The sequence below is a fragment of the Balaenoptera musculus genome, chromosome 11, assembly GCF_009873245.2.
Source record: "Balaenoptera musculus isolate JJ_BM4_2016_0621 chromosome 11, mBalMus1.pri.v3, whole genome shotgun sequence".
Taxonomy (NCBI): domain Eukaryota; kingdom Metazoa; phylum Chordata; class Mammalia; order Artiodactyla; family Balaenopteridae; genus Balaenoptera; species Balaenoptera musculus.
In genome coordinates, this window is record NC_045795.1 from 52,138,831 (window position 1) to 52,257,949 (window position 119,119).

Below are 119,119 nucleotides of genomic sequence, written 5' to 3' on the forward strand. Positions count from 1 at the left end.
AAGCATATACTATACAAAAGCATAAAGCATATAAAATATAAAGGCAGAGTGAGTACGATCAGAGAGGAGCCTTCAGTAAGAGTCTTTGAGGACAAAGGTTCTTTGATTAAGGGACACACTAGATGAAGCAGTTGCGGTTCTCAAGCAGTGTGGGTTCAAACTGCATTTATAAGGCTTAACGATAGGTCTTAGTCTAAATTTCATTTTATCTCCCATCCTGGTTGGTCCCTGTGCTGGATAGTATTTTTGTTCATGACTCTTTCTTCCCTCCCCATCCTCGCCATGGCTTACTACAGACAGAGCACGCTTCTCTAACTCACTCACTTTGGGTTTGGTCTAGAGAATGTGGGTGAATGTAACAAACGTCGTGTCTGACCAGAGGCTCTACATGAATTTGTGAAATTTGGCTTGACCTCCTGCACATTTGCTATGAGGAGAGAATGCCCCGCATAGCCATTGCCCCTTCAGCCTGGGTCCTGGAATGAGAAACACGTGGAGCAGACCCAAATCTAAGGTCAGGGGAAGCCTGGCCACCCACATGCTGTGCGCAGACCAGCGAGAGAAAAATAAACGTTTGTAGTTATAAATCACTGACATTTGGGAGCTGATTACTATGTAATATTATTACAGCAAAAACCTGACTAATACGGTCATCAAAAAAAAAAAAAAAAAGAAATGGTTCTGAAGAACCTAGGGGCAGAACAGGAATAAAGATGCAGATGTAGAGAATGGACTTGAGGACACGGGGAGGGGGAAGGGTAAGCTGGGCCAAAGTGAGAGAGCGGCATGGACATATATACACTACCAAATGTAAAATAAATAGCTAGTGGGAAGCAGCTGCATAGTACAGGGAGATCAGCTCCGTGCTTTGTGTCCACCTAGAGGGGTGGGATTGGGAGGATGGGAGGGAGACACAAAGGGAGGAGAAATGGGGATAAATGTATATGTATAGCTGATTCACTTTGTTATAAAGCAGAAACTAACACACCATTGTAAAGCAAACATACTCCAATAAAGATGTTAAAAAAAAAAAGATTGTTCCTATTAGCACCTACTGTGAGCAATCATACAGACTTTAGAACGTGCATGCTGGGTTCTGATTAGCTGGTCCCCATCTTTCCAGTCATAAGTCAGATGGAGCAAAGTCTGATTAAATGACTGGCTTGTCCTGATGACGCTGAGGGTGTTCTTCTTTTTTTTTTAATTTATTTATTTATTTTATTTTTATTTTTGGCTGCATTGGGTCTTCATTGCTGCTCGCCAGCTTTCTCTAGTTGCGGCGAGCGGGGGCTACTCTTCATTGAGGTGCGCGGGCTTCTCATTGCGGTGGCTTCTCTTGTTGTGGAGCATGGGCTCTAGGTGCACAGTCTTCAGTAGTTGTGGCACGCGGGCTCAGTAGTTGTGGCTCGCGGGCTCTAGAGCACAGGCTCAGGAGTTGTGGCACACGGGCTTAGTTGCTCCACCGCGTGTGGGATTTTCCTGGACCAGGGCTCGAACCCGTGTCCCCTGCATTGGCAGGCGGATTCTTAACCACTGCACCACCGGGGAAGTCCCCCCTTATTTTAATCATCTAACTGGTGCCCCTAAATTCCCAAATTTCAGTTCTTCCACAATGTCTTACCCACTTTTTAGCTTCAGTCAGTCTCTGAAAATAACCAAGTGTAAAAGAGACAACATGGGTATAAAAAAGAGCCCTGGGGACTTCCCTGGCGGTCCAGTGGTTAGGGCTCCATGCTTTCACTGCTGGGCCTGGGTTCAAGCCCTGGTTAGGGAACTAAGATCACACAAGCCTTGAGGGACAGCCAGAAAGAAAAACAAACAGAAAAAAGAGCCCTGGTCTGTCGGGAAAGATTCCAGTTCCAGCCCTTCCCTTCTCTGTAGGACCTCAGCCTCCAATATGCAAAGGGAAGGCTTGGGATAATTAGGGGTTAGAAACTCAAATGCCTAGAGGAGCCAGGGAGGGACAAATGACAGGAACAAATGGGGCTGTGTTGGACTGGAGGAGCCCACCCACCCTCAAGGAAGCACCGCTGCAGGTCCCAGGTTACCAGGCTTTCCTATTTATCCAGGCACTGGAAGTCGGGTTTTTATATGGAATCTCCTGATTTTTGAATATTAGCAGATGCACTTCAAAACGTTTTGTGAATTCCTTGCAGGCCAAATTAACCTCACCTATGAATCCGTCTGGCACATGGTGAGCTGACCCTGGCTCAGATGCTCTTTAAGGCAGGGGTCCCCAACCCCCGGGCCGCGGACCGGTACCTGTTAGGAACCTGGCCACACAGCAGGAGGTGAGAGGCGGGGGAGCGAGCAAAGCTTCATCTGCCGCTCCCCGTTGCTCCCCATCGGTCTTACTGCCTGAACCATCGCTCGTATTACCGTCGGAACCATCCCCACCACCCGGGACTGTGGAAAAACTGTCTTCCACGAAACCGGTCCCTGGTGCCAAAAAGCTGGGGACTGCTGCTTTAAGACCCATTGTTTCACGCTCCCGGAATCCACTCAGGCGCCACCTAGTGACGGCGACTGTCACAGTTCCCAAGAAGGCAGTACAGGAAAAGGACTTTCTTTTTTTTGGCCTCGCTTGGTGTGGCATGCGGGATCCCAGTTCCCCCAACCCGAACCCAAACCAGGGATCACACGCACGCCCCCTGCAGCGGAAGTGCGGAACCTTAACCACTGGATCACCAGGGACTTCCTGAAAAGGACTTTTTAAATAGATCGATTAGGAGGTAATTTATTTGTATGCCAAAAAAATTAATTTTCTAGATGACTTCCTAAATGGCCTCTCAGGTGTAATTAGAATATAACCAGATAGATCAAAATCATACACGATTTACTCACAGCTAATTGGGAACATAGGATTATGCAAGTGAATAACATTTATTATTTACTACATTCCAGGCGCTGTTCTGCTTTAAAGTATTGTTTCATCTAATCCTCACCATAATCCTATGAATTAAGTACTATTATTACCCTGATTTTATCAGATGGAGAAACTGAAGCCCCGAAAGATCGTGTAACTTATAACAAAGTCACACAGCCGATACCCCTTCCTTTCCAGCTCCGACCCCGGACACAGCAGCCGTCGCGATGTTGATGCCCAAGAAGAACCGGATTGCCATTTATGAACTCCTTTTTAAGGAGGGAGTGATGGTAGCCAAGAAGGACATCCACATGCCTAAGCACCCCGAGCTGGCAGACAAGAATGTGCCCAATCTTCACGTCATGAAGGCCATGCAGTCTCTCAAATCATGAGGCTACATGAAGGAACAGTTTGCCTGGAGACATTTCTACTGGTACCTAACCAACGAGGGTATCCATTATCTCCGGGATTACCTCCACCTGCCCCCTGAGATTGTGCCTGCTAACCTGCGCCGCAGTCGTCCTGAGACTGGCAGGCCACAGCCCAAAGGTCTGGAGGGAGAACGACCTGCAAGACTCACAAGAGGGGAAGCCGACAGAGACACCTACAGATGAAGCGCAGTGCCCTCTGGTGCCGACAAGAAAGCCGAGGCCGGGGCTGGGTCAGCAACCAAATTCCAGTTTAGAGGCAGATTTGGTCGTGGACGTGGTCAGCCACCTCAGTAAAGTTTGGAAGAGATTGTTTTGTGTTGAATTAACGTGTAGCCAGAAAAGATTAAAAAAAAAAAAAAAAAAAGTCACACAGCCACTTAGTAGTGGAGCTGGGATTGGAACCCGGGCAGCCTTAGTCAAGAGGGTATGCTCTCCTAGATAGAAGCTAGATTAAGGCATCATGGTTGTAATAGTCACTTCAGTTGCAAATGACAAAAACTAAAGCAAAAACAAGGCAGGGTTGGGGTGGGAGGATTTCTGGATGTAGAAATATCTGGAGTCCAAACAGTGGCATCTCTCCCCTCTGTCCCCCACTAGGTTCTGCCTTCTTCTGGTTTGTCTAATCTCAAGAAGGCACAGGACAAACATGGTACCTTCTGGCACCACAAAGCAATGGGAAAAGAGCGGTTGTTTAGTGAAAGGTCCTGAAAAAAAAAGGCTCACGTTTCAGAGAAAAAAAAAACTGGATCCCTACCTAACACCACACACAAAAGTGAGATCCAGACAGATTAAAGACCTAAATGGGAAGATAAGCATATAAATTTAAAATGAGAAAATGTGAGAGACTGTCTATGTTGAGAAGAACTTCAATGAAACTCAAAAGCACACACCATAGGAAAAAATTGATAAAGCTGATGACCTATCTGTGTTCAATGAAGAACAGTATGGAAAACGTTAACAAATAACAAAGATAGGAGAAGACAGTTATAATGTCTAAAATTGATAGGTGACTAATATCTAGGATGTACAAGAGACTCTTGCAAATCAACAAGAAGGAACCCCATGGGAAAATGAGCAATTAATAGGAGACAAAGCAAAAAGGCCTATGCTGGGATGCTCAAACTCACTAGTAACTAGAGAAATACAAAAGGAAACAGCATTGAGAGTTCACTTTACACTTTTTAGACCAGCAAAAATTAGAAAGATGGATAATGCCACGTGTTGGTTGGGATTAGGGGCATAGGGTCCTGCAGGCCCCGCTGGCAGGAGTGGTGCAGATGTTCTGAAGAGCAATCGGGCATTTCCTAGTGACATAAGTATATACACACCCTGGGCCACAGAATATATCCCTGGTTATATGTCCCAAAGGATTTTTCATCCTGGCCCATATGGGAACCAGGATGAGAGCGTTTATCATAGTATAGTTTGTGTTGACAGATAATTGGACACAATCTAAGTATTCACACTGTGGGAGTGGAAACACAAAACACAGCGGAGCCCCACACAGCTGCCCCCAGAGCAGAAAGAAAGAGAGACTCAGGGCAGTCGAGGCCAGGTGCAGTCAGGCTACACTTGCTCTCAGCAAGTGCCTGCAGCAACCTCTGGAAGAAAAGATGGGTGGGGAGGGGGAAACCGGGGCAGCCACTGCCTGGGGTTGCCAGAATTAGCAAATTGAGGTGAACTTGTTTTCACCCCGAGAATGTACTCAGAGTTATGGATCTTCAAGGCTTTTATTTTTTATAAAAAGCACCAAGGAGCTTTTTTCCCCTGCATGTACAAACCCCCTCAGAGAGAGCAATGATGTGTTATATCTGCACAGAGGCTCCCGCTTGGACAAACTCCCCAAGGCAGTGGTGAATTCCCAGGATGCAAGGCCCCTGGAGCGAGCTCCTGGCTCCGTAAACCAAGACATAAGTGTCTGATGACTGTCTGTGATGATCTCGCTCTTTAGTGACATTGGGTTCTACCCTCCTTGTGTTTCTGGATATTTTGATGAAAAGCATGAACTTGCCTGAGTTTGAATCGGCCCCACCCCTTACTAGCTGTGACCTCTCTGTGCCTGAGACTTCAAGTCTCTAAGACAGAGATCAAAACACAACCTACGTCATAGGTTTTTGGTAAAGAGTCATGAGTTGGTTCTGTAAAGTATTTAACCTGCCTGGCACAGGGTAAGGGGTATAAAAAAAATACTGGCCATTATTATCAAGGCCACTTGGGATTTCTGATTCTTGGTCCAGATTAACCCAGATCTGTTTTATATCCACCAACATCACCTACCTCTGGTAATAATCTAGTTCCATGTTGTGCACATACACAATCCAGTCCAGGCACCCTCCTTGGATGGGAGGGAAAACTGTGTGCGTCCAGCTCCTGGGGATTTAACAAAGCCAGAACCTGTTGCCTTTTTCAAATATCCCACAGGGCAACATATAATAAATACTATTATTAATATTATTCCTTTTTTTACAAATGGGGAAACTGATGAACCAAAGAATGATATAAATAATGAAATTCAAAGCCTTCTCTGACATAAATTGTACCAATGTTTTCTTAGGTCAGTCTCCCAAGGCAATAAAAATAAAAACAAAAATAAACAAATGGGACCTAATCAAACTTACAAGTTTTGCACAGCAAAGGAAACCATAAACAAAACGAAAAGGCAACCTACAGAATGGGAGAAAATATTTGCGAACAATGTGAACGACAAGGGCTTAATTTCCAAAATATACAAATAGCTCATACAACTCAACACCAAAATCAAACAACCCAATCAAAAACATGAGCAGAACGGTGCCGACCAGAGGCCTCTGGCTGGCCGTCTGTCCTCACAGCACTGGCTATTGTGGACAGAAATGTGGGAGAGCTTTCCCTGGCTCTCTGTGTTTGATTCTTCCTGGACTTGGAGCCCTTGGGTGTTCTGTACAGTAAGTTGTGCTGTGGGCTGCCTGGCGCTCTGGACTGTGGTGTGAGGCCAGAGAGAATGGGGTTCAAGAGCCACCTGGTTTTTCTTCTGTGATGCCGACCTCATCTTACTCCCTGGCCGTCATCCCTTGGGGCTCCCACGTGCTGGGGGTTCAGGGAAGGTCCCCAAGGGGTGCAGAGTTCCATGGAGACGCCCGGTGGGGGCAGAGTCTACACCTCATCAAAGGGCATCAGGCGAAGTTTGCCTTTTTCTGAAATGCTGTTGTGAATAAAGAGATTGATCCCTGACAAAAAAAAAAAAAAATGGGCAGAAGACCTAAACAGACATTTCTCCAAAGAAGACATATAGGCAGTGTCATGTGTCAATAGGCACATGAAAAGATGCTCCATGTCACTAATTATTAGAGAAATGCAAATCAAAACTACAATGAGGTATCATCTCACACCAGTCAGAATGGCCATCATTAAAAAGTCTACAGGGACTTCCCCGCTGGCGCAGTGGTTAAGAATCCACCTGCCAATGCAGGGGGCATGGGTTTGAGCCTTGGTCTGGGAAGATCCCACATGCTGTGGAGCAACTAAGCCCATGCACCACAACTACTGAGCTTGTGCTCTAGAGCCCGCAAGCCACAGCTACTGAGCCCACGCGCCACAACTACTGAAGCCTGCACGCCTAGAGCCTGTGCTCCGCAACAAGAGAAGCCACCGTAATGAGAAGCACATGCACCGCAACAAAGCCCGCTGAAGCTGAAGCCCGCTTGCTGCAACTAGAGAAAGCCCGCATGCAGCAACAAAGACCCAACGCAGCCAAAAATAAATAAATAAATAAAATTTTTTTTTTAAAAGTCTACAAATAATAAATGCTGGAGAGGATGTGGAGAGAAGGGAACCCTCCTACACTGTTGGTGGGAATGTAAGTTGGTGCAGCCACTATGGAGAACAGTATGGAGGTTCCTCAGAAAACTAGAGTTACCATATGACCCAGCAATCCCAGGATATATATAATCTTGGGCATTTATCCATACAAAACTATAATTCAGAAAGATACATGCGGGCTTCCCTGGTGGCGCAGTGATTGAGAGTCTGCCTGCCAGTGCAGGGGACACGGGTTCGAGCCCTGGTCTGGGAAGATCCCACATGCCGCAGAGCGACTAGGCCCGTGAGCCACAATTGCTGAGCCTGCACGTCTGGAGCCTGTGATCTGCAACAAGAGAGGCCGCGACAGTGAGAGGCCCACGCACCGCAATGAGGAGTGGCCCCCACTTGCCGCAAATGGAGAAAGCCCTCACACAGAAACGAAGACCCAACACAGCCATAAATAAATAATTTTTTTAAAAATATAAATAAATAAATAAAATGGTACCCATTCTCACAATTAAAAAAAAAAAAAGATACATGCACCTCTATGTCCATAGCAGCACTATTCACAATAGCCAACACATGGAAACAACCTAAATGTCCATTGACAGATGAATGGATAAAGAAGATGCGGTACATATATACAATGGAATACTACTCAGCCATAAAAAAGAACAAAGTAATGCCATTTGCAGCAACATGGATGCAAGTAGAGATTATCATACTAAGTTAAGTAAGTCAGAAAGAGAAAGACAAGTGCCATATGATATCACTTATAGGTGGAATCTAAAATATGACACAAGTGAACCTATCTACGAAGCAGAAACAGACTCACAGACAGAGAGAACAGACTTGTGGTTGCCAAGGGGGAGGAGGGTAAGGGAAGGATGGACTGGGAGTTTGGGGTTAGCAGATGCAAACTATTATATATAGAATTGATAAACAACAAGGTCTTACTGTATAGCACAGGGAACTATATTCAATGTCCTGGGATAAACCATAATGGAAAAGCATATGAAAACATACACACACACACACACACACACATATGGCCATGAATGTCTCCTGAGCCACTAGCTTCCCATATATGTGTGTATATATATATATATATATATATATATATATGTATATAAAACTGAGTCACTGTGCTGTGCAGCAGAAATTAACACAACATTGTAAATCAACTATACTCCAGTAAAAAAAATAAACAGTAATGAAACTCACACCACTCATTCCTGGAAGGTGAGATTTAAACCCAGATATTTTGATGCTACAGACACTCCCTTACCATCCTTCTAGAGCTGGAGCTCTCCTGCCTGCATTTCTGTCCCTCCCAGGGCTCTGCTCTCTAAGGCAGCACAGGAGGTGAACATGTCCTCAGGCCTTTGCCTTTTAATTGGCAACACCTGGAGCTACAAAGCCCTTCAAAGCCCAAACAGGCTGAGGCTACACTGATGAAATTAGTAGGCAGTGGTATTAGGATTTTAGGATTGAGCATCCAGCCTGGCAATTTAGTCTTCCTCCTAAAGCAGTCACTGCAATAATCCCTGCCCAGTTAAGACCACTGAATAATGATAATAATAACAAACATTACAGAGTACTTAATTAGGTGCCAACCCCATACCGAGTGCTTCACGTGTATTATCTCATTTAATCAGCTAAACAATTAGTTGGGTACTATTATTATCCCCTCCCACTTTTCAGATAAGGAAACTGAGGCTTAGAAAACTGAAGTTAAGGTTGTCTGTAGCCAGGAAGCAGCGTGCTGAGATATGCATCAGTGGAATCTGATCACTTGTTCCTGTAGCATTTTATTTCCAGAATGTCTCCTGAGCCACTGGCTTCCCCAATATCTGCACCCACCATCACCAGGACTACCAAAAAAGGAAGTCAAATGATGGGCTTCATAAGACATCGAAAACATTATTTTACGTTTCCAAAGCTGTACTTGTTCCAATGGGCGCTGAGTGGGAAGGAAAAAATAGTGTTAACCTCTACATTAGCGAGTCCTCCCCACCAGCCTGATTCAGCCCCCTAAACAATAGATATAATTACACTGAACAACTGTGTGTTTATTTCCATGTCTAGACACAGAGGTTGCATTTGAAAACAAAAGAGAAGAGAAAAAGGAAAGCACCCTGCTGTTTTTTTAATTCTTTGTGTCAAACTTTTTCTATGCCTGGATGCCTTTCTTGTGATCAGGAGAGTATCAAGACTTTTAAAAACAAACAAACAAACAAAAAAACCCTTTTGTAGAGGAATTGGTATTAGTTTAGGAGTAAAACAACAATTATTTAAACAGCCTCTAGTCTGAGTAGAAACAAGTCATTTTAAACCTTAGAGGATTCACCACCTGCCAATGCAGGGGTCACGGGTTCAATCCCTGGTCCGGGAAGATCCCACATGCTGCGGAGCAACTAAGCCCGTGTGCCACAACTACTGAGCCCGAACACCACAACTACTGAAGCCCCCCCCACCCTAGAGCCCATGCTCTGCAACAAGAGAAGCCACCACAATGAGAAGCCCGCGCACCACAACGAAGAGTAGCCCCCACTCGCTGCAACTAGAGAAAACCCACACGCAGCAACAAAGACCCAACACAGCCAAAAATAAATTAAATTAAATTAAAAAACAAAACAAAACAAAAAAACCTTAGAGGATTCAGAAAATCGTGAATGGATGCTAAAGCTAATGATAGAGTTTCACGAGGAATAGGTTTTTTACATAGTGTCAGAGTACTTCCCCACAAATTACATATTGATTGTAAAGGGGCAACTTGACAGTGGCAAGACCTGCCAGACAGCAGCTTTATCACGCAATCCAAGTTCACATCACCAGTATTGAGACAAAGTGACACCAGGAAAACTGACAGCAGGTGCCTCCTGAAATAAGGCACTGAGAAAGACAACATCATTTCTGCCCCAAAATGCATGACCTGAATCTAAACATGAAGGAACTGCAGACAAGCTCAAATGGAAGGACAGTTTACAAAATAACTGGCCTATATTCTTCAAAGGCATCAATGTCATGGAAGACAAAGACAGATTGAAGAACTGTTTTCAGATTAAAGAAGAACGAAGTACAATTGAGTGGATTTTAGTTTATTCTCAGAGGTTTGCAATCCTCATTACTCTGATTCCAGGACATTTTCATCATCCCCCAAAGAAACTCTCAAACTCATTAGCAGTCACTCCCATCCCCCTCCTCCCAGCCCTGAAACCACTGATCTACTTTCTGTATCTATGGATTTCCCTATTCTGGACATTTCGTATGAACAGAATCATAGAGTATGTGGTCTTTTGCGACTGGCTTCTTTCACTTAGCATGTTTTCATGTTGTAGCATGTGTCAGTACTTGTCTCCTTTTTATGGCCAAATGACGTTACATTGTATAAGATATACCACATTTTGTTTATCCATGCATCAGTTGACAGGCTGTTTCCTTTTGGTTTTTTTTGGATATTATGAATAATGCTGCTATGAACATTTATGTATAAGTATTTGTGGGAACATTTGTTTTCACTTCTCTTGAGTGATCTATCTAGGAGCGGAACTGCTGGGTTTTAAGTTTTTGAACTGCTTTTGGAAGTGGCTACACTATTTTACATTTCCAACAACAATGTATGTTCCAATTTCTCCACATTCTCACCAACATTTTCTATTGCCCATCTTTTTTATTATAGCCATCCTAGTGGGTGTGAAATGGTATCTCATTATGGTTTGACTTGCATCTCTAATGACTGATGATGTTGAGCATCTTTTCATGTGCTTATTGGCCATTTGGATATCTTTGGAGGAACTTCTGTTCAGATCCTTTGTCCATTTTTTTTTTTTTAATTTATTTATTTATTTATTTTTGGCTGTGTTGGGTCTTCGTTTCTGTGCGAGGGCTTTCTCTAGTTGCAGCAAGCGGGGGCCACTCTTCATCGCGGTGCGCGGGCCTCTCACTATCGCGGCCTCTCTTGTTGCGGAGCACAGGCTCCAGACGCGTAGGCTCAGTAATTGTGGCTCACGGGCCTAGTTGCTCCGCAGCATGTGGGATCTTCCCAGACCAGGTCTCGAACCTATGTCCCCTGCATTGGCAGGCAGATTTTCAACCACTGCGCCACCAGGGAAGCCCCCTTTGTCCATTTTTAAATTGGGTTGTCTTTTTACGGTTGAGTTGTAAGCGTTCTTTTTATATTCTGGATACTAGACTTTTACCAGATTCGTAATTGCAAATATTTCCTCCCACTCTGTGAGTGATCTTTTAATTTTCTTGATAGTGTCTTTTGATGCACAGAAGTTTTTAATTTTGATGAAGTCCAACATATCTGTTTTTTTCTTTGGTTGCTGTGCTTGCAGTGTCATATCTTAAACCACATATCTATGTAAGAAACCATTGCCTAATCCAAGGTCACAAAGATTTATACCCATGTTTTCTCCTAAGAGTTTTATAGTTTTAGCTTCTTTGGATTTTGAAGGCAAAATTATACCACCTTTGAATGTGCTGCTCCAGCCCACTTGCCTTAAAGAAGCCAGTTTTAAGTGGGGTCCCAGAGCAATAAAACTCTGCAGTGAATCCAGGCTGCGGTACAAGCCACCCTGCCGCTTGGGCCTTTTGACACAGCATAGCACTTGAATGTTTTTGGTAAATAAAAGTACCAGACAAAGCCCCAGTGGGAAAATCATAGTCTAAATAGGTACAATTTTGGAGCAAAGCCATGCCCTCTTCTGCTATTAACTGTTCTACTTTTGAGAAAAAGTTTCTGGTTTGTTACTAAGCCCTGATAGGACCAGCTGCTTGGCTGTGAGAAATCTGGTAACTATAGACTGGGTGCTCTCTGATCCGCCAAGCCATGAAGTCAGGCGTGTGCAGCAGCATCGCATCCTCAGATGGTGGTGGTACACGTACACACGAGAGCAGATGGGAGCAGGTCTAAAAGGCATACGCAAGGTGTGTAAGCATATGGCTAAGACTTATTCAACACCTACTTCTCCTGTGACACCCACTCCTGTCGCATTGCCGCCCCTCCATCAAGCCACACCATGACCTCGTGGAGAGTTTCCTAGGACCAGGTTTGGATAAAGAAAAAGCTCATACCTGGTTTACAGATAGGTCTGTACAAGTGTTGACTGATTTGTGAAGATCCCTTCCAGAATTCCTTCTCCCATATGTACATTTCCTCTCAAGGCTGCCCACCCCAAATCTTACTCCACTATCATTTCTTGCACAATGGTCTTGCTTGAAACCACCCCAGTGTAGTAAGCTGTAGCTGCTTCTGTCAACAGAAAGCCCCAAGTGGACACAGATGGCACATGACAAAGGCATATTTACCAAAGCATAGCTGAGGCAAAGGCTGGAAGAGTCTCTCTACCCTGAATGATCTCAGGTACAAGCCTGGCCAATAAAATTTCTGTTCAGAAAACACCTTGAACCAATTAGCTTCTACATGACTCAGGCATACACCTGGGGTATTTGGTAAATCCACTACTCTCTAGCATTTGATCTTTTTTTAAAAATTGAAGTATAGTTGATTTACAATGTTGTGTTAGTTTCAGGTGTATAGCAAGCATTTGATCTTTTTAATCTATATCTTTCTGGTGTATAATTATAACCACAGGCTAAATTAAGCAATTTTGGAAGCAATTCATCACTTTCACCACAGTATCCTCCTAAAAAAACTATGGTTTTCTACCAAATAGTTTTGTGATCATTGGATTTTTGAGCAATTGTTGTTAAAGGATAGTTTTTTAAACACGGTAAAATCGTGACACTCATAAAAATATAAAATAATAATAGGTCAAAGATTTTATTTAACTCGTTAACAAATTAGAGGACTAATAAGATATTATAATTGGGTCAAAGGATAATACAAAGAACCACATATATAAGCAATCGGTAATAATGAACTTACAAATTGATACACAATTGTAAGAACGCAGGGGGAGAAAGAATTCAATTGCATTTCCACCTATCAAACTTTACTTGCATGCCTATGGACAAGAATCATTTGCATTGCCATCAGTTATCTACAATATATGAATTTACAAAAGAGCTCAAAGACAAGGAAAGGCGCAGATACCCCATAGAATTAGATGACCCAGCAGGGTGTGTTCAGATAATGTCTGCCTATTTTTCCACAGAAGACACCCAGTAATCATTTTGCTCCATTTCAATGATTTTCACGGTTTCCCCTACCTTGTCTAGTTTAACCTCCTTATTTCACAGATAAAGAAAAGGAGGCCCAAACAGACTCGCAGATATGGAGAACGAACTAGTGGTTACCAGTGGAGAGAGGGAAGGGGGGAGGGGCAAGATACGGGTATGGGGATTAAGAGATACAAACTACTGTGTTTAAAATAAATAAGCTTCAAGGATATATCGTCCAGCACAGGGAACATAGCCAATATTTTATAATAACTATAAATGGAGCGTAACCTGTAAAAATTGTGAATCACTATGTTGTACACCTGAAACTTATTTAATATCGTAAATCAACTATGCCTCAGTGGAGTTCCCTGGTGGTCCAGTGGTTAGGACCTGGCGCTTTCACTGCCGTAGCCCAGGTTCAATCCCTGGTCAGGGAACTAAGATCCTACAAGCTATGCCGTGCAGCCAAAAATTTTTTAAATTTTTTTTAATTAAAAACAATTATGCCTCAATAAAAAATAAATAAATGATTTTTAAAAAGAAAAAGAAAAGGAGGCCTCGATGAAAATAGCAGTCATTATAATATATTTGCCACAAAGAAGGGCAATCATGTTGGAAGCACTGGCTTCTCCAGGCAGGGCTGGACCTGTGCTTCTGACCTTTCTCGTAGCCTCCTTCTGTCACTGTGTTCCTTTATTTCTACATGGACCCTAACCCCTCCCATTGACCTGTTCCTTTTCATTTCCTAATATCATCAATTAACCAGCCTCCATCTTACCCTGGGTCAGGGTGACAGTCTAGTTTGCCTGGTGACTTCACACAGCTAAGCTCAACCACTGTCATTTTATTTGCCAACTCTGGATAAAGCCAAAGCCTTATATCGTTGCTGCATTGTGTATGTGAATTACTGTCTACAGATAAACCTGAGGTTTATGATCAGAAAACAAGAATTGTTTTTAATCCCACAAACCAAAAGTAGGTTAGCCCTCAGTATCTTTTCACACCTTGCTGGTTTCTCACTTTCTCTCAAAATAGTTAAACAGAATACAGACCAGCAGGGGTTGCCCACAGTTGTTAGCAGGACTGCTATCTCTCACTGAAACTGACCTGTCAGTCCTTCCCTCCCCTTTCCCTACTTTAAAGTCCTCTGCCTTCTATAATACCCTGCTGGGGGCAAAGTCCTTCACAGAGTGGCCAGTGTACAGTACAAACAGAGCCTTGACACATACTGCGGGCTGAAATCAAGAATGGTAGGGACGTGAAATGCAAATCAAAACCACAATGAGATATCACCTCATACCTGTCAGGACAGCTATCATCAAAAAGACCATAAATAACAAATGTTGGCAAGGATGTAGAGTAAACTTGAAAATCTTGTACACTGTTGGTGGGAATGTAAATTGGTGCAGCCACTGCGGAAAACAGCATGGAGGTTCCTCAAAAGCTAAAAATATAACTACCAGGGACTTCCCTGGCAGTCCAGTGGTTAAGACTCTGAGTTTCCATTGCAGGGGACATGGGTTCGATCCCTGGTCAGGGAACTAAGATCCTGCATGTGCACAGTGCGGCCTAAATAAGAACTACCATACGATCCAGCAATTCTACTCCTGAGTATTTATCCAAAAAAAATGAAAACACTAATTCGAAAAGATACATGCACCCCAATGTTCATAGCAGCATTATAGCCAAGATATAGAAGCAAAACAAGTGTCTATAAACAGATGAATGGATAAAGAAGATCTGGTATATATATATACAATAGAATACTACTCAGCCATAAAAAAGAATGAAATTCTGCCATTTGCAACAATATGAATGGATCTGGAGGACATTATGCTCAGTGAAATAAATCAGACAGAGAATGACAAATACTGTATGTCATCATGTATATGTGAAATCTAAAAAATAAAACAAACTCATCAATATAACTAAACAGAAGCAGACTCACAGATACAGAGAACAAACTAGTGGTTTACCAGTGGGGAGAGGTGAGAGGGAGGGAGGCAAGAAGGGGTAGGAGATTAAGAGATACAAACTACTATGTATAAAATACATAAGCCACAAGGATATATTGTATAGCACAGGGAATATAGCCAGTGTTTTATAATAACTTTAAATAGAGTATAAGCTATAAAAATTTTAAATCACTATATCGTACACCTGAAACTAATATAATATTGTAAATCAACTATACTTCAATTTAAAAAAAATTTTTTTAATGGTACGGACATGAAATAAAGCAAAATTGTCAGGACAGGAAATCAGAGAGCAAGGCTTGTCGGTTTGCAAGTGCACAGGACAAGGTATATATAGAGAGAGCTGGGTCTGATTTCCCAGCATTTGCTGCAATTGAGCGAGGTCCAGCTGCTGGAAGGGTTTATAAAATATGGCTACAATCACCAAAGGAAGTTAAACAGTAGCCAGGAGCCAGAACAATCAAAGTTACCCACAGGAGAAAATATCTTGATTTATTTCCGTTTGCATTACCTGCTATAAATAGCATGGCCTTGGCCTCCTTGTACTGCCTAAGGAAAGGGATTTGTGGCCCTATTGTTCTTCCTCCTGTTTTATTGATAAATGAAAGGGCAAAGGTGGAAGACATACTGCCAGTTGGCAAAGCTGTGAGACTAAACCAGCTGGACTGAGGAGGAGAGACTTGAGATTGGCGTGCACCAGGGTCTCCGGTACTCCAGAGAGAAACAAGTCATAGAGGAGATGTTTCTATATAAAGACAGTGGCTAATCCATGCAACAAATACATCCTTTCAACAGACACAGACTGAATGGAGGAGCAGAGTGAGAGATCACAACCAGTCTCTCTATATGGTTACTTGTGTATATCGTTCAGTCAAGCTCTTGAAATTCATATTGGAACTGGACCCACCATATTTAAACTTGACAGTACAAAGGGAGGTATTATCTTGGTCAGATCACATATTCTCAAAGCAAGCAGTCTTAAAATGCTGAGCCTAAATGTATAACTTGTAATGGGGTGTCACCTAGTGGATGTGGGAAATTTACGTTTTCAAGTTAGGGGTGTAGGTATGTACACCAATCCCAAAGGTCTAAACTCACGCTAGTACACGTGTAATGAGAGCCACATATGTGGGAGGTGTGTGGAGAGCCGGGGACCACGAAGGCCATGTCCAAGGCCAATTCTGAGGCTTAGTATGATGAGGTCTTGGAAAAGGTGCAGCAGTGGCTATGGAAATGGGCAAAGGTTGTAAGAGGCATTTCCCAAGAATGGACGGTGAAAGATGCTTCTAGGTTTTGACCCTGTATGCCTACAGCCAGGCCGTTCATCTGGTCTAAGGATCTGCTGGATGATCCCAGAGACTCCAACACACTGAGCCATGTCCTGTGTCCACAGCTCTGAGTTCAGGAACATTGTAGACCAGGCGGCTTACCTGAGGTCGGGCAGGGTGATGATCAGTCATGCTGAGGGTATGTAAATGGTGCCCCACAGTGAAACCCCATAGTGTTTAGCCCCAGGATTGGTGAGGGTCACCTGGCCCAGCACATATCAGGTTGACACATACACACAGCAGTCTGGGCCCAGCAGGGGGCAGTTGAGCTTCCTGGAGGCTGAATGTGACCCTGGAGACCCAGACGTTCCCATCTGCACCTCACCCCACCACCAGCACACACACATTTATGGTGAGATTGTTTAGGTTCTGAAGCTTGCACTTCTGTCCATCCCAAAGATTGCTGCTGATTGATTTGTTTCTGACTGCTCGCTTCCTTATGGATCCCCTAGGTATGTAAAACCTGTTTGATTTACCCAAGGGGGTGACTGGGCTTGGCTTTCCTTCCCTCGGAGCCAGCTACTGACATTCATCAATACAGCTGACAAACCCGGGTGAGGAAGTGAGGCTCTAGAAACTCCTACGTGCTGTGGTCAGAATGGCCTCCTCTTCATCATAGAAGGTTCAGGGACATTTAAAACAGTTGCCTAGGGACTTCCCTGGTGGTCCAGTGGTTAGGGTTCTGCCTTCCAATGTAGGGGGTGCGGGTCTGATCCCTGGTTTGGGAATTAAGATTCCCAAAGTTTCCACACGCCTCGCGGTGTGGCCAAAATTTTAAAAATAAAATAAAATAAAAATAATTAAAACAGTTGCCTAACTCTACCTCTTAACTGCCAATGGCCGAGCAGTCCTACACACAAAGAAGGAACTTGAAACAATTCATAACAGGGGTTTACAGGTACCAACCTACCTAGTAAACTGGGCTTTCCCGAAGGCGGCTGGCCTGGAGTGAGAGACAGCAGGTTCTGGAAAGAAAAATGACCATAAGAGAGAAGTCTTGTTCAATTTACTTAAAGGGTGTCTGCATTTGACTTTTCTTCCATCAGCGCCTTCTATTGACAAATTGTGTCTGCACAGCTATCATGCAATGGAAGAGAAGGTACATGTGTAAAGATGTTGGTTGTAACACTTTGAAACAGCAAAAAATTAGAAAATATCTCAGTGATCACCGTGCAGGATTGGTTGTATAAATTCAAGACACATCTATACCATGAAATATTAAGTAACCATTAGAGGAAAAGGTAGAGAAAATATATTTCAAAAACATATGAAAAATATGGGCTTCCCTGGTGGCGCAGTGGTTGGGAGTCTGCCTGCCAATGCAGGGGACACGGGTTTGAGCCCTGGTCTGGGAGGATCCCGCATGCCGCGGAGCAACTGAGCCCGTGAGCCACAAGTACTGAGCCTGCGCGTCTGGAGCCTGTGCTCCGCAACGGGAGAGGCCACGACAGTGAGAGGCCCGCGCACGGTGATGAAGAGTGGCCCCCGCTCACCGCAACTGGAGAGGGCCCTCGCACAGAAACGAAGGCCCAATACAGCCAAAAATAAACAAATAAATTAATTAATTAATTTTTAAAAATATGAAAAATAATGGTTTTCAAAACATTGGACATCAGGTGATAAAAAGCAGTGATCCTTGTGGGACAAGAAACAAACAGGACTCTTTAACATGGCCTGTGTGACCAGGAACAGTCTGGCTCCTCCCTGCCCCAGGGACCTCCCCTTGCCCCTCGTTCTCTCTGCCCAAGCCACACTGAACATATGTTCATCCTTCACACTCAGCAGGATCCCTCTCACCACAGGGCCTTTGTACCTGCTCTTCCCTTTACCTTGTTAATTTCTACCTTCAGATCTAGCTTCTTCAGGCTTTCTCTGAGCCTTCTGACTCCTGGGCTAGGTCACATCCCACAAAAAGCACTCTCAGAATCGCATCTTTCTGCTCCTTCTACCTCTCATTTGTCATAACATATTATATAACATAATAACAAATATACACAATCAAACGTATATACATACCTATGACTCTTCGTTAATATCTATAGCCTCATTGGTTTGTAAATAGACAGGGTCTGTGTTCATTTTCATTCTCCATTGAATTGACACTTTAGCACAGTACATTCCATAACTATTTGTTAAATGTGCAAATCAGTGAATGCAATTCTTATTTGGGGTGATTTTTGAAATATTTAGTAGGAAATATGGCATAGGCACTTTTCATTCAGTACTGGAGTCATCTGTAAACAGCCCCCATAACCATACGCATGAACACTAACCATATATCAATATTAGCCCTGACGACATCACAATACCAAAATTTCTAATGCAAACTTATGGTTTTCATTCTGAGTTATTACAGGATTTATGTGGGACCGTAAATAATGAAATAATAAATTTAAATGACACAAGCAAAAATAAAATCAGATCTATTTGCTTAGTTTCATTTAGAGACTGAAGCAGTTAAGATTAGTTTCAGGGACTTCCCTGGTGGCACAGTGGTTAAGACTCTGCGCTCCGAATGCAGGGGGCCCGGGTTCAATCCCTGGTCAGGGAACTAGATCCCACATGCATGCCGCAACTAAGAGTTTGCATGCCACAACTAAGGAGCCCTCGAGCTGCAACTAAGGAGCCCAAGAGCTGCAACTAAGGAGCCCGCTTGCCATAACTAAGACCCGGCGCAAGCAAATAAATAAATTAATTTAAAAAAAAAAGATTAGTTTCAGCTTTATGTGATAGAACACCCAAATTAACAATGAATAGGGGCTCCCCTGGTGGTGCAGTGGTTAAGAATCCGCCTGCCCATGCAGGGGACAAGGGTTCAAGCCCTTGCCGGGAAGATCCCACATGCCATGGAACAACTAAGCCTGTGCGCCACAACTACTGAGCCTGCGCGCTAGAGCCCGTGAGCCACAACTACCGAGCCCACTTGCCACAAGTACCGAAGCCTGCATGCCTAGAGCCTGTGCTCTGCAACAAGAGAAGCCACCGCAATGAGAAGCCTGCGCACCGCAACAAAGAGTAGCCCCCGCTCGCTGCAACTAGAGAAAGCCCATGCGCAGCAACGAAGACCCAACACAGCCAAAAATAAATAAATTAATTAAATAAATTTTTAAAAAACCAAAAAACAATGAATAAGCCTTGCATGCAACACACACACAAATGCAGTCTGGAACTGGTATGGAGCGTCTACGATATCATCAGGAATGCAGGCTCTTTAAGCTTTCCACTCCTCTATCCCTCAGACTCTTGGCTTCAGGATCTAAGATAGCTGTTAGAGTTCCAGCCATCACATTTACATTCTAGGCAGCAGGATGGAGAATTGGAAGAAAAAGAAAAAGAGAAAAAGAAGACATGCAAAAACCTTTTAAAGCAGTAGTCCTGTGACTACACCTAGCTGCCAGGGAGAGTAGGAGAAGGGAGCCTTTGATAAGTGAAAATTATAGATAGTATGACTTTTTTTTAATATTCAATGCTTTATTTTTTATTGGACTATAGTTGATTTACAATGTTGTGTTACCTTCTGCTGTTCAGCGAAGTGAATCAGTTATACATACACAAATATCCACACTTTTTAAAAATTCTATTCCCATACAGGTCATTACATAGTATTGAGCAGAGTTCCCTGTGCTATACAGTAGGTCTTTTTAGTTATCTATTTTATACATAGCAGTGTGTATATGTCAATCCCAATCTCCCAATTTATCCCTCCCCCCACCACTGACTGTATGACTTTGGAAGATGAACTCATTTGGGGTAGGTGGCTAAGAGTCTCTACTTCAGAAATGTTCACATTTTACATATTTCTAAAAGGTGGGGGGAAACTGCAGTTCTCAGGAACTTAAGAAGTTGATTACCAGGGGTGGGTGGGTGGAAAAGGGTAAAAAGAGTAGATAATGGGAATGGGGAGTGCAGGTGAGGATAGGGCTACAGTTCTCTGAGAATGCTTTTTTTTTTTTTTTTAATTTTTGGCTGCATTGGGTCTTCCTTGCTGCACGCGGGCTTTTCTCTAGTTGCTGTGAGCGGGGGCTACTCTTCGTTGCGGTGCGCGGGTTTGTCATTGCAGTGGCTTCTCTTGTTGTGGAGCACGGGCTCTAGGTGCACGGGCTTCAGTAGCTGTGGCACTCGGGCTCAGTAGTTGTGGCTCACGGGCTCTAGAGCACAGGCTCAGCAGTCGTGGTGCACGGGTTTAGCTGCTCCATGGCATGTGGGATCTTCCCTGACCCGGGCTCGAACCTGTGTTCCCTGCGTTGGCAGGCGGATTTTTAACCACTGCGCCACCAGGGAAGTCCACACATGAAATAATTTTAATTTCAGAAAGATTAAGGACTGCAGTTGATTAAAACATATTGAACATATAAAAAAATATATGAGCTCAGAATAATTTTTTAGAAAAGAAATAGTCTAGAGATTGTTGGGACATCAACTTACTCCTCGGAACATCAATAATTATAGGGAAAGAACTAAGCATTCATCCTACCTTTCTGATATAAACTGAATTTCAGTGTAACCAAATATCACTGTGGACAAGGGAAAGTTTTTCAGTGCAGAAGAATTCTAGCTAGGGCTAGGACTAAGTTAAGGCAAGGGAGATGCCTAGTATATAAAATTCATGGAGGCTCTCAGCCCTGATTCTAGTTAACAGAGGCAGGAGTGTCGAAAGTCGAAAATTGTTTCAACTATTAGTGAAATAACTGATTAAGGCAGTGGTCATTAGTGCTTCAGAAACCACTAGGAGAAAGGCTGGTAGGAAATGTATAAAAATCAGACTGTCAGGGACTTCCCTGGTGGTGCACTGGTTAAGAATCCACCTGCCAATGCAGGGGACATGGGTTCGAGCCCTGGTCCAGGAAGATCCCACATGCCACAGAGCAACTAAGCCCGTGTGCCACAACTACCGAGACTGTGCTCTAGAGCCCGCGAGCCACAACTACTGAGCCCAGGTGCTGCAACTACTGAAGCCCGCATGCCTAGAGCCTGTGCTCCGCAACAAGAGAAGCCACCACAATGAGAAACCCGTGCGCCGCAACGAAGAGTAGCCCCCCGTTCGCCCCAACTAGAGAAAAGCCTGTGCACAGCAACGAAGACCCAACGCAGCAAAAAAAAAAAAAAATCAGACTGTTACTCTCTGAACCCAAGGATCAATCTTAATGTCACCAAAAATGAGACAGAAAGTATAACATGCCTCCAGACAGTGATGCAAAAAGTACACAGCACCACCTAGGAGAAGATTCTCAGGGAAAAGTTTTTTTGAATCATAATATAATCAAGCCTTTAAAACTGATCTCCAGTCCACAGGAAATATTGAGCATAAAGGATGTAGTCCACAAGGAAGCAATATACCAGATCTCAAAGGAGGGATCTTATATTGGACTCTAATTTCATCAACCAGTCAATGAAAGAAAAAATAAAAGGGTAGGGGACTGTTCTAGATTAAGAGAAACATAGGACTTAAAAGACTTATAAGAAACACAAGAGACATAACCAAATAAAAGAGATCTTGTTTGATCCTGATTCTAAACAGAAATTACAGAAAGAGTATTTTTATACAATAGAGGAAATTTGAGTATGGCTTGGTAATTGAATGATATTAGGGAATTATTTTGAATTGTGTTAGATGTGATAATGGCGTGGTTATGCAAGAAAGTATTTGGATATTCCTTTTGGGGTGCATACTGAAGTGTTTAGAAGTGAATGGTATGATGTCTGGGACTTGCTTTAAAATATTCCAGCAACAAAAACATAAGAAGAGGACAGGGGAGATGAAATAAGTCTATGACGAAATGAAGCTAGGGGATAGACACATAGGATTTTTTATACTTTCAAATAAATTCCACCTAATAGTATGTATCCTAGAGAAGCTCTCGTAACAGTGCCCATGTCCAAGGGTGGTTCTGCAGTTGTGTTTGTAAAATGAAAATTGGAAATGACTTGAGTCTGTCAATAAGAGACAAACAGTGATAAAGTGATAAGGGACTGTCCTTTCAGCAGTCCGTTCCTGCTCCTCCTGGTTAATAAAATCCTGATTTTATTTATCCCCCACATAAATGTTTTATGGATGCATTGTGATGAATCCAAGGCATAAGTTGGAATCTCTTTTGCCAGTAATTGATCCAGTGGTGGGCAGGCAACCAACTTCACTGAGGAGAACTAAGGGGAGATTTTGGTGAGAGAGTTCTGGGAAGGATTCACTGTACTTCATTGATTCTAAAACACAAACTCTTTCTTTTGTTTCTGAAATTATCAGGCTTCTCACAATCTCTGTCAGATGGCTGCTATGGTGTGTTTGTCGTTCCACATGCGTGTGCAAACTTGATCTGAAAACCTACCATTCGTGACTTCTGGTAAGATCCAGAAAGTGCCAGAATTAAAACCTGCAGAATGGGCCTTCTTGAGACAACAGTGGTGATTCTGTGAGGAGATTGCTGTCCTGCCAGTGTTCATGAGGGCACAGAGGGTGATGAACACAGGCAGGGAAGGCACTGAATTGAAAAGTAATTTATAGTGGAACTCTGGTGGGAAGACGTTCTAAAAATACCTTAAACAATTTATTTCATTTCTATTTTCTTGTTTTGTATACTCAGGAGTAATATATAATTTTAAAAATTTTATGTCTAGGTCTCAAAGAGCTATTTATTTAAACATAAATTCTAAGGGATAAGAAAGCATTAAGCCAGTTTAATTGTCAGCACTCTTTATTTTTAGTAGTAAATTGATAGGATCTTGGGTTTGATGAAATGTGGTACCTATATGTTAGAGAATAAGGCTGGAAAAGGAAAATTCTTTTCCCCCTTCCTCCACTTCCTTTGGATACCGCGACAGGCAAGGGTATGATGCTCAGAGCTATGGCCGTTATCTTGGGACCACAAGAGGAAGATAGAATCCCAGGGATGCCAAATTGCATCTTGACATTGCTGAGTCACTGACTTAGCAATGGAACAGTCTACCTGCAGATTTCTCATCAGTGAGATAATTAATGCCTTTATTATTTATGAGACTTTTCTTTTCTGGCTGCACTGCGAGGCATGTGGGATCTTAGTTCCCCGACCAGGGACTGAACCCAAGCCCGGTGCATTGGAAGTGCGGAGTCTTAACCACTGAACTGCCAGGGAAGTCCCGATGAGACTTTTATGTAGGGATCATGCTACAAAAGTATACCTAAGTGATCATCATTTACTGGAATACTATAAACTATATATGTTGTTTAATATATATATAATACATTTATAATATGTTTATATAAATATATATTTAAAATAAATATTATATATTATGAATATATATTTCAATCTCAAAGATGTAGCATTGAGTTGAAAAAGCAAGTTTCAGGGAATTCCCGGGCAGTCCAGGGGTTAGGACTTGGCGCTTTCACTGCCGTGGCCCGGGTTCAGTCCCTGGTTGGGGAAATAAGATCCCGCAAGCCTCACGGTGTGGCAAAAAAATTTTTTTTTTAATTTAAAAATTTTTTTAAAACATTTTATTTTACTTTTATTTTTAAAATATTTATTTATTTACTTACTTATTTGGCTGTGCCGGGTCTTAGCTGCAGCACGCGGGATCTTTGTTGCCATGTGCAGGATCTTTTAGTTGCAGCATGCAGGCTCTTAGTTGTGGCATGTGGGATCTAGTTCCCTGACCAGGGGTCAAACCCGGGCCCCCTGCATTGGGAGTGCAGAGTCTTAACCACTGCACGACCAGGGAAGTCCCTTTTTAATTTTTTTAAATAAAAAAAATTAAAAAGCAAGTTTCAGAATGATACTGTCAGTGTGATATTTAAAGTTGAATGAATAATAATAAATGTTGTTTATGGGTATATCGTGTTTTAAACATGAACTACAAGGACACATACTATCTTCAGAGAAGTGGCTACCTCTGGGAAGAGAGTAAGGGAAATGCAATCAGGAAGGGAATATAAATTGGACTCATCTCTACCAGTAACAGTTTTCAAAAGAAAGACCTGAAGCCAATGTGGTAAACGTTGACATTTGTCAAATCTGAGTGGTAAATAAACTTGTCATAATATATTCTGTACTTTTCTGTGTTCTGAAATACCTCACGATGATGATAAAATTTTAACTACTCAATTTTCCCATTATTTATAGTTGAATAATCTTGCTGAATTCAGGTTTTAGAGAGTAATAAAAATATGTTTAACATACATATTTTTTTCTTCACTTGTAAATTGGAAATGTCCTCAAGGAGAAGGCACCAATGAGTCATTAAAAAACAAAAAACAAAAAACACAGGACCGATGGTCCAGTGGTTAAGACTCCATGCTTCCACTGCAGGGGGCACCGGTTTGATCCCTGGTGGGGAAAGATCCTGCATGCCACAAGGTATGGCCAAAAAATAAAACCCCCAAAAAAACCCCACTCTACCTTGCTGGTTTGACACAATTAGATATTGGTAATGTCTGCACAACTTTGTGAATACACTAAAAACCATGGAATTATATACCTTAAAATGGTGAATTGCATGGTATATGCTTATATCTCAATTTTTTTAATTAGTCATTGTCCAATAACAATAACATTATTTTTCACCATTCTGGGGGTTGACTGAGCAGTTTTTCTTTTCTTTTTTTTTTTTTGGCTGCATTGGGTCTTCATTGCTGCACACGGGCTTTCTCTAGTTGTGGCCAGCGGGGGCTACTTCTCATTATGATGGCTTCTCTTGTGGAGCACAGGCTCTAGGCACGCGGGCTTCAGTAGCTGCAGCACGTGGGCTCAGTAGTTGTGGCGCACAGGCTTAGTTGCTCCGCAGCATGTGGGATCTTCCCGGACCACAGATCGAACCTGTGTCCCCTGCATTGGCAGGTGGACTCCCAACCACTGCACCACCAGGTAAGTCCCTGAGCAGTTTTTCTGCTTCATATGATGTTAGCTAGGATCACTCATGTGACTGCATTGGGCTGGGTTGGGCTAGAAGGTTCAAGAAGGCTTCATTTTTATGTCCAGAACCTTGGTGCTGGTTATCAGTTGGGACATCTTGGCTCCCCTTCTCATGGTCTCGCTCCAGCAGGACAGTCTTATAGCCTTACAGCATGGTAGCTGAGTACAAGGGAGGAAAAGTGGACACTGCCATGCCTTTCAAGGGCTAGAACCAAAACTGGCTCAGCATCACTTCTGCATTCTGCTGGTTGGAGCAAGTCACAACTCATATTCAAAGGGAAGGGAAGAGCAGCAATGTTCATATTGGGATGGGAGGAACTGGTGACAACCATTCTTGGAGACAGTCTTCCACAAGTGGCAAGGACCACATTGGGTTTGAGGCACTGTGGGTACACAGTGGTACCATCACTAGCTGGATGTGAACTAACTCGCCATGGTTGACCATGCAGAGTCCCACTGAGATTTTCCACCTCCCACTTCTTTTTTTTTTTTAATAAATTTTTATTTATTTATGTATTTATTTTTGGCTGCGTTGGGTCTTCGTTGCTGCGTGTGAGCTTCCTCTAGTTGCGGCGAGAGGGGACTACTCTTTGTTGCGGTGCACGGGCTTCTCATTGCGGTGGCTTCTCTTGTTGCAGAGCAAGGGCTCTAGGCCTGCAGGCTTCAGTAGTTGTGGCGCACGGGCTTAGTTGCTCCGCGGCATGCAGGATCTTCCCGGACCAGGGCTCGAACCCGTGTTCCCTGCATTGGCAGGCGGATTCTTAATCAATGCGCCACCGGGGAAGTCCCACACCTCCCACATCTGAATTAACTCTTCTGCCTCCCTGTAAACGAGGGAGAGCTGCCGATATGGAAAGGTGAGAGAAGAGACCCAAGATGTTTTCCACATAGGCGAATTCTAGAACCTTTAAAGCTGAATGTAACAGTTAAGATAATAGTTGCTTACTAGTCTTGTTACTTGGGAAAGTGGGTTAACACCTCATTTTCCATATCCGTGAAATGGATAAGGTCCAACAGGTGGGACCACATGTGAGAAAGTGAAAAGTGGCTCTGCTGACAAGCCTGGAGACTAAGAGAAAAACAATTCTGCTAGCAGAACATTCCTAGCGGGACATACACTACACTCACAGAATACGAGCATGTTTAGAGAAGGTTACACCATAATTGTGTTTGGGACAAGACAGAAATGAAGCCCTCCATACGCACAAAAATGAGGGAACAACTTCTTCTAACATGAGTGATGCAGCTCCTTGACCAATGACAACTCTCTAGCCTTGCTTTAATCCTCCTGCCTCCTAGATAAAAACTAAGACACTCAATCACTGAATTGTCTGTTTCCCAACTGCCTCCAATCCAAAATTGCCAACCCCTCAACTTCCCTAATCCCTCTTTAAAATCATCCAGCAAAAGCCCAAATTCTCTCAATTTCCTTTTAATTCCTTTTTTATTGAGAGGCTCCTTACAGTGGCAAGATCAATAAACACTGCAGGTGTCTTTTTATGTGGGCTCTAACATACTAATCAAAAGACATACTAGAATATTCATATTGGGCTTATTCAATATAGACAAAATACCCAACTACTCAACAATAAAATGAATACACAAATTACGGTACATTCTCATAATGGAACATTACATAACAATGAGAAACTAATTTCATTCAATGACATGCATGAATCTTGTAAGGTTGAGCAAAAGAAGCTAGACTCTAAAGAAAATATATTGTGATCCACTTTTATCGAGTTTAAAACTCAATCCAATGGTATTAGCCATTGGTTAGGAATTGCCCTTGTGCAGGGATGGGAGGAGACACGTAGGGGGCTTCTGCATGCGGGTAATGTGTTGTCCTTTCTCTGGGTGCTAGTTATGTGGATATGTTGATGAAAATTAAAAAAACTGTGCTTATGCTTTGTGCATTTTCTGTGTATACGTTAATATGAATTTTTTAGAAGGTTTTTTTAAAACATGAGCAACCATGTCAAAGGGACATAGGAGCAAACCTGAAAAGGTTCCCAACTAGCAAAGCTGAAACAATTTGAGCAACAAAATAATGTAGTATTGGATTATAACCACAATATAAAATAAATGTTCATGTAAAGAAGATGTGGTGTATATATGCGATGGAATAATACTCAGCCATAAAAAGAATGAAATAATGCCATTTGCAGCAACATGGATGGACTTAGAGATTGTCATACTAAGTGAAGTGAGTCAGAGAGAGAAAGACAAATATCATATGATATCACTTATATGTGGAATCTAAAATATGATATAAATGAAGTTATTTACAAAACAGAAACATACTCACAGACATAGAAAACAAAGTTATGGTTACCAAAGGGGATAGCAGAGGAGGGATAAATTAAGAGTTTGGGATTAGCAGATACAAACTACTATGTATAAAATAGATAAACAGCAAGGCCCTACTGTATAGCACAGGGAACTATATTCAACATCATGTAATAAACCATAATGGAAAAGAATATGAAAAAGAATAAATATATGGATAACTGAATCACTTTTCTGTACACCAGAAACTAACACAACATTGTAAATCAACTATACTTCAATTTAAATAAATAAAATAAACATTCATGAGTCCATATGGACATAAATATATAATTGAATAAGTAACTAAATGGAGGAGAAGAGACGAATCTCCCTTAGAGAAGATAATTTATGCACAGACTCCCCATGGCAGGAGGCAGAGCTTAACACCCCCCACCATTCGACTGGGAGCTACACTTAATGATTCTAAAGAGTAGTGTGGGGAGGTGACTTAAGAGTGGAGAAGCCTGGCAAACACTACCTGAGCCAGGTGATCAAGGTCAGCATCATCAGTAAGTCATTCTGTTAGCTCATACTCTTGATGTGATGAGAATGGCAAGTCACCTCTGTGGTCTTTCTCCTAAAAACCTGTAACCCTAGTCTAACCATGAAAAACACTGGATACACCCAAATCCAGGTCCATTCTTCAAAAATCTTGACCAGTGTTCTTCAAAGCTGTTAAAGTCATCAGGAACAAGGAAAATCTGAGAAGTGATTACAGACGAGAATAGCCTAAGGAGGGAATTCCCTAGCGGTCCAGTGGTTAGGACTTGGATGCTGGCCAAGGTTCGATCCCTGGTTGGAGAACTAAGATTCTGCGATTCTGCAAGCGGCGCAGCAGAGCGCAAAAAAAAAAAGCCTAAGGAGACATGAATAATTTAATGTGGTATCTTGGACAAGACCCTGGAACAGAAAAGCGACATTGACTGAAAAAAGTTTTTTTCATTTTTTAAATGTTGAATTTAGTTAATAGTAATGTACCAACCAAAGTTGTTTCTTAGATGTGATGGATGTACCACAGTAATGTAATAATTATTCAAGACGATCACAACAGGGGGAACTAGGTGAGGAGTATACAAGAGCTCCATGTATCATTTTGCAATTTTTCTCTAAATCTAAAACCTCTAAAATAAAATGTTTCGTTTTGTTTTCAAACGGGGAATCGCAACTGTGCCTTCTCACAGAGCTGTGAGAAATCATTAAAAGTGTACAAGCCAAGTGCAAGGCTCAATGCTTACCACATAGATGTCAGGTGTAGTTACTGTGGTTTTATGTAAAATGAGGGACAAGAGCTCGGATACTTGAGAATTCTCACCAGGATAAGCACACGGCAGCGGCGCGCAACTCCCGCCCAGCCCACCAGACACACGCGCAGACGCGCGGGTGAGCGCACGTCCGGCCGGGCGCGCGCGCTCACGCCGCAGGGGGCGGGCCGCCGGGGACGCCAGCGTGGGGCGGGGCCAGCCGCAGTTCCCACGCCGGCCGCGGCCCCCGGAAGTAGTGTGTCAAGGGACGCGGCGGGGCGGAAGCTGTGCATGGCTGGAGGTAGTGGCGCCGCCCGGGGCGGAGATGCTGGTGCTGTTGCTAGACGACACAAACTAGTCTTCGTCACTTCCTCAGCCCGCCGTCTGCCCACTCCCCAGGCCGGAACCCAGGGGCCCGGAGCCGGGGTGGGCGCAGGGTCGTCCCCCGAGGTCCAGGATAGCGGTCAGCCGGGCAGCTGGAGTGGAGGCCACGCCACCTGAGGGGAAGGACCCGAGCCGAGGCGGGAAGATGGCCGCAGACAAGCCTGCAGGTGAGGCGCCGGCGCCTCGCGCGCTGGGGCGGCGGGACCCGCGGGGGCGGGCAGACCCTATGCTGCGGTGGCGGGGCCCCGGGTGGGGACGAGGGGTGGGGACTCCAGGGCGACTCTAATTGGGGCGTGCATTTCTCTCCCCCATCCCCTCCCTCGGCCGTCGCTACTGTGAGTCTTTGGGCCCAAGGTCCGATAGTTTCTTACCAAGTGCAATATGAAGCCGCTTCTGGCCGCCTTTGCCCGGCTCTCCGGAATATCTCTGGTTTAAAAAGCTTAAATCTAGGTGGCCGCTTCACAGACTTTTCGACTTCCCACTGAGGAAGGCAGAGCAAGGAAAGTTCACCCCGGAGACGCAGCTACCTTGATGCCCCCCGCTCGGGCTAGGACTCATCTGGGTGGTTTCGGCCACATCAGCCTGCCTATGGTCAGCGACGTCTTGTGTAATTAGCTTTGTAAAAACAACTTACTGAAATAAGCATAACATTATCGTGTCTCACTTCGAGCTGTGCTCTCTATAATATCTTGCGTTTAGAACCTGTTTTCCCCTCAAGGTTAATCTCGACGATTTTCTTTATGGATTACTGCTCCATTCCTAGAATCTTCTCCATTGAGGAATATAAAATTCTTTCCTGCCTACTCTGGGACGGTCTGGCGTATATTTCCTGTAAGAAAATAATGTTCTCTGTGGCATCCATCCAGGTTTTGTTGGAAGGAACTTAAATGACAGGACTTAGAAGTGGTCAACACTTAGACTTTTTACAGTAAAATTAATTTTTTTAAAAAAGGAAAAGAAAATCTCAATGTGCTGTAAGTTTTTTATTAGGTCCTGATCTCAATAACTGACGAACTTGATTTGAAATTAAAGTGAGCCAAGCCTAATACAGGTACAGATGAATGAAATTGTCAGAGCATCTTTTCAGTTATCTACTAAGAAGAAAAACAAGAGAAAAGGTTTAGAAAGTGAGGCTAAACCTTTAGAGGGTGCTAGAGAATTTTAGGTAGGCTGGTCAGGTAAAGCCTCTGGTGAGGTGATATTTGAGCAGACACCCCCAGTGAAATGAAGGGGTGAGCCGTACGGAATGGGGAGGGGTGGGTGGGAGAAAGTTCCAGGCAGGGAATAAGCATGGCCTATCCAAGGCTGGACCGAGAGGACCAACATATTCCATCTTAGTTTAGGACATTGTCTCTCCCCCAGGTTTACCATTTCTATTCACCCATACCATTGCACTTGCCTGGAATGACCTTTTTAGGCCTAAAACCTATGTCGTTTTAAAGTCCTACCTCAGTCATAAAGCATTCTTCTACTTATTCATTCATTCGTTCACAAAAATTGAGTGCCAGGCACTGCCTTTGATATTAAAGAAATGGATATGACACACTCCCTGCTTTTGAAGACCTGCTATTCAGTCCGTTAGAGTCAGCCCTATTATAGTGGCACTCCCATTTGGGAAGAGCTATGTAATATATGTAGTAGAAGAATAAGGTCCAGAGTGATTTGGGGCCTATGTCTTTGATTGGTTTAAGCTTATAGGCCACAATGTAGGAAACTTCCCACCTAGATAATAAGGTTGAATTTGTATTAAGTAGATGAGTGTTTAGTGTGGCCCCATGAATCTCTCCACTCCTCCTCTGCATCCCCATTTCAAGTGCTGTTGTTCTGGCCTTTATCTCTCTTTTTTTTTTTTTTTTTTTTAAATTGGAGTACAGTTGCTTTACAACGTTGTGTTAGTTTCTGCTGTACAGCACAGTGAATCAGCTATACGTATACATCTGGCCTTTGTCTCTTGATGTGGTCTATTTCACATCGAGCATCCTTCTGAATGGTTTTGTCTCTTCCTATCCAGTCCATTCTCACTGCTGCGTTTTCACTTTATTTCTAAAACACTACTTAGATCATACCATTCCTTGCCTATCAACTTTCTAAGACTGTGCCATTTTTTGTGCATCAGATCCTCACTCCTTAATGTCACTTGTGAGGCTCTTCACAATCTTTTTTCCATCTGATACTTCTGTATCATCACATCTAGCTCTTCACACCAGAAATGATTCTTAGAAAGTATCCTGTTCTTTTGGGCTTCTGAGCAGTGATGCCCTTCTTTCTCTTCTCTATCTGGTGAACATGCCCCTCATTCAAAATCTAGTTTATATGCTGCTTCAACTCTGAGCTCCTGAGCCCAAGACCCTTTTCACGGAGCTTGTTCTTCATTAGGTAAGAAAGAGGCCCATGAAAGGATTTAAGAAGGTAAGTGACCTTATCACACTGACTGTGGTAGAAAATGGATTTTTTTTTTTTTTTTTTTTTTTTTGGCCTCACCTCTCGGCCTTTAGATCTTAGTTCCCCAGTCAGGGATCAAACCTGTGCCCCGTGCAGTGGAAGCGTGGAGTCTTAACCACTGGACCGCCAGGGAAGTCCAAGGATGGATTTAAATGAAACAAGACTGGAAGCTCAGAAACTAGATGAGGCCAGCTCATGTTGTGATATTAATTTATTCATTAAATATTCACCAACAGCCTGCTCTGCCAGACACTGCGAAGTCTCTGTCCATGAGGAGCTGGTAATGTAGTATGAAAGGCAGGTAAACATGTAAACAAAGTAAGAAATAATTCGGATTTCAAGCTGTGATGAATATTGTGAAGAAAAGAAAAAAACGAGTAAAAGGATAGAGAATAACTGAGAGCAGGGACCCTACTTTGAGTGGATTGGTTAGAGAAGGAAGGGCTCTCTTAGAGGTGACATTTGAACAAAGACCTGAAAGAGCCAGCCATATGGGGGAAGAATGACGCAGGTGGGAGCAGCATCAACTGTACAGACCCCTTGGACAGCAAGAAGACCCCTGGAGCATAAGCCCCTTGAGGACAGGCACGTTTGTCTGTGTTAGTCGTGTGCTGTCTCCAGCGCCTAGACCAACGGCTGGCATATCGGAGCCAGCATATTTATACTCAGCATATCTATAGCATAGTGAGCAGAGGAAGCACGGCAGGAGGCGAAGTCAGAGTTGTGGCAGGGTACAGCTTCTGTCAGGCCTTGTGTAGGCCATGGAAGAAGGTGGAATTTCTTTCTAACTAATGGGAAGCCATTGGGAGATTTCAGCAGGGGCATCTCGTGATTTAGTTCATGTTTTAACTGAACCAGGTAAGAAGTGATGAAGAGTTAGGAGCATGGAGTTTGAAATCAGACAGCCTAGGTTCATCCTAGTTGTATCACTTGGTATTTGTGTATTTTTTAAGAAACCATTTTGTTAAGCCTTAGCTTTCCTGTGTAGAGAATGAGAATGATAATTACATCAACCTCACAGTGTTGGAAAAGGGTTAAATGAGCTCAGGTTAGGCCCTGGTTTTAAAAAATTGCTGGCTATTATTACTTTAGGGTAGAGGTTGATGGAGAGGAGAGGCAGGTGTGAGAATCGCTGAGGGAGTAAAATTGGCAGAATTTGTGACTGATCGGGGGTAGTAGGTGAACACAAAGCCTTGCTCCTTGGGAAAGGTTCTGAGTTGAGCCTCAGTTTCTTCATTTGTAAAATGGGGGTCCTAATAATCTTCTAATTTATTCCTAATAGCTTTCTAGTTTATTTACCTCCCCAGGTTACAGTTTGTGAGGATCAGCTGAGGTGAGGTGTATGTTTTAGCCCACATCCTCTGGGAAGCAGAACCCTATTAAGGTGTTCACTTTTTGGAAGGTGCAAGCCCAGGATAGTGAAGGTGAGGGAGAGAAGGAAGGAAGGCAAAGGAAGATGAACTACATTACAGCCCTAGCTACTGTTCCACCGTGACCTGTGAAGAGACGTAGTAGGCCATTTGCATATGGGACTTTTCTGTAAGGTTTTCGAGGAGAAATTACACTTTAGAATAGTCCATATGAGAGAGAAAGAAGGGATGATTTATTTGTCCAGCTTTCTCCCACTTCCTGTTTCCAGTTGGTCAAGACTCACCTCCTGGAGAACTAATTTACCTGTGCTTCTAGGTTGCATGGCTTCTTAGTGACTGATCAGCCAGCAGTTCTCACACCCTGATTTGTATTTCAACCAAATCATAAAGGGAGGGGGTTCCCATCCACCCTGATCCCATCCTCCCTTTATGATTCAAAGATAAACATTGAAGGGGCAGTTGAAAGTTCCAAGGTTCATGTCCCTATGTAACATAAAAGTGGTGTGAAACACCAGCAATATTTTAGGGTGATTTATTTGACTTTACTTTTGATAGTTATTTGAAAGGAGAAAGTGGCTGGAGTTAGGATGCAAAATCCTAGATTTGAATTTATCTGAGAATTTGGACTGTGAGGATGGCAGTAGTAGGCTTAATAGGAAAAGGTTGATGACATTATGAATAAGGGAAAGACAAGACCAGATGAGTAATATGAAATCGGGAGAAGAGTTCTTGAAGATGGCTTTGACATTTTGAGCCAGGATGACTGTAAAAATGGTAGGAAGAACAAACAAAATGGGAAAACTTTAAGTTAAGGCTATTTTTATTTTATTTAAAACACCCCAACCTTTTTATTGTTATTAACTGTATGAGGTAAAAAACATGAAGTCCTCTATCACTTCTACCCACCCAGTCTCACTGTCCAGGTAACTAACACTGAGTTTGTGTGTTCTTCCAGACTTTTTCTATGCCTACCCAAGCTTACATCGACTAAAAAATATATATATGTGTGTATATATATATATATACACACACACACACACGTGCAAATGAGGAAATAAACTGTGTAATACTGTCTTGCCATTTGCTTTTTTCAAGGTCCAGTAAAGAATCTGTGCATTTTTTAAATTGAAGTATAGTTAATGGAGTCTGTACATAAAGTATCTTCTCTAAGTGACCTACATTGGGTATTTTATTTTATTTTTTTATATATTTATTTATTTTTGGTTGTGTTGGGTCTTTGTTGCTGCACGCGGGCTTTCTCTAGTTGCGGAGAGCAGGGGCTCCTCTGCAGTGTGCAGGCTTCTCATTGCAGTGGCTTCTTTTGTTGCGGAGCACGGGCTCTAGGCACGTGGGCTCAGTTGTTGTGGCATGCGGGCTCAGTAGTTGTGGCTCGCAGGCACTAGGGCGCAGCCTCAGTAGTTGTGGTGCACGGGCCCAGTTGCTCCGCAGCATGTGGGATCTTCCTGGACCAGGGCTCAAACCTATGTTCCCTGCATTGGCAGGCAGATTCTTAACCACTGCGCCACCAGAGAAGTCTCTGCATTGGGTATTTTAGGTGTTTTTAATGTTTAAGAATTTAGAGTCTTATGATTCCAATTTAAAATGAATAATTGATTTATATTTGTGAATATAAATTGAGGCCTTACTATGTTATTGCATGGACATTAAAGAGTCACTGTTTTCAGTAAGCTTAATTTTTTAGATTTATAAGTTATTTGAGTCCTCAGAAATTTTGTCTTTTTAAGTCAAAGGCTGTACTTAAAATGTTTTAAGGTTGTAGTTAAAATGGAATATATTAAATTATTTAAAGTAGTTATAATTTTGTTTGAAGGTGTAAGTGAAATCAAACATTCATCACAGCCCTTTAAAATGAAAAATCCAAATAGAGTAAGATGTCGACATTGAATGTAAAAGTTTGAGGAAAATCTAGTCATTCTGAACTGTAAATTAATAAGTGTTAATATTTGAAAACTAGAGTAAATCTCTTCTCCATGCATAAAAACTACTCTCAGATATGAAAATAAAAACAGTCATCAGCACTGGTAGCATTCTGCTTTGCCTGTCTTTCCCAAAGTGTGCTGATATTCCTGAAGCTTGGTATTCTGTTCTTTGTTTCTGCACTTCTGGACAGGGTGCTCAAGTCTATAGCATTGCTGGTCACATGTTAGTGCTCTGAGCTATGGAGAAATCAGCCATCGTATGTAGGGCTTTGCTAAGGCAGGTGTACTTGGTCATGTGATAGAAAACCACACGTGAGGTGTGTGAACCTTAGCTGGATGGTGGCTTTAGTAAACCTGCATTCTTTTTCTTTGAAATGGCATCCTCCTTATTTAAACTTTTCCTTCACAAACGCATCAACACTATTTTGCGAGAGTAGCAGTAGATTTCCTTAGGCCTGCATTTCTTTTACTTCGGGAAAATTTTTCTTTTCTTGAACATCATTGGAGCTGTATTTTGAAAAGTGTAGCTTGTGTGGAAGATCCTCCAATCAGAATTTTTTTTTAAAATAAATTTATTTGTTTTATTTATTTATTTTTGGCTGTGTTGGGTCTTCCTTGCTGCACGTAGGCTTTCTCTAGTTGCGGCAAGAGGGGGCTGCTCTTCATTGTAGTGTGCGGGCTTCTCATTGCGGTGGCTTCTCTTGTTGTGGAGCACGGGCTCTAGGCGCGTGGGCTTCAGTAGTTGTGGCACACAGGCTCAGTAGTCGTGGCTCACGGGCTCTAGAGTGCAGGCTCAGTAGTTGTGACGCATGGGCCTAGTTGCTCCCCGGCATGTGAGATCTTCCCGGACCAGGGCTCGAAACCATGTCCCCCGCATTGGCAGGCGGATTCTTAACCACTGCGCCACCAGGGAAACCCCTCCAATCAGATTTGAATTCTTAACATTCTGTGTTGGAATGTGTCTGGGCTTTCCGTTAACTGACTTTTTCCAGTTTTGGAAAAGCAGTGTGTTTCTTTTCTACTTAGTCTAGACCTAATTGTTTGGTTAGAAATGAAGCCTGTTGGCTTAAAAAGCATCAAGGTCTGTGTGCCGATGAGCTCTGTTCGCCTAGATGGTCAGCCCCGTTCGTTAGGCCAGAGTAGAAGGAAGGTCAGGTTTATGGATGAACGGTCATATACTCTTTCAATTGGCAAGAGAGACTATTTCTGGACAAATAAAGACACGTTGTGGAATTATGTGCAGCCTCTTTCTGGTAAGAAGTCAGTAGTTACTAAGAAAGTGAATGTTTTAAAGACTGATTGTGAAAATAATACCTGTTCCTTGCAGAAAACTTGAAAAGTGCAGAAAGATAAGGAAAATAGGAATAGTAATCCTGTTGGAGTGGGGTTTTTTTCCCCTAGTTTTATCTTGAAGTAAAAGAATGTAGGTAAAATAATAGCTGGTTAACATGTAAAAGGCTGTTTACTGAGCTCAGTTCTCTAAAATGTCTATTTCAGAGACTCTTGTCATCCTTAGAGTCTAGCTTATTAAAGTTAGCTTCTTTCCTTATTTGGAAGATTTTAGAAGACTTTTACAGTTCCTAGAGGATAATGATAGCAGTGGCCACATAAGCCAGTCTGCTTCTGGTGGAAAGTGGAAGCTTAAACTCTTCAGTGCCTTGGTGAATTGTTGGGTGTTTCCCTCTGCCTTGTATTTATAATCATAATTTATAAATGACAATTGGGCCAAGAAGTCCCATTAAAGAATGTCATCTAATTTAGAGAGGCTATATTTTAGAAGAAACTATGGAGATAACTTAATGGCAAACTAAGAATTTTGGGCATTTGGTTTAAATTTAGTGTACTTCTTTATGAGGGGAGATAAAGTTTTTTAACACTTTAGGTTTCCTAAAAAATTTCAAAGTATTTACGTTCATTGTTAAAATTTTACGATGAATATACCTAGAGTTGAGGTTCTGTCTCAATCTAAACTCATACCTGGCTTTCTGGGATCCTGAAATCCTGTGTCCCCATTTTTACACATTTTAAAGAAAATGGTCCTTACTGTTATTGTGCACCTGAAAGTTTTGCAAAGCAGGTGTATTGTGTAAACAGTTAACAGTAACTCACTGTTACTGGCTTTCTAAAGAAAAAGCTGTTTGACAGGGTCCTCTTAAACCAGTGAGCTCTCTCCATTAAACTGTTAGGTTTTTGTCCTCCCTGTTATGAATAAATTCTTATTTATTTGTATGCAAAAGTGGAAATGAAATACTAATTTATCTAACTTTAATTATCAGAGGTAACACTTCTAATAAACCCCAATGCCAGGGACTTCCCTGGTGGTCCAGTGGCAAAGAATCCATCCTGCAATGAAAGGGATGCGGGTTTGATCCCTTCTCAGGGAACTAAGATCCCACATGCCGCAGGGCAACTAAGCCCATGCCCATGCGCCACAACTACTGAGCCTGCGCACCTCAACTAGAGATCCCGCGTGCCTCAAACTACACTCACGCTCTGGAGCCCGCGCACCACAACTACAGAGCCCATGCACCCTAGAGACCATGCACCACAACTAGAGAAGAGAAAGCCCGCACGCCGCAACTAGAGAGGAGCTCATGTGCTGCAGTGAAAAGATCCCACGTGCCACAATAAAGATCTCGCATGCTGCAACTGAGACCCAATGCAGGCAAAAATAAAAATAAATAAATTAAAAAAATAAATATTAAAAAAAAACAACACTGTGAATAAAATTTACCTCTAAAAAAACAAAAACAAAAAAAACCCAAAAAACCCCAAATACCAGAATACCTTTTTTTGTAGGGCAGATTTAAGTCTTAGATAAGTTCACTTAAGCACAAATTATATTTTGTTTTTAAGTGTAAGTGGTGATTCTCAAGAGTATTGTAATAATAGGGGTTTTGCAGTGATCTGTGGAGCTGTTCACACTAAATCTAATTTCACTGTTTATTTGTATGTTTAAGGTGCAGAAATAAGTATTTTGTAAAACAAAAAACAAACCACAATGGAATCCTTAGTTGTTCTGTCAAAAGGAAAGGGGGAAGGAAGCTAATATTTAGTTAAGAGAGTTAGATGGTCAAGGGGAGACCAGACTGAAGATGTGACTGATTCCAAGACGTTTGTTTTCATTATACCATGATGACATCTTGACAGAGGGAAATTGGGGGTCTTTGCTTACTGCTGATATGTGCCAGGCCAGGGCTTCCCAAAGTCAGCTCTACTGAGGACTCATTTGTTAAAATGATCCTGGAAAACAGGTTTCTAGGTGGTTATCAAAAAATGCTCACATCATAAGTGTACATACAGTTTAATGAATTCTCACACACCCAGAAGCACCCCCCACTCTCCACCCCATGCATCTTGCAGCCACTAGACTCCTGAAGGTAACCCCTTATCTGAATTCTAAAACCTTGTATTAGTTTTAGGCAGGCATTTAAAAATAAAACTTAACCCCTTATCTGAATTCTAAAACCTTGTATTAGTTTTAAGCAGGCATTTAAAACTAAAACTTAAAAAAAAGGTAACCCATGTAAATTATAAAAATTTAAGCAAGTGTTGTCAAATGCAAGTTCATATGCCTGAAGCACAGTGAGGCCAAACAAACCGAAATGTCAGAGTTTGGAGCAGAGAAAGGTTTACTGCAGGGCCGAGCAAGGACATTGGGTGGCTTGTATTCAAAAAACCCAAACTCCCTGATGGTTTTTGGAAAAAAGTTTTTAATAGGCAAAATTTCGGGTGAGGGCTGCAGGGTGTGTGGCTTTCTTCTGATTGGTTGGTAGTGAGGTAACAGGGTGGTATCCAGGAATCTTGTGCTCAGCCTGAAGTTACCATCCTCCACCTGTGTGGGGGCCTTAGTTCCTGCAGAAGAACTCAAGAGATGTGTTATATATATTCCTTGAGGAGGAACCAGGACTCTGCACTGTTGTTTCTTTTTTTTTTTTTTTTTTTAATACTTCAATTATTTATTTATTTATTTGGCTGCATTGGGTCTTAGTCGTGGTGTGCGGGATCTTTCATTGTGGCACACAGGCTCTTCTCTGTGGCATGTGGGCTCTTCATTGTGGCTCATGGGCTTCTCTCTAGTTGTGGCTCACAGGTTCCAGAGTGCATGGGCTCAGTAGTTGTGGCATGCAGGCTCTCTAGTTGTGGTGCACGGGCTCAGCTGCCCCATGGCACGTGGAATCTTAGTTCCTCGACCAGGTATTGCACCCACGTCCCCTGGTTTCAGGAGTTAATGAAGCTCAGGTTCTTGATGTCTCATCTCAGAAAGAATTCAGTGAGAGACAAAGTGATAGGTTAGAAGTGGATTTATTTAGAGAGGAACACACTCCACAGACAGAGTGTGGGCCATCTCAGAAGGTGAGAAAAGGCCTGCACTGTTGTTTCTTGACTGCTCCACCTTTGTTTCTGCATTCCCTCCCTTCTCTAATTACTGTTTGAATCTGCCCTTTGGTACTCAGGAAAGGTCTAGGAGCCTGAAGCTTTTTTCTACAAACAAGAAAACAGGGTGGGAGGGGTGTTTGGAAGGGTTTTTGTATCCAGGAGGGCCCCACAGACAGGGTCCTGCTCAGTTTCATGATTGAAAGGAATAGGAAGGGAAGTAAAATCTCTCCCTCTTCCATCCCACTCCCTGAAGGTAATCACTGAGTTTGATGTATATCCTTCCAAAGTTTATTCTGTACATATTCAGAAGTACATATCTATGTATATATCTTTACAAAACATGAAGTTCAGTTGTATAATACTGTTTGCAGGACTTCCCTGGTGGCGCAGTGGTTAAGAATCCACCTGCCAATGCAGGGGACACGGCTTCGAGCCCTGGTCCAGGAAGATCCCACGTGCCGCGGAGCAACTAAGCCCGTGTGCCACAACTACTGACCCTGTGCTCTAGAGTCTGTGAGCCCCAACTACTGAAGCCCTCACGCCTAGAGCCCATGCTCCACAGCCAGAGAAGCCACCGCAATGAGAAGCCCGCACACCTCAACGAAGAGTAGCCCCCGCTCGCTGCAACTAGAGAAAGCCCGTGCGCAGCAACAAAGACCCAACTCAGCCAAAAATAAGTAAATAAATAAGGAAGGAAGGAATCCACCTGCCAATGCAGGGGACACGGGTTCGATCCCTGGTCCAGGAAGATCCCACATGCCGCGGAGCAACTAAGGCCGTGCACCACAGCTACTGAGCCCGCTAGCCACAACTACTGAGCTCACGCTCCTAGAGCCCATGCCCCACAACAAGAGAAGCCACCGCAATGAGAAGCCCGCACACCGCAATGAAGAGTAGCCCCCGCTTCCCGCAACTAGAGAAAGCCTGCGTGCAGCAACGAAGACCCAATGCAGCCAAAAATTAATCAATTAATTAATTAATTAAAAAGCTGTTTGCAATCTGTTCCTTTAAGATGTTGAAGATATTTTTCCATGTCAACACATGTAGACTCAGCTTCTTTAACAGTTGTTTAGTGTGCCATTGTATTCCTATACCATGCTTTAGTTAGCAATTTTTTTTAAATTGGAATATATAGTTAGTTTCTTAACTGAGGGATATTTAAGGATATCTCTAGTTGTGTTATTTCTAGACATTCACTTTTATAAATAGTGCTACAGTGAGCATCTCTGTGTATTTGTAGAGTGAATACCTAGAAGTGGGATTGTTTGGTCAAGGCTATGTACATAGACAGGTATTGGCAATTCCTTACCAGGAGGTCTTAACCAGTTTACGCTCAGACCCAACAGGTGTTGTCCTTGAGTAGTTTAAGACTTGGTTCAGCTGAGATTTTTATGTTTATTTTTTAAATTTAAAAAAATCTAATTTTTAAAAGAGTATATTGGGTAGAAATTGTGAATATTAGAATGTACATGGACAGTTCTGTTAAGGAAGCTTTTTTAAAAATTGTTTTTTTGGCTGTGTAGGGTCTTAGTTGCAGCACACAGGATCTTTTCATTGTGGTGCACGGGCTCTTCGTTGGGCGCATGGGCTTCTCTCTAGTTGTGGGGGAGCATGGGCTTCTCTCTAGTTGTGGAGCGCAGGCTTCTCTAGTTGTGGCACGCAGGCTCCAGAGCACGTGGGCTCGGTAGTTGCAGCGTATGGGCTCTCTAGTTGTGGGGTGTGGGCTTTGTTGCCCTGCGGCATGTGAGATCTTAGTTCCCCAACCAGGGATTGAACCCACGTCCCCTGCATTGGAAGGCGGTTTCTTAACCACTGGACCACCAGGGAAGTCCCAAGGAAGCTTTTTTTTTTTTTTTTTTTTTTTTTTTAATTTATTTATTTTTGGCTGCGTTGGGTCTTCGTTGCTGCACGCGGGCTCTCTCTAGTTGCGGCGAGCGGGGGCTACTCTTCGTTGCCGTGCGCGGACTTCTCACTGCGGTGGCCTCCCCCACTGCGGAGCACGGGCTCCAGGTGCGCGGGCTTCAGTAGTTGTGGCACGCAGGCTCGGTAGTTGTGGCTCGTGGGCTCTAGCGCGCAGGCTCAGTAGTTGTGGCACACAGGCTTAGCTGCCCCACGGCATGTGGGATCTTCCTGGACCAGGGATTGAACCCGTGTCCCCTGCATTGGCAGGTGGATTCTCAACCACTGCGCCACCAGGGAAGCCCCCAAGGAAGCTTTTTAAATGTATTAATCTTGGCTTTTGGATTTCTTTGCCTGGAAATTACCTATGAGTTCTTATCAATGTAGTTTTCTCATTGTTAAATGTTGCTGTGTTCCAACTGGATTATAAACTTTTTGAAGGCATTGTATATGTATTTATAATCTCCTTGTGTCTGCAGGGCCTGGCATATTTTCTAGAATATGTGGGATTTTTGGTATATGGCTGGGGGACAGATCTAATATTTTTAAGAGAACACAGTATTCTCAGCCTGAATGACCTGACGGACAGAGCTGTAATCCTTACATAAGGATTTCCACAGCAAAAGGAAACATTTCTTACGTTTTCGAAGGAATGGCTTCTTCCTCACTTATGACACTAATAGCCATTGTGGTTGAGAGAGGTCTAACTTTGGCAACTTCATTAGGAAGAAGACAATGAAGAAGAAAACTAGGGACACATTCACTGCTGTTATTACTGTTATTTCTAAAGAACTATAAAACTTGTGTGTTTGCAGATCAGGGAGCAGAGAAACATGAAGGGACAGGTCAGTCCTCTGGGATCACTGATCAAGAGAAGGAGTTGTCCACCAGTGCTTTCCAGGCTTTTACAGTAAGAAATGGTTTCTCTTAATCTGTTCCATTTTTAGTAACTGTCAAGCATGAATATTTTCACAGTGAATTTTTTAATTTATAATTTTTGTTCTGTACTAATTCCAGAGTTTTAAGTTTAGAGAGTAGGTTTAGGTTTAAAAAATTTTTTTTTAATTTTAGAGTTTAAATATGGTGAAAGGAATGGGAGTAATTTGAGCCATTTCCAACTTTTTGTGTTTCCATAAACATATTTTAACTGTCATAATGTTGTTTTTAAGTCTCTTAAGTTTAGATTTGTAAATATGTGGGTCAGTCTTTTCATTTTACTACTCTCTTCAATTCTCTTCCTTGACTGTGCTTTAAAATGGAACCCCAAAAGTTTATTGTCAAAACTTTAACTTTTCTGACATTAAACGACATGAAAGAAAACATTATTTTATTATCAAGTTACATACATGTAAGTGGAAGAACTTGATACTTGGGTATTCCAAGTATACTAGAAATTAAAATTTGGAGTAATTAATCATATTACCTTTCTTGGCTAGCCTTGGCTATTATACCTTGCTAGCAATATGTACTAATATATATTCTATCTGATTATAATATATATTACATATAGGTGTATTACATACCCATATGTGTGTGTGTGTCTTGTAGATATAATGCACATGTATCACTGTTAGAGTTTCATTCTTAGGAAATAAATATCCACAATTTTTTTTCTGTTTTATTGAGATATAATTGACATATCACAGTTTCTTAATTGGCATGACTCTCACTTCATCTAGTGACTTTAATTAGTATATTTAGGGGAATTATATCTGTCTTTGTAAGAATTTTTAAATAAAGATCAATGAAATATATTTGGAAATGAATGTATAGTTCTTAAAGTTGGTATGTAATTTTGTTTGTGTGTTTTTGTTTTAGGCTGGAAATTATGATGTCTGTCTGCAACATCTTGCCTGCCTACAAGATATAAACAAAGACGATTATAAAATAATTTTGAATACAGCAGTAGCTGAGTTTTTCAAAAGTAGCCAGACAACAACAGATAGTTTAAGACAGACACTTAACCAGCTGAAGAATCAGGTGATACATAAATGAATTTCATTATAAAAATATTGTGGTGCTCTCTAGATTGTGAAATAAAGTTAGTTAAGTAAAATTAATTTGACTTCTTATCTGATATTAATAGCATAATTTCTAATATAAAACATTTGTTGCTATTAATTTTATTTGTATAAAATTCTTACTCCATGAAATGAAAGGTATGTTGTGTGATTTTATTTTCTATTGGTTTTTTTTTTTTTTGGCTGCATTGGATCTTCGTTGCTGTGCACAGGCTTTCTGTAGTTGCAGCGAGCGGGGGCTACTCTTTGTTGCAGTGCACAGGCTTCTTCTCATTGTCGTGGCTTCTCGTTGCGGAGCACAGGCTCTAGGCGCTCAGGCTTCAGTAGTTGTGGCACATGGGCTCAGTAGTTGTGGCTTGCGGGCTCTAGAACGCAGGCTCAGTAGTTGTGGCACACGGGCTTAGTTGCTCCACGGCATGGGCGATCTTCCCAGATGAGGCTTCGAAACCCGTTGTCCCTTGCATTGGCAGGCGGATTCTTAACCACTGTGCCACCAGGGAAGTCCTTTTATTGGTTTTGAACTTGAACAGAATAAGCTAATACACAAAATTTGAATGAGCTTTGGAGTTTTGAGAAAGAATTGAAATAGAAGAGTAGCTGCCGAGATTTTATCTTATTTATAACTGCAAAGATCTGATTATTAATAATAATGTCAAACTGTTTTAGCATTTTGGATTAGGAGATGATTAACTGATCAAATAGAAGATATTCTGATTTATATGTGGTTTGGGACTTGCCTTGGTCATTGGGCATAACAGCATCACAAGGGTAGACCTTTGATATTCAAGAGGGCTAATAGCAGACCTTTAGTGCTTACTGTGTAACAAGACCTTACGTAACTAAGAACCTCGTATAGGACATCTCACTTATTCTTCCCAGTAGCCCTGTGAAGTAGCTACTATATTTTTTCTCATTTTACAGATGGGAAAGCTGAGGTACAGATGGCTTGGATAAATTGTCAAAAGACACAAAGCTTTTAAGTAATAAGAGCTACATGAACCCAGTTCTGTTTGTGTTTTTAATTGCTGCTTCATGCTGTACAAGGTCTTGAGACCTTTTTGAGCCCCTGTCCTGGATTCATGAGTACCACCATACTGTGGAAGCATCACCTAAAATGTGACATGGTTAGAAATAAGAGACCCCTTCAGGTTCTTCATGACTCTTTATAGGAGTAAAGTAATTTTTCAACCCTATTAAAATTCGTCAATGAAAAGGAGAATAATAGCCAACATTTATTAAATGGTTATTACTTGATTCCATATTTCATATTAAGTGCTTTTTATGTCATATCTCATATAATCCTCACATTCAACCCTTGTGGTAGGTATTTGTTATCTCAATTTTTTATTTTTTTAATACTTTATTTATTTATTTGGCTGCAGTGGGTCTTAGTTGTGGCATGCAGGATCTTCGTTGCAGCATGCGGGATCCTATCCCCTTGCGGCGCACAGGCTTTCTACTTGCAGCACATGGGCTCTCTAGTTGTGCACAGGCTCCAGAGCGCGCAGCCTCAGTAGTTGCAGCGTGAGGTCTTAGTTTGCCCCCTCGGCATGTGGGATCTTAGTTCCCCGACCAGGGATCGAACCCAGTTTCCCTGCACTAGAAGGCTGATTCTTAACCACTGGACCACCAGGGAAGTCCCCTATCTCAATTTTAAATTGAGGTTTACAGAGCCTATTAATTTTAATATTTACAGCTAGGAAGGGGAGAAGCAGGATTTGAACCAGACCTTCTGACTCTTGAGCCTCTTCTCATAACTGCCTCAGTCTCTATAAATGTATATGTCATCACATTACATCATTGCTCTAGTCTTATTAACCATGATTTATCTGGAGCTCCAGAATCAAAGGAAAGATGATGTTTGCTGATGTCTAGTACTTGCGCCCTACAACCCCATAGACAGTTTCTTGCAGGGAACATTAATTTGGGCTTTGAGTACAAGTTCATCCTGAAAACCTTTTTTAGAATAAGAGGCTCCTGGGGACTTCCCTGGTGGCACAGTGGTTAAGAATCCGCCTGCCAATGTAGGGGACATGGGTTCGATCCCTGGTCCAGGAAGATCCCACATCCCACGGAGCAACTAAGCCTGTGTGCCACAACCACTGAGCCTGCTCTCTAGAGCCCGAGAGCCACAACTACTGAGCCTGCGTGCCACAACTACTGAAGCCCACGCGCCTAGAGCCCATGCTCCACTATAAGAGAAGCCACCACAATGAGAAGCCCATGCACCGTAACGAAGAGTAGCCCCCGCTCGCCACAACTAGAGAAACCCCACATGCAGCAATGGAGACCCAGTGCGTCCAAAAATAAATAAAATAATTAATTAATTTTAAAAAACATAAAGAATAAGAGGTTCCTGCAAACTTCCTGTTAAGCCAAGACAACTGTTTTTTGAAATCCTTTCATCAGCCTTTATTCTTTTTTTTTTTTAATTTAATTTTTGGCTGCGTTGGGTCTTCGTTGCTGCTTGTGGGCTTTCTCTAGTTGCACCAGGCAGGGGCTACTCTTCGTTGTGGTGCACGGGCTTCTCATTGCGGTGGCTTCTCTTGTTGCGGAGCACGGGCTCTAGGCGTGTGGGCTCAGTAGTTGCGGCACATGGGCTTAGTTGCTCCACGGCATGTGGGATCTTCCTGGACCAGGGATCAAACCCATGTCCCCTGCATTGGCAGGCGGATTCTTAACCACTGCACCACCAGGGAAGTCCCAGCCTTTATTCTTAATAAGATTGGTTCAGTAACACACACACACACGCACAGTGCCTTCCAACTCTCTTGAGTTTCCTACAAGTGTTTGTACTTGTGTCTCCTTGCTTTCTCTAAATCATACTTCTGTTCAGTCACATGTTTTGGGCATAGTGACACACCTTGTCAATCCATGCCACTTTCAGTGACTTTTTATCTCATTTAGTGAGTAGTTTTTGTTCTGGCTGGAGCAATTACTAGATTATTTTGGTGAATCATAGAAAATGTGGCAAAGTTATTCATAAGTTCAACCTTTGCTGAAACCAAAACTCCTTAATTTGTCCAAAACCCCTTTTTCTGGCTGAGAATTATCCCTTTCTTAGCTTATTCTTTCTTCATTGCATAACTACCTAGAAGTGTTATCTTTCTTTGGAAATTGAGTTTTCTCTATTTAAAGAGACTATTTTTAATCACTTGAAGATAGAGACTTGATAAGTGAAAATTATAAAGACCCCAAACTCATTGAGATGCACATGCTGTTAGCTAGCTAGGACCAATTGTTAACAATTGAACCCTCCTGTCAGGCTCACCACATGGGTGATTGAAATCTGCAGAAGTCTGATTACAAATCACTATGTATCATGAACTTTCTGTTTCTTATCATTAGCTAGACCAAGGTTGTTAAGTCCCTGTACAGTCAAACCTGGAGGTCCACGGGGGTTTGATTCCAGGGATCCCCCACTCCACGGTAGCAAAATCCACAGTTCAAGTCCCTTATATGAAATGGCATGATATTTTGATATAACCTACACGCATCTTCCTATCTTCCTGTATACTTTAAATCATCTCTAGATTATTTATAATACCTAACACAATGTAAATGCTATGTAAATAGTTGCCAGCGCACAGCAAATTCAAACTTTGCTTTTAGGAACTTTATGGAATTTTTTCCCCCAAGTGTTTTCAATCTGTGGTTGGTTGAATCCACAGATGCGGAACCTGTAGATACAGAGGGCCAACTGTATGTCAAAATTCCACTGCTTAATTTAGGAAAATGTCAGTCTTAGAATTAATTACTTAACATTCCTCAGTAATTTATTGCAGTCTTTGTGGTGGCAAAGAAAGATAAATTTTAATACAGGTAGAATTCCATTTTAATGTGTTCCATGGAATTACAGAATGGTTGTAAAACTTGATAAAAATTTAAAAGCCTATTACAGAAAGTGGGTATACAGATAGTCATTAGCTTTAAAATGCTAAGTGTTGTGACTTTTATTCTTTTGGTATCAGATGTGGATGTTAGGGTTCTAGTAAAGCCATTAAAGGCCGATTTTCACCACCATGTGTGACAAAGTATATTTTTGTTGTTCATTACTTTGAAAAATCTTTTTTTTTTAATTGTGAGAATAAAACCTGAACATAGTAGTAAAATCAGAAAGTATACTTTCTAGTCATATGACCTCAGGCAAGATAATTAAGGTGTTTTTTGCTGTTTCCTTATTTATAAAATGGAAATGATAATATCTATGTCCTTGAGGTATGAGAAGGATTAAAGGAGGTATTCTCTGTAAAAGGTTTAATGTAGCAGGCCTGGCACATAGTTAAATAGTATTATTTGTTAATGTTTAAATTTACTTTGCTTTTTACAAAATGGAATCAAGCTTATGTATAAGTACCTCATAACATTCTCATAGGAAAGGTCGTTTTGAGTTTTGCCCACTCCCTATGTAGCCTCTTGCTGCGTGAGGCTGGAAAGTGGGAACCCAACTCAGAAGCCACACTGGCTTTTAGAAAGCATTGAGGATACCTTCACAGTGGCAAGGAAGAGACTCACCTTGCCTTGGGCGAGGTACTTAATAAAGTCCCATCAGAATGTTTTACTTAGCAGAATTTTATATGAATGAAATAATTTTTAGTATGTGAGAGTAATTAAAATCTAGAGGTCCTATTAAAAATGTGGAAAATTTTAGAGTAAAAAATGTTGGCCTGTGTTCCTGTTTATTCATTTAGATTCTTTCACTTTTGCTCTTTATTACTGTTAGAACATAATCCCTGCTGATTGTTTAATAGGTGCACTCGGCTGTTGAAGAAATGGATGGATTAGATGATGTTGAAAACAGTATGTTGTATTACAATCAAGCAGTCATCCTGTATCATCTCCGGCAGTATACAGAAGCCATATCCGTTGGTGAAAAACTTTATCAGTTCATAGAACCTTTTGGTATGTTATCTGTCAAATCAGAAATTTGCCTATCTTCTCATACCTGTGAAGGTCTCTGATACTTTTATCTAGATAATAACCTGAATCAGAATTACATGTGAGTGTTTAAAGAAAGAAAAAAAGCTGTGTCGAGTTTTCTTTATGGTTAGAAAAAATAAAAATTATATCACTTTTAGATGAATCCAGGTTTTCCTTTAATATCCCACTGTTACCCCTATCCCAATTTTTGATGATAACTGTTAGAAATGCTATTTCTAATTGAAAAGATTTACTGATTTTTTTTTTCTTTGATGTTTAAACACCACCTCCATGTATCTGATCCTTTCTTTCTTGAGTAGTGTATTAAGGAAGGAGTGTTTTGGAATGTTAGGGGACAGTGTAGTATTTTATTTTGTATATTGCCTAATTGAAATTTTTGTGGGTAATCATAGAGTAGATAGTATAGAACCCAATTAGCTTTTTTGTTAACTAGCTTACAATTACTAGCCTCAAGTAAGAGTAGTAAGACAAGTAAGGGCAAAGAAAGAAGAGGGAGCAAATAAAGCAGCAAAGCTGGACCCAGGAAATGTTTGAGAGGGCCGCTGGTTTCCAGCCTGCAAGCAGTCAGATTTCAATTGTCTTCTTCTCCATGGCTCCTTTCTTTTAAATTCAAAACACTGGGGCGAAGTCCTGATTTATAAACCCCTTATTGCTGTTATGGTCACCACAGGACAGGTGGTGGTCTGTACCTGCTCTGGTGCTTTGGGAAGGTTCCAGGGTCCCTGGTGCTGACAGCTGGCTGGAGAGCTCTCACTGTGGCTCCAGGGAGGCCTTTTCCGGGTGCTCTTCTGCCCCTCAGCCCTGAGGATGCAGTGGCTGACAGACTAGGCAGGAGACCTCAGTGGTGAAAGATTGTGTGACTAGGGACCAGTTCCTTTCCCCTGTAAAGCTGGAAATCAGTTATATTTCTAGGATGGCACAGATGTGCTTTTGCTAGAAAGCTGGGTTTTAGAATTTCCAGAACAGATAATGAAATGATGTTCATCTTTACTATGGCTGAGCAGAATATAGCAACCAACTAGTCAGTTTTTAGATCCACTTTTCCTCCTTCTTTGAAAACCTTTTTTTTTTTAACTTTATTACTTGGCTCTTCATACAACATAAATTTATTGAGCATACCCTATGGAGCAGACACTGTTCTAGGGTCTGAAGATAATACAGTGAATGAAATAGAGAAAGTCTTTACCCTCATTAAGCTTATGTTCTAATGGCAGAGAGAGGCAATACGATAAATACATATGGCGAGGTAGTTAAATACTGCAAAGAAAGGCTAAAATTGGGTAAGAGGATTGACTGGGGATGTTATTTTTAGATAAGGTAATTGAGGAAGGCCTGGGATAAGACAGTGTTTGAGAGAGGCTTGAATGAAGAGAAGAGGTGAGCCACGCAGCTGGGGGAAAGCATCACAGCCAGAGGTAATAGTGTGTGCAGAGGCCCTGAGGTGAGCGTGGTCCTGGCAAGTGAGGGGAGCAGCAGGAGCGCCATGGTGACTGGAGCGAGGTGGGGAGCACAGGGTTAGCATTTTAGCCTAGGGAAGGACTCACTGTTTTTCAGGTGTGGTGTGCAGCCCTTGGAGATGTGTGACCTTTGCACATCAACTGCACTGACTTTAGTTCTAAATGGATTCTACTCTGGCCACTGTGTAAGAGCAAGAATGGAATCAGGAAGACTTGTTAGGAGGCTCTTAAGGGCTTTTGCAATGTTCAGTTCTTGATTATAGCAGCCTTCTTTTAGACCCTTTCCATTTATCTTCTCTTTTGAAAGGAAAGGAAAATAGTGTTATGTCATATACCAGACATATACCTCTCTTCACTGGGCTCTTCTTCCTTTGAAGTTTTTGTCTTTATATTTTCCTCTTGGCTGTTTCAATTTTCTGGTATACTGCAGTCCACACCTTGTTTCTTTTGTGTCTGTAATCACCCTGTTTCTTTTCCCCATCTCTGTGCCTAGAAAGGAAGTCTTTTTCCTAGAGTCATAGACCTTTTTAGAGTTAGAAGGAACCTCAGGGGATCGCCTGGTCCACCCCCTGCCTTCAGGCATGTGAAGTATTCTCCCTGTTTTACAGGTCAGCCAGCTGAGGTCTAAGTAGTTCAGTGATGTGCAGAGGCTGCACATCTATTAAGTAGCCAAGCAGGCACTGGAACTAGGGTTTCCTTCCACCTAAAGTAATACTCCTCATTTCATATGCTGGTATTTGGTAGATATTTTGCCAAAGGAATTTCAGACAGTAGAATCCCTGATATGAGAGACCTTGAGGTGCCTAATAGAATGACATTGTCGGTTCCATCCACAGCTCTAGGTAATAAACATTCCTTTAAGTCAAGACTCAGGCTTTGCTTTTTAGAGCTTTTTCTGTGGGGAATGGTCTGAGATACTTGCTTCACTTTGGATTGTGACTTTTCTTTTCATGTTTTTTCCCGCCAGAAGAAAAATTTGCCCAAGCAGTGTGTTTTTTGCTCGTAGACCTGTATATATTAACCTACCAAGCTGAGAAAGCTTTACATCTTCTTGCTGTTCTAGAAAAAATGATTTCACAGGGCAACAATAACAAAAATGGAAAGAATGAGGTGAGTGTTCTGAGGTGATCAGACTAAAATGTAAAGTATGATTAATATTTATGGTTATTAAATATTATTTTAACAGCTTTATTAAAATATAATTTACATACACAAAATTTACCGTTTCATAGTGTACCATTCAGTGGTTTTTAGTATACTCACAGAATTGTGCAACCATTACCACTATATGATTTCATCACTCTGGAAAGAAACCCTGTACCTGTTAGCAGTGATTCCCTTTCCCTCCTTCCCTCAGCCTCTGGCAACCACTAGTTTACTTTTCTTTCTCTGTGGATTTGCCTTTTGTGGACATTTCATATAAATGCAGTCATACACTATGTGACCTTTTGTGATTGGCCTCTAGTATATTATTTTCATTTTACCATGGGTAGCCTGTAGCATTCCTTTTTCATGTATTTCATTCCTTTTTATGGCCAAATAATATTCCGTTATGTAGATATGCCACATTTTTTAATCCATTCATCAGCTGATGAACGTTGGGTTGTTTTCCTCTTTTGGCTGTTATAAGTAATGCTGCTATGAACACTGATGTACAAATTTTTGTGGGGGCATATGTTTTCAATTCTCTTGGGTGTGTATTTAAGAGTGGAATTGCCAGATCATTTGGTAACTCTATGTTTAATTTTCGGAGGAACTACCAGACTTTTCCAAAGTAGCTGCACTATTTTATATTCCTACCAGCAACTTTTGAGGGTTCCATTTTCTCCACATTCTCACCAGCCCTTACCTGTCTTTTAAAAATTGTAACCATCCTAATGGGTATGAAGTAGTACCTCATAATAGTTTTGATTTCCCTAATGACCAAGGATATATGTTCACATCTTTTCATGTGTGAGATATTAGTTTTACAGAATGTGAAGATTACAATGAAGACAACAAAATTCCATAATCTGGGGAAATTTCATCATTAAAGTTCTTCAAAAAGAGGACATATTTATGACAATTAAGCTTCACCACGTTCTGGAGACACTTGGTGTAAATTAAGAATACATCTTCATTCTTGTGTTTTTCATTTTGCTTGTGCTTCTGGCCGCCAAGGGATGATCCTTCTTTCTTCCTCTTCCTGCTTCTTTGTTGAAAAAGGCGTGTTTGTAGAAAACAGATTATCAATACATTTCTTTCTGCCTGTATAAGTTCTTGAGGTTTAAAAATAAACATTTAGCATTACTTTTTACAAGTGTGTATATCTGAGAGTTCAGTTAAATAATCTTAGCATTATTCCCAAACACTGTTGTGTAGTAAAATATTTCGTTTTTATATTCAGTACTTGTAATAGTTGATGAAATATAACTCATTTCAGCAGATGCTGTGTGCTCTATGAGGTGGTACTAAGGTGACAAAAATGAAAACACTGCAGTTGTTGCTTTTCAAGAAGCTCACGTCTGTGGGAAGAGAAAGATGGAGCAAAATCTGTTCATGACAAGGAGGAAGGAGGTTAGGGAACGTTTCAGAGCAGTTTGGATGTTTGATTTGAGCCTTGAAAGATGTAACAGTTCAACAAGTCAGAAGAGGAAAGATGGAGCAGGATGACCATCCTGGCAGAGTAGAGAGTACAGAAGGAGTGAGAGTGGTGTGTGGGAGGGATTTCTGGTAATCTGACCTGGGGAGTACCTGAGGGATGTGATGGAGATCATTGGGGTGAGATGGGCAGCTCAAATATGGGTCAGATCATGAAGGACTTTGAATACTTTGCTAGGTATTTAGGGTATGATGTTGGCAGTGTTGATACCAGAGAAAGTTTAGTTTTGTTTTTTAATTTATTTACTTATTCGGCTGCGCCGGGTCTTAGTTGCAGCACGCATTATATTCGTTGCTGCGTGCGAATTCTTAGTTGTAGCATGTGGGATCTAGTTCCCTGACCAGGGATCGAACCCAGGCACCCTGCATTGGGAGTGTGGAGTCTTAGCCACTGGACCAGCAGGGAAGTCCCCAGAGAAAGTTTTTAAAAAGGGAATGACATGATCTATTATGGGTTGTAGAAAGACAATCTGAGTTCTGACCAAGTAATATCCAGGCTTTTTTTTTTTTTTTTTTTTTTTAATAAATGTATTTATTTATTTATTTATTTTTGGCTGCTTTGGGTCTTCGTTGCGGTGCTCGGGCTTCTCATTGAGGTGGCTTCTCTTGTTGGGGAGCACAGGCTCTAGAGCGCATGGGCTTCAGTAGTTGTGGCACGCAGGCTCTAAAGCACAGGCTCAGTAGTTGTGGCACACGGGCTTAGTTGCTCCACCGCATGTGGGATCTTCCCAGACCAGGGATCGAACCTGTGTCCCCTGCATTGGCAGGCGGATTCTTAACCACTGTGCCACCAGGGAAGTCCAATAGCCAGCCTTTTTAAACCTAGCCCATCACTATACTAAACTATGAGCTTCTTATAAGTAGAGTTTCTTGTCACCCACTCCAAACTGTTTTTTTAAAAATTTTTATTGGAGTATAGTTGCTTTATAGTGTTGTGTTAGTTTCTGCTGTACCGTAAAGTGAATCAGTTATACGTGTACATATAACCGCTCTTTTTTAGATTTCCTTCCCATTTAGGTCACCACAGAGCATTGAGTAGCGTTCCCTGTGCTAAACAGTAGGTTCTCATTAGTTATCTATTTTATATATAGTGGTGTATATATGTCAATCCCAGTCTCCCAATTTGTCCCACCCTCCGTTCCCTGCTTGGTAACCATAAGTTTGTTCTCTACATCTGTGACCCACTCCAAACAATTAAACCTGAATCTCTGGAACCTGGGATTCCGAATTTTGAAAATGTTCTCTAGGTGATTCAGATTAGCTCACTTGCAAATCAGTGATTTCAATTATGGTCAAAAATATTTAATTTTGGTTAACTTTGTTTCACCACCCTACAGACTGGTAATAACAGCAACAAAGATGGGTCTAATCATAAAGCTGAAAGTGGAGCTCTAATAGAAGCTGCGAAGTCAAAGATACATCAGGTAGCATAAATTTTAAGAGAAGTTATATGTGACATGTATTTACTAGTAGTTATGAATGATGAAGAATGTGATAGATCATTGAGAGCAGTAAATAATTCAAGGCATGTATGTTTATTTGGCTTTGAAGTATTACAGTTTAGAAGCACATTTATCCTTCTAAATATACTTTGCTCAAGATGATAATGCAATGTCATTTCTTTTACTTCTCTATAGAAAATTGAGAGAAATGGCCTGGGAATGTATTGGATGATAAAAATTAGTTTGTAGAATTTTAAAATTCATTGTTAGTTAGGCATATGCAGTTAAGAATTAATAGGATTTTTGCTTGGAACTTAGTTATAAATTTCATCCTGCCATGTTTTAGTTTTTAAAAGTATATTCCAAGAGTACAATAAAAATAGATTATTTAAGATAATTTTAAACTCACTTTTGCAAGTAACTGGTATAACTGTTGTGAACAGATTGGGTTTAATTTTCTTAACTAGAAAGTAAAATTGCTTCAGCATCTGTAAATCCACTACAGTTCCTACATACTAGCGTTTTTCCTTTGACAGTATAAAGTAAGAGCGTATATCCAAATGAAGTCCCTGAAGGCATGCAAAAGGGAAATCAAGTCTGTCATGAACACAGCTGGGAATGTAAGTTTCTTCTTGAGTTTTCTCTTTTTTTTTTTCAATTAGCAGCTTTTATGTCCTGAATTTTCTTATTTGGACAATAGGTATTATCAGTTTTAAATAATTTATCACAGTCTATTATAGTGCATATATACTGCCAGCTGTAAACCTTTATATTGAGTTGTGAAGTAGTGATCATACTGTGTCTATAATTTAACATCGTACTTTTCTCACTTAAAATTATAACAAGCATTTCCCTTTGGTATATAGCCTTCAAAACCACCATTTTGAATAGCTATCCAGAATTCTTTGAGTGGTTTATCACAATTCACTTAAACATTTACTGTTATTAGACACTTTAGGATTTTTTTAGATTATACTCAAAACATTTATTGATGATAAACAGTTTGGTTGTAACCCAAACCTTCCCCTTCCAAATGATCTTTGGCTTGACAATACCTTCAGTTTGATTAGTGCCAGAGTACTTGAGTTATAATTACTCTTTCATTTCCCTCCACCCCATCCCTCCACTAATAAGTAATTTTTTTAAAGACAGTAGAGGGAAGAGACAGATACGTTTAGGAAAACTGTTAACTAAAAGTGTGAAATCATAAAGAGATACGGTTTATAGAAGGAATAGTTCAAGAAAATTGACTCTAGAAATCTCAGGCAGGATCCAGATTGGCCACTGGGTCAGTTTTACTCAAGTGATTTTTGAGAACAGTTGTAGCCTAGACCTGAAGGGTAGACTTGAGGCTAAGAGGGAAAGGCTTAAGTATAAGTAGCCAGCCAGCCATTATCAAACCTTTCTTGTGAGAAAAGACATGATTCCCTTCCTTAAAGGATGCCATAGTCAGAGGGGAGAGACAAACAGGACAATAAATAATTGTTAGTCATACCCAAATCAGGGAAAACTTCAGGAGGAAGTTTTAGGAGAAGCAAAAGGTGGTCTGTGATCTAAAGCATGATTTTTGTAACAGCAAGATTAGCCCTTGAAAATAAGGAATTCTGTTAGGGAATTTTTCCATTCATAAAATGACACTTTTTTCCCCCACTTGGAAAAGCATTTGATTATTTGTACTTCTTTGGGTTCTAATGGAGGTGTATTTATATCCTAAAAAATAAGGGAGATCACCAGTCTCTGTGATAACCATTAAAATGAAGGACTTAGTTTCTGCTGTTAAATTGGCTTTCAATTAATAGTGTAATAGATGAAGACAGTCAGTGGATATTTTGCAGACTGTATTCTTACTCATATATGTTGTATGTATTTTTTTAGGTAGACCTTTAATAATTCAGTTTGTAAAGTGCTCTCTGCCAGGTTTCATTGTTTTAGATTGTGAGAGCAATGGAAAGCTCAGAGACCATAGTTTTTGTGACGGTGGCTTAAGTGACTCATGTATGCTCTTGACCACATGCCAGTGCAACAGTCTGATTACGATCTCACATTGGGCATCTGAGTACAAACTGTAAGAAACTTATGTTTTCTTTACAGTCCGCACCCTCCCTGTTTCTTAAAAGCAATTTTGAGTACTTAAGAGGCAATTATCGAAAAGCTGTGAAGCTGTTGAATAGTTCAAACATTGCTGAGCATCCAGGATTCATGAAAACAGGTAAAAGAAAATTGTGAAGTTTTGGTATTTTCTTCCTGACTCTTATGCCTTGTTCCTTGGTTTTTTCCCCTAGACTGCTCTTCAGAGTGATTTTTGCTAATTTTTTAAATGAAAATGTTTTATTATTGCTGCTTCAGAAAATTCCTGGTATTTTATTTTATTACTCATTTCCATTTTAAAAGAAGCCTCCCTTCTTATTTTACTTTTCTTTCACTTCACATGCTCTTTCTATCATTTTGGTTTTAATACCAGCTTCGAAATTATGTCCAGGGCATAAGGTCCTTGGTCTTTTGCTTTGTGAAATGAGTCCTTTTAAGGAAATGAGATCATAATGTTTTTACTTTTCCCTTCTCTCGCATAAAAGCAGTGAATAATATGATAGTAAAATGAAAGGTAAAATTTGCAGCTGTCATTTAAGTTCATATCATTGCTGTTTTATGGGGAAGAAGGAAATGAGGTTAAACTATTCAAGAAATGAGGTTAAACTTTTTTTTTTTTAAGATTTTTTTTTAATGTGGACCGTTTTTAAAGTCTCTATTGGGACCTCCCTGGTGGCACAGTGGTTAAGAATCCGCCTGCCAATGCAGGGGACACGGGTTCAAGCCCTAGTCCGGGAAGATCCCACATGCCGCAGAGCAGCTAAGCGCATGCGCCACAATTATTGAGCCTGCGCTCTAGAGCCTGCGTGCCACAACTACTGAGCCTGCGTGCCACAACGACTGAAGTCCACGTGCCCTAGAGCCTGTGCTCTGCAACAAGAGAAGCCACTGCAATGAGAAGCCCGTGCACCGCAATGAAGAGTAACCCTCGCTCGCCGCAAGTAGAGAAAGCCCGCACACAGCAACGAAGACCCAACACAGCCAAAAATTAATTAATTAATTAATTAATTATTTTTAAAAAAGAAATCTAATTAAAGTCTCTATTGAACGTGTTACAATATTGCTTCTGTTTTATGTTTTGGTTTTTGGCCACGAGGCATGTGGGATCTTAGCTCCCCAACCAGGGATCGAACCCGCACCCCCTGCATTAGAAGGCGAAGTCTTTAACCACTGGACCGCCAGAGAAGTCCCCAAGGTTAAACTATTGAAAATATTTTGTACCAAGTTCAGAATGCAAAGGATGAATATAGTGTTTGTTTTGTTTGAGATTCTATTCAGACCAATGCACAGAACACACATGCAAGCATACTCAAACCTTCCCCCATTCACCCCTTCAGTTCAGTGGAGTCATAGAGGATGGAGAAAGGCAGTTTTTTCCATTATAATTCTCTTGGGTACTCCATTTGTTCTGAGTACCCATTTCTGATTCTGTTAAATTTTTATTTTTCATGTTTTTATTGTCATAGTTTCCCCTCAGAGACCCTCTAACACCCAAACTGGAACGGTCTCTCAGACTAAAAAGGTAATATACATTGCAGAAATTTTACTTAGAATTGTCTTGACACAGATTTCAGAATTTCAGATGTTGTCAGTCTTTAAAATGGAGCAGGACATGTAGTTGACTAGTCAACAGTTATGATAATCTAATAGGATAGATTTTATATATAGTTATATACTTTAATATATTGATATTTTTCATAGTATTAATTTTAAAATCTTTAATTTGCTTCCCACACATAAAATTCAGTGTTTGCTGCTGATAAAATAGGCTTATTAGAGAAGATTTGGGAATAGAATTTCTCCTAAATTGTTCATAATGCCACTCGCCAGAAGCAACCTCCTTTAAAACATATTAGTGTATTTCTTACTCTTTTTTCCTCAGCCTAGCTTTTTTTTCTTTCTTAAATATTCTCATTGTTTAATTTTAAAATATATCAGAGGCCAACCTTTAGTATTTAGCATTGAATGAATATTCTGATTATTAATTTTATCAATCTAGTTGGGTGTTTTATATCATTGAGGAAAAGACAGACTATCAGTAAATTGTTTTGGAATGTTTGGAAAACCATTTAGAAAAAGAAACAATTTAGAAAAACCTGGATTGCTTTCATTACACCAAAATAAAATCTAGAGAGATGCAGGATTATAATGTAAAAATAAAATCATAAAAACAGCAAAAGAAAACTTGGATGAATATTTTATTTTTGTGGTGGGGAAGCCTCGATTAAACATTATCCAAAATCCAAGAACCATACAGTTTAGAAAAGATTACTAAATTTGACCACATAAAAATGTAAAACTTTTTATGATTGAAAACAAGCATACACACACCCTCTGAACCAAGTCACAAGACAGATGACAAACTGGAAGTGGAGGGAAATAATTGAAACAGATGTGACAGAAGGTTTCTATAACATACACACTAGCAGGTAACCAATAGGAAAAACATCTGTAACCAAATTTTTTAAATGGGTAAAGAGCAGGAAGAGGCAAGTGTACAGGATAAGAAATACAAATGCCCAACACACATGGGAAGATAGATGCTCAGCCATAGTCATATTTAAAGGAGTGTGAACGGAAAGAAGAGTGGAGACTTAGGGTTGAACAAACCAAAGCAGGATTTTACATGTTCTGTTTACATATACTTGCTATTCTTCATTTAATATATTTTGACTGTTTCTGTAGCTTGCTGCATTCCTTCCAGTTTGTACATAATATTTTGTTGTGTGGATGCAGTGCGTACATATTATGTTACTAATAAATACTTCTTGTCCTTTGCATTTTTGTATCATTTGCCTATGATTATTAAAAATTAAATCAGAAGAGAAAACTAAACAGGCTAACAAAATCAAAATGCAGGATTGATTTATCACCTTTAATAAGAGATTTTAAGAGAAAAGGAGTTTACAAAATTTTCAGATGTTTCCTAAATTTCAAATGCCTTATAAACTGTTCTGTAAGGACTGAGTAGAATTGCATATATAATTAACTCTTGCTCGCTAAGCCTGATTCTTGTATGATGTGTATCAACAATAAAATTTGTGGATAAACTTACGTATGTTTTTCTCAGGTGAATGCTTGAGGTGCATGTTCTGGAATAATCTTGGTTGTATCCATTTTGCCATGAGCAAGCACAATTTGGGAATTTTCTACTTTAAAAAGGCTCTGCAGGAGAACGACAACGTCTGTGCACAGCTCAGTGCAGGTAGCACTGATCCAGGTAAGCCCATTAAAGGGGGACAGTTTATATTTTACTATTTGAGGAAAATACGATTTTAAAGAGCAAGCATCTGGTTAAAATGCATGCCATGTGTTCTTACATACACTTAACACTGATCCTGCCCAAAAATTTGACTCTGGGGATTTTTTGTAGATGTTGCTCCTTTGAGTAATAATTAAAGAAGTTTAAGCTACATTCACTTTTTCATGGATTTGAAAGTCAGTAATCCCATATGGTAAATGTGATAAAGCAAAATATTTTGCTGAGATTTTTTTTTTTTAAAGGTAAATCAGCCAGAGATCCCTGGTTTCTATTTTTTTTTAATTATTAGCACCTTTAATTATTATTTATTTATTTATTTATTTTTTGGGCTGTGTTGGGTCTTCGTTTCTGTGCGAGGGCTTCCTCTAGCTGTGGCAAGCGGGGGCCACTCTTCATCGCAGTGCGCGGGCCTCTCACTATCGTGGCCTCTCTTGCTGTGGAGCACAGGCTCCAGATGCGCAGGCTCAGCAGTTGTGGCTCACGGGCCTAGTTGCTCCGCAGCATGCTCGATCTTCCCAGACCAGGGCTCGAACCCGTGTCCCCTGCATTGGCAGGCAGATTCTCAACCACTGCGCCACCAGGGAAGCCCTTGCTGAGATTTCTTGACTGTGCCAAACTAGTTTTATTCTAGCTTCTTTTCACGGTTTCAAATGTGATACTGTTGACAGCACCTGACAATCTTTAAGCAAATTCTTGGAGTTTATTCCTTTAATATTCATAGGATGTGGATCCTTGATCTGAAATGCTTAAAATCAGGCAATTATTTAGCTTTTTAAAATATTTAAAAATTTTTTAATTTTTTGAAAAATATTTATTGTTTTTAAAAATATTTATGTATTTATTTATTTGGCTGCGCCTGGTCTTAGTTGCAGCACACGGGATCTTTGCTGCCTTGTGTGGGCTCTCAGTTGCAGCATGCAGGATCTAGTTCCCTGCCCAGGGATCGAACCCAGGCGCCCTGCATTGGGAGCACGGAGTCTTAACCACTGGACCACCAGGGAAGTCCTGCTTTTTAAAATATTTTAAAGACTATTTAATTGATGGAAAATGTATCCCAAAAATCACAGTCTCTTTTTTTCTTTTTTTTTTTTGTGGCCACGCCACTCGGCTTGTGGGATCTTAGTTCCCTGACCAGGGATCAAATCTGGGCCCCGACAGTGAAAGTGCCAGGTCCTAACCACTGGACTGCCAGGGAATTCCCTAGTCTCATTTTATTATGGCCTGCAAAAGTTAGAATAAGTGAGTGGGACTTCCCTGGTGGCGCAGTGGTTAAGAATCTGCCTGCCAATGCAGGGGACACGGGTTCAATCCCTGGTCCGGGGAGATCCCACATGCGGCGGAGCAACTAAGCCTGTGCACTGCAACTACTGAGCCTGCGAGCCACAACTACTGAGCCCACGAGCCACAACAACTGAGTCCGCGCACCTAGAGCCTGTGCTCCTCAACAAGAGAAGCCACCTCAGTGAGAAGCCCACGCACTGCAACAAAGAGTAGCCCCCGCTCGCCACAACTAGGGAAAGCCCGTGTGCAGCAACCAAGACCCAGCGCAGCCAAAAATAAATAATTAATTTTTTTAAAAAAAGAATGAGTGAACAATAGTCATTGTAGGTATAGTACATTAATTTTTTATTTCCGTGGTAAAGTTCCCCAACACCCTAAGATTAACAGAATGCTTCTGGTTAAGAAAACACGTAATGATAACATGGCTAACTGAACTGAAAGTGAAAAAGAGTGGAATCTTCTTGCAGGCTCTAAAAGTGTGGAAAGGTAGTGTAAGGTTCAGTGGAGTGAGAGTGGGTCTTTGCCTTCCTGGAACATTGTTGCCTGAGGAGCTGGTAATGAGAAGACACATCTCTGGCCCCACAAGCACAGACAACTGAGATGCCTCTGGAGGATATTTGTGGGGTTGGGGATGGAGATCATCATTGTGGTGAGAGCTGTTTACAACTTCAAATTGGGAATTGGGGTCATTGGTGTCAAAAAGGCAGTAGTTGAGTACTTAGTGGTATAAATGTTTTCAGTGGAGCTGTTATTTTAAATCTGATGATTCTCATCTGCTTTTTATCATCAGGCAAAAAATTTTCAGGAAGACCCATGTGTACATTACTAACCAACAAGAGGTATGAGTTGCTGTATAACTGTGGGATTCAGCTGCTTCACATTGGAAGGCCTCTTGCTGCATTTGAGTGTCTGATTGAAGCTGTTCAGGTTTACCATGCAAACCCCCGCCTCTGGCTGAGGCTGGCTGAGTGCTGCATTGCTGCCAATAAGGGGGTGAGTCTCTGTCTTTTTGAACCCCCACCCCACCCCCACTTGTTGCATGGAGAGCAATAAATACTTGGTCACATAAAGACCTCCTCCCCTTTTTAACTCTCAGGGAATTTGTAAAGATAGTCTTCTGTTCTTTATCAGTTGAACAAAATTTAGTTTCATGAAGTCATGTGTTCACTTTCTGACTCTTGGTGAGCACGGCAACATGTGTCAGCAGTCATGTTGAAAAGTTGAAGCCATTAAGAAGGTCATATCTGTTGAAACAGTGGTCTGCGAGCTGCTGGGGCAGGGGCCACGCCATCAGCTGGCGTGAGAGTGGTGTGTGCGCCCAGTGATTAAAGGAGGGCTGCTGATAACACAGTGAGTGTGGAAAGAACCGCTTTACACTGTGCTTCCTCCAGTGCCGGCAGGGTTTACTTTTGATTCAGTAAATGTTGTCGAGTTAGTGGATTACCAGGCTGTTTCTCTCTGACACGTGTTCATCCACGGTGGCTGTAAGAAATAGGCCAGTTTACGCTAGCGTCCATGCCTAGATTATCTCCAAACGGCAGTTGGTGAAAGCCTTTTGAATCTCAAGTGGGGAGGGGTCAGTGGGAGGTAGGGGAAAGACAGGTTGTATCAGAATCACCAGATGTCTGTACCACCCCATTTCCTAGCCACCCCCTACCCCCCGCCGTTGCCAGACTCAGGCTCATCAGGTCTGTGGAGGTGGGGGGTATGGCATCCTGAGGTTTTGCCTGGCATGCTTGCCATAGTTGATAACACTTCCTGAAAAGCAACTACAGGAACTAAAGGGATTAAAGAGGTGTGTTTGCCTGGCAGTTTTCACACTTGATACTTAAAGTAGTTTATGATTTGAGTATGCCACTGGGGGAAGAGATGAATGTTGTCTTTGAGGCTTTAATGGTTTATTTCATTGTCCCTTTTAAGGGACAACGTTCTTATTAGATAATTCTTAAATTAGCTGATAAACAACTCTAGGCAGAATTTACACTTTTTTAAAACAAGAATCTGTAGAAATTGCTTATTCTCTTTAATGTGATGAATTTAATCAGTGTTGGATGCCTTAGTAAGGTTTAACATTTTCTTTTAAAATTACTTATTTTTAGAAGTAGTACTTTTAGGATTGTCTTTCTTCTATGGATTCCATTCTCATGGTTTTTTCCTCCCATTTTTTCTAGAAAGTTCTAAATTTGTAACTTTTAAACGATGGTAAAGATGACTTGGTTGTCATAATTTGGTGGATACCAGAACACTCACAGTCTGTGCTACTAATAGGAAATTTGCTATAAATAATTATCTGTTTATCTTTGTGCTTCTCCTCTTTCTAAAACCTGAGGTGGGGAACTCCCTGCCCGTCCAGTGCTTTCACTACCAAGGGCCCAGTTTCAGTCCCTGGTTGGGAAACTAAGATCCTGCAAGCTGTGCACAGCACAGCCAAAAAAAAAAAAAGGACTGAGAAAAATAAAGTAAAATAAAACCTGAGGTGACCGAAAAGACAGTAAAAACAACCCCAAAATACACTTGAGGAAAATCCCAACAGGAGAAATTATGAACTCCAAATAAAATTTCGTAACATTTATTTACTCAGGACAAAAAGGATGCTGAACAGAGCAGTTTGTACCTTCCAAAATAAATTCATTTTTTAATAAACAGAACCAATTTAATTATTAAATTGGTGATGCTAAAGAGGTCATTTTGTCCTCATTATCTGATGCATGTTGTTTCAGACCTCTTCTGGCAGATGCAGGGTTTATGTTTACCTGGGCAGTGTATGATATATAAGAAAAGATTTGCTAGATAAAAACATAGACTCAGGGACTTCCCTGGTGGGGCAGTGATTAAGAATCCACCTACCAATGCAGGGGACCATGGGTTCAATCCCTGGTCCGGGAAGATCCCACATGCCGCGGAGCAGTTAAGCCCGTGCGCCACAACTACTGGGCCTGCGCTCTCGAGCCCGCAAGCCACAGCTACTGAGCCCGCACACCACAACTACTGAAGCCCACGTGCCTAGGGCTCGTGCTCCACAACAAGAGAAGCCACCACAATGAGAAGCTCGCATACCGCAATGAAGAGTAACCCCCGCTCGCTGCAACTAGAGAAAGCCTGCACGCAGCAACGAAGACCCAATGCAAGGCTACTTAGGACTTCCCTGGTGGTCCAGTGGTTAAGAATCCACCTTCCAATGCAGGGACACAGGTTCAGTTCCTGGTCGGGGAACTAAGATCTCACGTGCAGGGCAACTAAGCCCACATGCCGCAACTACTGAGCCCAAGCGCCGCAACAGAAATCCCACGTGCCACAGCTAAGCCCCGATGCAGCCAAATTCATTCATTCATTCATTCATTCATTAAAAATGGTAGAATTTCCTTCTTTCTAAAAAAAAAAAAAAGGCTACTTAAAAAATCACCATGAACCATTTACTTTTCTGAAACTTGTATTTCTTGAGTGCAGTTCCTACTGCCAAGACACTATAAAATTGCAAATACTTAAATTACAAATCATTATTTTACATTAAGACTGTTCTGGGGGCTTCCCTGGTGGCACAGTGGTTAAGAATCTGCCTGCCAATACAAGGGACACGGGTTCGTGCCACAACTACTGAAGCCTGAGTGCCTAGAGCCCGTGCTCTGCAACAAGAGAAGCCATGACAATGAGAAGCCCACGCACCGCAACAAAGAGTAGCCCCCGCTCACCGCAACTAGAGAAAGCCCGCGCGCAGCAACAAAGACCCAACGCAGCAATAAAGAAAGAAAGAAAGAGAGAGAGAGAGGGAGGGAGGGAGGGGGAGAGAGAGAGAGAGAGAGAAAGAAAGAAGAAAAGAAAAAAAAGAAAAGAAAGACTGTTTTGGCACACTTTTTTGGCTACTGATCTATTATTGAAGCTATGGCATATTATTGTGGATTTTTAGTTCTATCTATATCTAGCCATCTGATCAGCTTCTACAGCCTTAAGGATCAGGGAAGAGAGTATGGACAAACCATCACAAACTTATCCCCCCACCAGGAAAAAAGGTCAGAAGAGAAGGCCTTCCTATCATGGTTCAGAATATCCACTCTTTCTTATTTTTCACTAATGTTCCTTAGCCGCCTCCTCAAGACAAAATTAGTTCCAGTCAGTTTTATTGTATTTTTTGTGTTATGTAATACTTTCTTTCTAAAATGAATCTACAAGTGAATCCTTGTTAAAAGTCATAGATATATGGAAGTACAACTATAAGAAAGTTCTGTTACGGAGCAAGAGGTAATAGTACAGAAACATTTGTGTTTAGAGATGGACTTTTTGCAGGGCAGTGTTTATCTCTGCAAGTTCCTATGAATTGGCTCCAGTTTGTTCCTGTGTATGAGAATCTGCAGGACTTTACAAAATGCAGGTAAATCGGAGACTTAGAGTGAAGGAGGAAGATAAAGGAAATTGGCACCACCAAGCTTCTGTAGTGAGATGATGTATTGTAGTGAAATATCAAAAAAAAAAACAAAAAACTATGTGTATGTGTAAGTAGCTTTTATCAGTTTAATGTTTACAGGGCTTTAGAATTTTAATTTCCTAGAAGGTAAGAATTGTGCTCACGTAAATTTTGACATATATAGCTTGTTAGTGTGTATATGTTGTTGACACTTTAATTAATACTTTGAATTAAGAAGGAAAAGATCTGTGTTTTAGGAAGTGTAGCTGCTTCCCTTCTCTTGTTCACTGTGTTTTTGTGGCTTTTATTTTCCTTACTCTGACATCGAGGTGCCCATCACATGCAGCATGGTGCCTGGGGCACAGAATGGTCCAAATAAATCATTCTAAATAAATGCTTGAGTAATTCTTTTTTTTTTTTAATACATTCTTTTTTTATATATATTCTTTTCCATTATGGTTTATCATGGGATATTGAAAGTAGTTCTCTGTGCTGTGCTATATAGTAAGACCTTGTTAGTTGAGTCATTCTTTTTTTTTTGGACGCACCTTGTGGCATGTGGGATCTTAGTTCCCTGACCAGGGGTCGAACCCGCACCCCCTGCAGTGGAGTCCCACTTGAGTCATTCTTGAATTGCTTTTTTTCCTCATAATTACCTCAGACTTTATACTAATAAAGTGTAGTGTATATCGCAGACTTTCAGACTCATGTACCCTTCTCTTCACTACCAGACATTTCCTGTATCACCCAAAACTCCACATTGATCTTAAGAATCTTAAGGATCTTAAGAATTTTCTTAGAGTAATTGTGAAAGGTACTGGATTATTTTTCATACCCCATCTTACAATTCCATTAAATTAATTGGAAACTATTTGTATTTTGTAGACTTCTGAACAAGAAACTAAAGGTCTTCCAAGTAAAAAAGGAATTGTACAGTCTATTGTTGGTCAAGGCTATCATCGTAAGATAGTTCTGGCATCACAGTCCATACAGAATACTGTATATAAGTAAGTATTTTGCTAAGAGAAAGTGTATAATAATATTTCATAGTAATGTTATGTATAAAAAATATGCTTAGGAATTACTTCATAGGAGGAGCCACTTTGTAATTAGATTTTATTGCTTCTTCAAGAAATAGACTTCTATACATAGGTATGTGGTGAATGTTATTTGACATATGACTTTGGTTTATTACAACCATGGGTGCTGAAATTGTTGATGCCCTAAGAAACCCTGGTCTATTCAGTGCCATTATTCAGAATGTCCAGAAGAGGGCATCTTGATGTTTCCTTTTTATATAGTTTATCATTGATACTTTTCATTTAGTTATTTTTATTTTCTCGTAGTCCCTAAAGCTAATTCTTAGTATCAGGAGAAAAAAGTACTAACACATATATAAACAAAAGTATTATAAAGCTGTCACATGTAGAACAAGTTTTCAATTGAACAGCTTTTAAATATGAACATCTTTATCTTTTACAAAGATTCCAATTTGGAGTTGCTATTATTTCTAAAGTAGTAGGCTTTGTAAAAATCTTGCTTTTTTTCTTTTCCCAAAAAATAAAATTGTTCACTACCATTTAAAAGTTTTCCCAAAGTTTTAAAAAACTTTGGCACACAATATCTGGCACACAATATTTTGCTCTTCATTTATTTCAACAATAATGCAGATTTCTTTCAAAAGACAAGTTAAAGCATCACTTTCCTACAGTTTCAAAATTGTTACTACTTTTCATTTTTTTCCCCCTAATAAAGCTGACTTAGTTTGATATATAAAACCAATAGGAAGTTATATAAAACCTCAACAAAGTTATAAGACAAATAACGCTGCTTTTTCAAAATGTGTAAATAAGGTATTTCCAAAAGCAAACATCAACCAAAACAAGGCTCAAATGTGAAAAATCTACTTTCTTCCCTTCTTTCCAGTTCTGACTGTACCTGTCCTGGCCTTCACTACAATTTTCCTTGTCTATAACGCCTTTGTTAGTTTAACATTGACGTTGCAGATATCCTTCAGGTTGTCTCCTAGCCTCGGTCCCATTCCTATAGACACAATGTGGTGTCTAATGTATATACTTGCAATCTATTATTTATACTTTTTATGTCTTATACACAGACATACCTCCTTTTATTGCACTTTGCTGTATTGAGCTTTGCAGATGTTGCTTTTTTTGTTTTTTACAAACTGAAGGTTTGTGGCAACCCTGCATAGAGCAAGTCTGTTGGTGCCATTTTTCCAACAACAACTGCTCACTTTGTGTCTCTGTGTCACATTCTGGTAATTCTTGGAATATTTCAGACATTTTCGTAATTATTTGTTATGGTGATCTGTGGTCAGTGGTCATCGATGGTACTATTGCAAAAAGATTATGACTCGCTGAAGGCTCATGATGGTTAGCATTTTTTTTTAACAATTAAGTATTTTTTAAGGTATGTACATTGTTTTTTTAGACATAATGCTATTGCAAACTTAATAGACCACAGGGTAGTGTAAGCATAACTTATATATCTACTGGGAAACCAGAAAATTCACGTGACTTGTTTTATTGCAATTTTTGCTTTATTGTGGTGGTCTGGAACCGAACCCGTGATATCTCCAAGGTATGCCCGTATAATATTTAGGATTTGGGTTCTTTAGCATTCTCTTATAACTGCTTATATTAAAATTTCTACCTTTTAGAGGGCAAAGTTTTTATTTACAGTTATATTGGTTTTATTCCTGATAATAGAAAAGTTTTATTTATTCTTTTTGTTTTCTTAGCTAACTTGGTTTTGTTCTTTTAGTGATGGACAGTCTTCAGCCATTCCTGTAGCCAGTATGGAGTTTGCAGCCATTTGTCTCAGAAATGCCTTGTTGCTGTTACCTGAAGAACAGCAAGATCCAAAGCAGGAAAATGGGTCTAAAAATAGTAATCAATTAGGTGGCAACACAGAGAGCAGCGAAAGCAGTGACACTTGCAGGTATTCTGACCCCTTTGACCTCCCTTGGTGAAATCTTTAGGACTTCATTAGTCAGCCTCTGTCTTGTAGTTGAATTCCTGAAATCTGCAGCCTGAATTTCCAAAATTCTCTGTTTTGAGTAATAAGAAAGGAAAGTATGAATGTTTAAGTATTTCTGGAAGAGAGAAATAAGGTGAAGCCTAAGTGAGGAAAGAACCTTAAATGAGAAAAGTTGAAAGTCACAGCTTTTCACTGCCAGGAGGAATCATTGCAAGAAATCTGGTTGCTGTCAGAGATGGCTTTTTTTTTTTTTTACTTTTATTAAAATAAATACTTAAATCCCTAAAACTTCTCTTTTCTTACTATCTTCTGCCTTTTCTCTTAACATACTGTAAACCACTGACCTCCAGAACATTTCTATACATTTCTGGTTTCCTACTATCAATTAAATATTATGCCAATCTATAGAAATTGGGAGAGTTTATCTAGTAATAAAACAAACACCATTATATGTAGAGAGTTCTTTTTACGCATGGCACCTTTAAACTCAAATCTTCCATCTCAGCATTTTTTCTTGATTATAGTAGAAAAACATGTTTATTATAGAAAATTTGAAACAAAATTGTGGAATGTTTTTTCCTCCATCAAGGGGTTATGCTTTACTATACTTAGTAAAAGACAGAAGAATGAGAAATGTGTGAAAATACTGGAGTGGTTTCCTTTGTATAGTAGAGATATTTTTTCTGTTAGAGACTTTTTAAAGCGGTATCATGTACTGGGAAAAAGAAACTCATATGCAGTGTAGCTTTAACATGTTAGTGATACCAAGTTACTAAGCATTTTTCAGTGTTTTGGTTCTTTTACACTTTTTTCATAAAAAGTTGCATGGGAGTGGGTATAGGGAAACAAAATTTTACATTTAATTGTTTATTTGTGCGCTTCATAATTAGCAGTCTATCTTTATTTTAGCAGTAAAAGCCACGATGGAGATAAATGCATTCCAGCTCCACCTTCTTCCCCATTGAGAAAACAGGAATTAGAAAACTTAAAGTGAGTATCTAAACAAAATTAGCATTGTATCTATTAAGTAAGCACATTGTTTATCTCCTTTATTTTGTTAATGTTATGAATTATGTTGGTTAAATGTCAAATATTAAACCAACCTTTCAATCTTGTGACTAAACCATACTAGTCAGGATTTATTACCTTTTTTATAAATTGTTGGATTGGATCTATTAATATTTTGTGAGGAATATTTGCTTCCGTGTTCACAAGGAAAGGTGGTCCATGCTTTTCTTTCTTAAGGTGTCTTGGTTAGATTTTAGTTTCAGAGTTATACTGAACATATGAGTGAGTTGGGAAGTGCTTCTTCCTCTGTTTTCTGAAAGAGTTTATATAAGATAGGTATTGCTCCTTCCTCAAACATTTGATAGAATTCACCAGTGAAACCATCTGGCCTAGGGTTTTCTTTGCGGGAAAGTTTTGATAATGAATTCAAGTTCTGCAATCGATGAGTGCTATTCAGATTTTCTATTTCATCTGTGTCAGTCTGGTTAAGTTATATTTTTGTCTGTGTAGATTATAAGCCCCATTATTTTTGCTTTGAACAGTCATATATATGTTAAAAGGAACAGAGTAGTCTTTTATGTTTAGCCACATGAGTACCATTTCCTGATGAGTCTAGTTTTTATATAAGATAGCAAGCATTTCCCTTCAGTCTGAAGATCTCCCTTCAGCATTTCTAATAGTACAGGTCTTTGTTTTCTTAAGGTTTTGTGTTTTTATGTTTGTTTGTTTTTTCTTTTTTAAATCTAGAATTGTCTTTATTTCATCTTCATTCTTGGAGGATGTTTTCACTGAATACAGTATTTTAGGTTTTGTTTTTGTTTTCTTTTCAGTCAGCTCTTTCAGGATGTCACTGCACTATCTTCTGGCCTCCACTGTCTGATCACAGCCGTTGTATTGTAGGTGCCATTTTTCTGTCAACGTAGATTGTCTTTGTTTTTCAGCAGTTAGACTATGATGAGTCTAAATGTGATTGTCTTTGTTTTTAATCTTCCTTGGGGTCATCTGACTTTCTTAAGTCTATAAATTTATCTTTCAACAAATTTGGGATATTTTGACCATGATTTTTTCATATTTTGGAAGTAGGATTGATTAATGGTTCAGCATTACTTTTAAGAATGATTTCAATAATAGGACTGCAAATTAAAATGGAAAGAAAACCATCATTGCTTATTTTTTCACCTATTAAGTTGCAAAAAGTGACAAGAGTATAGTTAAGACATTTATATATTGCAGGTAGCATTGTAAATTGATGCGTTACTTTTGGAAAGCATTTCGTTTATTCCCGTTTTTTCCAACAAACATTCTTGTGCTAGTTGCAGAGGATTCAGAGGTAAAACAAAAAGCACTGCCCTCAAAAGCAGATGGCAAACACTTAGGAGAAAATTATATTACTTAGTAGATGAGCTTACTAGGTGGTGAGATTTGGGGCATCTTTTCTTCTTATGATAATTTGATCACCCTGATAAGTGGAAAATGACCTCACTTTAAAATTTTGCATTTCTTTCAATCCATTCTAGGTGCTTAGTCTGATGCCAAGGTTTATTGATCACCTATATTACTTTTTCTGTGAACCTCCTGTTTGTAGGATTTACCATTTTCGTATTGGGTTTTTCATCCTTTTTGTTTTTATAAGAGTTTTTCTATGTTAAAGAAAGTGGCCTTTATCATTTGTCTCGTAACATTGTTTCTGGCATTTAGTTTAGTTTTGTTTTGTTTTGGCTGCACTGGATCTTCATTGCTGCACACAGGCTCAGTAGTTGCGGTGCACAGGCTTAGTTGCAGTATATAGGATCTTAGTTCCCCGACCAGGGATCGAACCTGGGCCCCCCGCATTGGGAGCACGGAGTCTTAACCACTGGACCACCAGGGAAGTCCCTCTGGTATTTTGTAAAACAGAGTTTCATTTATTAAGTATCATATTTATCAATCTTCTTTACTTTTTTTTCCATTTTGTGCAATGTTTGGAAAGGCCTTCTTGCCTCCAAGATTTAAAAAATAATTTAGCCATGTTTTCTACCACTTTTACTGATACACTGTCACAACCATGAATCTAAATTTTTGTTTCATCTAGAATTTATTTTATATAAACAAATAAGGTATGGCTCTATCCATAATTGTGTAATTTTTCATAGTATAGTTCATTTGATTAAAGTCATTTAACTTTCCAAATAAATCTTGGAACAGAGCTATAAAATGCTAAGATTTGTGTCTAAACAGTTTTAAATTACATTTTTATAAAATAACGTACACATATGTCTGTTTGCATAAAAAAAGTCTGGAGGGATCTATGTCAGAATCTTCCTAGTAGTGGGATAACTGATGATTTTTATCTTCTTACTGGATATCTGTTTCTTCCAACTTTTAAAAAATGAAGTTACTTCATTAATCTTAGTGAATCCCTTTAGAGGAAAGACTGGCCAGCAGATGTGCCCTTTTCTGGTCATGTATTGTCAGATCAATGTGTTCATGGCACTGCATTGCCGTCAACGAGCTCAGGGCTCCAGGCACCCTGTTCAACAAAACAGCAGCTTTTTATCTCTTTATTTTATTCTGTCAGATTCCTACTTTGCAGTAATAACCTTTCTTTCCTGGGTTTTATGTATGTGTATATTCCCACTGTATCCTATTGTCAGGAGGAAAGCATTAATCTTCTGATTATATGGAGGAAAATCTAAAATCTCAAATTTAGTTAGAAATGAGGAGTTGGTCATATAAGGTTTTGAAAGCAGTGTTTTGATTTTTTAAAACTTGACAAAGGTAATTGTTTTTTTCAATCTTCAGTTATATTAAAATTTCTTGAATTCTTATTTCTTGTATGAGTCATAAGATAGCAAGAAAATAAAAAAATACTATGACAAATTACTGGTGAAACAATGGCAAAAACAAAACATACAAAAGAATATTGTGGGACTTCCCTGGTGACGCAGTGGTTAAGAATCCTCCTGCCAATGCAGGGGACGCAGATTCAATCCCTGGTCCAGGAAGATCCCACATGCCACAGAGCAACTAAGCCCATGCACCACAACTACTGAGCCTGCGTTCTAGAGCCCGCGAGCCACAACTACTGAGCCCACATGCCACAACTACTGAAGCCCGCATGCCCTAGAGCCTGCGCACCACAACTGCTGAGCCCGCATGCTGCAACTACTGAAGCCTGGGTGCCTAGAGCCGGTGCTCCGCAACAAGAGAAGCCACCACAATGAGAAGCTTGCGCACGGCAGCAGAGTAGCCCCCACTCGCCACAACTAGAGAAAGCCCATGTACAGCAACAAAGACCCAATGCAGCCAAAAAGAAATTAAAAAAAATTTTTTTTATTCCATTTTATTTCACCCCACAGCAATTTTTTTTTTCTTTTTTTTTTTTTTTTGGCTGCGTTGGGTCTTCATTGCTGCCCACAGGCTTTCTCTATTGTGGCGAGCGGGGGCTACTCTTCGTTGCGGTGCGCAGGCTTCTTGTGGTAGCTTCTCTTGTTGCAGAGCACGGGCTTTAGGCGTGTGGGTTTCAGTAGTTGCGGCATGAGGGCTCTAGGGCGCGCAGGCTTCAGTAGTTGTGGCGCGTGGGCTCAGTAGCTGTGGCTCGTGGGCTCTAGAGCACAGGCTCAGTAGTTGTGGCGCACGAGCTTAGTTGCTCTGCGGCATGTGGGATCTTCCCGGACCATGGCTTGAACCCGTGTCCCCTGCATTGGCAGGAGGATTCTTAACCACTGCGCTACAGGGGAAGTCCCTAAAATGGAATTTAAAAAAAAAAAAAAACAGTCAAATTTGGGGATTCCCTGGCTGTCCAGTGATTAGGAATCTGCCCTTCCACTTAAGGGGGCACAGGTTCGATCCCTGGTCATGGAACTAACATCCCACATGGCGTGGCCAAAAAAAAAAAAAATCAAATTCCAACCATATAACTAAAATAAACTCACTATGCTAGATTTTCATCCAAGTGGAAGTGTGTAAAAACAGAGCAAGTTAAGTAAAGCTAAACTGGGTTTGGTATAAAGTGAGCTGATGGGAAGGGGTGGATTGTAAATTTCAGCCAGGACCATATTTGGGAAAATGCTTTAATTTGCCCAAAAAATGTACCATTTCTTCCCCAACATGCCTAATATTTTCTATACATTTCTCTGTTTATGGAGCCACCCGCATTTTATAGCTATCTCAGGGTTCATCTATCTTTAATAGGTTATTTTATATGGTAAAAATACAAGTAAGACAAAAGGTTCTGCAGTGTAAAGTGAATATTGGCCAATCCCAGTCCTCTGCTTCCTCTCCCTTGAGGGACAACTGCTGACCAGTTTCCTATGTGTCCTTCCAGTGAGATTTCTCATTATCATCCCAGTATATGTATATATGGGAATTTTACACTACAGCTGCAGAGTTCCACACTGCTCTATACCTTTTTGCATTTGACAGTATGTCTTTAGAGATTGTTCTATATCAGTAAAGAGCTCTGTTTCATTCTTTCTAATGGGTGCATAGAATTGCATTATATGGATATGACAGTTTATTTAACGCTGATTTATATTTAGCTATTTATAATGTTTTCAGTCTCTGCTATTACAAATAATGCTGCAGTGAATATCATTGTGCACAGTTTTTAAGGGGAATCCTTAATGATGAAGGTATTTGAAACAATATTTAAGGTTAACTTAATTTTTACAAATATATTTGAATGAATACTAATCTTAAGGTTGCTTTATGTATGCATATGCAGTTTAAGAAGTTTATGATTCCACACTGGTTGAACAGCTGCAGAGTTGTGTAATTTAACTTTACCTTCTGTAAGTGGCATTAAAGAGAAGGGTATGTGCAGGGTGGCATACCTCCTCTCAAAGAGTTTTGTGCCTTTCACAACTGTTTTCTTTCCACACACCCTAGTAGGAGGATTGGTGGTTTTCAGAGAAAATAAAACTACTTCCCTATTTTTGTGGAAAGGGGCAAAGGGTCTCCATAGGGAATTCCATCATCATAAAGTGAGGTAAAGATGGGTTTGCTGATATATATTAACCTTTTTTTCTTATGGAGCAGATGGGAGAAGGGAAATGGAACAAGACAGAAGGAGCCTCAGGGTAGATTTATAAAAAGAACCGCTCTGCAGGACAGTAGTAATGGTAATGTGCAGACAAATGGTGTGGGGGAAGGAGTCGTAAAAGATTTGTGTCGTAATTTTCAAAGCTATAAAAGCTCCCAGCACAGTTGGGTGTGTTAAAGGGCAGTTCTGTGGCAGGAGCCAGCTGTCTTCTACAGAAAGGGGTCTGACATAGTGGTTCTCCGTTGAGATCCTGGAATTCTTAGAGATTTCATCCATTTCTGACCTGAATTCTTTTATGTGATTGGAAATGTGTGTGACTAGTGTATACTTTAGTTTTTATGGACTATTATATTTGACCCCTCTGCTCTATAATACCCGAGACACCAGTGCAAAACCTCATTTCCTATTTCCAGCATAACTAATATGCTGTAAATTATCATGACTGTCCTAATGGCCACTTGTTAGCATATGGTTCAGCGCTTCTTGACTATTTTCTTTTTTTTTTTCATTTGTATGTAAAAGAAGATGGGGCCAAAAAAAATTCATTCTAACCGAGTTACAAGTATGTTTTCAGAAGGCATAGGACACCTCAAGCAATTGTGAGATTCTGTATTAAAATCAAGGTAGCTTTCAGAAAAATATTCTCACAATTAAAACAGAAATTTGTCCTCCAAACAGGAAAATGTCTCAGAAATCAACTAAATAGTTTAATTGTGAGGCTCAGATGAACTTAGAGATACCGATATAATGATGAAGAAAAGCATATATATAATGACACTGTGAGAATATTGCTTCAGTTCCTGAACCACCTAAAGCTCTGCAACGCCATTGGTTTCATTCAATTAAGAAAACACACACAGGGACTTCCCTGGTGGCGCAGTGGTTAAGAATCCACCTGCCGGGCTTCCCTGGTGGCGCAGTGGTTGAGAATCTGCCTGCTAATGCAGGGGACACGGGTTCGAGCCCTGGTCTGGGAAGATCCCACATGCCGCGGAGCAGCTAGGCCCGTGAGCCACAACTACTGAGCCTGCGCGTCTGGAGCCTGGGCTCCGCAACAAGAGAGGCCGCGGTAGTGAGAGGCCCGCGCACCGCGATGAAGAGTGGCCCCGGCTTGCCACAACTAGAGAAAGCCCTCGCACAGAAACGAGGACCCAACGCAGGCATAAATTAATTAATTAATTAAAAAAAAAAAAGACACATTTGTTAAAAAAAATAAAAAAGAATCCACCTGCCAATGCAGGGGACATGGGTTTGAGCCGTGGTGCAGGAATATCCCACATGCTGCAGAGCAACTAAGCCTGTGTGCCACAACTACGGGAGCCCACGTGCCTAGAGCCTGTGCTCTGCAATAAGAGAAACCACTGCAATGAGAAGCCCACGCACTATAACGAAGAGTAGCCCCCGCGCGCCATAACTAAAGGCTGTGCACAGCAACGAAGACCCAACACAGCCAAAAATAAAATAAATAAATAATTTATTTCTTTAAAAAAAAGAAACACACACTCTGTAGCCTTGAGTTAAATAAATGTGATGACTTTAAATTTTTAAAATAGAAGATTCTATTTCTAGGTTTTGTCTAAGAGAAATGAGAACTTGTCCATGGAAAAATTTCATAGCAGCTTTACTTGTGATAGACAAAAAGTAGAAATAGCCCAGTCATGCATCAGTGGGAGAATGGATAACTAAATTACAGGCCAGGAATTCCCTGGCAGTCCAGTGGTCAGGACTTCACGCTTCCACTGCAGGAGGCACGAGTTCGATCCCTGGTCGGGGAACTAAATCCCGCATGCCCCGCAGTGCAACCAAAATTTTAAAAAAAGAGTTAAAAAAAAATAAAGAATAAAAAATATATTGCAGGCAACTCCGTGTATTGGAATGCTACTCAGCTGCAAATAGGAACAAGCTGCTGATGCACAAGTCAACATGATATGAAACTCAAAACATTTCGTGTTTCTTCTTTTACTCAATATAAGGTACATGCTGTATGATTTTATTTATACTATTTATACGACAGGCAAAACTATACAAAACCAACTTATGTTCATAGAAATCAGAACAGTGGTTGGGGAACTGACTGGAAGGAATCTTTCTCGGGTGAAAGAAATATTCTGTATCTTAATTGGGCTGGTGGCTACTTGTGTATATTCAGACTTATCAAACTGTGCAGTTAAAATAATATATTTTAAGGTACAAAAATTATACCTAACTTAAAATTTTTAAGGTATTTTGAAATTTTTCAAAATTAATATAATTTTAAATATATTATTTGGGGAAATATAATTTAACCACTAATGATTGATAAATGGTCAGTTTCTCTTACATATATATCACCTATGGGGTGATATGACATGGAAAACTTGGTTTCTTGACAACAACAAAAAAACCCTTTCTTTGTATTTTACGTGTATTCCTTAGACCCTAAGGCTGCAGTGTCCGGTACCAGAACCACTCATCACATGTGGCCCCTGAGCACATGAGACGTGGCTGGTGAAAGGTCAGATGTAGGACACACACTGGATTTCAAAACTTTAAAAAATGTAATATATGTCAGTAATTTTTTATATTGACTGTATGTTGAAATGATATATTGGATTAATTTAAATCTATTAAAATTAATTTCACCTGTTTCTGCTTTTTTTTTTTTTTTTTTAAATTTTATTTATTTATTTATGGCTGTGTTGGGTCTTCGTTTCTGTGCGAGGGCCCTCTCCAGTTGTGGCAAGCGGGGGCCACTCTTCATTGCGGTGCGCGGGCCTCTCACCATCGCGGCCCCTCCCGCTGCGGAGCACAGGCTCCAGACGCGCAGGCCCAGCAACTGTGGCTCACGGGCCCAGCCGCTCCGCGACACGCGGGATCTTCCCAGACCAGGGCTCGAACCCGCGTCCCCTGCATTGGCAGGCAGACCCTCAACCACTGCGCCACCAGGGAAGCCCTCTGCTTTTTTTAATGTGTCTACTAGAAAATATAAAATTACACTCGTGGCCCCAATTAGATTTCTGTTGGACAGTGCTGCCTCTAAGGTTTTAGAACTGTTTGAAGTGTTTGTATTTGTTGATACATGGTTTCTACAAATGTGTAATATTGTTCCTATGACAGTTTTCTCACATGCCACAAAATTTAGCTGAATATCTCTTCTGAAAAATTTGTCTTTAAAAGGCCTAAGGTCCAAATGAATCTTAGAATGTAGAAGCATGTGTGGGATTGATATGTTGGCCATTTGCTTTGATTTAAATATTAATGTTGCCACATGCATTTGGGAGATAATGATTGTCATATAGTGATTGGTTATAAGGATGTACTTTTTTTTTTTTAAATAAATTTATTTATTTATTTATTTATTTATTTTTGGCTGCATTGGGTCTCCGTTGCTGCACCCAGGCTTTCTCTAGTTGCGGCGAGCAGGGGCTACTCTTCATAGCGGTGCGCAGGCTTCTCATTGCAGTGGCTTCTCTTGTTGTGGAGCACGGGCTCTAGGCACGTGGCCTTCAGTAGTTGTGGCACGCGGGCTCAGTAGTTGTGGCTCACAGGCTCTAGAGCGCAGGCTCAGTAGTTGTGGTGCACGGGCTTAGTTGCTCCACAGCACGTGGGATCTTCCCGGACCAGGGATCAAACCCGTGCCCCCTGCATTGGCAGGTGTATTCTTAACCACTGTGCCACCAGGGAAGTCCCGAGGATTTACTTTTAATATTTTATTTTTTTTAAGTCAAACATTTATTGACTGTCACTCATATCTTATATTTTTCAAACAGCTTTATTGAGATATAATTCACACATACCATACAATTCACCCATTTAAAGTGTACCATCCAGTGTTTTTTAGTATATTCACAGCATTGTGCAGTCACCAGCACAGTCAATTTTAGAACACTTTCATCACCTCAAAATGAAACCCTGCACCCTTTAGCTGTGACCCCTTTATCCCCAGTCTACTCCCAGCCTTAATCTACTTTCTTTCTCTATAGATTTCACTGTTTGGGACTTTCCTATGAATGGGATCATATAATACGTGGGCTTTTATGACTGACTTCTTCCACTTAGGATAGTGTTTTCAAGATTTATCCAAGTTGTAGTCTGTGTCAGTACTTCATTCCTTTTTATTGCTGAATAATGTTCCATTGTATGTGTATACTACATTTTGTCTATCCATTCATTGATAGACATTTGGATTGTTTCTGTCTTTAGGCTATTAAGAATAATGCTGCTATAAACATTCATGTACAAGTTTTTGTGTAGACATACGTTTTTCTTTTTCTTGGGTGTATACCTAGAAGTAGAATTGCTGGGTCCTATGGTAACTGTTTAATCATTTGAGGAATTACCAGGCTGTTTTGTAAAGTGACTGCACCATTTTACAATCCCACCAGCAGTGTAAGAGGGTTGCAGTTTCTTCACATCTTCACCAACACTTGTTATTCATGTTTTTGAATATACGTTGTAGTGGATATCAAGTGGTATCTCACTGTGGCTTTGATTTGCATTTCCCTGAAGACTAATGATGTCAAGCATCTTTTCCTGTGCTTATTGGACATTTGTGTCTCTTCCTTTAGAGAAATGTGTATTGAGATCCAAGATTTTGATATATGGTCAGATATATGACTTGCAAATATTTTCTCCCATTCTGTCGGTTGTCTTTTCACTTTTTTGGAGGTGTCCTTGAATCGCAAATATATTTCATTTGATGAAGTTCAATTTATGTTTTATTCTTTTATTGGTCATGCTTTTCGTGTCATATCTGAGAATCCTCTGCCAAATTCAAGGTCATGAGGTTTACCCCTATATTTTCATCTAAGAGTTTTATAATTTTAGCACTTAAGTTGAGGTCTTTGATCCATTTTGAGTTAATTTTTGTATACAGTATGAGGTAAGAGCTCAACTTATTAATTCTTTTGCATACTAGTGGTATCTTATGATAAAGAAATAAGTTCATAGGATTAGTCACATATTAACATTTTAGGGAATTCCCTGGTGGTCCAGTGCTTAGGACTCGGCGATTTCACTGCCGTGGCCTGGGTTCAATCCCCAGTTGGAGAACTATGACCCTGCAAGCCAAGTGGCGCAACCAAAAAAAAAAAATGTCATTGTCGCATAGTGTTTTAATAACTGTCATGGATATGTACGAAGTCTTATATGTTGCATAATATAGGACGTCTTTGTTATTCATTCTGAGATTGTGATATTAGTGAACTTTTAGTTTCTAAAACTAAATTGGAGGCTTCTCTAGAACCTGGAAAAGAGCATAACAGAACTAGAAAAGGGTAGGATATAACATTGGGGCCAGACTTAAAGCGTACAAGATAAAAATGAAATTTCAATTTGTCTTTTTTTTAATAAGAGGCTCAAAATGGATAAAAGGAAATGTTCAGACCAAATTTAATTAGGCCCAGTTATTCCACAGGTATAAATTATGGAACCTTAATTAGTTCTTTTAGACTCTGATGTGACACTCAGTGAATTATTTCCCATTCAGTTAAAAGGGACCTCCCATGGGCCAGTGTTTTAAAAGAAGATGAGTCAAACAAATGGTTGATAACATTAACATTACAGGCAGTTTTAGTGTACTTAAGGAATCATATTTCTTTTGGTCTTACACAAGTGGTTCTGTTATAGCTCATGAGACATTCCTAAAACAGGATTATAGCTAATAATCTTTTGAATCTCATATTGCTCTTGCTAGAGACTTGACCCCATTTCAGTCTTACAGCTGGGTCTGGTCCTTCTGAAACTTTTTTATCTAATAAACTCTGCCAAAGCGGGAACCTGCCTGTGTGACATATCCTTCACCTTATCAGCAGTTTGTGTTTACATCAGCATGATTCACACCTGAGTCCCAGGACCCCATTCAGCTGAACTGATGATCACATTGATCACAAGCCAGGGTTAGAATAATTCTTCAGTGGTCTCCCACTCTGGAGAAACCCCACAGGGCTCCTGCTGACATTGAACAAATCATTTAACCCCTTTGGGCCTTTCATTCCTCTTCTGTCACATTGGATTGCGTGATCTTAAGGTCCTGTCCATGTATAAAATGCAATGTCTGTGACTGTTGCATTTTATTTGCCACCAGGGGTAAGACTGGGTTCCTTGAGATGCTAGATTTGGTTGAGGAGGAAAACGTCTTCAGCTTCTTTGAGCTGGGCTTATATTAGTGTTCGATTTGGGGTGTGTTTGTCAGTAAGATTCTTTTTGCACAGAACTGTTATTAGAAAGCAAAATGTTAAAAAAAAAAAAAAAGAAAGAAAGCAAAGTGTTTACAGAAGACATGAAGTGAAAAACTTTATCTAATTTAACTTTTAAATTTTCTTGAATTGGAAGTTGACAGGTTTAACATTTTCTAGATTTTTGTAGCTAAATGGGAACAGCTTGTATATTTTTTTAAATTTTAAAATCCAGTACCATGTTCAGTTTATTGGAAGAAATTCTTTATAGGATTTTTTGAGCCAGTTTTTCAAATAATGTTTGCCATGAAGTTACTTTGTGAATTTATTTTCCTTTGACCGATGGTGACTGACTGGATTTACCCCCATTTTAGCCCCTTTTGATATGGGTTGAGCTATTTCAGACACTTGGTTCATTTTACTCACAGAATATATGGCTTGACAAATTTTAATGCCCAGTCTTAACATAGCTTGTTGCTGTAGTTTGGTCCTTTAAGGAAAATGATTTCCCCATTTCTCTCTCTTTCTTCTCCTTCATCTTTTTGTTCCTTTCTTTTCCAAGGGTTGGCATTCTGTGGACCTAAAGCCAGCTCCTCCAGCATGCGGAGGAGAGGGTGGGGTTGTGTCAGATCCGCCGCAGTGGGGGGGGAGAAGCTAGCGTGTCCTTTCCCTTGAGGTGTAGTTCTTCCAGTCTGATGAACTGTCAGATCCACTGAGCGGCTGGTAAAGCAGATTGGACAGTGACTCAAGGAAGTAAGAAAGTAGTGGGGCAGGCGGGTGGGTGGGGGTCAGTATTTTAAGTAGCAGCTATCAGAAGTAAAGTGATTTCTCCAGAGGCTCAGTAGAGAGAGCCGTGCGTGTTTCTAGTGTGACTGGTCTGCAGGAACTATGTAGAGTGGAGTGTTGTTTTCTAAGAGGAAAAGGAGGATGAGTGAGAGGGTGGTGAGAGATGAGTTAGGGTGGGTTGGAAGGCACTCTGAGAAGAGGAGCATAAATGCCCCAAAGTTTTGCATTCACATATTCAAGTATTTTTTAATAGGAGGCTTGTATTATTAGTATAAATCTTTCACCCTGTTCTAATTTGATATGGTATCTTATGGGGAAAGAGGTAAAAGCTAAGGAAAACAAGATTTTTACCTTATACATAATTATAGTTTGGGAAACAGAATCCTGCTGCAAATCTTACATGACTGATTTCTGGACCCAAAGTGGGCTTGACAGTGGGCTGGAGCAGTAATAGCCCCCCTACTGTCAGGAGAGGCCGGGGCAGGCTTTTCCCAGCAAGCCTGCCTGAGGTGAGGCCTGTCCTAGACTCCAGGACCTAGAGCGTGCAGGGTGACTCCCCTGTGTTTGCGAGCCGGGAAGGAACTGGCCTGGTCAGCAAGGTGGCCTGCCAGCAGGACAGGTGGGGGTCTGGGTGCCTGGAGAAGTAAATCTAAAATGTTGAAAGCTGTGGTCGTCAGTGATTACCTATTAAACACCTACTGCAGATGGTGAGAAATTGCTCTCTTCTTTGTGTAGGAAACAAAAGATGCAGGCTTCTGCTTTTAAGGAGCTATGTTTTACCCTGGCCTTTGGCAAAGTCACAGATGAAAATGGATATTAAATTGTATGACTGCCATGAGCTGATGGTGGTCTTGGGCCTCTGGAGACTTAGGCCTTTAAACGTCATTCTTTGTCTTCATAATGCATATCTGGCTGATGAATGAATGTTTATTGCCATTTAAAAATAAAACTACAAATAAACCAAAAGAGGAAATTAAGTCACCTAATCTCACCACATAGAGCTAAGCACTGAAGTGCTCCTGAAAATGGGAGATAATTAGCCAGTGCCTCCGTCCTGTGGGCCCTGGAGTCTTACATCAGGGAGAGGACTCCCCCCAGGGGCTGTAGCTACAGGGTAGCCTTGCTAAGTGAAGACAGCTCTTGGAGACACCAGGATGACAGTCGGCTTGTCAGGAAAATCCCTTTGGAAATAACACTACTTGCCTGCTCTTAAATTACTCTCTTCTATGAACAGGGTTCAGATTTTACATTAGGTGCTCAGTAACAAAATGTAAACTTGTAATGTTTCAATTAAATTCTGTTTTCTTCCTTTTTAAAAAGACAGATTATATATGCATGCATAGTTATGTATGCATTAGGAAAATCATAATGTAATCTTTTCTTTCTACTTTATTTTTAGGGCAGTCTTATGAATTGACAGAGAAGCAGTGTGATAGGATGGGAAGAACTGTGAATTGAGAGTCCACAGTGTTGCCTGTTAGCAGACTTTAATCACATACTCTAAGCTAGTGGATATATTTAATCACTTTGGATCTCAGTTTCTACACTGATAGAAAACAAGGACCCACAGTGGGCAATCTTCTAGCCCTTATCATCATAACCTAAGGCCGTAAATACCAATTTCCTTGTGCCAGTCTACTTTTCTGTGTTGTTAGGAGTTGAGGGGCTGCTTTTCGTTTAGTAGATAATTTTCTAAGGTTCCAGCAACCCGGAGTGAGCCAGTAAGGAGTAAACAGCAGGCTGCTTCTGAATTTGCCTGGCTATGCTTTTACCAGAGGGGCATTTCTGGTCAGAGGATTTCAGAGTGTTAGAAAACTCTGTGTTGCCAGGATGGTTACATTCTTCCTTAGACTGAAATTACAACCCAAGTGCACTTCATGATATACATAGGTATTGTAATTTGTAAACATAACTCAAAACCCTGTATCTGAGTCAGGTCATTTGTGGTCGGCCATTCAGACCTCATTTCTATTTGACAAGGGTTTATTTTAAGATTGCTTTGTGGAGCGGTTGTTTAACATTCAAATGATCTATTAGTGTCAAGTCTTTGGCTAGACTTGTTTTAAATGAGCTGACCCTTAAGTAGAAAACAAAACAGAAATTTAGGTTTCCAACCCAACCTAGCAAAATTGGTGTAACTTAAATTTTTTATCTTCACATGTATTTATTCAGCCTGGTTTTTTTTCTTGAATATTCACTTAGGATAATAGTACCTATGTGAATGAAATTCTTTTAGTTACTCTTGATACTGTTGCTTAGCAAGACCTATTGACTTCTTAATAGTTTCAGAGGAGAACACTTTACAGTAAGCTGAGCTAAATGGATTTTTTAGTAAGTTAATTGTGTTTCTTAGCAGAGTCGCAAATGTGCTTCCGTAGTGTCGTTTCTAGGATGTTAAAAGAAATGTTCTATGGAAGTAAGTTCTCACTAGGCCATTAACTATATTAATTTTTTACAGGCTAAATATATATTGTAACTTCATTTGGTTATTTTGTTGGAGATGGGATGGAAGCTAAAGATGATTTAGGTAAATAGCTAAACTGAGCCTCAGAGGGTAGTTTACACATCACTCTAATTCTTACCATTAGTACCGTGGCTTCCTCTCTCCTTTCCTGGTGTCCAGATTGCCACAGCTATAATTAGGGCATTCTTTCCTGTTTAACAAATATCATCATTGTCACTTTGTAACTCAGGTCTTCAGCCCTTGCCTTTTGTGTTCCAGATGCTCCATACTCGCCTGTAGTGCTTACGTGGCTCTGGCTTTGGGTGATAACCTTATGGCTTTGAATCATGCAGATAAACTTCTTCAGCAGCCCAAGCTGTCAGGATCCCTGAAGTAAGTGTGACTTGCCCTGTGTGTCCCTGGTTTGTTTCCTTTGGAGGGTTTCAGTTAGTTTGTGGTGCATATTGCTTCTTTTACTCCTCCAGTGGAAAATTATCTTAGGGAAAGCAAAAAGTTTCTTTCTGAATTTGGTAATTGTGTGTTTGGTAGTGAAATTTTTTTCACTTGTTGCACCTCAAGGGTTATTGGAAATGGCATTTGCCGTTCTGAGCATTAGGAAGCAGAATCTTTGGGCTCTCTAGTGTCCACTTCTGGGTCTGACTGGAGCATGTTATCACATATTAGCTCCCAAACAAGCTGAGTCCTCAGGGAGAAGACCCACACAAAAAGGAGTTTGGTCAACAGGATAAATCTGCTTCGAAGAATGCAATTAAAGTAGACAAATAAGAATTTTAAAATATTTTTCCAGACTACTGTACCATTTCCTGAGTACATGAGTTTTATTTAAACTCTTCAGATGCCTCTTCAATATTAGTGTCATTGTCATTCTAAAATTTTTCTAAAGCACATGATCTTTTCTTTTATGGAAATTGAGGAAGATGCAGCATTCTTTGAATCTTTGTATGATGCTGATGCTAGAAATTTTATCCAAGACCACAAGTACTCTGCATAGCATTAGGACAGTTGTTTTTTTCATTCATCCGGTGGGTATATAGTTATAATTTCCAAAATATGTTCTTTTGCCTTCTAGCGCCCTTTGTTTGTAACATGCAACATTTAGAACTGTGAGATCATACTCAGAGGAACAATTCTATAAATGTTTAATTATTTTTGTCTTTTAAAAAAGTATTACTTTATATAAGCATCTAAAATTAACATTGATTAAGGTTGTTTCAGGTCAGTGTTCCCCAAACATGCCTTGTGTTTTATTATTTTTTGTTTGTTTTTTTGTTTTTTTTCATGCTTTGTGTTAAAAAAAACAAAATTAAAAGAGCATCCAGGCACATAAGAGACTTTGTCACAATTCAAGTGTGAGCGCTCCTGCTTGCCTGTGAGAAAACCTTGTCTAATATCCAGGCCTGGAGGGTCCTGAGCTCGAGGTCAGGGCGGTCGCGTTACCTCTAAGGCGCCTTCCCTCCTTCCCGTGGCCCAGCCCCGTGAAATACCAGTCAGGAACCTCGGCCTGCGCCCCACTGGACCCGCGCTGCTCAGATGTGGTGTGCGTGGCTGTCAGTAGAGCAGAGTTGTGTGTGTTTTTTTTCTTTTTAACAAAAATGAAACACGAATCCTCTCTGCTTTTTTTAATCCTCTGGCTGACATTGTGATCACTATTCTCAAATAATCCCAATTAGATTCTTTACTTGGCATTTATTGGAGGGTTTTTAACCTCATTTATCAACTTCTTCCCTCTGAACGTCAAAACAATAAAATTCTTAGATTTTATGATTTCTTAGCCAACCTTGAGGGGTTGGCCAAGCCATGTCTGATAACTTCATCTTTAATTCTCTTAACTATTCTATCCTAAGCACTGGTTTCTAATTACTGGCCAGGCCACTGTCTTTCCAGTGAGGATGAGCATTTTCTGCCTGTGGCAGCCCAGATACCCCAGCAGCTTTACCCAGCTGCTTGTTGCCTTCCGTACACCTCATCTGGAGTTCTGGGCTCTGAGTGTCATGAATGCATTTAACTTGGTTTAAAAAAATTTTTAAGTAAATTCACAGAAAACAATTTGAAGTAGTTCTTTGAATTTGTGTGTTTGTGTTTTATAATGATTATTGGCTTATAGATACTGCTTTAACAACGTTTTTTAAAATATCTTATTTCAAAGTACATTTGAGGTTACTGATTTTTTTTAAAAGTTGTCATTTCTTTTAGGGTATTTGGTGGGGAAGCAAAATAGAAGGGCATTACAGCTCCTGCTAGTTAGAAGAAATAAATTGCTTAATAAAGAAATAGCTCTTGAGTGATTAATGTGCATAAATCCCAGAAAATGGTCAAATTGAAAAGAGCCTAAGATTTGAGGACCCAAGATCCATGTGGACAGACTCAGTTGGGACAGGCCGACTAAAGGAGGTGAGAACTGAGCTGGCCTTTAAAAGGAGTTGGATTTTGGCCTGGCTTTGCACCCCAGGAGGCAAGGCCGCAGGGAGCACAGTGGGGTGTCCCGCCCAGGACACCGTGTCTGGTGGGAACAGAAGAATCTTTGGGGGAATGAGAATGTTGACTGAATACAGGAAAGTGGGACCAAATTGTGGAGAGCTTTAAATCTGTAAGTTTAGCTTTGTTTGTCTTATTTTGTTCTCAAGTAGAAAAAGTCGTTAAGATTTTGAGCAAGGGTGTAATATGGCTGAGGCTGTTTTAATTTTGAAAAATCAATCAGATGATCATGGGGAAAATGGCTCAAAGTAAGACACTGGAAGAAGCAGGCTGTTGTAAACCTGGGGAAAGCACATCTGCCCAACATCAGTGGACATAAAATAGACGATGTGAAAAGGAGGACACCTTTGGAATAGAAGTAAAGCTGATCCAACCCAGATCTGGTCTGGCGTCCTGGTGCCTTTTGACTGTTCCAGCAGCAGAGGCTGGAGGACCCTAATTCTTTTTTTCTCTTTTTGTCTCTCTTTTTTTTTTTTTTTTTGCTGTGCTGCACAGCTTTCAGGATCTCAGTTCGCCGACCAGGGATTGAACCCTGGTATAGCAGTGAAAGCCCAGAATCCTAACCACTAGGCCACCAGGGAACTCCCTGGAGGACCCTAATTCTGATCCTCCGCTCCTAGGGAATCCGTCCTTGGAGCTGCCTCTTATTTTAGAACTTCATTACCTTCTTATGTTATTTTCTGTATAAACAGAACAGCATAAATTTGCCAACTTTATTTTATTTTAAATTTTTATTGAAATATAGTTGATTTACTGCCAACTTTAAACTGCTTTTTTTTTTTTAATTTATTTATTTTGGCTCTGTTGGGTCTTCGTTGCTGTGTGTGGGCTTTCTCTAGTTGCGGCGAGTGGGGGCTACTCTTCGTTGCGGTGCGTGGGCTTCTCATTATCGTGGCTTCTCTTGTTGCAGAGCACAGGCTGTAGGCGTGCAGGCTTCAGTAGTTGTGGCACGTGGGCTCAGTAGTTGTGGCTTGCGGGCTCTGGAGCTCAGGCTCAGTAGTTGTGGCGCACGGGCTTAGCTGCTCCACGGCATGTGGGATCTTCCCAGGCCAGGGCTCGAACCTGTGTCCCTTGCATTGGCAGGCAGATTCTTAACTGCTGTGCCACTAGGGAAGCCCCTAAACTGCTCTCTTAATTGATATGTCATTTGTTCCTACTTAGCGAACATAAAAATTACTGTATATTTAAGATATTTTTAAAGAGATAAAATTTAAATGACCCTTAATCAATCCATTTATAAACTTAGATTTCAATTCAAAGACTTGAAATATGTGAAACACACATATACCAAATTCTATTATACTTGGGTATTTTTGTGATGACCTACTTTTCAGTTTGGAATCTGGTTGGTTTTTTTTTTTCATTTTAGGTTTCTGGGCCATTTATATGCTGCAGAAGCCCTCATCTCTCTGGACAGAATCTCTGATGCTATTACTCATTTGAACCCGGAGAATGTCACTGATGTCTCCTTAGGGATCTCTTCAAATGAGCAGGACCAAGGTTAATGAGGACACATTTGATCAGAACTCTTCACCATTTCCACTGCCTTTCCGTTGTAACTCAGGATGTGTGGAAATTTAAGGGCACGGTTGTAAAGGGAAGGGAGTTTTAGGTCGGCACTGTACGGTTTTGGCTGTACTTACTTTATACTAATTGTTTGCTGAGGAGACCTAGGAGTTGATTATCACATGGTCTAAATTCTAACTTTTGAAAGGCTGATAGTGTTAGAACAGTTTGTTTTGATTCTTATATTTTTCTCTTCAGAGGGATTCCACAATCCAGGGGAGAGTAAAAGTATGGCATTCAAAAGTCAGTTTTAAATCATGGCTAAGTTTTTGAGGGAGTGAGACTAGTTTTCACTTTATTCAGGGTTATTTCTCAGGCCATGGTGGTGGTGGTGGTAGGTAGCACTCTCATATCTTTTATTAGAACCTCTACTACATGAAAAGGAAATATTGTGGTAGATTGCTTTAATATTAGATTTCCATTTCATAAAGAAAATTAGGTTTTTAGAAAATATACTCTGTTGTCCGACCCCCTCAGATTTATTTTCATGTCTTTGTAGGATCAGACAAAGGTGAAAATGAAGCAATGGAATCCTGTAAGTAAGACGTTTTGTAAAGACTTAAGTAGCCTGGCCTGCTTCCCAAAGACTCACCCTCGAGCCGCTGTGTCCTTCCTTTGTCCGCCTGAGGAGTAGAGCTAGGCTTTATTCTGGGCAGCTGTTCGGGCAGTAGAGGGGGTTGCTCCCTGGCCCTTGGCCTGGCCTCTTCACATGTGTCTGGTCTTCTCCCCAGCTGGGAAGCGGGCCCCTCAATGCTACCCCAGTTCCGTCAACTCGGCCCGGACCGTGATGCTGTTCAACCTGGGCAGCGCCTACTGCCTGAGGAGCGAGTATGACAAAGCCCGGAAGTGTCTCCACCAGGTGAGGCTGGGCCAGTGCCAGACCATCTTGTGAGGCAGCCAGCAGAGGGTTTGGAGTTTCTAGGCTCTGTTATTTTGTTTGAGGCTTCTGATCAGTTTGTTAAACATTGGAATATTACTCCTCCAGACATATTCTTGGAAGGTACACAACTGATTGTTCTTGCAAATGAACCTAGGCACCTAATGGAGAGTTTTCCTGAAGATTTTAATCATTGAAATTTCAAAAGATTGGAAACCATCTAAATAGGGGCTCACTTAAATCAATAATGGTGTGTCCATATAGTTGAACACAATGCAGCTGTAAACCCTATATACTAAAATGGTAACATATCCAAGACATACTAAGTGAAAAGAACAAGATGCAAAACAGTTTTTATATAATCCTGTATATGCAGAAAAGATCTCCAAATGAACACACCACAAACTGTTAACATTGGCTGCAGGGCTGGCAAGATAAGTACTGTGTAGATGGAGCACTGAAATGGGAGAATTTTCACTGGATACTCATATCCTTTTTAGCTTTGAATTGTATGAATCTCTGTCCACTCAAAAAGTTAAATTACAAATACATCTTTTAAGAAGAAGGGTTCACAAAGTCAGTACCAAAGAAACTCCATCTACAATAAAGAAAGCTCCTGGCAATGTGTAACTAAAATAGACCTCTGACTTCTGCCACTGAGAGGGGCCTCATCAGCAGGTCTCAAGAAAGGTTCTGATTGGGCCTCTTTAGGTCACCTGCCCATCCCTGGACTGATCATGGGCAGGGACGCATACCTGTAGTAGGAGAACAGGTACTGCCATTGGCAGCCCCAGAGGAGTTTCCCAGAATTGGAAAGGGGTAATTCCTCAGAAGGATATTAATTCAGGACTTCCCTGGCAGTCCAGTGGTTAAGACTCCACGCTTCCAATGCAAGGGGCACGGGCTCGATCCCTGGTCGGGGAACTAAGATCCCACATGCCGTGCAGCACGGCCAAAAGAGTTAAAAAAAAAAAAAAAAAAAAAAAAATTAGGGGGAAGAAAAGGATATTAATTCAGCGCACGTACTTCTGGGCTAAGCCAAGGGAATAAGACAGTAGTAAATAAGTGGACGTGATAGAACCCTGCCCCCATGGACCTTACAGTTAGGAGATGTCTTCCTAAAAAGGGAATTGCAAGATCAGAGGTTATGCAGAATTTTCAGACTTCTAATATAGAAAGTTTGTGCCAGGGACTTCCCTGGTGGCGCAGTGATTAAGAATCCGCCTGCCAATGCAGGGGACACAGGTTCGAGCCCTGGTCTGGGAGGATCCCACATGCCGCAGAGCAACTAAGTTCATGCGCCACAACTGCTGAGCCTGTGCTCTAGAGCCCGTGAGCCACAACTACTGAGGCCCGCGTGCCTAGAGCCTGTGCTCTGCCACAAGAGAAGCCACCGCAATGAGAAGCCCGCACACCGCAATGAAGAGTAGCCCCCACTCGCCATAACTAGAGAAAGCCCGCGTGCAGCAACGAAGATCCAACGCAGCCATAAATAAATAAATAAATTTATAAAAAAAGAAAGTTTGTGCCAGATGGTGTATTCACCAGCAGCACATAAGAGAACCCACATCCCCATATGTTTGCCAGAGTAACTGAAACTGAAATTAAACCTATTCTCAGGAGGTAAGGCGGCTTCCTATGAAGGTGACCTTGTTGTGTGTAGAAGTGAAGATTTACCACGTGGAAAATAACCATGAGTGATATTTAGTCAACTTAGTGGCATCTGGTCAGCATTTCTGATCCAAAATCAGCAAAGCGAAGTGATGGACTGTCCAGGGAACACGTTTGATCTTATCTAGGAGTTGAGTGCAGGAGTTAAACGGGAAGAGTTAAAATGTTGCGCTGTTCTCCGTGGCAAGGCTGGGCTGTTGAACAGCCCTTTGGAAAGTGCCCGTGGACCTCAAGGGCTGCAGCACACAGGCTTTGGATGTGAAGTTGCAGTGTGTACACTCTAGCTCAGGTTCTTGTGCAGCAGGTGGCCATGGCGGCAGCCACACTGGGAGAGGCAGATGGGGTCAGGCCTGGTTTGGGGTCTGAAGGGGGTTTTGTTTTGGTCCCTTGGTTTTTAGGTTAATCCAGTGGCTGGACCTTGTTAATGGGGAGGCCCACCGTGCCTGGGAGGGAGAACAATGATGCGTGAAGAGTTGGAAAGGGCTCAAGTAGAGGTTTCCGAGGTTGCCTGCCCACCACTAACCATTATGAACAGCCAGTAAGCAAAATACCATTCTCTTATAAAGTTGTTGCCATGAGTTCTTGTATTTTAGAAAAGGCTGCAGTCAGTGCAAAGAACAATAGATGACCTGTGTTAACTAGCCAGTTGGAAGGAAAATGGAGATTTTAATATCCACAAAATGATGTAAAGGTGGTCTTGCCTATTTAAAGCTAGGCCAAGAGTATAAAATCTCATTTTCTGAACTGAGCTGTGGTACATCAGTGATGTGGTAGGAGGAATAAAAAGCCTCCCTGCTTCATTCACGAGGAACCTGGGAGCGTGTGCTCTGGACGAGAACCCCCACTAGTCTGAGATTTCTTCTAATGCTGCCCTGACCTGACCTTGTGCCTGTTTCTGGTCCCCCAGATGTCTCCCACACTCACCCCGTGGCCTGCACTGCCATGCCTCCCCGCTTTCTGCCTGTCAGGTATCCACCCTTGGAAGACAGAGACAGGCTTCCCTTGCCCAAAAGCTCTGCATTCGAAGAAACTCTTCTCTCTCTTCGTATTCATACTACGTTCACTTTCCTCTCTCCCTAACAGTAAATTTGTTTGGATTACTGTTATTTGCATGCTGTTTATTATCAGGGTAAGTCCCTGTCTTACACCCACCTCTGGTCAATAAATATTTGTAAAGGACACTTTCTGATTAGATTAAGGGAAGACACAAAGCAGTCTGGAAGCATAAGCACCTGAATCTGGATGGGGAAATACCAGTTGATGGTAAGATGAGGAAGAGGCTGCGGCCCAGAGGGGCCCAGACTGAGGGAATAAACCTACAATCTCAGCACCTTCAACCAGAACAGGACTAAATCAGAAAACTGCAGGCTGGTGTTATGGCTCTCAGATCTAGGAAAGGACAGTATGTTGCCTAAACAAATAATTTTATTTGACTAAATTGTACTGTTTCAGTCCTTAAGAACGGAGACATTAAACATGCTTTTCTTTGTTTTTTTTTTTTTTTTTGGCTGCGATGGGTCTTCGTTGCTACACGCGGGCTTTCTCTAGTTGTGGAGAGCAGGGGCTACTCTTCGTTGCGCTGCGCGGGCTTCTCATTGTGGTGGCTTCTCTTGTGGCGGAGCACGGGCTCTAGGCATGTGGGTTTCAGTAGTTGCAGTACACAGGCTTCAGTAGTTGCGGCAGGTGGGCTCAGTGGTTGCAGCGCGCAGGCCCTAGGGCACGCGGGCTTCAGTAGTTGTGGTGCGTGGGCTCAGCTTCTCTGCGGCATGTGGGATCTTTCCGGACCAGGGATCGAACCCGCGTCCCCTGCATTGGCAGGCGGATTCTTAACCACTGTGCCCACCAGGGAAGTCCTTAACATGCTTAGTGGTATATTTTTTTTATATTTCCAGCCTTTTAAGTTTGAATTCTTATTCCTGACATTGCGAATTTGTAGCTTACAATACTAAGTTGTTACTTAGGAAAACAAAATAGACATGCAGATTTGGATAGAGGTGCAACTGTGTCTGGTGAAAAACTACCAGCAGACCTGGATGGGTGACTGGAGTGTAGAGTCAGGAGCGTCTGATCACCCATCTCAAAACCAAATACAGCCAAGAGATAGAAGAAAACCAAGAAGGAAGGAAAGCTTTCTCCTATTAAGAACTCATTATGGATTAGGCAAGGGAAGATAAATATTTAACTAAAAATAACATGTCTAGTTTAATCGGGAGGGATCAAGACAAAGACAGCTGGACTTCCCTGGTGGTCTAGTGGTTAAGAATCCACCTGCCAGTGCAGGGGATACGGGTTCGATCCCTGGTCTGGGAAGATCCCACACGCCGAAGAGCAACTACTGAGCCTGCGCTCTAAGGCCCGCGTTCCGCAACTACTGAAGCCCGTGTGCCTAGAGCCCATGCTCTGCCACAAGAGAAGCCACCGCAGTGAGAAGCCCATGCACTGCAACGAAGAGTAGCCCCCACTCGCCACAACCAGAGAAAGACCGCTTGCAGCAATGAAAACCCAGCGTAGCCGAAAACATAAATATTTAAATTAGATTAAATAAAAAATAAAAGAGTTATAATGAAGTAGCTTTAAAAAAAAAAAAGACAGACAGCTGAGGACCATCCGAGCAGAACTGTAGTGTCCCAGTGAGGTTAAGTTTGCTAATTTGTCATTGGTAGGTTGACATTCTTTTTTTTTTTTTTTTTTTTGACATTACTTGGAGTTTGTATCTTAAGCTATCAGTTTTTCATGGGTCTCTTTTTTGTTTTGAGCACAGGCGGCCTCAATGATCCATCCTAAAGAGGTGCCCCCTGAAGCCATCCTGCTGGCCGTCTACCTTGAGCTGCAGAATGGTGAGTGATTCTTCTCTTGAGTTAGGACTGGAGCCCTGCAAAGAGCCCAAGATTTTTGGTGTCTGTTTTTTCTCTTCGAAATTTAAGAGGTATTACCCATCAAGTTCTTCTAAACAAAAATGTAGTGAGGGAGTTTTTGGTATCTTGCAAATTCCTACTTCTAGCAGGTTAAGCATATTTCCTTTTATCTGTGAAAATGCAGAATAGCGTAACTTCTGACAATTATAATTAATCTCTACTAATTAACCTTTCTCTTAGGCATCCAAATGACTCTAATTGAGAACCTGAGTCAGAATGCAGTGGGTTTGAGCTGTATGCCTTAGTGTTTTAAACATAGGTGTCGTTAATGAGTTTTACAGTAAGCCAGTTCCTGCTGAGAATTTTTTATTCAGACCTAAATCCAGGTCATGCCTCTGGGGCATATACAACCTCGAGGATATAGCTTACTGGAAGAAAGGCTGTGGGCCCTACATAAGAGAAGGCATGAAGTAGAAAAGGAGAGCTGAATGGGGGAAATGAGATGGTACAGAAGTTTTAAGAGTTCTTAGTCATACCCCCTTGCTGAAATCCTTCCAAGGCTCCCCTCTTTCTATAGCTGAAGAAGCAGCATTAAGTGCCTGGCACCCAGCAGGCCTTGTCCTCCTAAAAGGTGTGGTAGGGTTAGTACATGGTCTTAGAGCCCTTCTTTTGTGCAGTCCACCTGTAGACAAGTTCTCAAACTGGGCTCCACCTTAGAATCAGTGCAAAGCTTTTAAAAATCGCGTCACCCAGGTCACACACGAAATTTCTTAAATCAGAATTTCTGGGGATGGTGCAGCGGGCATTACATGATTCCAGTGTATAGCACAGGTTGCAGACCACTGCTCTTCTCCATCACCTTTTACCCCCTTGCGGGATTCTGATGGCTTGCTTTGTATGTGGTGGTATTGTTATATGCTTTTTTTGTGATGGGAAGTGTTTTTATAGGTAATACCCAGCTGGCCTTACAGATCATCAAAAGGAATCAGCTGCTCCCTGCAGTGAAAACACTCTCTGAAATGAGAAAGAAGCCGGTGTTCCAGCCCGTCCACCCGATCCAGCCCATCCAGATGCCGGCGTTCACTGTACAGAGAAAGTGATATTTTGCTCTTGGAAAACTGTTACCTGAGACCCAGGGGAGTATTTACAGGCCTTTTTAGTTGTATCGCAGCAAAATGAATAAAAGACAGATGGTAAAGGATACTAGTTTTGAAGACACAATTTTGAAATGATTCTAATCCCTGATTTTTTTTGCTGGAAGCTTACGTCAAATTAAGGATTCACAGCTCATTTTCATCGGTTTTCCTTTAATCTTTGCTAGACTATTATTTTTGAGCCATTATGTGATATATCTGTGTCATAGGCAATTAAAACACAGTCTTACCAGAACAGTCTTATATAATACATTTTGTCTTTCTTGCAACGGTTAGAGTATTTTGGCATCTGAGATTTAGTGTTAAAGTTTTAAAAATGGAGAGAACGGCATGAGCAGGAGATGAGTAGCCAGTCCAGAAGCCGATCAGAGGGGAGGGGAGGTTGGTGTGTTGTATGCCTAGTTAGGACTAAAAGGGCCAGAAAATGCGTAATAAAACCCATAGGGCTAGTCAAATTGGGTTAAGAAGAGATGACTGATCTGATAGGAATCAATCGTTTGCTTAAAAATTACAGATGAAGACAAACAGAGTTCAGGGCACTGGTCTTGTTCACCCTCCTGTACCCATAGGCAGAAGCACCGGTTCCTGGACCCTGTTAGAAGGGAGTTCAAGGTTCATTGCTAACCCCTTTGGAAATGCAAACAGGAACTTAAAAGCTTCTTTCCAAGACAGGTATGTGTTGCAGGATTGACATGGCCAAAATTTGTCCATAGGGTCGATACACTAACTGTAAGTAGGAAAAACAAAACACACTACAGGCTTGCTTTAGAAAAACTGGGTGACCCCTAGTCAAGAGCACATTTGGTAGATTCATCAGAGCTTGCCGTTTAGGATCATCCCTTGCTGTCGACATCTCTTCAGTTCCCAACTTTGGAGACCAGGTTCAGATAGGGAAACACACTAGCTGAATCTACATGGTTACTCGGTTTCACAACTGGAGAGGGGAGTGTTTGGATAAGCACATGAATTTATCCGAAACTTTATCTGAATTATTCTGTTGCTGATACCAAACAGTTTAGTTAGGGATCTACACAAGAACTGAGTGTTTGTGATGTGACGAGACGTTGCCCACAGATGACTCAGAGAAGGGGAGCAATTCTTCTTTCACTTGAACACGGGATGGATGTGCACAAGGGCTCAACTGCTCTTCTGCCACGTTGCAGTTGTTTTATATACAGAGTAGATTCTTTCCAGGCGGATACAGGAAACAGAGGTGGCCTAGCTCCCTTGGGCCTCTCGAAGAAGGCTTTTCCAAATGGGATGGGAGTAGGACCCGTAAGCTGCACTGGTGCTGGTCCAAGTCTGCAGGTGCTGCTTTCCCAAGCCCCGGACAAGCAGCAGCACCGTGGGACCCCCTTGTATGCTGCAGGGTGGTAGCAGCATTGCTTAGCCAGGGCATTTCCTGGACAGAGTCCACATGCTTCATAAACTGCTGGGAACCCATAGGGTCTTGGGTAGTGTATGGTGGTAGAAGGCCTGTAATTGTACTCGAGGGCAGTACATCTTTGGAGAAATCTCAAAAAAATTAGAACTCTTCCTGCTTGCAGGTTGGTCTGGGGGGAAAGCAGGAATAGCTATGAGGCAGATTAGGCCCCACGTCGCTGTGTTAAATAATGCTCTTGGCTGCAAGTAGCACAAAATGGATCCGTGATTTAAACAAAGGTAGTTTTTCTCTCACTTGAGAAGGTGGTTCGTAGGCAGCTGGTGGCCTTGGCTCTAGTGCTCAGTGATGCCATCAGGGACTCAGCTCTGTTTTTCTCACACCACTGTCTTCAGCATTTGGGCTTTTGTCCCCGTGGGCACAGGATGTTCCAGCATTACATCTGCACTGAAGGCAAGAAGAAGAGGGCAAAGGCAGCCTATCGTGACAGGAGACCATCAGGAACAAAGTTTTCCCAGAAACCCCCAGCAGACCTCGGCTTCCCTCTCCTTTGTAGGGCAAGTCATGTAGCTATCCTTAGCTGCCGGTGCTGGGACAGCCCTGCACATCTTACGGGGAAGCCAGTGAAGTGTTTTCCCAACTGGAGAACTCTATATATGATGTGTTGTCAAATTATGATCCCAGCAGCCCAGCTTTGCCTTCCACAGTGGCCCTTGGCAGATCTGGGCACAGTACATGTAAGCTCTTCACCTCTGTGACTTGTCATATGGAGTCCATCAGCCAGATGGCTTCTCCCACCTGTTTTTCCTGCCCCAATCCGTTAGCACCACGTCTGCTAACAGAGATAATCCTAACTGTGCTGAGAAGTTTTAGGTGCCACGTCTCTGAAGTGTTTCCTAGCTGTCCCAGTTTCTCCCCCGCCTTTGTGTCCCTTGATCATACCTTTTCGTCTATGGTATATGGTATTCTGTAGTTTAACAGGTGCAGGTGCTCAAAGGGTGGTGTCATATCTGATGGGGTTGTGAATTCTGAGACGAGCCTCGTTAGCTTCTGTTCAGCTCCATCACCAGCAAAATGGGGCAAAATTCACTGCATGGGTCCCTTCAGAGACCCAGAGAGAACGTGATTGTGAGTGTCCCCAGAACTGCAAGGCATGAACCCTCAGAAGAGCTGGAGTAGTCTTTCATTTTGCCCAGGCCCTTACCCCACAAGACGACACCCCTGCGGAGCCAGCGCCTTCAGGGGCCTCTCCTGCCCCACCTGCACCCCAACCCCACTTTCAGAACAACACACCTGCTGTTCCCACCACGCAGAACCCCTTATCGACTAAAGCTGGGAGCTCTGCCCCTTACCCAGCCCAAATGACTTGATCGCTCTCGAGGCTTTTGATGGGTTTGCACAACGAGGCTAACTTTCCTCAGGGCCTAGTGTGAAGATTAAGACGAGATGATGAATGCAAAGGGCACCGGGTGGGCATTCACTACAGGTGAGTTCACTTACCCTCCTGTTGCCCAAAGGACCTGCTCAGCCCAGTCACCCTCGACACTGACACTGCCTTCCTTTCAGCCTTGCCTCTCTCAGGCTCCCATCCAGCCCCCTTCTTGGAAGCCACCTGGAGAAAGGTGACCGACAACATTGTGGACCCTGGAGCCAGATTCTTGGACTGGCTTCAAATCTCAGCTCTCTCACTGGGACAAGCTTGATCTGGAACAAGTTATTTTGCTTCTTTGTGCCTCAGTTTCTTCATCTGTAAAAGGAGGACACTGACAGTACCTACCTCACTGGCTTGGAATGAGGTTTAAGGTCCTGGACATTGTTGTTGCTGGATATGAACTCCAAATGTACACAGGGGAACTCTATAATTTTTTACTGTGTAATATAAGGGATAACCAAAGCAGAAACTGTTTTCTGAGCCACTGACACTGTGGAGTTGGGTGGTAGAGAGCAGGGGGACTCCTCCAGGTAAATGGCTGTCTCCTTCACTCTGGATACGTCCAGTGTCTGGGCTGTAGGAGTTGTTCAGTAGATACTGGCATCCTGTGTTCTCATCCCGTTCTTACCTGCCTCACCCAGACCCTCATCCTTGGATGACAAGAGGTCTCTTCCCCACCCTTTCCTCCTCACCTCGGCCTGTGGCCTGTGACTGCCTGCAGCACAGCCCTGCCTCCCGCTGGGGCCCTCTTCATGGTAACTGCTCCCCTCTTCCTACTGAGCTGCTGTTGATCCCTCCCTTACACCCCATGTGTTATCCAAACTGGAATCTGCTGTCTCCCAAAAGCGGTCACCATTTCCCATCCCTAGGACTTTGCTTCAGTCTCTTCCACTCCCCAGAACTTCGTTCCAGTTTCAGTGTGTACACATCCTGGCTGTCTCACACTAACTCCCAAGGAGATGCCTGTTATATCCCAAGTCTTCATTCATTCCACATGTGCTTACTGGAGGCGTGTTCCAGGTTGGTGAGCTTTTCACGGAGCCCCGTGGTAACCTGGCAGATCTTCAGGCTCAGTCTATGTTCTGTTCTTTGTCATGTTTCCTTCCCCTTCCTGGATTGTGAGTACTTTGAAGACAGGGCTGTGCATTATACAGTGTGTGGATTGTTCTAGATAAACAATAAAGTCTGCAGAACAGAACTCTGGGTGCTTTCTTTCTAGGTCTGGCAGTGTCACAGGAACTACTTCTTTCAAGGTGGGGATGGCTTATTAACATAATCCCAGGGTTCACGGGGCCTCAGCATTCTTGACCCTCTGAGCCTCATCAAGTGAGTTAAATACTGACCCAGGATGGGTGGGTTACTGGTCAGACTCAGCCGGCCCAGCCTAAAGTAACCAAACCTATACCTACACACAGCAAGCAGTTTACACACTCAGCTTCCCTTCCTCCCTGGGAAGAACCGGGCCAACGTGCAGGCCCTGGGGTGGGAGTGGGAGTGCCCCAGAGTGGGGGAGGCAGCGAAGTTCATTAGTCCCCTCATTTGGGGCAAAGGGGATCCGTGTGGTGACAAACAATCGTCCTGGAGGATTTAGGCGGATTTGGCCAAGTGTCCCTGTGGGCCCCAAGCCTCCTCCTAATCCCGTCCACATTTCTGGCTACTTAGGATCGCATTAAATGTCAAAGCCGGCGTTTAGGGAAATATCTACATTTCGTATGCATCGCCCTAGTCAAAAGAAAAGCTGGAGCGAACCTTCGAGCAATTGGCTCGAGAGCCGCTCTGTGTGGTCCGGAGGGTGAATGGGGAGAGGGGGGCGGCGCCCTCGCGGCCTCCCCGCCCAGGAATGCGGGCTTTTCACATGTAGAAAATGCTAACGCTTTGTTCCAGCCTCGGCCTCCCGGAGGTACGGAGGCGCCCGACCGGATTGTCACTGCTGCATTTGCATGTGGGCGCCCCGTTCCCCGTCCCCACCCCCAACGCTCCCCTCCCCTCCCCGCAGCATGGCTTTCCTGGGGGCTTCTGAGACTGAGGGTGAGGGAAGGCCGCCTGCAAACGTCCTCTGCTATCACTGAGTCCCCGCTAAAGCCACAGGTAGCTATTCTGGAATTTTCTGAATGAATATCCTTTCCCCTGAGGCACCAGGCAGGTGAATTTTTTTACTCCAATTTCAAGATGTTATTTTACACTTTATTTTATATGACACAATTTATTCCATCCAGGAAGATCAAGGCGTTGCATGAACCATCCTGCAGTCCCGTTTCACACTAATGTTCTTGTGGCAAGAACCCTGCGTTTGATGTGACACTGCATGGGCTCCAAAGTAACCATTACGCGGCTCATCCTCCGAGGGAGCAGCCGAGAGCCCTCAGGTGGCGGGGGGAGGGAAGAGTCCAAAGGGTTAAGCGGGGCCGGTGGTCCCGCGGGCGGGCCTCGGGGCCCAGAGCGCCACCTGCCGGTAGCAGTGTCGGCGCGGTGAACCAGCCCCCGAGGAGCTGAGACAGTGCCGACCCGGGGGACCCCTCGTCCCCGGCGAGACTCCACGTTTACCAGCTCAGAAAGCCACCCCACCCGAGGGCGCCGCGCGTTAACTCTGGCCGACACCCGGGGCCCCAGAGATGCAGGCGGAAAAACGAGATCCTGTCCAACATACTGTTTCCTCCGATCGCTACGGTGTTTCTTTAATTACATTCCTTTAAATTTTACTAATTTTCTTATATTTATTGTGTTAGCTTTATTTATTTTCATTTATTTCCTTTTATTTCGTTTTTATTTCACTTATTCCACTTCGTTATTTTACTTGATTATTTCATTTCATATTCATTTTGGTTTACTACTTTTATTTCATTACTTAATTTCATTTATTTTGCTTTGTTTTTATATTCTCTATTATTTTATTTTATTTTATTCATTTTATCTCATTGATTCATTTCATTTGTTTTTACTTTCTTATTTTACTTTATTTGTGGTTGAAGGGAAAACTTTTTCATCCTATTCTAAGGTTTATGTATTTTCCTGCCTCTGAGTTTTGAGAAATAGTGAAAATAAATACACAATCTCAGCTAATTATTCAAGGTGTTTGTCTAATCTCCACAACTAAATTGGAAGCACCTTAAAGTCAGGGACAAGGTTGGATGTCATAATTGGACCAGGGAAATGTGTTCACCAAAAGCCATTAATAAATATTTCTCCAGTTGACACAATGTGAAACGCTCGTTGCATGTCCAGTCAATCAAATATTTAAACTCCATCATGGTACCTTCTCTGGATAGCTGCCTCTAGAGCTCCAAGCCAACATGAGGATGGGAGACAAGGACCCAAGAATTCGAACAAACTTCATGGAGGAAGTGTCACTTCAGGTGGGCAGGTAGAGGGGCAGGAGACAACTACAGGTGACTGGACCATAGGGGGCATGTTACAGATAAAACTAGGAAAGAGGTTTCTATGGTGTGTGTTTTTTTTTCTTTTTTCCTGTCACACTGCGGTGGGTCTCAGCTGCTAGAGGGAGAGTGGTCTGTAATTTGAGGTAGGCAAGGGGCATTTGTCAGGGAAGTCTCAGCTCTCAGACACTATGGTTCTTTGGGTTCCATGGAGGTCATAGCGCTTGTGACCCACCCACCCCCAAAGACCCTGTGCATATGGTGTATGTAATTTCAGAGAAGGGGAGAATGAGTCACTATTTATTTGCTATTAATTGTCTGGAAAGCACTACGAATTGCATTTCTGAATTTTCACCTTATCATCCCTCAACCTTTTATTCTGAAAAAGATTAAATTTATGGAAAAGATGAAAAAGTGGTTTAGTGAACACCTTTATACCCTAGATTCACCAGTTAGCACTTTGTTAACATTTGCTTTAGCTTTCTTCCTCTCTCTTTCTCTCTCTCTCTCCCCTACACACACTACACACACATACACCTCTCCCCCCTCTCTCTCTCTCTCTCTCTCCTCTCTCTCTCTCTATTTTTCAAATGAACTTTTGAGAGTAAACTGCAGACATGATGATACTTCACCATCGAACACTTAAGCCTGTATCTCTAAGAAGAGGGCCATTCTCTGCAAAACCATAATAATTTTATTATAATAATTGTCTTTAATAAGACACAGTACATATTTCAATTTTCTCAGTTGTCCTCAAAATGCCCTTTGTTGCTGTTTTTCCACGTCAGGATCCTGCATTTCATTTGGTTGTCCTAAGTCCTCTTTAATTCAGAACATTCCCCCAACCTTTATGGTCACTCATGACATTGATGGCTTTGAGGGTTCCAGGCCATGGTCTTCGAGAAGTTTCCTCCATCTGGATTTATCTGATTATTTTTTGATGACTACATGCATCTTTATGAGGAGGGGGCCCATTGCTTCCGTTCCTGACGCCTCCTCCCCCCAGCTGAAGGACCTCTCCTCAGAAGCCTAGACCCTGGTTTCTTAAATGTTCTGCTCTTGCTACCCTGTCTGTTGAGATTCCAACACCCCTATCCTTACACAACGCCCAAAACAACCCAAAAAGGAAAGCACCAAGACATCCAAATTTCCCTTTCTAAAAATGGCACTCTTCCTGGATTGAGAAACTCAACTTTGTATTGCTATTTACTGATTGTGGCTTTCATTAGCACTGAGCACTGGAAAGGGAAGGATCTGGGAGGTATGGGAAGTGGTTGCAGACCCAGGGCCGTGGCCAAGACGCTGGTTGGAGGAAACCTACTGGAATCAGAAGCACCACGGTGGTAAGAAGGGGTTGGCCCGGCTTCCCGCAGTGGTTAAGAATCCGCCTGCCAATGCAGGGGACACAGGTTCGAGCCCTGGTCCGGGAAGATCCCACATGCTGCAAAGCAACTAAGCCCGTGTGCCACAACTACTGAAGCCTGCATGCCTAGAGCCCGTGCTCCGCAACAAGAAGCCACTGCAATGAGAAGCCCGCGCACTACAACGAAAGAGTAGCCCCTGCTCGCTGCAACTAGAGAAAGCCCGCATGAAGCAACAAAAACCCAACGCGGCCAAAAATAATAAATAAATAAATAAACAAGCAAACAAATAAATAAATGAGTTGAAAAGAGAAAAAAAAAAAAGAAGGGGTTGGCCATGGCTGTTCATGCCTGACCCGCATATGGTGAAACACAGGGTGGACAGCAGTCCTGAGTTGGGGGTTAACCCATCTGCAGGTGGGGACAGGTCTTTGGGGACCTCCAGCTCACATAGGGCTTTTAGAACTGTCATGGGTGGGAGGGGTAGAAAGAAAGAAGCCGCCTTTCAGTCCTTGGACCTCGTGGCTCCCGTTGCTACAGTCAGTAGTAGGGCCAAGGGGCCTGCGTGTACAAGAAAAAACAAACAAACACAAATTCCAGTCTTGTACCAGCTTACTATTAGTAACAAAGTTTATTTACCTAATTAAATCCAATCTAATCTTAATCGCTCCTGACAACTTATAAAATTCTTTTCTCAAAGTTCCCTTTTTTCACAAATGTTTTATCACGTTTTGTATCCATATGATTTATCCCTTATTTTTCCCCCATCCAGAAACAAACAGCTCTAGGACAAAATTATTATCATCATTTTCCTCAACAAAAATATCTCCATACCTTCCCTCACCGACGACACATATCCTACTTGCTTTACACACTGAAATGCTTCCCTTATTTTTAGTAGCTTTAATTACATATTACAATTTTTAACCCTTAAAAGCCTTAACAAAACCAAGAAACAAGTAATTGAACTATGATATCAGCATTTACTGACTGGCAAACTTATGAATATATTCTATAACCTCTAAAAACTTACATTTTTCTCATATCATAATTTCTCTTTAATGTGGTACAAGATACATATTTAATAAACCCAAACATCTTTTGAAATTCTACTAATTAACCCAAGGCTTAAGTCTCAGTCAGGCAAAGTGGGCTTTGTTTGTATTCTAAGGACATGATGAGAGTTAACTTCAAGCTTTCTCCTAGGCATATTTTTGTTCTCTCAGGGTCAGAATTCTGAAAACAGTATTTTATCAAGCTAGCTTTCTCTAAGTGCACTTCCCAACACAAACGGTCCTCAACGTCAGACACACATCAGAACCAGTTGGCAAAATGCCCAAATAGCACTTCGTGCTCAAAAGAGAAGTTTGCCGGGTGCACACCACTGGACTTACTTGGTCTTGGAGCTCGTCAGCTCGTTCGGAGGCATCTTTCCGTTCCACCAAGGAAAAGCGTACATTGGCAGCCAGTGCCCAGCAGGGGGGAAACAGGGAGGAGCTCCGAAACAAATGGTTTGGGCAGCTGCTAGGAATGTCCCCGCCAAACCGCTCTCAGGGCAGGTCCAGTAAGCCACGACCAGGAAACTCCTCGCAACCATCCCAACGCGTCTTCATGGCGGCGGCCCTACTCAGGAAAACCCGGGAGCCAGATATCGCGAGAGCCCAGCCTCACGCTGGGAACCAAAATCTGTTAGCAAAAGTGGGTCCAGCTGCCCGCTGCTCAAAAGCCAGTAAAGAGGCAAGGCTGGTGGAAAGGAAAGCTTGCTTTATTTTGGAGGCCGGAAACCTAGGGGGATAGGCGGACTCCTGTCCAAAGGCCGCTCCCCCCACTGACAATCAGTGGGCAAGAGCTTTTATAGAGCGAGGGAGGGGGCTACATGCAGAAACAGCACAGTCAGCTCTGACCGTCATCTTGAAATTGGTCATCCGTGGTCTGACCACCATCATCTTTTTTTTTTTTTAATTTTTGAATTTTATTTTATTTATTTTTAATACAGCAGGTTCTTATTAGTTATCTATTTTATATATATTAGTGTATATATGTCAATCTGCATCTCCCAATTCTTCCCACCACCACCACCCCACCCCCACCACTCTCCCCCCTTGGTGTCCATACATTTGTTCTCTACACCTGTGTCTCTATTTCTGCCCTGCAAACAGGTTCATCTGTACCATTTTTCTAGGTTCCACATATATGTGTTAATATACGATATTTGTTTTTCTCTTTCTGACTTACTTCACTCTGTATGACAGTCTCTAGATCCATCCACGTCTCTACAAATGACCCAGTTTCGTTCCTTTTTATGGCTGAGTAATATTCCATTGTATATGTGTACCACATCTTCTTTATCCATTTGTCTGTTGATGGGCATTTAGGTTGCTTCCACGACCTGGCTATTGTAAATAGTGCTGCAATGAACATTGGGGTGCATGTGTCTTTTTGAATTATGGTTTTCTCTGGGTATATGCCCAGTAGTGGGATTGCTGGGTCATATGGAATTCTATTTTTAGTTTTTTAAGGAACCTCCATACTGTTCTCCATAGTGACTGTATCAATTTACATTCCCACCAACAGTGCAAGAGGGTTTCCTTTTCTTCACACCCTCTCCAGCATTTGTTGTTTGTAGATTTTCTGATGATGCCCATTCTAACCGGTGTGAGGTGATACCTTATTGTAGTTTTGATTTGCATTTCTCTAATAATTAGTGATGTTGAGCAGCTTTTCATGTGCTTCTTGGCCATCTGTATGTCTTCTTTGGAGAAATGTCTATTTAGGTCTTCTGCCCATTTTTGGATTGGGTTGTTTGTTTTTTTCATATTGAGCTGCATGAGCTGTTTATATATTTTGGAGATTAATCCTTTGTCCGTTGATTCTTTTGCAAATATTTTCTCCCATTCTGAAGGTTGTCTTTTCGTCTTGATTATAGTTTCCTTTGCTGTGCAAAAGCTTTTAAGTTTCATTAGGTCCCATTTGTTTATTTTTGTTTTTATTTCCATTACTCTAGGAGGTGGGTCAAAAAAGATCTTGCTGTGATTTGTCAAAGAGTGTTCTTCCTATGTTTTCCTCTAAGAGTTTTATAGTGTCTGGTCTTACATTTAGGTCTCTAATCCATTTTGAGTTTATTTTTATGTATGGTGTTAGGGAGTGTTCTAATTTCATTCTGTTACATGTAGCTGTCCAGTTTTCCCAGCACCACTTATTGAAGAGACTGTCTTTTCTCCATTGTATATCTTTGCCTCCTTTGTCATAGATTAGTTGACCATAGGTGCGCTGACCACCATCATCTTGATTGTTTTAAGTACAGCTAATTTTCAGCTCCAGGGTCAGTTTGTTACCATTTCCTTGAGGCCAATTCTTGGAATTGTGGCAGCTTATGCCATGGCTACAGTCTGGTCATCGTGTAGTTAGCTTCTTCCACCTGGTGGGGGTTTCAGTATCTATAAGACGGCTATAGATAATATTCTGAGCCGTTTCTTATAGATATGGCTCAGAATATTATCTATAGCCCCTTGAGAAGGAACTAAAGGTCCTTGACTCTGCTTAATGACTAATCTATTATTATTTAGTCTTGCTGGACTGTTTTCCTTTGTTTCTGCATTTTCTCACTTCTCAGATTAAACTTATTCTCTGCATTTTCTCACTTCTCAGATTAAACTTATTCTTTGGCTAAAGTTTTTCCATAGACAAAAGGCAGGCTGGGGAATTCCCTGGTGGTCCAGTGGTTAGGACTCCGTGCTTCCAATGCAGGGGATGCAGGTTCAGTCACTGGTCGGGGAACTAAGATTCCACACGCTGTGCAGTGCAGCCAAAAAAAAAAAAAAAAAAGGCAGGCTGAGGACATGGGGGGCAAGGATCATAGGGTCCTGCTCCGGTTTAGGACCTCCCTCCCTTTCAGGGAAAGGGCCTCACGTGGCTGCCCCTTGCTTGGACCCTCTGACTTTTCCAGGCCTTCTCTCTCAGAGAAGGAAATAGGTGTTTTCTTCCTTTCTGGTCTTTCCCAAGAACAGTGTGAAAACCCCTGAAAAACCCAACAGCGACTAGGAATTCCCTGGTGGTCCAGTGGTTAGGACTCAGCGCTTTCACTGCTGTTCCCCGGGTTGGACCCCTGGTCAGGGACCCAAGATCCCACAAGCTGCGTGGCATGGCAAAAAACAAAAAGAATAGAGTGGCTTTGTGGATCAGGAATCTGAGGTCACTGGCAGCCCCTCATTTGGCCTCAGTCAGCCCCTCAGAGGCCATAGAAGCGGAGTGGCTGTTGGCTAGCCTGGTACTGTGATAATTGTCCTCTCCACTTGATGTCACAGTGTTTTATAGAACTCTGAGTATGGGTGGTCTTACCCATCTGTCTGTCTGTCTATTCATCTATCTATGTATCTATCTATCTTTAACTCAAGTCCAGACCAGGCTGATGAGGAAAACAGTGGGCAGGATTCTTCTGGGAGGAAATAACAAGCTTTGGTCCCTCATCCATGGATTCATGCAGTAAAATTCATACAGCAAACGGGTTCGAGTCCTCTGGAAACCGGCTTGAGCCAGAAACAGCTATGGACGGTTGGGATTGAGGCCAGAATTCGGGAGAGAAAGTCTAGACTTTTCTTGTTATAGTCTTTTGTATTTTGGAAATTTCAACTATGTTTAGTTGTTCAAAAAAATTTTTAAAGGAAGCAAGGGGACTAATAAGAGGAGCCCCCCCTGCCCATTGAAGGCGGGAGCCTTAAATATGAGAGGCAAGCAGATGGAGCCCAGAAAGCCCTGGTGGTTGGCTTCCCTTCGTAGGCCATCCAGGTTTTCCTTAGCTGAGAAGGAAAAGGGAATTTCATTTTCTTTTTCTTTCCTTTTTTTTTTTCTTGGCCACGCTGCACAGCATACAGGATCTTGTTTCCCCAACCAGGGATCCAACCCATGCCCCCAAGCCGTGGAAGCACGGAGTCCTAACCACTGGACCGCTGGGGAATTCTTAAGGGATTTCTTCATTATGATCCAAAATAGAGATGAGTTTAGGGTGCTGCATGGCTGGACTTTCTAACCTTCAGAATCCCACTCCGCTCAAGAAAGGCCTTAATTAGGTCGAGCGGCCCTAACTTGACCTGCAGAGCCAGTGTCGCTCTTTTTAGAGGGTGATCCTACTGAATTAAAATTCAATTAATCCAACTTTAAGGGCAAGAAAGACAATTTGTGAAAAATCATTAAACAGCACATAAAACCCTTTGAGGAAGGGGGAATACAAGTACAGCCTGGCTTTTGTTAAGATACTTTGGGGCCAATGAGTTAACTTTTTTGAGGAATTTTAACAAGATAGTGGTCAAAGTGGAATTTGTTGTGTCGTTTATTTAAGGTTTTACAAGGCCCTGCAAAGAGTCCTCCCCTGAGTCTGGACAAGAAGAGGGTTGGGTAACAATGTGGTGAGAGGTGAAATCTTAGGGGGCATTTTGAAACCTGTGAGGAAACCAAACAACTGGCCTGAATGCTTCAAAAATGTCAGGTCCTAGGAATACCTGGCAGTCCATTGGTTAGGACTCCGGGTTTCCATTGCAGGGGGTATGGGTTTGATCCCTGGTCGGGGAACTAAGATCCCCCATGCTGCATGGCATGGCCAAAAAAAAGAAAAAGAAAAAAAGTCAGGTCCCGAAAAACAAAGGAGGGCTAGGGGTCTGCCCTGATTAAAGAGGATTGGAGAGACAGGACCATGGACGGCGGCCTGTGATCCCAGACTGGGTCCTGGGAAGGGAAAAACAAATGTGCCTGGAAAGGACATAATTGAGACAACTGGTGAAATGTGAATACAGTCTGTGGATTAGATAGTAGTCTTGTAGCAATGCTAAACTTCCTGATTTAGATACTGTACTTTGGTTACATAAGATAATGTTTGTATTCTTAGGAAAGGCACAGGAAGTGATTAGGAATAGAGAAGGGCATCGTACCCCCTCCCAAATGGTTCAGAAAAACAATTTTTAATCTATATACGTATTTTATTTTATAGATATCTGTATTTTATACATAGCTACACATAGAACATATATACATATATAATACCTATATATTATGTACTATATACATATTATATGTATATAATAATACATATATATGGGGAGGAAGAGAGGGAGTGATTATGAAAATGGGGAAAAGGTTAACCTTTAGAAGAATAGATGGGAGTTCTTTGTATTATTGTAATTTTTCTCTACATTTAAAATTATTTCAAAATACAAAGTTAGCAAAAATACAAATCAGTAAAACTAAATAAATTAAGAAGAGATAAAAGCTAAGAAAGAAAGGAAGGAAGGAAGGAAGGAAGGGAGAGAGGAAAAGAAGGAAGGAAGGAAGAAAAGGTGTGGTACTAAAGGAAATAGACAAAATGTTCATGTCTGATGGCAACATTTATTGGTTTCCTCCTGCCTGAAAAAAGCCCTAAAATAGGTACCAACAGGCTGCACAAGAAATAGGAACCTCCTAAGAGAAGCTTGTAACCAGACTGGGAAGACTGAAGGCATTTGCCTACAATCACTGAAAATCCATGGTCAACCATGCGTCCAGAGGCAGCATTCAACCAAGAGTCCCTGAGGGCCACCGGTGCCCAGACCAGAGCTGATGACTTAGCTCCGCCTCCAAGGAGCTAGCAGTTGTATATGGGAGACAGACATGTAAAATGACTGCAGTGTGGTTTGCCAGGAACCGGGACAGCAGCAGGAATGTGGAAGCTTGCTTCTCGGTCTGGGGAGGAAACCAGCCAGAAATTACTTACTCCCCAGGTGGGACACTTGAAGTAGGTTTTGAAGACTGAGTAGGAATTTTTCAGTAAAGGGAAGTTGGGAGCAATGGTAGAGGGGCCAGTTTGCTGAGCACAGAGGTGGAAGACAGGATGCAATACTGAGCGATTTGTCAGCAAGTGATTTTTCATTGAGCCAAGGCCACAGGCTGGAGGCTGGACAGGTGAGCCATTGGTGACAGGCTTAGAGGAGGCCACGGGTTCTGAGCTGCGGTTGGAGCAGGGATTGCCTCGGATATGCAGAAACCACATTTTGCACACAGATGGGGGGAATGTCTGGTACAAAAGTGCAGAGGTCAGGAATGAGCAAATCCCAAGGTGAAGGTCTGGTAAACACCTTGGAGCCTGGGAGTCTGCCCCAGGTGGGGCTGGGCAAGGTGTTTGCCGCTCACTGGAGCCTGCACACTTGCACTTGAGTCCTCAGCCTAGAGTGCCACGGTCAGGGGCAACCCAGCAAAACAGAAATGGCTTTACATATTTATAACAGAGGGAATTGAATGGAGAGGTTTGATAGGACAGGTGGTAGAACTCAGAGGTCAGCTAGAGCAGGAAGCTGCTACCACACCTCTGCTGGGTGGAGGATCAAAGGAGGGGATGGAGCTATCAGAACCCAGGGGTCCCCTGCTAGAAGCTGAAATCACAGCAGGCCTGGAGATGGAGCCAGGAAGAGATGCAATCATGGCTGGAGACTGGAGTTGCCACCCAAGGCAGAGAGGGTGATGGGGAGAAAGCCCTGGCCTTTCCCTTCTTCCGGTTCTCTAATCAGCTGCCAGCCTCCTATTGGCCAAACCCAGCCAGAAGCCAGCTGACTCAGGAACCTGGGGAGTAGGGCTGCAAGGGTCAGGCCCTCTGCGACTCAGAACGGAGCTGGGAAGGGCAGGGAACAGATCTGAGGGCACACAGGTCCCAAAGCAGCCCAGTCAGGACTTCTCCAGGGACTGTTTTCTGCCCTACACGTAAGCTGCACATTTTTAGTGCCATGATCAGCATAAACTCATTCAATCCCCCAGCATTCTGTAGCTCAAGAAATGGTATCACCATGTATGCAACTGCCCAGGCCAAAAACTTTGGAATCATCCCCACTCCCACCTCTTGATTTTTATCATTCTCTCATCCAAGCCATCAGCACATCTTACTGGCTCTGCTTTCAAAATACAGTGTATTTCATTAATTTGAATAGGCACATTTTTTCATATGGTAATAATGGTATATGCTCCAGTTATCCACTGCTGCTTTACAAATGATTCCAAAATGTAGTTGTGTAAACAACGACCATTTTACTATGCTCACAGATTACGGGGGTCTGGAATTCAGACAAGGCACAGCAGAGGTTGTTTGTGTCAGCTTCACGATGCCTGAAATCTCAGCTGGGAAGACCTGAATGGCTGGGGTGACTCTAAGGGTTTGAGGGTAGAATCATCTAGAGATGACTTCACACACGTGTCTGGTTCCTTGGCTGGGATGACATGAATAGTTGGAGCTCTCTGGATATCTATCTATCTATCCATCCATCCAGCTATCTATCTATTCATCATCTACCATCTATCTGTCTGTCTATCTATCCATCCATCTATCTATCTATCATCTACCATCTGTCTACCTATCTGTCTGTCTCTCCATCCATCATTACAAATGTTCAGGACCTCTCCACATGGCACCTCTATTACAGCAGCTCAGGGTTTCAGGGGTGAGTGTCCCACTGAGCAAGGTCTTGTCACAATGTTGTGTTAGTTTCAGGTGTACAGCAAAGTGATTCAGCTATATATATATATATTCTTTTTATATATTCTTTTTCAGATTCATTTCCATTATAGATTATTACAAGATATTGAATATAGTTCCCTGTGCTATAACCGTAGGACCTTGTTGTTTATTTTATATAAAGTTGTGTGTATCTGTTAATCCCAAATTCCCAATTTATTAGCATCTATTTTTATCCCAATTTTATAGAAAAGGAAAACAAGGCCTAGAGAAAGACTTTTTAGATACAATAACAAAAGCACAATCCCTAGAAGAATAAACTGACATGGCTCTGGCTTCTTCAGCATTCTACTGCTAAATTCAAGCACTGGTCCTTGGGTGTCTGACCTCAATGTTCTAGCTTACACAGTGTCTTTAGAGAATTCTGTGCGCTGGCCACTGTGATGGAACAGTTGGGCCAGGAATGCTCTGAGTTTATTAGTAGTGATTCTGCCAAAGTTGATGCTGTAACATGAGTAAGTAAATGTCAAAAAATTAGCAAGAGTCTTAGTCTACATATCGCAGACAGTTTTGTCAGCATATTTTGTAGCCTTGAAGTCCTCAGTGACAAGTTTCTTCTGATGTGTTCTAATTCCAGTGTTTTTTTTTTTTTCTTTTTTTAATTCCAGTGTTTTAACCCTTTGCATCTTTAATGTTAAGACTTGTCTGCTAGAGGGCTTTATTCTTTAAAACTCCTTTGGTTTTCTGCAGAACTATCTGTGGTTAACAAAACAGATTCTTCTTCCGCTTTAATATTTGATAGCTTACATGTAAAGGGAATTCTCAGGCTTCCCTGGTGGGGCAGTGGTTAAGAATCTGCCTGCCAAATGCAAGGGACATGGGTTCCAGCCCTGGCCCGGGAAGATCCCACATGCCTCAAAGCAACAAAGCCCGTGCGCCACAACTACTGAGCCTACGTGCCACAACTACTGAAGCCTGTGCACCTAGAGCCCATGCTCTGCAACAAGAGAAGCCATGACAATGAGAAGCCCGCGCACTGTAACGAAGAGTAGCCCCCGCTCGCCGCAACTAAAAGAAAGCCTGTGCGCAGCAACGAAGACCCAACACAGCCAAAAATAAATAAATTAATTAATTAATTTTAAAAAATTAAAAATAAAAAACAAAATAAGCTGTCTTAATGTATGTGATGAACACATAAAACTTTAATCCATGAGGTCCCCTTTTTTGCTCTGTATGTCAAATGTGCTAGTTTTTTGGTGCATGTGTAAGATTTAATGGTTCCATTGTGTTACTTGACTGTGACATTTTGGAGAAAAATTCCCAGCTATAATGTTGTGGATGGTAGTTCTCACCAGATGCTAGACTTTTCAAAACCACTCTTCTTTTAATAAATTTTGCTGTGAAAACTGTTAAAAAACAATAAATTGATAAACTGAACTTCATGAAAATATAAAATTCATTCAAAAGGAAATGAAAATACAGGCTACAGACTGAGAGAAAAATCTTTGCACAGCATGTATCTGAAAAAGGACTCATATCCAAAATATATAAAGAACTCTCAAATAGTAAGACAGCAAACAACCCAATTTAAAAAAGACAAAATCTATGAACAGACACTGCACCAGGGACTTCCCTGGTGGTCCAGTGGTTAAAAATCCTCCTTCCAATGCAGGGGATACAGGTTCGATCCCTGGTCAGGGAACTAAGATCCCACACGCTGCAGGGCAACTAAGCCCGGGCACTCTGGAGCCCACGTGTCACAACTAGAGAGAAGCCCGTGCACTGCAAGAAAGATCCCGCCTGCTGCAACTGAGACCCAATGCAGCCAAATAAATAAATAAATATTTTTTAAAAAGACACTACATCAAAGAAGATCTATGATTTGTAAATAAACACATGAAAAGAAGGTTAGACATCAGAGAAATGAAAATTAAAACCACAGTGAGATACCACTATACACCTATAAGAATGGCTAAAATTAAATAAAAAAAATAACTGACTATACAAAGTTTGGTGAGGATGTAGACAAAACTGAACTCTCATACGCTGCTAGTAGGAATGTAAAATGGTACAACCACTATTTAAAACCACACCTGCCATGTGATCCAGCCATTTCATGAATAGGTATTTTTCCAAGAGAAAAGATATATGTGTCCAAAGAAAGATTTGTACATGAATGTTCAGAGCAACTTATTTTTTTAAATCTTTATTGAATTTGTTACAATATTGCTTCTGTTTTATGTTTTGGTTTTTCGGCTGCAAGGCATGTGGAATCTTAGTTCCCGACCAGGGATCAAACCCACACCCACTGCACTGGAAGGCGAAGTCTTAACCACTGGACCACCAGGGAAGTCCCAGAGCAACCTTATTTGTAATAGCCAAAACTTGAAAACAAACCCAAATGACCCATCAACCCAAATGATCCCTCAAACAGGTAAATCAGCAAATTGCAGTACATCCATACCGTGGAATACTACTCAGCAATATGAAGAAAGGAATTACTGCTCCACGCAACATCATGGATTAATCACAAAGTAATTATGCTGTGTGAAAGAAGCCAGAGCCCCACCACCTGAAAAAAAGTACAAATTGTACAAAAGAATACGTATTATATAGTTCCATTTATGCAAAACTCTAGAAAATGCAAACTGATCTATAGTGACAGAAAACAATGAGCGGTTGCCTGGGGGAGGTTACATGGAGGGTTTTTCAGGGCGTCCAAGAAAACTTTTGGGGGTGAGATGTATTCATTCTCTTGGTGTGGTGATAGCCATATATCCAAACTTATCAAACTGTATACTTTATTATTTATTTATTTATTTATTTATTTTTGGCTGCGTTGGGTCTTCGTTGCTACATGCGGGCTTTCTCTAGTTGCGGCAAGTGGGGTCTACTCTTCATTGTGGTGCGCGGGCTTCTCATTGCGGTGGCTTCTCTTGTTGCACAGCACAGGCTCTAGGCGCGTGGGCTTCAGTAGTTGCGGCACGCAGGCTCAGTAGTTGTGGCTCGCGGGCGCTAGAGCACAGGCTCAGTAGTTGTGGTGCGCAGGCTTAGTTGCTCCGTGGCATGTGGAATCTTCCTGGACCAGGGCTCGAACCCGTGTCTCCTGCATTGGCAGGCGGATTCTTAACCACTGCGCCACCAGGGGAGTCCTCAAACTGTATACTTTAAATGCGTGTAGTTTATTTATTGTATGTCAATTGTACCTCAATTAAACTGTTTTATTTATTTATTTATTTAGGCTGCGTTGGGTCTTCGTTGCTGCACGCGGGCTTTCTCTAGTTGCAGTGAGCGGGGGCTAGTCTTCGTTGCGGTGTGCAGGCTTCTCATTGCGGTGGCTCCTCTTGTTGTGGAGCACGGGCTCTCGGCGCACAGGCTTCAGTTGTTGCAGCACGCAGGCTTCAGTAGCTGTGGTGTGTGGGCTCAGTAGTTGTGGCGCACGGGCCTAGTTGCTCCATGCCATGTGGGATCTTCCCAGACCAGGGATAGAACCGTGTCTCCTGCATTGGCAGGCGGATTCTTAGCCACTGCGCCACCAGGGAAGTCCAAAGCTGTTTTATTTATTTTATTTTTAAATTTTTGGCCAAGGGGCTTGTGGGATCTTAGTTCCCTGACAGGGATCGAAGCCAGGCCCTCGGCAGTGAAAGTGCAGAGTGCTAACCACTGGATTGCCAGGGAATTCCCTAAAGCTGTTTTGAAAGAAAGGAAGGAGAGAAGGAAGGGAGGGAGGGAGGGAAGGGGAGGAAGAGAGAGAGAGAGAAAGAAAAAAGAAACTTAGGGATGTTAATCTGGCAGAAAATATGGGGCAGGTGGGGGTGGAGTGTCCCAATTATCTATTGCTGTGTAACAAATGACCCCAAAACTTAGTGGCTTAAAACAACAACCATTTTATTGTATTTCACAATTTTGTGGGTCAGGAATTTAGACTGGCTCAGTTGAGTGAAGCCTTGTGGAACCAACTGGGTTATGTTCAGGCTGGGATTGTCTAGGGGATCCAAGGTGGCTTCACTCACATGCCTGGTACCTTGGTGGGGATGGCTGGGAGGCTGGGCTAAAATGGGCCCCTTTCCCTTTCCATGTAGACTCAGGACCCTCCACGGGGTCTCTCCAGAAGGAATGAGAAGGAATGGTCGGGCTTAACAGTATGTACTGATTTATGTAGCTTTTGATTTTCTGCTATATTTATTTTAAAAACAACTTTTATAGTTTTTTGCCCTTTATTATGAAAGATACACATTTCATTTTAGAAAATGTAGGCTGAGGGACTTCCCTGGTGGTCCAGAGGTTAAGACTCTGCACTCCCAATGCAGGGGGCACAGGTTCAATCCCTGGTCGGGGAACTAAGATCCCACATGCCACACCGTGAGGCCAAAAAAAAAGAAAATGTAGGCTGAGAGCTTAGCTTAAACGTGGCGGGCCACAGGCAGCCACTGCGAGGTCTTGAGCTGTGAGTGACAGGAGATGAGACCACAACTCTCTATTATGGATGGGAAAGAGGACATGATTGGTTGCCTGAAATTCTGAGGTCCAGGGGAGGGTAGTGATTAGGCAATGACAAATTTAAGGGGTAGGCAGGCAGTAAACCACTCTGCTGAATAACCATAAAGAAAACAGAAAGCTAATATTTAACTGTGTGCTTGAGCAGTTACACGTGATCTGTACTATATTAAGCCCTGTACATTTAGTAGCTCATTTAACCCTGATGGACTAGGTACTTGCACCAGTCCCCTGCTATACGCATGAGAAATTGGAGGCACAGAGAGGTTAAGTAACTTGCCCAAGGTCACACAGTTAAAGAGTGTTGAGCTGGGATATAAGCCTGGCTGAGCTCTGAACTAATTTAACTAACCAAGCTGGATGTTGACTTTTACCTGTCCTATGTGCAATTCAAGCTTCTTTACTATAGTCTATGAAGTTCTAGGTGACTAGAGCTTACATGATATCCTCTTACTTGTTGCTATTCTGAACTCTGGGTTGTTGAAAGCAGCTGACACACTTCTCATAATGACCCCAAGGCCGGAGTCAGGGCAGAGTTAAGAGTTGGCCTGGTGTGTCGAACGCCATTCCCCTTCAGCTGGCAGAACGCAGACAGTGATTCACGGGTAGTCTATTCGGCTGGTACCCCCTGGCCCTAACCCCCACTGGTTTAAAAGAGTTATTGTGATATAATGTGTGTTTAATGTTTAAAAAGAATACTCTGGTGATTTATGTATTTAAAAATTATGTGAAAGCACCCTTAGGATGATGGTGAAAGGTGCAACTTTGACATCAAAACAAGCGGGTGCATCAAATATTTGATTAAAGGATCAGATGCAAAAAGCAGATGCAGATTCACTTCGATGGAAATGTGGTGGAACCCCAGCCCCAGGCCTGAGGGAGCAGCAGGGGCCAGTGTCATCTTTGAAAACAAAATATGGTTATGGATGAATTCGAGAAAGACTGCAATTTTACTGCCTACATCATTTTAGGGCTGGTTTCTTTTGATAAGTAGTTACTGATTAAAATACAAATGATTTATTTTCAGGATTAGGAAAGATATATACATACTCTCTTTCTAATGTTAGGGAAAACTGGACGGCTGCTTGCTCCTCCCTTGCTAAGAAAGGGTGTTTATTGGCTAGGATGGCAGTGAAAAATCTCATACTAGTTTACAGCAGGGGACTGTCTTTGGCCTTTCATCTGGATATACGGCTCCTGTTCCTCTCATGGATAAGCTATGGTCTTATTAAAATCTCATCCTAATTTGTTCTTTATCACTATACCATATTTTAAAAAATCATAACTGTAATCCTCTACAATTGGGATTAAATTAGTTGCTTTAAAAATTTCCCTCTTTCCCACCTATGGTAAATTAAGTCTTAATGGAAATTAGAAAAGTGCTAATTTAACAATTTACACTGCAGCTCTGTTTCCTGGCAATGTCCTGTCAATTCAAGAAAGGAAGGGGAAGCTACTTCATGAATAGAAATCAAGACCTTTTTTTCTCCTCCTCTTTCTTTTTTTCTTTTCTTTTTGGCTTATTCTGAGCAATTGTCCCCAGGAAACTAACCCACCAACTGCTGTCGAGTTTGATTCCTCTTTCTGGAGTTACAGCCTTCCTGCTCCTCCACAATGTCTCAGCTGACTTTCCATCTCTGCCATCCACTTGCAAGATATTTAGAGTCATAGGACCAGGAGGACTGCTAATTCTCCCCTCCCCCTCTCTGGTCATCTTTTTTAAACCTTTTTAGATGCTGGTGGGTGGGGCCAACCAAGAGGGAGACAGCAGGTCTGGCCCATCCCTTTTCTGACCCTCTGGGGCCATCTTCCTTCTGGCAATTCTCTTCCCCCATCTGTTTTCCTCTTGTTTTTGTTTAAAAAAAAAAGAAAGAAAGAAAGAAAGAAAAGAAATTAAAAATAATCAAAGAAAGGAAAAGAAACAAAACCAAAGAATACATACAACACCTCTGCTGAAGCAAGGCCAGCATGATACAAAATTCTGTAGGAAAATTCATGTGTAAGCATGTACGCGTTTACACGCTCGTCTCAAACTGTGGAAGAAACACAAACATATATTGGTAATAGTTGCGTGAAAAGCTCCTAATATTTATTTAAATTTTTATTTTATATTGGAGTACAGTTGATGTACAATGTTGTGTTAGTTCTAACATTTACAGTATAAAGTGTTTACTTCTCTTTCATTGGTCAAAGAAGGAAATCTGTTCTTTTCCCCCCCAGTTTTATTGAGATACAATTGACATGTTCTGCGTTTATTAGATAATAATTTTTGCACTCCTCACACATTTCGGTGAATGTTCACTGAGCTTAGATTTGCTCCAGGTGCTGAGGAGAGCCCTCCTGACAGCAGCTGAGGACTTTGGCTGCTAGCTTGTCCTAGAGTTCTTCCCATCTCAGGACAGCACCGGGCCCCACAATGGCTTTCTCCCTTTGGTGTTTCTGCAGCCTGGGGCCTTCAGCATGTTTGTCCAGCAGGTTGATCTAAGGGTTCTTTCCAGGCTGGTATTTCCTCAGAAACCTCCCTGAATTCTGGTGAGCAAATTCAGAGGAGGAGCTGGAATTGTGTATAAAGTCTTTTTTCTTTTTTCTTTCACTTTTATGATACAGGCATGGTTATTAGGTTGGACACCAAGTTATTTTTTTTTCAATTTAAGTATAATTTACATACAGTGAAATTTTGCACAGATCTTAAATGGCAGATCTATAAGTTTTGACAAATGTACACACAAATATATTTCTACTTCACGACCCTTGAAGGTTCTCTCCTATTCCCCTTCCCAGTCAATACTCCCTCACCCCCAAGCGTTCTTTTCCTATCCTCAAAGCTTAGTTTTGCCTGTTCTAGAATTTCCTGTATATGGAATCACACACTACGAACTTGTGTTTGGCTCCTTTCTTCTAACATGATGTTTTTGAGATTCATCCAGGTTGTTGCTTGTAGAAGTGGGACCCAAGATGTCAGTCACAGCTTGATGGTGTTAAGACGGGGACAATTGTTCCACCCGCTGGCCTCCACACCAAATACCCTCTAAATCCTGGTATGTGGCCCTGTCCACTCTTCCAAGTTAGTCTCTCTCCAGGGCCCAGCGAGTTCCTTTCCCAGAACCGCCCAGGCAGCCTCGGGCACCACCCAGATGGCCGCGGGGCCTTCACCGGGAACCTCCCCAGAACAGCTGCCCTCTGCCCCCCACGTCCCCCCAGTAAAACTCAAAAAAGAAACCGGCCCCTCCGCAGATCAAAATTCAGATTCGTTTAATTCCAACTGCGTGATGTTTTGGTGTTGATCACAGATATGCAGTCTTTAAGAAAACGTAAAAAGGAAAAAAAAAAAAAAAAAGGTCTTGGTGGGGGGGGACCCCAGATCTCACGGGCAGTGGATATCAGCCTCTGCAGAACCGGGATTCAGAATGAAATCTTTTCTTTTTTAAATAAACGGAAGAGTCGCTCTCCACTCCTCGCTCGGAAGGTTTCAAAGGTCGTCACACTGAAGCCCGGGGGCGTTCATCTCCCCTGCGGCCCGGAGAAGGGAGGAGGTTGGAGGGAGGAGGGAGGGAACACACAAAAGCGAGCCGTGCCGAGAGGGCTAATGTTTCCTGTTTGCCTGGAACCCCCTCCCCTGTGTCCCCTCCCCCAGCCCCCTCCCAGCACTCGGGCGGAAGTGAGTTTGCTCCTTTGGAGATTAAAAGGATTCCGAATTCCGATCAGTCCCAATATCCAGCGTACTGAGAGGAGGAGGAGGAGGAAGAGGCGGCAAAGCAGAGAAAGAGGGGGCACGCGCGCGCGTGCACGCAGGCAACCCGAATTGGGGAGTTGTTCAAAGCCCCAGGAGGCCAGGGCGCAAGGCGCGAGCAAAGCCCGGTAGGCGCAGCAGCGCTGCCGGGGCCACCCGAGTCTTGCTCGGCGACTCGTTTCAGAAAGAAGATGACGCGGGAGCGGGCCGGCGGCGTTGACCACGCGGCTCCCGAGCTCACCGCGCTGGGCCATTGCCGGTTCCACTGATTCCGGCGCGCCCCGGTGGAGGCTCCGTCCCCGCGGCTCGGGATCGGAGGGGGGGGACCAACGCGAGGGCGAAATGGCCCGATGACAAAGGAAATGTGATCCCCCTTCGCTGCCAAGGTTTCAGAGAGGACGGACGCGAGGAGGAGGAGGGGCGCGGGGCGCGCGCGGAGCTCGGATAGCATTGCACGACGGCTCGCGCGGAGCGGGCAGCGGGTACATCTAATATCTTCCTGCCGATGAATAATTCACGACGGCCCGCGGGGACCTGTGGTCCCGCGTTACGGCGCGGCTAAACCGGAGAAGGAGCTCGCTGGAGGCGCCCAGGCCCGGCGAGGCGGGGGCAAGAGGGCCCAGGGCCGCGTGGGGCGCGCGTGCGTGTTAAGCGCCGGCAGCGCGGCCGGGCTCGGCGGGCGCGCGGGAGACTCGAGGCGCGTGGGGCGCGCGTGCGTACTACACGCGTGCGGCCGCAGCGGGCTCCCACTAGCTGCAGCTGCGGCGGGGCCGACTGCCCTGCAGGGAGGCCGCGCCGGGCCGTGCGCAAGCCCGGAGCGCCGCACGCCTGGCCACCCAGGAGCCCCTGGCCGCCGCGTCATGCGGCGGGGCGGTCGGCGTCGCGCGGGGGGACACGGGCTGGGCGTCGCGCCGCTCCCGCCTTTACTAG

General features: G+C 42.0%; 1 protein-coding gene and 1 pseudogene across 3 annotated transcripts; both read left to right on the forward strand.

The window, feature by feature from the left end:
* The first annotated feature begins 3,070 nt into the window (after nt 1-3,070).
* On the forward strand, nt 3,071-3,640 carry LOC118903787 (annotated as a pseudogene).
* A 25,578-nt stretch (nt 3,641-29,218) lies between these two features.
* On the forward strand, nt 29,219-94,200 carry CNOT10 (CCR4-NOT transcription complex subunit 10). 3 transcript variants are annotated; one of them, XM_036869684.1, is made up of 19 exons: nt 29,219-29,521; nt 42,201-42,295; nt 43,204-43,365; nt 48,158-48,308; nt 50,772-50,914; nt 53,782-53,868; nt 54,423-54,506; nt 55,978-56,095; nt 59,045-59,194; nt 61,308-61,510; nt 65,802-65,923; nt 67,701-67,877; nt 68,829-68,906; nt 83,611-83,724; nt 87,197-87,327; nt 87,893-87,928; nt 88,125-88,252; nt 92,703-92,778; nt 93,745-94,187. In XM_036869684.1, exons 1-19 carry the CDS (start codon nt 29,500-29,502, stop codon nt 93,894-93,896), a joined length of 2,229 nt encoding a protein of 742 aa, XP_036725579.1. In that variant the 5' UTR covers nt 29,219-29,499; the 3' UTR covers nt 93,897-94,187. The 3 variants fall into 3 exon arrangements, with proteins under 3 accessions (XP_036725579.1, XP_036725578.1, XP_036725580.1); XM_036869683.1 differs by having other exon boundaries at nt 29,220-29,521; nt 68,826-68,906; nt 93,745-94,200; XM_036869685.1 differs by lacking the exons at nt 42,201-42,295; nt 43,204-43,365 and having other exon boundaries at nt 29,220-29,521; nt 68,826-68,906.
* The last annotated feature ends 24,919 nt before the right edge of the window (nt 94,201-119,119 follow it).

Excerpts from the sequence above, each read along its gene's own strand:
- CNOT10 (XM_036869683.1), top strand. The coding sequence starts at position 29,500 with ATGGCCGCAGACAAGCCTGCAG. Across the intron at positions 48,309-50,771 it reads TCAGTTCATAGAACCTTTTG|AAGAAAAATTTGCCCAAGCA; the intron begins GTATGTTATCTG and ends TTTTCCCGCCAG. Across the intron at positions 56,096-59,044 it reads TCCAGGATTCATGAAAACAG|GTGAATGCTTGAGGTGCATG; the intron begins GTAAAAGAAAAT and ends TGTTTTTCTCAG.